Consider the following 144,179-nt stretch of genomic DNA (forward strand, 5'->3'; position numbering starts at 1 on the left):
GAGACCGCGCTTCCCGAGTCAAGCGAGTCAATTGCCGCCGAGTCAAGCGAGTCAAGTGCCGCCGAGTCAAGTGAGACCGCGCTTCCCGAGTCAAGTGAGTCAATTGCCGCCGAGTCAAGTGCCGCCGAGTCAAGTGAGTCAAGTGCCGCCGAGTCAAGTGAGTCAAGTGCTTCCGAGTCAAGTGAATCAAGTTCCGAGTCAAGTGAGTCAAGTGAGTCAAGTGAGTCTACCGAGTCAAGTGAGTCTACCGAGTCAAGTGAGTCTACCGAGTCAAGTGAGTCTACCGAGTCAAGTGAGTCTATCGAGTCAAGTGAGTCTACCGAGCCAACTGAGTCAAGTGAGTCTACCGAGTCTACCGAGTCAAGTGAGTCTACCGAGTCTACCAAGTCAAGTGAGTCAGGCCCAGTGACGCGTCGTCGCAGGAGGAGAAGGAGATCTCGTTTGCCTCGCCAGGCTCCGAAGGGCGTTCCCAGACTCCTCGCCCTGCCGGCCCCGCCTCTGCGCCTCGCCCTGCCGGCCCCGCCTCTGCGCCTCGCCCTGCCGGCCCCGCCTCTGCGCCTCGCCCTGCCGGTCCCGCCTCTGCGCCTCGCCCTGCCGGCCCCGCCTCTGCGCCTCGTCCTGCCTGCGCCCTTCAAGCTCCGGGAGGCCTGCCCGGAACCCATTTACCACCTGGAGGTTCCTCCCGAGGATTTCCCCAAGTATTTTTTGGGGGGGGGCAGAAGGTACTCCTCATCCTCGTCTGAGTCTGCTCCGACCTGGCCACCATCTCATCGTGCTCCGCCCTGGCCTTTGCCACGCCATGCTCCACCCTGGCCTTTGCCACGCCATGCTCCACCCTGGCCTTTGCCACGCCATGCTCCACCCTGGCCTTTGCCACGCCATGCTCCACCCTGGCCTTTGCCACGCCATGCTCCGCCCTGGCCTTCGCCTCGTCCTGCTCCGCCCTGGCCTTCGCCTCGTCCTGCTCCGCCCTGGCCTTCGCCTCGTCCTGCTCCGCCCTGGCCTTCACCTCGTCCGGCTCCGCCCTGGTCACCGGCCCAGTCTGGTCCATCCACGCTCTGCGGCCCAGGCCCGCCTTGGCTACCTCCTGGTCCCGTTCCCCTGCACGGGCCTGGCCCTCCGTCCCTCCCCCAAGACCGCCTCCGCTTCACCGCCCTCCTGAACTTTTTTTGCTGTTTTTATGGGCGTCAGGAGCCGCCCATAGGGGGGGGGCTATGTTACAATGTGGTTCTGTGTCCTGTCATGTTTAGTGGTTCCCTGTCTTGTCATTAGTTGTTCCAGGTGTTTCCCATTTACCACGCCCCCTTGTTATCCTATCTAGCTCGTGTGTCCCTGATTATTTAAGCCCTGTGTTTCAGCCTTGTCCTTGTGAGTTCTTGTCTAATGTGTCTAATGTTTAACGTCATGTTGGTTGTTCCTGTTCCCGAGTCCTGTATCTAGTCTTGCCTGTTGTACAGTTTGTTAATTAAAGCGTGTGCTGCAGTTGGATCCTGCCTCATCTTTAATTCAACCGCATCACGTTACATCTAACTTCTTTCTTTCTGTCTTTCTAACTTTTCTTTCTATCTTTTTAACTAATCTTTCTTTCTACCTAATCTTTCCTTCTTTAATCTTTCTCTTTTTTCTTTCTATCTTTCTAACTAATCTTTCGTTCTTTCTTTCTACCTAATCTTTCCTTCTTTTTTCTTTCTCCATTTTTTCTTTCTTTCTTTCTTTAACTAATCTTTATTTCTTTCTAACTAATCTTTCTTTCTTTCTTTCTTTCTACCTAATCTTTCCTTCTTTTTTCTTTCTTTCTTTTTTCTTTCTTTCTAACTTCTTTCTGTCTTTGTAACTTTTCTTTCTTTCTATCTTTCTAAAACAGCCACTAAAAAGACTGATGAAAAAAGGGTAAAACATCATTGTATTTATTGTGGTAAATTTTGACTAGTTGTAGAATTTATAATTAATAATCTGTTAAAGGAATAGATTTATCACTAAAGATTTATATTAGTCTACAACTGTGGCAGTGGCATGTTGTAGCTATAGTTCCTAAATGCTATTTTTCATATAACAAATGCTAAAAAGAAAGAAAAAATATAACATTGGCCTTAGCATGGTCATAGCATGGTCATAGCATAGTCTTACCGGTAATTAAATCCTTATTGTAACAAATGCTATAGTAAACAATTACAAGAAATGAAAGCGTAAGTGTAAGTTCTACCAGAAAGACTCCACTGCCACGTCATTAATTTATAATCTTGCGCAGCCAATCACAGCTTGACATCAACTATAAAAAGACTGATCTTACCCTCCTATTTTGCTGCCCGTAGGTGTCGTAGCGAAGTTCCCCTCCATCCTCCTCACCACCACCAGGATGGCTCCCGTCCACTCTTCCAGGGGGTAGGCTCCGCCCTTTTCTCTATAATCAGGGAGGACCTACCAGTTAACTTCAAGACCTGGACGAAGGACGGGCCTACAGCAAAGAACTTTGAGACGGAGGTTGTCGAGGGTTTATTTATTTATTTTGTCTGTAAAATCATTTTAAATAAAATCCATTCATACGAGAATCCTCCCGAGTCTTTTTGGTAAAACTATGTTACTTTTAAGGCCAAGTACATGTTAGAAAGAGCTTTAAAGTCTGGACCTTCTTGAATTATTGACTAAACAATCAATTTCCTCATGTAAAATGCTACACTGCTAATAACGACAGACATTAGGAAAAACCTGGCTTTCAGATATTCAAAGAGATGAAATTAACATGTTCAGTACAAGTAAACTTTAACAACCAATCCCCCCATTACCCCTGCGCAATATAATATATACCATATAATGCATAAAAAGTAAAAGTAAATTAACACTTAAAAACCAAATAAAATTTGGGTAAGGTAAAATTTCAACTGATTTCTTATTGGTTCTACTGTAGGTGCATGAACCTGACAAGAACAGACACAAGTTATAAGAAAGATTTATGTGCTTTTATTTGTGTTACTTTTAAGTTACAGGTGGTTTTGAGGACAAAGAGATGTAAAGAAAATAAAGAAAGAAGAAAGCAAAAAAGAAGACTTTGGAATGAAGGAGGGAACAAGGGGGAAAAAGTAAAAATAAAGATGTTTTCTTTTATTTCTTTTCCTCGTCTCTCTGACAGAGACAGACTCACTCTGTCTTCCTCTTTTTTCTATTAGTGTTCAATGTCTTTCCTCCCTACTTTTTCTGTCTCTCCAAAAAAACAAACGGGAAACATTGAGAGAGATTATGGTGCTCTATTACAGAGATGCACCATCTCTTTAAATATCTCCTCTTCCTATACATTTATGAAGGGAAACACTATGGCAGACAGAACAGAGAGATTGTGATTTCATGATGTTAGATTATTTTATTGAAAATAATCACATTAGCTACATGTAACTCACATTCAGAGAGCCCAAATGCCAAAAGACCTCCAGTTTATACAAGTGTTTCTGTGAGAGGACAGATGGACCATGGGGATACTGAATATGTAACAATATGGTGTGGTAATGAGGAGGTAGAGAGATGGTTGATGGATTGAGTTATTCTTCCTCTTTCTCCTCTCCGTGTGTTATGACGTAGCAGATGTTCTTGTAGTCTACGTTTCCAGCCACATCTGGAGGGAAGGCAGCCCAAAGGTTTGTCATCTAGAAGAAGATAACAACCAGAAGATCTTAAATAATTTGTCAAGTAAAACAAAGGCAACATGTTAACATTTAAAAAAATATTTAAATGCATTGCTAGGCAATGACTACATTGTTTTGGGTGCTTGCTTGCTGGCCCAACTGAAAAAGCAAACCCCTATGTCTCTAAATATGGCTCGGGTTCTACCTTCAATGTATAGTGCTTTTCACAAAACACATTGTTTCAAAACAGCTTTACAGAGATTCTTGATGTTAGTGTTTATAGTACCTTAATGCCTAATTGTTCACATTTAGCAAATAAGACCTGGCGATAGTATAAATGTTTGACTAAGGGATATTTTTTTACTTGTTTAATCCCACATTTCTCCTCAGCAAGCCATACAGTTTGAATTCCTGCCATAGCACAAACAGTAATTATGGTTCTTGCTTTAGCAAACACCATTGATTAAAATCCAACTACAACTAACCTCCTCTGCGGTAAATCTGTCGCACTGGGTAGTCAGGAGTTCCTCAAGGCTATAGAAATAAAACAAAATGTTATATTCTTGAAAATGAATCTTCACCATAGTTGTAAGGGCTTCATGAAAGTTCAGCATTCTCTAGTGTGAACAACAATGAGTCAGGACACTTACAATTCCTTCTTGATGGTGCCTGTAGCCTCAGGGTCCAGAACTTTGAAAGCACTCACGATAACATCCTCAGGGTCAGCACCTTAATGAAGAGTTGAATAAATGTTGCGAATACTTGATGTGAATACTTGTTGAGATGTCAATACTATGCATTCTAAAAAATACAAAACTTATTTTGTACATTTTCATAACCATTATTTGTAAGTCAGTAGAGCATGGTGCTAGCAACAGCAAGGTCATGGGTTTGATTACTAGGAAATACATGTACTGATAATATGTTTACCTTTAAAGCACTGTAAGTAACTTTGAATTAAAGTGTCTGCCAAATGCATGTAAATGTATCTGGCAGGTAAAAGTTATGTGCTGAACTGAAAGTTACAAATATTAATTCTTAATCCCTAACCAAGAGAATGAACAATAAATATTATTTGTGATTACAAGAATGAACTAAGTCAGAGAAGATTTAAACAACTCACCCTTTAGCTTCTCACCAAACATGGTGAGGAAGACAGTGAAGTTGATGGGGCCGCTGGCTTCTTTGACCATGGCTTCCAGCTCCTCATTTTTCACATTTAGCTGACCCATGGAGGCCAGCACATCTCTCAGATCGTCCTTGCTGATAATACCATCCCTGTTCTGGTCGATGATTGTGAAGGCCTGTTTGTTTTAGAGAGGGTAAGACAGTTTATGCAAGTTCATTTAGCATTTTATCCAAGCAGAAAACATCAGTCATGTTTGTGGGGTGGGGACTGGGTCTATGTAACATACCATTGAGGATTATTAGTAACTACAAACAACAATCTTAGTGTTACTTGGCTTTAAATTACACTTTTCAAAGGGTATGAATTTTAATTGAAGTTGCTACTAATTGCATCATATGTCCCCAAAGATACACAAGATGTTTTCACAGAAGAAAGGATTGATTTTGTAGTTGTGAAATACATTTCCCTTTCTGGCATCAGGTCTTGATGTCATTCTACTGAACATAGTTGAAACTAGAGATGACATCTGAGATCAAGAAGTATCTTGGCAGCTGCTGCCCACTTGTCTAAGTTGTTAAAAGGTCACAGAATGTACAACAAGACTTTGTGGATATATAAGGAGGCCATTGGTTACGCTGGCCAGCTCAAACTAATCTCCCTACTACTTACCTTACCTTACTACTTACTACTGCTCCAACTAATCTCCCTACTACTTACCTTACTACTAGCTCCTTACTACTTACAACAGCTATTGTTTTTTGCTAATTGGTTATTGAACATAAAACTAATTCTACAGTTGGTGACTTCTTTCTTCTAATGTTTCCAAAATCTACTTATTGCTGAGTTACTAGTTAACAAAGAAATCTGCAATATAAGATTTTCAAACACATGAGCATGGGTTGAATGTCTAACATGCCCTCAACCTTAATCACTGACATGATCTGATTTATTAATTTGAATGATGTTAAAACTACTCCTTGACTTTGTTTCTGTGTTGTGCTGACAAAATGTATAACTTTGAATGGACAATATTTGAGAAAAAAACGTTTATGATAAAGGAATTTATGTATTGAACTAATTTTAGGTTTAGCAGAGATTTAAGAAAAATAAGTCAAATTACTGAAGAATGAGCACTGTACCTCCTTGTATTCCTGGATCTGGCTCTGCTCAAACATGGAGAATACATTAGAGCTGCCGCCCTCTGCCTGCTGCCTCCTCTTGGCCTTCTTGGGTGCCTAAAGAGAAACACATATGTATGGAGTGAAAAACACACTTGAATGTTTTGCTGCTCCATTTCCACAGTTACGACTTCTGTCATCATATACATATTCTGCTAATCACCCAATGAAAAGTTATTTTTCATGTTGCAAATTCAAATGTATATTTCCAGTGATAATAGGGCTCTATATTTTAGAAGGTGTCAAGGAAGGATGTTTTGTAAAGTTGTTAAGTGCACTCAATGGCAACTCAATTATTTTATATATATTTTAAAAATATAAAAATATATATATATATATATATATATATATATATATATATATATATATATATATATATATATATATATATATATATATATTGTCTAAAGTCTTTCTAAAAACACTCACCATCTCTCAATTTTTTTTCCGTTGGTCAAAAGAGGAGAAGTATACACCACACTGATGTGACTGACATAGTCGTAGTTCCTTTTGGGGTCTTATATACTGGCCTGGGTGTGCTAACTTTAGCCTGAACATCAGGTTTAGGAAAGTGAGTGCTGGTGAAAGTACAAGACAGGAGGTGTATGAAGTGCTTTGGTGTCACTTTTCATTCCTGTTCCAAAATAGGATTTGCACGCCTTGGAATGAGGTGAATTCAGTCCAGTAATTTTGGCAATAGTTTGGTTTACCTTGTAGGCAAATATGGCAAGGGCAAGGAGATTGTTGCTGCCTTGACTGAAGGGCTCAGTTTTTTCTCATCTGTCTCTGTTGAGAATTAATTTGTAGATTAATGTAAGCCTTGGTATATCTTTTCTGAAAGTAAGAATTTGAATACAACCCATGGTATCATTTTTCTATATGACATACCATTGCCAGTCAATGGTCTTTTTTTTCACAATAAGAAATCGGTCAATATTGGTTTTATGAATCAATACTGGCTGTAAATTAGACCACTTAACATCAACTGAAAAAAAATGGGATCTTTTAAATGACAGTCATGTACACTGAACAGTTCCAACATTATATTTAGATAATCTGTCTCTATTATCATGTAAAAAGACACAAACAAGGGTTAGTGCTCTTCACTTACTCAAAAGATGTAATATAATCTATATAATTAGAGACATCTATTACTATACTATCATAGTTAATAAGCATTTTGGGGGATTTTAATATTTATAAGACCTTGTTTGGTTGCATGTCCATGTATAACTTTACTATTTAACAATATTCTCCAATGAACTAATATCCACTTATGCATTATGTTCACTTTCTTGTGTCCAGTAAAAAGGCATCCTTCTTACCATATAAAAATAATGACATAACTGCATATAACGCATTCATTCTTTAAAGTAAACATTTTAGCAACATATGATAGTTTAACGTTTGTATGTTTTTCTTTTTTCAATCTTCTATTCGTTTGTATGTCACTAAATGTAAATATGATTTTAAGATTATAAAACAGTAAATGATCTAAAGATTTACTTCTTACAGTAGCTAACTAAAAACATATTGGTTCTGGAAAATGATAAAGGTGCTGTACCATATATGTACATTGGATGTGTGGTGTGTATTTTATGAATAAATGTCTGAATAGAAGGGGAGTTTGATGACTAAACATAATTTTCAAGCTCTGGGGCTCTATATCGAGGAGCTTATAGACCTCCGGGATAGTCCAAAACAGCATTCTGCAGCCCTCCTTCTTCACACCATATATGCAATCCATAGCAGACATTTATCATGGGCCCAACACTGAATGCATGTATTGAAATACAGGGTTGTGGAAACTGATACTCTGTCTCTGCAGGGAACTTGGTCTTTTCTTTGGCTCCTCTGTTAACTGTCAGTCCCATTTTTTGAACATAGAGCTGAAAATAACATTTCTAACATAAACCTTGAATACATTGGAGCACAGACTTAAGTTCGGTCTCTTTTAAAGGAGACACTTGGTAGATTATTGTAAAAAATTATGAAAGTGACATTATATAAAAATTGAAGTTTATGAAAATGTGAAAATATAAATTTAAAAAAATATATATAAAATGTATGTTTTATAAAAAAATGATCGACTATAAAACTTCAAGAAAATCAAAGCCAAAAATCTGAACAAGTTGTGTTCCAAATTTTAGGTTGATATCTCAAAGAATTAGCTTTCAGTAAGATTTTGTTTGGGCGTAGTACAAATCTTTTCCACTAGATGACATTCAGGCTCCATTGGTGGCCATATAGGGACGCACCCATTTCTATATATGGTTTGAGTGATCTGAACCAAATATTTCCATACTTTTTATACAATTTATGAAGTAGACATACTATTCAGAAGTGGTACGTGCAATATGGCAGTATTTGATTTTAATTCAACCTTTAACAAACACATAAAAGACATGCAGAAAGAACACGCATGAGAGTTATAAATAATTTTTTCTTTATATTTAAAAAAAGTTCTTCTCAAAAATAGAATTGTTATCTTTTAAACTCTTGGCATGAAAACAAACTGATGTTTCTACCAATCTTTCATGATTTTTCATGTGCATCACTATTTCAAAATAAAGGTCTGAACACGCCTTATGACTTGTTGCAAATTAAGAAGTTACTGTTCCTCTGTCATTTGTACCTAAATCAGTTCATCAAATAAATGTAGCCTTAGTGAGCATGAGAGATTATATTTAAGTTATAGTAATGAATGTGTTTTTTTTCTTTGGGACTCTAAATCATTGAATTCAGGTGTTCCAATCACTTCCATGGCCACAGTTTCACAACATTTGTGAAAGAATAGGTCGCTCTCAGGAGCTCAGTGAATTCAAGTGTGGTACCGTGATAGGTTCCCACATGTGTATTAAGTCCATTCGTGAAATTTCCTCACTACACTTAGCTCAAGAACAGTGTGCAGAGAGCTTAATGGAATGGGTTTCCATGGCCGAGCAGCTGCATCCAAGCCTTACATCACCAAGTGCAATGCAAAACATTGGATGCAGTGGTGTAAAGCACGCCGCCACTGGACTCTAGAGCAGTGGAGACATGATCTCTGTAGTGACGAATCACACTTCTCTGTCTGGCAATCCGATGGATGAGTCTGGGTTTGGCGGTTGCCAGGAGAACGGTAATATCCTGACTGCATTGTGCCAAGTGTAAAGTTTGGTGAAGGGGGGATTATGGTGTGGGGTTGTTTTTCAGGGGTTGGGCTTGGCCCCTTAGTTCCAGTGAAAGGAACTCTTAATGCTTCAGCATACCAATACATTTTGGACAATTTCATGCTCCCAACTTTGTGGGAACAGTTTGGAGATGGCCCCTTCCTATTCCAACATGACTGCACACCAGTGAACAAAGCAAGGTCCCTAAAGACATGGATGAGCGAGTTTGCTGTGGAGGAACTTGACTGGCCTTCACACAGTCCTGACCTCAACCCGATAGAACACCTTTGGGATGAATAGAGCAGAGACTGCGAGCCAGGCCTTCTCGTCAAACATCAGTGCCTGACCTCACAAATGCACTTCTAGAAGAATGGTCAAAAGTTCCCATAAACACACTCCTAAACCTTGTGGAAAGCCTTCCCAGAAGAGTTGAAGCTGTTATAGCTGCAAAGGGTGGGCCAACTCCATATTAACCCTACGGATTAAGAATGGGATGTCATTAAAGTTAATTTAAAGGCAGGCGTCCCAAAACTTTTGGCAATATAGTATATTTTAAAACATCCATTTAACTGGATGTCTGTCCACTGCACTTTGCAGTGCATTAAAGCTATACATTTAATTTGAAAGTGAATTTCCTGTGGATCAAACTCATATTCTTAGTGTCTGTAATTATCTTGGAGTAATGTTTTTGTAATGTATTTTACAATTTGAAGATTTTCCCATATGGGAAGAGCAATTAAAAATATTGCCTTGGCACTGAGTGCACTGTAGTAATATTATAAGTAGAAGTGGTATAAATAGTCATTTAAAATAATTCAACAATTCAGACAGAGTTTAAGTGACACTACAAGAAAAGGTGTAGTGGAAAAAGTGACAGCTGCAGACAGAATTAGCTCGCCATCCCCCGATTTTCACACACACTGTTCAGAAGAAATGTAAAGCGTATAAAATATTTTACGCTAGCCCAAATGCTTTCTCTCCAACAAATTCTCTTCTGGCCTTACATACAGATTTTTTTTACTGTGTAAACTGTATACTCTATCCCCTAACTCTATCCCTACCCCTTAAACACAACCCTTACAGAAAACGTTATGCAATTTAAAATTTTCGATAAAACATGTAATGTGATTTATATGCAGTCCCCATTTTGTCCCCACAATCTGTGGTTTACCAGGACCACCCCACACACACACACACACACACACACACACACACACACACACACACACACACACACACACACACACACACACACACACACACACACACACTCACTCTCTTTCACTCATGGCTGCTGTCCCCTGCTCTTTAAGCACACACTCTCTTCACTCCCACTCCCCTGAGCTAAATATAGGGCAAATATATAAACTTTTTTTGTCAGCCAAGTTTCTTAGATGTAAAATATTTACTTCAAGAATCCTCTGTAATTTTAAATTACTATTTCAATGATTTAACAACATTCATGTAAGTTCATGGTCACACTGGTGTTTTAGGAGCCTAATCACATTTAATATAGTTGTCATGTCTTGTTCTGGTTTTGTTTCATGTTCTTGTTTCATGGGTGCTTCTCAATTCTTACTTGTGCATCCTCGTTTCCTTTCCTCGCATCTCAGTTCCACCCCCTGTAGGATGCGAGGGAAGGCTGCAAGAAAAGAAAATGAGGACGGAGGAATTGAATGAAAGTTTTTTTTATACATTGGAATACTTGATCACTCGAGCGTCACTTCATAGCGGCATCAGCTGCGCTCAAAGGATCTGCCCTTATGTTGTTGAAGTTTGGTTATTTAAGAAATTAGTAATAAATAATAATAAATCAAGATACTCTGTTGAAATATGTGAGAGTGTGGTTTATATAAACTGCAAAGGTAAAGTATAAATTAAAATGATTGTGACCGATGTGAAGGGGGAGGAGAATGTATGTTCGTCACGTTTAGTCGATAAAACACTTCCACAAAGGATAGGCCTACTCCTGTGTATCCTCGCTCATAACTCCTCTGGAAGCCTCCTCACTCCTCGATCCTCGCCTCCTCGCAGTGCAATTAGAGAATTGAGATGTCCTTCAAGATGGCTGAGCTCGATCGGTTTCCAGGTCATAGGATGGAGGACGGAGGAGAGAGGAGACGAAGAGGGATATTGATACTATACATACTTCCCTACTATATAGTATGGGAAAAAGAGTAGGCGAGCGAAAAGTATGTACGAATTATAAAAGAGTAGGCGAGAATTACCTGGGTAACGTACTAATTCTCGCGAGATTCGGACGTACGTATACTAATAGTGTGTTCGAAAATGCCTACTTTCCTACTATATAGTAGGAGAAAACAGTACGTGAAAGAAGCAGTACGTTCGAAACATCAGTATTGATAAAAGAGTAGGCGAGAAGTTCCCGGATGGCTTACTGCTTCTGCCCAGATTTTTGAGTGCTCATCCGATGGATACTTTTCTATCCCTGGAGGCCACGGGAGAGCATACGTCATAATCGAACATCGCGGAGATCAGCAAAGCGGGGGTTTTCAAATGTGAGTAAACACGGTTCCTTGTGTTTAAATCGTATGTGTTAAACTACTATAGAGTAAACGTTTTAACTGTTGAAGGTGTAAAGGAGTTTTAAACATGTTTTATAATGTATACAGTAGCTAACAGGGGAGCTCCAGTAAGCACACGTACCGTTACGTCTCTAAAGTGGATTTACATAACCATATACATCTTAAACACGCTTATTTAAAAATTCTATTTACATCTGAAAGGAAAATATTGTATAAGTATTGCAGATGAGCAGATCACAACATGAATAAGACATCTGAGCGATGAATGTGTGCTATTGTGTAGGATAATTCACTGTTGTCAACACTGTTTACATTAGACAAATGTGCTGTAAATAAGGTAAATAAACAAATCTATAAAGTAACTAAATATGTTATATATTTTATTTGTCCCTTATTACTGTTGATAAATTGAGGAACATTTAAGTTGGATAAAAAGTGAGTTAACACATCAGCTACAACCTCAGCATGTAAATGTAGTGTTGAGCTCATAAATCACAGAGGTAATGTGAATCTTGTCAGGATGTTACAGGGACAGAAGAACACGCGTGTGTTTATCCAGTGGAGAGAGGCTTGTGATGCTGAATGCTGTCATCAAAGGCTTTGAGTGAGTATACTACAGAAATGGATAACAAAATCTATTAAATCTTAAGTTGTGGTTTATTTGAATTATTGTAATTTCAAACGGAGAAATTACAGCACTTTTCTGAATCTTGATGTCTGTGCATTTGCTGCAGAGCTTTTGTGGTGGAGCAGGACCTGCAAGGAAAGATGATGGCAGCATTTGTTGGGAAAAAAAGGTTTTAGGGATTTTACTCAAATATAAAAGGTCATTTTTGTTATTTTTAATACATAAATCAAATGACATTGTGCTGTTAAAATGACTGCTTTTGTATAATGTTTGTGCATTTTTGTAGGATCTGAAGTCTGCAGACTGGTGTGAGCACTGAGGATGAAGAGCACAGAGCTGAATCCTGGAAGTGGTGCCATGGATGAGTCCTTCCATCTCTCCATCTGCCCTTATTGCCTCAGATTGTGAAGCGCAGCGCAACGCAGCAACAAGCTCTGGCACGAAGGCACGGTCACCTCTGGTGAATTCATCAGAATAAAGCCGCAGAATGGGAACCGCTGTGTTGAGATGGCAGTAGGATTTGGGGTTCAGCGCCTGTAAATACATGCTTGTAGTTTGAATAAAGCTTTGTTCCATGTGTTGTTGACTTGTATATGCATTTGTTTATTGTGATGGTTACTTTTATTTGTTCTTTTACTCATTTATTCATGATTCTTATTGTTGTCAGTATATAAAATATAATTATTTAATTAATGTATGCATTAATTGATTGCTTGACTGACAATTGAGATGTTTCACTGCATTTATCAATATAAATGTATTCATGCATAACTATGTCATATGACAAAACAAATTACATTTAGCTTGTTTTATTAAATTATATATTTTTTTAGTATATATAAAAAAGTAATATAATTAAGTATTGGTCAGCATTTAATATTATTATTTTGTTTAAGTTTTGGGGTGGGCTAACAATGCAATTCATTCTGAGGTAATATTAATTTTTAAGGAGTGATACATTTTTCGAGTATAAAATCAACAGTTTTCTCCAAAGGTGAGATCTTCGAGCAGCTGAACGTCTCCTTTGTGCAGACATTACAAACGCAGAGGAAAACGTACTCGGTTACTAACGTAACCTCGGTTCTCTCTAGAGAGGGAACGAGTACTGCGTAATATCTTACGCTATGGGTGAAACCTCTTTTCCATGAGATATTGAAGCCAAAAATTATCCTTAATTTTGAATTAATGTAAAACGCTGTGCAGCAGCATGCAGACATAGGCAGGACGGCTCGCGCGTCTATTGGCTGCCCTGCTGCAACAGCAGCAGCCTATCGAGAGAGGCGCTGCGTGACACCATATCCAATGGGGGCATTTCGCGCCCATTTCGTCACGTCCCGCCAGAAAGGGCGTGGTCTCGCCCTATAAATATAGCTCGATAAGGCTGGTACACTGGTTTTCATCGCCGAAGCGAACCAGAGCTGTGTATGCACGGCAAGATACGCAGTACTCGTTCCCTCTCTAGAGAGAACCGAGGTTACATTAGTAACCGAGTACGTTCTCTTACGAGAGTATCTCTCGTACTGCGTAATATCTTACGCTATGGGGAACACAATGCAAGACGCCGTGCGTACTGGGATCCGACACCAAAGTCCCAAGGGCAGTAGCCCGGGTCTCATGTAGTGCATAATCACCATAGACTCACAGAGAGTCGGAGAAGAGAGGCTGCAAGCATCATTCCCCATGAAATAGCATCCTACAGGAGCTAGTTATGTTAACAGTGTTTCACACAGACAGGGTGAACGTGTTCAGCCTGAACTGGGTAACAGTACGGGTTATTCAACACCCATGGAGCTGTTTTATCGCTCAGTGAGCGATGCACAAGCAAAACTCAGCATCTAGGCGGGTACAGCGGGGCAGATAGCACTGAATTCTATACCGACAGAAGCTTGGCTTGTAAGGTGGGAACCTCTAGGTTATAAAACCTTATAAATGTAGACAGCGAGGCCCAGCCCGCGGCCGCAAAGATATCTTGCAAGGTAACCCCACTATACCACGCCCACGACGAGGCCACGCCTCTCGTGGAGTGCGCTCTGACACCCAAAGGACACTGCAGGCCCTTAGAAAGTGTAAGCCAGTGCTATGGCGTCGACTATCCATCTGGATAGGCTCTGTTTTGATGCGGCCAGTCCCTTGGAGCGTCCGCCAAACAAAACGAAGACCTGCTCGGTCTGTCTGAAGACAGACGAGCGGGACACATAAGCTCTCAGTGCCCTGACAGGGCAAAGGAGACTCGCATCCTCCTCTAACTGAAAGCGCTTGTAAGTCCCCTATGCACTTCACTGAAGCGAGAGCCAAAAGAAACACCGTTTTGAAAGACAGATGCTTCATGTCTGACAAATGGATTGGCTCGAACGGGGCACCTTTCATGGCTTCCAAAACCGTAGAAAGGTCCCACACCGAGGTCTGGGAGGGTTCAGCCTCCGAGCTCTCTTAAGGAATTGCACGACTAGGTCGTTTTTCCCCAGTGACTGGCCAGACAAAGGTTTTGTAAACGTTGCTAGGGCCGCCACATACACTTTGAGCGTGGATGGGGTCCTGCCCTTATCCAGCAGCTCTTGAAGGAAGGAGAGTACTTCCGTGACCCCGCAGTCTACGGGTGAAAAGCCCTGAGCTTGACACCAGGCAGAGAACACAGACCACTTCGAGGAGTAGAGCCATCTAATAGACGGGGCTCTCGCCTGCGTGATCTTGTTTAACACTCCCTCTAGGAGGTTAGCGGGTACCCGTTGATGGCCCATGCATGTAGGGACCATAGTTGCGGGCGAGGATGCCAAATCGAGCCCCTGGCCTGAGAGAGGAGGTCTTTCCTCAACGGTATTGGCCACGGGGCAGTGCTGGTCAGCCGCATCAGGACTGGGAACCAAGTCTGGTTTGTCCAGAGCGGAGCTACAAGCAGCACTGGGCATCCGTTTTCCCTGATTCGTTCCAGCACTTGAGGAGCGAGACGGGGGGAAAAGCATAGAGGGGACAGCGAGGCCAGACGTGGGCCAGCGCGTCCTTGCTCTTGGAGAAATATTTCGGACAGTGAGCGTTTTCGTGGGACGCGAACAGGTCCACCTGCGCTCTGCCGAACGTTTTCCACAGCAGTTGGATCGTCTTGCGGGTGCAGCGACCATTCCCCTGCTGGGACATTGTTTCTGGACAGTCTGTCTGGTCCCACATTCAGGTGACCAGGCACATGCGCTGCTCTCAGCGAGAGCAGGTTGTGCTGAGCCCAGACCAGAAGGCGTTCCGTCAACCTGTAAAGGTTTCGGGACCTGACGCCGCCCTGGCGATTTATGTGTGCCACCACTGACATGTTGTCCGACCGGACCAGGACGTGGTGACCTTTTATCTGGGGACAGAAGCACCGTAGCGCTTTGTCGACTGCTATCATTTCCAAGCAGTTTATGTGAAGGAGCCTTTCCCGTTCTGACCACAGGCCAGCGAACGGTCTGCCCTTGAGCAGCGCTCCCCATCCCGAGGTGGAGGCGTCCGTAGACACCACCTGCACACTCGAGGCGGTCCCCAGACTCACACCTGACTGACACCAGTCGGTTACTTTCCAAGGTTTCAGAGCTGAAAACGCACTTTAGATCGACCCTGAGGCGAAACAGACCAGCGGTCCGTGCCCAGGGCGGAACTCGCGCTTTCAGCCACATCTGCAGTGGGCGCATGTGAAGCAGGCCCAGCTGGAGCACAGAGGCTGTTGAGGCCATCAGGCCCAGCATTTTCTGAAACCTTTTGAGCAGGACTATAGAGCCGTGGCGGAAGGATTTCGCGACGCGCTGAATGTCTAGTCCGCGCTCCGATGACAGGCGTGCTGTCATGGATCGCGAGTCCAGCACTGTACCCAGAGAGAAATTTTCTGACTGGGGGACAGTGAGCTCTTCGCCCGATTGACTGTGAGGCCCAGATTCTCGAGGTGCTCGAGTAATGTGGCCCTGTGTTCTATGAGCTCTGAGTGAGATCGAGCTAGAATCAGCCAATCGTCCAAGTAGTTCAAAACTCGCATGCCCCGGAGTCTCAGGGGTGCGAGAACCGCGTCCATGCACTTCGTGAATGTACGGGGTGCTAGGGACAGGCCGAACGGCAGGACTGTGTATTGATATGCCTGGCCCTCAAAGGCGAATCTCAAGAATCACCTGTGATGGGACGCTATTTGTATCTGGAAATAGGCGTCTTTCAGATCTATTGACATAAACCAGTCCTCTTGGCAAACTTGCGCGAGGATTTTCCTGGTTGTAAGCATTCTGAACTGGTGCTTCACAAGCGCTCTGTTCAGCTGTCGCAGATCTAAAATGGGTCTGAGACCTCCATCTTTTTTCGGTACCAGAAAATATCTGCTGTGTAGGCCCCCTTTGCTCTGAGCTTGAGATAAAGGTTCTATAGCACCTTTGCTCAGTAGTTTCGCTATCTCGGCTCGAAGTAGATGAGATACTTCGTTTTTCACCGTCGTCTCGACGCGCGCCGTATAACGGCGGGGACGTCGAGCGAACTGTAGCGAATAGCCTCTTTTTATAGTGTTCAGCACCCATTCTGATACCCCAGGAAGCTGTGCCCACACTTTCGCGTGAATAGCTAGGGGTAGAATGAGATCTGGGCTCTGGCCGTGACATAGTGACGGCAAGGGAGCTCCGGCGTGCTGTAACGCAGACACTGTGTTTACAGTGTGTGAGGCGGGGGGCGCGCCGATCACGGCGGGCAGCCTGGCCGCGCTCAAAACCCTTATAGCAGTTTGCTGAGGGAGAGAGAGCGGGGCGAGCCCCGTGGGGCTTAACATGTCTGTGAGTGAATGTGGGCGCAGGACAGCGGGCACATTTACTGCACTGAAAACACCGTCGGCCTGAGCTGACTGAATGCGTGTTGGTTTCGTTTTTACAGAACCCGTGGGACATGTGGCGTGTAGTGTTTGTGGGCACTGAGACGTAGGCACATTCAGTACATTTAGTGCACAATCGACATGAGGCGATTTTGTTTGTGCGAGCCCTGCATTTTTGCGGGCTGTGTTTGTGTGTAGAAATGAGCCCTGGGTTGTGGGCATTTTTATTACAGTCATAACACCATCGGCTGTGGCCGGAATACCAGAAAATACACCGTTTATGTGATTTATCTGGGTCGCCGTGGGAACAGCATTTGTGTGCAGGCAAGCGGGCATGGTACTGGCTTGCTTACTGCAAAATACACTGGAACAGTCACATTTTCTGGAACTGAACGAGCGAAAATTTCAGTGGAAGTCTGGCCGCGGCGAGACTGAAACACCGTTGATTTCCAAGGAGGCTAGGAAGACTTGTGTTGGTTTCGTTTTACAGAAACCGTGGTAGTGTTTGTGGGCACTGGGTTGTGGGCACATTCACTACATTTAATGCACAATTGACATGCGTCGATTTCATTTGTGCGAGCCCTGTACCGTGGCGGGCTGTGTTTGTGTGTAGAAATGAACACTGGGCTGTGAGCATTTTATTACACTTATAACACCATCGGCTGTGGCCGGAAAACCAGAAATACAATGATTACATGATTTTTCTGGGTCGCCGTGGAAACGGCCTTTATGTGAAGGCAAGCGGGCCGTGGTACCAGCTTGCTTACTGCAAAATACACTGGAACAGTCGCATTTTCTGGAACTGAACGAGCGAAAAGTTTCGGTAGAAGTCTGGCCGCGGCGAGACTAAATTTTTATCTGCTGCGAGAGCCGGGTTTGAACACGGGTCTCTCTCGCGAAGGCTTCGGGTTCCGCCACTGAGCCACAGGTAGAACTACATTAGCGCAAGCAGATAAGAGAGTGTCATCACAGTTTTGTGTGTGTCGGCGTTTGTATGCAGGTGTGCGTTTTATACAACAGGCTCATTGCTGCAATAATGACATTTTCAGCCGCTCAAACTAGGAGCTGAGAAATGTTTGAGAAATGGAGATTAGTCCGGCCTCGGAGGGGACTAAAACACACTCTTTTCTCATTTTGCCTGTGACGCACGCCCATGGGGGGCGGGGTAGATTTCTTATAACGTAAAGAAAGCTAGCCGCGGTTTTAGGGCTCGCGGTCTTGATGCTGGCCCGTTTCCCTGACGACTCGCGGACAGAAGGGGGATGTCCACAGAGCTCGCCCAGTCCTCACTGTCCGACGCCAGGATAGAGCAGCAGGTCTCCTCTACAGATGCAGCTATCTCGTCGTCATTAATGGCGGAAGCGGCGGCGCGCGGCGGCCGTTATCCGTCAGTGAGCGACTCGAGTGAAGCTGGTGAAGCTGGCAGGCGAACCGGCGAGCTTTCACGGGCTGGAGAAGGCTCGGGGACCCGCTGAGTACGGCGCTTTTTTACGGCGCGGCACTGCAGCGGGTGGAAGTGCAGTCTCGCTGAAGGATGCCAGGCGAGTCCTCAGAGTCACCGTAGGCAATAGCTCGCAGTGAGGGCAGCCGCCGTCGGCGAGCGCGAGAGCTGCATGATCCTCTCACAGGCAGGAAACACATCACATGGCGGTCCCCGTGGCTGAATGTGGCTCGGCACGAGCCACAGGAGGATGGCATCTTTACAAAGACGCGGCTCTTTTAGATGATAGAAGTGTGAGTCGCGGGGCGAGCACACACACACACACACATACACACAGAGCAGAGTAAAGGATATATAGTACGCCGGAAAGCGCAGCAGGTACGGCAGTTGAAGGCGGCGAGGCCAGCGACTCCAGAAGCTCGTCCCGCTGAAAGGCTTGTGTCGACGGCGCGGCTTCTCACTCCGGATCCAGCGATGCGAGAGGCTTCGCTGAAGAGATGAAAATCAGTGTACCAGCCTTATCGAGCTATATTTATAGGGCGAGACCACGCCCTTTCTGGCGGGACGTGACGAAATGGGCGCGAAATGCCCCCATTGGATATGGTGTCACGCAGCGCCTCTCTCGATAGGCTGCTGCTGTTGCAGCAGGGCAGCCAATAGGCGCGCAAGCCGTCCTGCCTATGTCTGCATGCTGTTGCACAGCGTTTTACAATAATTCAAAATTAAGGATAATTTTTGGCTTCAATATCTCGTGGAAAAGAGGTTTTCCCCATAGCGTAAGATATTACGCAGTACGAGCGATACTCTCGTAAGAGAACTGTTCTAATTGTGCTGTCGAGTTACTGATGTTATGAAGTGTACTAGTGCACCTGTCGCTCATATAATATAAACTTATTACATACAAAGATCATGGAAAGATATAGTTGTATCTTTAGATTGTCTCTAACAATGAACGATCATAATGTCAAAACAGAAAACATAAAGATCATTGGTTTGTGTACATCATAATATGATATTTATACACAGGAAAAAAGAACAATAACAAGGCTAAATATCTTTAAATAGTTCTTCATAATACATAAAACATTTTTTTTTTTTTTTTATAAGTCTGAGGGATGAAACGAGAGGTAAATTCATCAAGAAAAAGAGGAAAACTTAAAGGAGAAACGTTTTGGGTATAAAATAAAGAAATTAACAACATATTCAAGAGATGACGATTTGGGGGTTTCTTAATAAAAAATTATATCGTTATAGGCCTACCTAAGGATAAAACTGTGGGTCACATTAGTAGGGTTTAAAATATAACAACTTAAATCAACCCTAAATGTATTCACAAAATAAATGGGCAGCTGTTTCTTCAACAATACTACCACAAAATGAGCAAGTTTCATCAATATCAAGATATTTACAGATAGATGAATTAAATGTGTCGTTCATATATTTTAAGTTGTTGCGCTTGTGATAACGCGCCGTAGGTCACATGATAACGTCAACATGGTAGATGTCCGGATCGCATTCATACTCAACGAGATTTGGCTATACTCTTTTAGCGCTCGTTAAGTAAGTACTTATTGAAATTAAGTACTACTCATTGAGTATGCGGTTTCGAACGCAGCCCAGGTCCCAGTCATGTTTCCTGTTGTCATGTGATTTCCTGTAGTCATATGATCCTGCCATGTGTTCCCCATGTGAATGTGGCATGTTGTCATTGGTTTATTGTCTAATCATGTGCACAGGTGTCCATGTTTAGTCATTAGTCCTTGTATATTTAAGCCCTCATGTTTGCCTTGTTACTTTGTCAAGTAGCCTACAGTTTGTGTAACCACTGTTTGGTAAGCTTTCTGTTCATGTTTATGGTTTGCCATATGCTTTGATCCACTTGAATAAACTGCACTTGGGTTCTACAACTTGCCTTCAGTGGACTCCCTTTAAAATAGTAATGTGCATAATAATAATAATTATTGTGTTTCCCCAACCTGGGGGCTGTTCCATAAACCAAGATTAGAGTATAAGCCAGGCTTATTTCGGTTAGTCAGGCTTATTTTTGGTAGATTCGGTTTCATAAATCAAACTTAAAAAAGTTCAAACTCAGTTACCCCGGCAACTTATACTGGCAAATTAACCTGGTCCGGGGCAGGCTAACTGTCAGGCTAAGTCTGAGTTCAGGCTTAACGAGCATACCATTTATACTCACCTGCTGGTATTTCGATGTCCTTTTATTTTACTTAACCACTATTAATATTATTTTTTTAAAATAAATAAATAAATAAAGGAAATGTACTTTACTAATAAATGTAAGAAATTATAAGGTATAAAATACACTAAGAAATGTTCAAAACTTGTGTGTTTAATTGGTGAGTTTGGTTAATGAGTTTGGTAATTAATTAATTAAAAGTATATAAATAGGGAGCTGAACTCATTTCCAAACTTAACCATGGCGTGTCCTTTCATAGATGAGGTGGTGGATGAGGGAGCTATAGTCTTGCGGAGGGCATTTCAAAGAGAGAGAACTTTCAGAGACAGGTCAGACCCATTGGCTTTTAATGACAGCTACCTGTATGAGCGATATAGGTTCTCAAGAGATGGGATTGCATATATTTGTAGATTACTAAGCCCACACATTGCAAATAATACACGCCGCAACAGAGCGCTCACAGTCCCACAGACGGTGTGCATTGCACTTCGCTTTTTTGCCAGTGGAACATTTTTGTACACAGTTGGAGATGCAGAGAATATCAGCAAAGCATCAGTTTGCCGCTCTGTACGAACTGTGTACCTTTCTTTAAAAAGACTACTCAATGTGTTCATCACATTCCCTGGCCACAAAGCTATTCGTACCATTAAACATGCCTTTTATGGAATAGCTGGTAAGTTCAAATAACTATAAAACATGGAAATATTTCTTGACTGTTGATTTTACATGGGACATATTTAAAACAAACAAATAATTTTCCTAGGTTTCCCAAATGTTATCGGTGCATTGGACTGCACCCATGTGCGTATTAAGTGTCCGTCTGGTCCACATGAAGCGGACTTTGTGAATAGGAAATCAGTACACAGCATCAATGTACAGGTACGGTCCCACTGAGATGATATTGAAGGCTATGCTCTAGCACGGAGTGTTCTGTACTAAACTGGGCACCAGTGTTTAGTTCATTGCAATTAAAATGTAGTGACCTACAGGTTTAATTTATTTTAGATGATTAGTGATGCAGATTGCATCATCACAAATGTAGAGGCCAAATGGCCAGGCTCTGTGCATGACTCCAGAATCTTTAGAGCCTCATCTCTCTACCAGCAACTAGCAAGAGGTATGCTAGTAATCACTTAAATCGCAAAAAGTCTTTAAAAAAGAAGAAGAAAAAAACTACATTATATATCTATATATATACATTCTGTCTATGCAGGAGAATTCTCAGGAGTTTTGCTGGGAGACAAGGGATACCCATGCCTGCCTTACCTCTTGACTCCCTATCAGGAGCCCCAGACAGAGGCACAGCACCGCTACAACATTGCCCATGCACGCACAAGAGGTCGTATAGCGATGGCATTTGGGCTGATAAAGTCAAGGTTTCAGTGCCTGAAGCACCTCAGAGTGACTCCACCTAGGGCATGTGACATTGTAGTTGCTTGTGTAGTGCTCCATAACATTGCTTGTCTGAGGAGAGAGAGGCAACCAAGGATTGTTGAAGAGGAAGACTGGGGCAATGAAGCAGTATTGGAAGAAAACGAAACAGGCAGACTTATACGAGACACATATGCAAATAATTATTTTGCTTAATATGGTCTAAACCATGTGTAGCCTTTAAAATTTTCCACTGGCCCCTCAACTTTCTCCTTAGTTGAACAAACACACAGAAGTCAAAGTATGTAATGTGATTTGTCTTTATTCAGAGTGAATCTGTCTGTTAGGGGTGAAAACACACAAATAAATGTTGTGGAAAGTGATCAAAAAGGTAATTTTACATTTTTCTGTAGCTGTTGAATTTCCAGCTCCAACTTCCTCATCTTCAGTTTTTTATTCTGGATGTCGATATCAATCGCTTCCATTTGTTTAAGGAGGTAGCGTTTATACACTCCTTTTATGTTTTCTGGGTTCTGTAGCAACATAGATTTAAGTTATTTCATTGAATACTCTTGTCACATTGTTTTCATTTCTTAATACTCACTTTGTCACATGTGGTCCCAGACTGAGAGGGCTCTAGAACAGTGTCAGCATCCTGAAAACACATTATGATCATTTTATCACACAAGTACACTTTTTAATATTCAATACAGTATAGCATGGAACCTGTGAGTACCTCAGGCCTCCTTGAACATACAGACACAGTCTCCTCATCCTCCTCAAGTGATGGGCCTTCTCCCTGTGACCACTGATTAAACTCAGTTAAACTCATAGGCTTACATGACTGATTTAAAAGGTCTCATACTCACAGGCAACATGATGTCTGGTGGATCCATAATGCATACAGAATCTTGATAGAAAAAATATACACTTTTTTTACCAAAATGCAGCATTACAATAGCACAAGTACCTCTACGTGACATTACTGCTATGATGTACTTAGGCTTACAATGCCTAAGGAAGGAGGAAATCAGTTAGTCAGGAAGGAATGATGATAATAAAACACACACACACACACACACACACACACCTTTTGTATACTCACTCCTTATACTACGTGATATCATTTTAGATGATGTCCCCCCCTCTATTCCTTCAAGGACGGGCCTCCCTTTATTAATTTCCAAAGCCAGCTCCTCTGCAGGAGTGAAGCTGGCTGGTGGTGGCCCTCCCCCAGTGCCAGCAACCTCAGTCTTCTTTTTGGTCGCTGCAATAAAAAAAAAAAAAAAAAAAAAAAACCTGATTAGTTGTAACTTCTAGCTGGCATTAATTATTATGTACATACCATTAGATTTACTTACCATTCTGACCTATATTTTTATATTTTATTTTCACCTGCTGCCAGGTTCTTCTTCCTTCACTTAAGTTGCTGCTGCGTGAAAGCAATTAATGTTACTGTTATTCACACACAAACTTTGCAATGTATTGTGACACCCATTCAATGTTGATAAAGTATTTTAAATAGTTTACACAGCTACTTACGCATTGAGACGATCAGCAATTTCCTGCCAACCTTTCTCTCTTGCTTTATTTATTGCCGCTGTATTGCCTTTTTTAGTGATGACATCTTTAAATTCTTCATATGTTTCCAAAAGCAAACGCTGTTCCGTTGCCGTGAACATCGCTGCTCTATCTTTTCCTTTTGTTGCCATGGTAGCCCACAGTAAATCGATTGACCCATGCTCGACTTTTAAACAATGGCGTGCACGCGCAATTATCTAGACTACTTAAACCTGACTCAAATTAGTAAGATCACATGATCCTCAATTTACTGTTATGGAACCAATTTAAGCGTGGATGTTTAGCTCGGCTCATTCAAGTCAGGTTTTGGACTTTAATCCCCGCTTTTCTAAGCGGCTTTTATGGAACAGCCCCCTGCAGCCTTAGAAGCAGGGATAAGCTCCACAATCCCTGTAATCCTACCGAGGACAAATGATTTGGACAATGCTTTTAAAAAAATGAATATTTGATAATTATAACTGCTAACACTTTAGATTACAGCAGTCGAAGCAGGTTAAAACGAGAATGGGATCCAATTGCAGTACCTTTATTTTTAAACTAAAACAAAGATGATAATCCACAACAAAGAAGATCACAGGGAATAACACCTGGGGCCCGTTCTTCGTACGTTGCTTAAAACATCCGAGATCAAACGATAGACATCCAAGATAATATCATCGTGCTCATCATGATCTGGCTAATTAGGTTCTTCGAACACTCCTGCCGGTTATAATTAGTATTGCTGGATTGAGTTATCTGAGATAATTGCGCGTTCATGCGCTGGGTTAAAAGGGGATATGTATCGATAGTAGAAACATTGATCAGCAACGCTGCTATTGGCTGCTCACCGTGGCCAAACAGCGCGCTCAGTTTTTCACAAGGGGGTAATCCATCGACCGGAAGTTGAAGCCGGCCGGGTACCGCCATCTTGTAGCAGAACTTCACTTGCGTTAGCATTTCCATTGACTACCATTCATTTTGGCGTCACTTTGACAGCGAATAACTTTACATCTGAGGCGTTTAAAGACTCCATTTGTCCATTATTTATTTCTAAAGAAACACGACAATGTATAAATGGCTCCATTACCTTCTATGTTACATTATGGCCCCGTAGAAACAGTTTTAGTAAAAATAGGCTAACGATTGCGTCATAACCACTCGACTCTCTGTCGCGCTGTACAGAAATTACCGTACAGACAGGAGGAGAAGCTCGCAGGCAATCGGGGGGACGTCCCGTCAAGGGAGAAGCCCATAGATAATGAGTCCATAAAAGCAACGGAATACTTACTCCTGCTCACTCACGATAAAGGACTCTTTGCTCAAGTTCCTCGTCTCTGCAAGATTAACGTTGGCAATTTTCACGCACAGCTACTAGAAGATTAGCGTCTGTCAGACAGGTTGCTCACGTCATCAAGCTTAGTTTGAGTCGGTCTGAGTCTGCGCGTCAGGAACGGAAGTTCTCAAAAATCGCTAAAAGTGGGCTTCAACTGTCTCAACTGAGTTCCAATGAGATCGCTCTGTCCATTTCTTTTACTGTCTATGGTTTTTCACCGCAGCAGAAAAGAGAGAGGGCTTGCAAAAAGTAGCAGACAAGTTTGACCATGTCAGATGTTTTTATCACTTATTACAGTACAGTATTTGTATTTTAATAATTTTTAAATAATTAATAACTTTGTTCATTGTAATGTCAGAGTCACCACCCACTACTAGAACATGGGAACAAGTAAAAGTCAAGTACTAGAATATTCTACATAATGGTAATTTGTACTACTTATACTATAGTCTCTTTTAAAAAGGCACTGTTAATAAATGTTTGCCTGTTTATAAAAGCAACCAAGAAAAAGGCTGAGAAAAAAAAGAAAAGAAAAACAAACAGGTGGTGGTCCTGCACCCCCACGTTATACCCAGGCAGAAGAGCTGGCCCTTGGGTTGAATGTGTACCGACCCATTGTGAAGGGCATCCCTGGGTTCAGCTCTTCCTCAGACCCACAGCCAGAGGCCAGGAGCAGCAACTCCTTCACGGCTGGTAAATGAGCTTTAAATTATCTTAGTACACTGTAAAATAATTTGTTGCTGCATTAAATTAAGTAGGCCTATAATCCAAATCATTGGTCCAGTCATATCAACTGTTAAACCTTGAGTAGTAATGAATTACTTTGACTTGTGAAAGTGTACATGTGTGAAATACATGTAGTTAATGTAAAAAAATATGTTGCCATGAGTTATTGATCACATTTCCCCCCAGTGTACTTCATTGTAATGAAATTGTGTTTTCCTCTTTTGTGCAACAACACTTTTATCTGTTCCCAAGAAAGTGTTGGCTGAAGCATGTGCAGTAAGTGGACTTTTCATAACTTTACATCAAAAGGGAAGAAAGTACAACACTTTGTAATGCCCATTTGTGATATGGAACATAGCTAGTAGGCTATATTGCATGTGAGGATGCTGGAGGTGGAGATTTAGCCTTTTCTCACAGCACTTGATATAATCAATATATTATCAATTTGATGGCAGATCCAGAAAGGTTCAAATGACAATCACCAGTGACAACAGATTCACGCGCTGTAAAATGCAAAGACTTCGTTCGGACTTCGGAGTGGCTACAGAAAAAGAGAGACTGGACCCATGCGAAAACAAGGATACATATCGGAAGGACTTTACATGTAGTCACACAATGCTGACGTTGTTAACATTAACAATTTGAGAACAAAGTATAATTTGCACGGTTTTGCATGATATGATAACTTATAAGCGATTGTTAGATTTAATCAGCGTGATTTACTGCAATGTCAGAACCAGAACAAAAGTGGATGTTTCTTACTAGTTCAGATGACATTTTCCGGTGAAAATTCTAATGTTGGTCATACTTCCAAAAAGAATAATCTGTGATTCTGAATGCCAGTCTCCACATCGGCGCGGTGACTGACAGCTGCACAGCACACTCTCCTCAAACACTGTGTTCATCCGCGCTGTGCCGTGCCGAGGGTGTTGAAGAACAACTCACGTAAAGTTGATAATTCCGCGAATGACTGCAATTGCAGATTTCAAACAGAGATGGCGACAAAGAGGAAAAACGCCGGAGCTTTAATGTGCGTTTCCAACAAAATAATAATGTATAAACGACACCCACGATCGTTTCACGCGAAAAAAATATATATCTCAGAAAGTATCCTACACTATCGCGCTGCGCTAAAAGACTTCCCGTATCAGCTCCGCTTATGAAGCCGCGATCTAATCCTGTTAACATGAAATAAGCCTGCTCGCGAGCAGGTTCAAGCTTGTGCACCTGTTGCTATGACAGCAAGTCCAGGATGAGCGTCGAAGAACCAAACAATCCAAGATCATGCCAAATCGCCAAAATCAAATCCAGCTAAGTGAGTTAGCGACGTACGAAGAACGAGCCCCTTTTTGCATAAACAACACAAGACACAGAACGTCTCCAGTTACTTTTGTAACCTCGGTTCCCTGAGAAGAGGGAAAGAGACATTGCGAGCTATGCTATGGGGTGTTGCCTATCCCCTCCTTCCCTTAAAACTGAAGCCTAATTGCACCATGCCAGTAAATTTTACTGGTCAATGGCAAAAGCTAGGGGTGGAGCCATCTGATATAGCTTGGCACTCATAGCCATTGCCTCTGAATCTTTCAACTGAAAATAGCCATTGCCTCTTAATCTTTCGACTGAAAAGCAATATTTATAAGACTGAGGTTTAGACCCAACAGCGTGTGCAATGTCTCATTCCCTCTTCTCAGGAAACCGAGGTTACTAAAGTAATTGGAGACGTTCCCTTTCGAGTCAGTCTCTTGACATTGCGAGCTATGCTATGGGGACAGCATTAAACCCCACCCCGCTGTGGAAAGAACTCGAGCATAGCGAACAGAGGCACAATTAATAAGAAAGCTTGAGCCCTTTGACTGCTTACATACTGTAACAGGGACAACAAAATGAGTATTTAGTGTATTTTACCCAATAGGGGTTAAATAAAGCCTAGGTTCGACTCTAGGAGGATTAAAAGTAAAAATTTGGGCCAAATTCAATTCAATTAACAGCCGGCAATTTTTATTACAAAGACTCAAAAAAAAAAAAAACGTAGTAGATAGTAAACAATTTTTTACATTAAACACAATTGTCTGGTTTCCACTCAACACCAATAACCAACAAAAAAAAATGGTTCGTATTGAGCTCAAAGTTGAATGTGAAGTCCAAGAATAAAAAAATAAATAAAAAAAGTCTCAATCCTTCTGGATCTCTTGTGTGTGTGTATAATTTTCAAATGTCCATGTGTGTAAAGGCCTTTTTGTGTTTTCTAGTGTGTATGTGCTTAGCTCTCAGTTCAGATCCGTGTTGAATCACGATGATTCTTTTGAATCGTAGATCAGGGTCTGGCTCGCCGTTCAAAGGTGAATCACTCAAACAGAATCTGCATAAAAAAATTAAAAAAATCTGCACAAAACAATGCAGTCACATTAATCATTTCTTAATGTCAACAATTTCTACACCGACATTTACTATCAGCTGCACAAAATGTCTGTGAGTACAAATGTTAATCCAAACATATGACAACACAAGTGCACATAAGCACGCTTAAACACATAAAAGTGTTTAAATCTGCAACATATCTCGTTGTGAAATATATTTTCTTCTTCTTGTTTGCATTTACATACTCATAGATGATGCAATCATTCAATCAAACAGTTAAACTCAGGTCGTACACCAATTAATTAACTCTATACCAATTTGACCTTCTAAACGTACAAAAATACATACTTCAACATAATATATAACTCTGATTGGTTTTTAGGACATATAGAGAGAAAGATAAATGTCAATTTGAATCTCAAAGTAATGCATAAACAAAGCAAAACTCACCAGAGTTCTCGTAAAAGAAAGACCAGTAATCAAAAGCATTGGCCGGTTCTTTCCCTCAGTAACAGGATGAATTTGTAACCTGAATGATTAATAAACATTCTGTATAAAAGAATATACACATAGAAACAAAGAAACACCTCAAAATTGAATAGTTTGTGCAATCTCACGCTAACCTCGTGCGTGGATGTTCAGCTGACTTCTTCGTCTGGCTTTGATATAAAACCGACTCTCAACATACTCTAGTGGTTAATAATAGTACTGCACCAACAATACAAGAGTTTCTTTGTGCTATACAAATCAAAAGTAGACCATAGTTACAAATAAATTTACTTTAGGACTAAAATAAAGAAAATAAATATGAACGTACAATTCAAAGGGGTTACAATACCAACTAGCGGACCTAGGAGAAACCATGACACCCAACAGAATTACACGACCCACCGTACCGGAATGGGGAGCGAACTCAAGTGACAGACACAAGCAAGGGTCATAGAAAATCCAGTAGCAGCACCGCTGGTACTAAAATAAACAAATAAACAAGCATTAATATGTGCACGTATCGCTGCTAAGATAATACCTGCAACTCGAACGCTTATCTAAGGCAACAAATCGGAGCGGCCGAGTCAGTGCAGAGCTCAGTTGAAACCACACAGTTCAGAGTGAAAGGCGTGGTCAGGTGCACAAACAACCAATAGAAAGTCAGCTGGCATCTTTGCACACACAAAGTAAAATCTAGCAAAAGGTGCTCTGAGAAGACCAACCTGCAGCCAGACAGTTGTCCGGAGTCGACATTCCTTTTGCCCAAGCCCACGAAGAAGCCATATTAGTAGAATGAGCGTGGACTCCAAAGGACAAATTTCATTCTTAAAAACATACTGTATGCTAAATCTATAGCTTCTACAATCCAATGAAACAGTTAAAAAGGTGGCTCGGAAAGTGCACTAAGCACCAGTGTAAAAGTCTGCACTCTTCCAGTGAGGCAAAAACCTTTATTAAATCAGTGAGAGCTGTGTGGTGACTGCTTGCGCACTTTATCTCACTAACTTCCCCTTTGAAACGGGGAAACACACACCGGGCAACACAGGGAACAGTGAAGCCTGTGCGCATTTGAGGTGGGCACCCACTGGCGAGGGGCTGCTGACCTCGCCGACCGATAGCCTCCATCTTTTGAACAATGGAATATGAAGCTAAGCCGGTGGCTTGCCGTGGGACTTAATAGCACTACCTGCATTATGGAAATGGCGTTTGGTAGCAGAGTGGTTAGGTGGCCGCACAGAGGGTGTCTGGCGTGGCGCAGGCTTTCTAAGAAGGCAACGTTTAATAGACCCGTCCTCCTTATTTTTGACATCGCAGCGCTGTTGCATTAAAGCGACGGCAGGACCAAAGAAAGTCTGACCACGCTCAACTGGCGCCCCAGCGATGCACCACTTTTCACTATTTGGGAGACCAGATAGATTAAGCCACAGTTACGTTCTCCAAACCACTGGGAGAACCATAAAATGCCTGCAAGCTTGGACAGCTTGATGGGCATTACGGAAAGTGAGGCCATTAATAGTGAGGATCTCCTTCCAGAGAGTGCGCGCCCTTTTCTCCAGTTGTTCTCCCGTGTCGACCAGGAGTGGAAAGCAGGGAGGAGACGTTATGGGATCTTACAGTCAAGGCCAAGGCTTTATAAGAGGCCTGGTGGATGGACACGGAAAAGCGATCCATTTTGCCGGGGAGAACAGGCTTGGGAGGGGCGAGCAGCCAACCTTGAGAGGGGTTAAGGTGCCTGGCGATAGAGGACTCGATGGCAGGGGGGTCACCTGTGCCGAGAGAGGCCATATCCTTAACGTTTAGACCCGTGAAACCGTGTTTGAGGTTGAACGGGTCTCCCCAGCAATGTTTAATGTGTTTAGCACACATAGGGAGGAGAGGGAAAAACTACTTTCTAGGGCCGGGAGGGGGTCCCTGGAGTTTCCAGTTATAGACGTCTCGCTCTTGGTCAGAGGTACTTTGAAGGGCCTGCCATTCAATGTTGAGGCGAGCGGCAGCTCTCTTACAAACCTCAAAGAGGCCCGATCGGGGTAAAGATGCGGGAGCGTTCATCTGAGGTGTCACAGATGAAGGGATGGCATCCTCGCCTTCTGAGCCGTCAAGAAGGCCAGCATCGTCCTCATCCCCAGAGCCGGGTGGCTCATCCATAAAAGGGGTTCGATAGACAAGGCATCCTCGAAAAGAGCCTCAAAGTGGTCGCATCGCGTCCCCTGTGTGCGCACCTGCATCTCCTTTTCCCCCATCAGAATCGGACAGACCTAAATCAGAGCTCTGTGTAGCGGAGTACAGTACAATGGAGTACTCGAGGAAGTCAGTAACCTCTTCTGCATGTGGGTTCTTCGGGTCAAAAATGACCCGAAGGGTTTAAATAAAAAAATGTTAAAAATCGTAGCTTCATCGGAATGGTCCAAAACTTGGTGACTTTATTGGTACTTGGTATATGAACACCCAAAAAAATTGTGGACAGGATTTGAAAAGTCTAAGTGGTCGTAAGAAAAATAGTCACACTCAGGGTCTTCGGTTCAAAAATGACCCCCATAGGAAATTAATGGGAAATTGGCAAAAATGTGAAAATACAGAGTTTTTTTGTGCATACAATCTACAAAACAGCCAGGATGCAGAAAAAAAGCACACAACAGTGAAGGGGTGAATCTCTTAAAACAATGGGTGACAAATGTTTTTTCCATTTGTTCTCTTTATAATGCAATGTTCAGGTTTGACTGTATTATAAAGTAAAACTGCCACTTAAAATTACCATTTAAACCAACCAAAAAAAAAAAAAAAAAAATTAAATAAAAAAAAATGACAAATATAGTCTTTGAGAATCTGTTATTATATATTCAAATCAAAAACCTGAAAAAATTAAACAATATGTGAAAAAATCACTAGAGTGTTTCTACCATAGGTTTCTACAGAGAGCTGTAAATCCACTAGTGGTAAAAATGTGCTATTGCGTGATAAAAATGCTCAGTGTGTCCACCAGATGGCTCCGATCTCATTTCAAAAATTGCTTTCATGAGGTCTAGACTTGACTCTAAAATGAAATACAGCTTTAATAAAAAATTTTTTTTAATTATATATATAAATTTTCTATTATATTCAATGGGAAAAATGGGTCTTAATTATTGCATAAATATTAATTATAAATTATAAAATTATCTCAAAACACCAAAAAAGAAAAGAAAAAATATTATTGAACAAAAATATATTTCATTGATTTTACTCAAATAAAATGTATCTTAATGCCGCCCTCCGGGTCATTTTTGACCCGAAGGTCCTGAGTGTGAGTCTAAAATGAGGAACCCCAGAGGGTTAAGGCCATACCTGTCAACACTCCCGTTTTTCCCGGGTTTCTCCCGTTTTTTAGCCCTATCTCCCGGACCCCTCCCGGTTTGTTATTTCTCCCGGGAAACTCCCGTAATTTGCATGGCCCAAACTCCTTTATGAATAATCGGACCAATATGTTTGTCTAATGTTGACCAGTTGCCAGATTGTATTAAATGCATTATATTCACACAATCCACAGACCATTTACAATTTCAACCCGTTTGTCACCTCAACCTGGCAACCTATAACCCAGTTGCGCAGTCGCGGAAAGTTTAACCCGAAAGCGAGCCGATAGACATGATGGCAGGTGAAGGTGGTGTCCCCGCAATGAAACTGAAGTACAGTTTGTAACGCGTTGCTTCAGGAAGATTAGGGATAGCTCACAACTGAAGTTATTGCATGCAGAGGCCAGACAGACACACGGAGGCGATTGGCATCTCACAACTCGCACTTTATTCCCAAATCTAACTCGTGTAGCCATAAGTGTCTGTCACACGTTCTACTGTCCACATCGTTACTTAGTAAACAAAATAAGATAAAAATTAGCATCAAACAGAAATTACCCGCATACATGGGGTGTTCGCATCAGGGGCGTAGCCAGTATTGGGCCAGGGCGGCACTGGCCCGCCCACATTACTCACTGGCCCGCCCAGGCAAGTTTGATAAAAATACATTTTTAGTTTATTTTTATTCAAATACATTTAAGAAAGTATATTAATATATACCTGATTTATTGTTGACTGCTGTGTGTGTTTAATTTGTTTTCCGAATAAAATGGAACTGTCGAAACAAGTTGTAGAAAGCCTCTCTCCGGAACGTGATTGGTTGCTATGGTTGCTGGGGGTTCCGACAGGAAAACTCTCAGCGGCGTCGGCGCCACAATAATGGCTAAACAACTTTCTTTATTGTGCTATTAGAAAAAAGCAAGAGTTGAGGAAGAAGACACGCCACTGCCTTCATCTACCGAGTCCACACAGCCCGCAGTTCTTCAGACTCATTAACCCACAAGAAGGCTAGTCAGGTGCTGGTGGCGGCTGCTTCTTGCTCCCTCTCTCCCCGTCAGCCTGACGCGGGTTTACCCGCCGATCTAACTGCGATATTATTATTTTAGCTTACTTTATTTTCGGGTGAACTGTCTTTGCACTGCTGACTAGCCTGAATAAAATAGACAGGTTATTGTCTATACTGGTTTGTCCAGCCTTTATTAAACTCTGTTGGTTGAACATGATGATTTGCCGAATATAAAGGTGTAACTGTTTTTGCAGTTTGTCTATTAATTTTTCTACTCTCTAAGGTTAATTATTACTGAAGTCATTTTTTTCTATGAAAAACTATTAGGCCCACTCACATTTTCACTGGCCCACCCAAAATACAATTTCTGCCTACGCCACTGGTTCGCATTGACAGTAAAAGGGGTGTTCGAGGCCCAAGGCACATACAATACAATACTGCCGACAGTTCAACAGGGAGCGCATAGCTCTTAAAGGGGCCACACCTTATTTCCAGTCGTTACAAGTTGTACATATAGCCCAACCCTCAACCCCCACGAGGACGTGCCATTCTGATGGGATACCTTAATTCACATAAATACTTTTGTGAGATAAAATAAGGATTTTAAGCATGTTGGGTGCTTTTGCAGATAGTCCATCGAGAAATGCACCAAAATAAGAAAAATTGAAAGACGCAAAGTCCCTATAGAAAGGAACATTGCTTTGACTAATGCAGCAGGTGGCGACAATGTTCATAAAGAGTGAATAGTCATTAAAGAAGAAGAACCGGATGTGCTCAGAATTTACACTTCCTTAACAACGACGGTCTGAAGGACGCTAATTCTAATGTATAGTGATTGGAGTAAAGTAACGTTGTTCATTAATACATTATTCAATTTAATGCTTATAAAATGACAGAGTGCAAACTACTTTTAAGACATCTTTTTAATACTAAGTGGATTACTATCTAAAGCCATTCCGAATTAACAGATAATTTCAACAAATGTCGAAGGGTGTTTTCTTTCGTGGTTTCCAATTAGTTTTGATTGCGATTGTTTTTCCTCAAGCGACTTTTCAGAACACTGCACAACACCACTCAGTCTCAACCGATTCAACAAACTCTTCGGTTTCATCTAACGTTACAGCCGCAGCACTGAATGCCACATTCGCAGATGGAAGTGCTGTTTTTCCCACTGATGCCACCATAGAGCCCATCATAAGTCCATCGGGTAAGAGGATGAATTTATATCAATAACATGTCATATCATACATCATATTTCACTCACCCCAAATCAAAATAAATTCGGCCGCTTCTGCATATACAAGTTTTAGCCGTTAAGGACCATTTAAATGCCATGATCAGACGGACATTCATGTCGCGTTCTAATTCTCTTTGCATTTTCTTTTCCTACAGTGACTGATTCTACACAGAGCATCACTGATCAGACTCCATTGAGCACCGATCTAAGCCCATACCCTTTCACTTTTACTGATAACGCACCTATAATTACTAACCAGTCACGATCAACAACAGCATCGATTAATGATTTGAGGGCAGAAATGAACTCTTCGTATCCAACAAACTCAACCGACTCATCTGCAACTGCTACACCGAAGGGTACATTCATTGATGGTCGTGCAGTTCTGCCTACTGATGCCAGAGAGCCCATGACAAGCCCGTTGGGTGAGTCGAAAGAAACTGAATCTCAAAGCTATTGTGCATAAATTAACCCTATTTAGAACCATTTTTGCAATGTAACATTATTCTCATCAAAGTTAAGCATTGGAATAACTATGAAATTTGTATTTGTGAAAGAAATTCAATAAATTAAAGATTACATTGCAGTACAGACATTCATTCTAGCAGTCAGTTTATAGGTAGATTTTCATTCAATGCTTTGGCAGCATTTCCCATAGATGTGTTTGGCTCGAAGGGTGCTCTTCACAAATCTTGCGGTCAAACATTTATGACATTTTGACCAATTATTTATATATATACATATATACATTTTACACTTCCATACATTTAAGAATATATAGTCCTATGATAATTTCAGGTTTTACTCACTTCCTCCCCTCCTATATGAATGGTTGTCAAAATATGCACATATTTTTGGTTCCACCAAGCCTGCACTCCAGGGTTAACAACATAACAAAATAAATAAACTTCTGAAGGGAAGTAGTAATCATGCTAAGCTTTTATTTTTAGATGTTTCTTCTGCATTTAATACGATTCAACCGAGTTTGTTGGTCCACAAGCTTAGATTGGGTTTTGGCATAAATGCAAGTAATCAGGCAGCAGTGTCATTCACTACTATTGATAATCATCTGATAAACACATTATACCTGACACATCTCACCCCTTTCATGATTCATTTCAGACTCTTGCTTCAGGATCTTTGTACAGTGTCCCCTCCCCTTAGTTAAGTCAAACAGATTTAAATTTTCATTTATAACACGTGCTATACATTTGCTAAATTTAAATAGGAAAAGGTAGGTTTTTTTTTAAAGTTTGTATTTTAATGTATTATTTATGCTGTATATTTGTCTGTCTTGTATGTGGTGGTAAACTTCCATGCTGCAGAATAAATTGCCCCTAAGGAGGACAATAAAAAGGTTACTAAACTAAACATTCCAACAGTGTACATCATACAACTTACCCCAGTATTTGACATCAACTTATAAGGGCTGTGATATTATTGCAGCGGTTTGAATGGGTGCCTTTTGTAGTAAACAAATGTGGGTAATTTGTGTAAAAGTTTGTGCACTCTAGCTCAAAAATTCAATGAGTTAAAGATGCTGAAGCAAAAATGTTTACAACCATACCCGGTCTCCCCCTACTTTTAAATATACTTTCAAAATGTTACAAGTTTAAAAGTACATAAGTATCTTTAAACTTATGTATACATGTTTAACTATTGAGCTATTCCACCCTAATCACACTGGTAAGTTCAATGTGTGTTGTCTCGCTCTTGCAGGCTGCCTGTGTGATGTCACACCTGACTTCTGTGACATTGGATGCTGTTGTGATGTCATGGACTGTGGTCTCCTGAACCTCAGCTCTGTGTTTAACAACTGTGGCCAGGATGCTGGGTAACGGCTACTGTCTGTCATTTATATGTGTCCACTAACCTTTGAATGTGCTTTAAATCGCAGATGTCTTTGTCACATAAAGGTCTGGCGTCTGTCTTGAGAGCTGGCTGATGTTGAGAACACAAATTGATCCAGCACTGGTTACTCTCACTGGAAACCTCCTTTGTGTTCAGAGAGAAGAGGGTAAATCACCATGCATTACTGTATTTTCACCTCACTGAACTATTTACTCTAACAAGATTTTCTCTTGTAAAATTCCCTGATATAGACCTTATGCACCAGAGAAACGAGGGCGCCGCCATCTTTAGAATATTGTCTTTGAACTTCCGTTTTTGCGGTTGCTCTGTATATTTCTATGGCATCGCTGTCCAGGAGTAATTAGCTGGTGAAGTTGATTTACTTATTCTAGAGTTAACGAAAGTTATCATGAGCATTGTAATGTTTATGATAAGCATTGTAAAGCATATGTCTGAACAAATGGACCTTGGGAATTTTTTTAACGAGCCGTTCATTCATAACTACGCAAGATCGCTGTGAAAATACAGACCGGAAGTCAAAAGACAATGAGCTCAGTGTGGAAAAGGGGCGTGGCTATATAAGGTCTATACTTGAAGCAAAATTGAAGAATAAACTAACATAATTTCAAACAAAATCAGGCCAAAGAGAAGTTCGTTTTGAGAGGTCGAAACAGCTTGCCAAAGCAAACTTTCCAGAAAACACTGGTAAACATCTTCGAACCATTGGTTACACAGATTGTAATTCTAATTAAAAGCGACACGTAAACACTATTTTCATTTTCCAAATGGTAAAGTTGTTTGCTTTACAGCAATCTATTGTATAAAGTGCTATATAAATAAACCTGACATGATTTTATTGGAGTGCCGAAATGAACTTCTTGTACTAACATGTCCACATCAGGTATCACTCGCATGACTGGAGCGAAGACCTGAAAGGCAAAACTGCAGCACTGGCCTGTCAATTTCCCATCTGTTTTAAGAGACAAATACTTAGATCACTCTCAAAAGAAGAAAAATATATGTGAACAAACTGCAAGATTTGGCCACTTGTGATCCAGCAACTGCAGCAGTATTTGAATCACTAAAAACAGTAGGACATTCTAAAACGTTTCATGTGAACAAAGCTTGGTGTGCCCTAATGTACTAAGACAGTGAAAAAATCAAATTCATTATAAAACTTTTGAACAGGATGAGGATGTCCAAATTTTTCTTATTTTATTTAAATATAAAAAATAAATAATTTTGTACTGTCCTTTGGAAGCAACAGAAAATGCTTGCATATTTCCCGGAAGACTAATTAAGTACAATTTACCTTCAAATTCAAAAAGTTTTCAGGCCCCGGCTCTTAATGCATTGTTTCCTTCTGGAGCATCAGTGAATGTTTGAACATTTTTAATAGTTGTGTTTGAGTCCCTCAATTGTCCTCAGTGTGAAAAGATAGATCTCAAAATCATAGTCACTGCTGGAAAACTAAAGAATGTGCAGGACTTGAAGGATTTTTCTGAAGAACATTGGGCAGTTTAACTGCTCAGGACAAACAAGGGACTCAAGAACAACCATAAAAAACAGCAACAGAAAAAAACAGTCATGGATCATCCAGGTAACGAGACACAGTATTAAGAATCAAGGGTATGTAAACTTTTGAAGGAGGTCATTTTTCATAAAAAAAATATGTGTCTTGTGGATTATATGTGAACATCTTTTATTTAAAATATCTGATCAGGACAGTACTAAATAAAAAATAAATAGCATTTTGTATGATCCCTCTTATTTTCTTAAAATAATTAAAAGTGGTATGTAAACTTTTGAGCACGATTTTATATCCCTGCTCAGGTATTTTGAAACCTTTTGTACCCCTAAGTAAAGAACGAAAACTTTGAGTATATCGGGGTCTTTAGTATGTATACTGTGCAAAATCTGTGAATTTTCCTGCCTACTACATTTACTAAAATATGCAGTATACCACAGTGTATACAGAGCATTTTTTTCCCCTCATTGATTGTTCTGTTTTATTTGGAAAAACAAAATCACATTGAAATGTTTGAAATGTTAATCGTTGCATACAGCAAACTATTACACAATATTTATAAAAAAAATAAAAAAAAGAGCAGTAAGCAGTATTCCATTCCTAACACATTCCCCCAATTTTTAAACATGCCTGCATGACTTTTTCACACAAACATGTTGTTTCAAAAAGCTTTGCTTTTTCTTTATTTTCTTCTCTCTGTGCTTAGAAAAACAGTCAGCTGCTCAGACTTCCTCTGCTCGTTTTCAGCCCAAGTCCATCTATCCATTCTTACTGAGAGAACTTACGGCCTTCAACAGTCAAACAAACAAGTTTTACAAGGTAAACTGTGATCACATGTTGCATATAGCTTTTAATTAGCATTTTGTAGCTTGTATTTAAACACCATGTCATAATTATGGGCCGTATTCACAAAAGATCTTAGGCTAAAAGTTGCTCCTAATGCTAAAAGTTGCTCCTAATGCAGAAATTTAATAGCAACTCTTAAAAATTAGGGGTGTGTCTCATATTTTTCACCTCAGAGTAATTCACAAAGCATTTTTACTCTAAAAGTAGCTTCTTTTTTTGTTTTGTTTATGTTTTTTGAGAACATTATCAAAGACCAGATAACTTTGAACAAACATTTATTTAATGTTACTTGAAGAACGTTTTTTTTTTTTTGATGGATCTACAAGTGTATGATACTATGGAAGACCAATTTTAACAAGAGTAGAGTTCTAACTCAGTCAGAATATTAAAATTGTACCCTATAAAATTAGGTTGTTACAATTTTTTACAGATGTTAATGGGTTTCTACAGTTATATCTGCATCCCAGATTCCCAGCTCAAGCAAGTGGTACTGTCAACTCAAGTTACTATTAAATTCCCAAGAGATAACATGTGTAATATTATTAATACCCCTGTCACCCCAGTGCTACCAAATCAGGTGCTGGTACAACCATCTGTAGAGTTTGGCGACAATCTGTGCCACTGTTTCTAAATGTTAGTCTGGAGCCCTCTCTGGCACATCACCAGAGAGTAATTAGGCTTGTCACTACACTGAATTGTATTAAATTGTACAAAACTTTACAGATTTACCCCTATCATCCCTTTACAGAATCCTCCTTATAAACCTAAATAGTAATATACACTACCGTTCAAAAGTTTGGGGTCAGTGAGAATTTTATTTTTATTTTTTGGAGGAAAGAAATCAATACTTTTATTTATCAAGGAATAATTAATTTGATCGAAAGTGACAGTAAAGACATTTATAATGTTACAAAAGTCTTTTGAACTTCCTATTCATCAAAGAATCCAAAAAAAAAAAAAAAAAACTGTACAACTGACAGACCAACAACTGTTTCAACATTGATAATAATAATAAATGTTTCTTGAGCATCAAATCCTCATATTATACTGATTTGTGAAGGATCATTTGACACTGAAGACACTGACACTGGTGATGCTGAAAATTCAGCTTTGATCACAGGAATAAATTACACTTTACTATATATTCACACAGAAAACAGCTGATTTACACTGGAATAATATTTAATACTATAACTGATTTTTGTTGTATTTTTTATCAAATAAGCGCAGCCATGGTTAGCAGAAGAGAATTCTTTTAAAAGTATTTAAAATCGTACCGACCCCAAACTTTTGAACGGTAGTGTATATATATATACACTGAACAAAATTATAAACGCAACACTTTTGTTTTTGTCCCCATTTTTCATGAGCTGAACTCAAAGATCTAAGACTTTTTCTATGTACACAAAAGGCCTATTTCTCTCAAATATTATTCACAAATCTGTCTAAATCTGTGTTAGTGAGCACTTTTCCTTTGCCGAGATAATCCATCCACCTCACAGGTGTGGCATATCAAGATGCTGATTAGACAGCATGATTATTGCACAGGTGTGCCTTAGTGCCTTATGCCGCGTTCCAGGCAACCTGTAACCCGTGTTTTTCCAACCTTATACCCGTGAAAGTGCACTGGAACGGCAGTCAAACCCGTGACTTCCCACCCGTGAACTCGTACTAGATCGATGTACTCCCAGTTACGAGTTCTGACGTCACATAGCCCGCGAAACCATACATAACAACAATGGCAGCCCCTACGGATGCAGTGTTTCTGCAGGCGGTACACAGTGAGAATACACTTTAGGACAATATAACGTTGCAGTCAAATTAATAATAATATAATAATAATGATAATAATACACACAAGATTATGTATTACAATGTTATGTGTCTGAAACAATAAGTATGTATATACACACACGATTATGTATTACAATGTTATGTGTCTGAAAAAATAAGTATGTATATTGCGCTCAGGTAGTTTGGCGTGACTGGCCTGGAATGCTACAAAGTCGTGAGTCGTGGTTTGAAGTCGTGATTTACGTGCTCAAAAACCTGCCTGGAACGCAGCATTAGACCAGTGGTTCTCAATCCTGGTCCTGGGGACCATAGATATCCATAATAAGGGCTAGATGTCTTACGGCGGAGTCTCTATCGTCATCACCGGCGGCCGTCTTGTCACAGGCAAGCTTTCTGGCGGGCTCTGTGGTACCTGATGTAAGATGAGTGATCAGCACGAACACAAATATCTCGTTTAAATATTGACGGATTTACAAACGGCTTGGTTTCTTACAAAAGTTATTAACGTGGCTATAATTTTGGATGAATATTTATTTATACACTTATTATTCATAAGTATGCAGTGTCATAACTGCATCTCTGACGTTTATAACAAACCAAACCGTTTGAAAATCGGTAGAAAATTGAGCAAGTTATGGTTATTGAAAAAGTACATGCACCATTAAAAAACGTTACGAGTGAGCGAGCTGCCTGTGACAAGATGGCCGCCAGGTGCGGACGTCGACCTCCATTGGCCAGCAGCGCGGACGAGACATCTAGCCTTTATTATGAATATCTATGCTGGGGACCTACAGCTCTGCACAGTTTGTATGTCTCCCTCATTTAACACACCTGAATCAGATCATCAGCTCGTTAGGAAAGAGCTCTATGAACTGAACTGGCTGTGTCAGATAAAGGAGACATATAAATTGTGCAGAGTACTGGGTCCCCAGGACCAGGATTGAGAACCACTGCCTTAGACCACCATTTGCCTCACGCAGTGCAACACATCTCCTTCGCATAGAGTTGATCAGGTTGTTGATTGTGGCCTGTGGAATGTTGCTCCACTCCTCTTCAATGGCTGTGCGAAGTTGCTGGATGTTGGCAGGAACTGGAACAAGTATTTAACAGTGGCACTGCTGGACTTTGTCACAGGCTGATGACATCATTCTGACCTATTATGACCGTACATCCATAGTGAGCACACTTGGACAGCCATCACCAGGGCCGGCGTCATCTGCCTGCATCAACCACAATCCTGCAAGTATGGGCAAAAATGTGTAAACATTTGACCTGGTTTTTGCTCTAAATAATATGAATAATTGTATACTGATTTATGGTTTCTTTTCCAGGGTTCTTGCGTTCAAATTCTCTATCTTGCTCTCGTGCTGTGACAGCACAATCTTGTGCGGATGACAGGAGTTTAAATGCTCTCACTTACTACACTGGCTTCGGACTACTGAGGGTGAGACTAAGGCCCTGTCCACACGGACACGGGTATTTTTATAACCGTGACTTTTTTTACGCAGTTCGGCCGTTCGTCCACACGAAAACGCACTGAAACCGAACATTTTTGAAAACCCCTGTCAGGGTGAGGATTTTCAGAAACGCCGGTTACAGTGTTGTCGTGTAGACAGTGAAACCGGGGTTTTTGCCTTGCGACGTCAGAGTGTGCGCCGTTATCAGCTGTGTTTGACATCAGATTTGCGCTTCTGATTGGCCAACGTGGCTTTAGGGTTAAGGTTTATATCGCCGCCTGCTGGCGTGGCATGCTCTTGACCGCGCTTGATAGCGTCTTTTTGCGTTTTCATGTAGACGGAGACCGAGCATGTGTGGACGGGATTTTTTTTAAAAACGCTGTAGGAAAAACTCCGGTTATAAAAATACCCGTGTCCGTGTGGACATGGCCTAAAGCTCTCTCCTAAAACCTAGATAGTTGTTTAGTTCAGCATCCCAATAGAAAGGCTCTTCCAACCAGGTACACTATGTAACTTTTGGCACTCTAGCGGTAAATAAACAAAATTACATGCATCTTGTATATCACGAATCACGCAGGTACTGGGCTACTGCGCAGCCGCTGGTGTCCCGCTCTGTCTAAAATAGCCAGAATATAAACACATAGGCGTACCGTAGTGATTCAGGATAAGACAAAAACGCAGATTGGAAGATAGATTCATGGTGTACTTGCTCATTATATATATTTTGTAAATTTTGAAGTAAAAAAAGTTACATAGTGCACCTTTTAATTATGCTGCCTTCTAAAATGCCTCATCATGGCAGTACCGGATGTATCTTTTGCAGATAAGGGCAATCCCATAATGCAACTCAGTAAAAAATGCATCCACGGTGGCAGACAAGTGGAGAAATTGATATTCCATTTAGTACCGAAAACTAATGTATAATTAAGAATGGACTATTTACCCAATATTTATATTTGCAATGCATTTTCATGCTTAGAACCTCATAATTGACTGAATTAGAACATTATACAAACGCAGAAACTCTATGTCAGGATGCTGCTTTAGAAGGTAGACTCGTATGTAAACATGCATGCACACTAGACACACTGTATATTATTTACCCAGATATAATTGATTCAGTTATTAATCACTTTTCTTAATAACTGAATAAATTAATCTTTTCTACTGTCGATTAATCAATCTCTGTATTAATGCAAGCAAATGGCTAAAACACTGCCTATACAGTCATCAGATGGAGTGTGCAATACAGCTTGAGCACTGAATGTTATTTCATTGCCATGCCACAAGCATGGACCCTTCATTTGCTTAAAATAATGTAAGCTCAATGTCATCAGTGTTGGAGCTTTTCTCTGTGAGTGAAGTGAAGTGTTCACTACAAACTCCATGATCGTATGTTAAAGTACAACAAGGACTCAGTTCATCCATCAGTTTCTGTCATTCCAATCTGAAATCACACTGCGCTATATATCATGCTCTGGATTCAAAGTGAGTTTATGAAGAAAGGGCTGTATCTGTATTTTATATACACATTATTATTATTATTATTATTAACAATAATAAATTAATAGTAAATAGAATTCAAATAAACAACTGAAATGTATTACAATACAGTGGACTGGAAATATACCAAAATTTGCATTTCTTGACTGTATTTATTTTAAATATAGTTTAAAGTAGACTGTTTACATGATATTTGGTCTTCTCTACATGCATTTTGCAGTATTAACTAACAATTAATTGATTCATTTTAGTATTTTGATTTATAATTGATTAATAATAGTTTTAATGGTGGATTATGAATATTCCTTGAAAATAGACATCCCTGGATGCCTATTGTATGCATATTAATTATTTAGCTTTTGTCTTTTAGGTTCCCAGTGCCCAGGTGGAGAACAGTCCAGAGTTTGTTGTGAGTTGCATCAAATTATTTTAATTATCTGTAGTAATATACTTACAATTTTTTGACCCCAGAATGATTCCAGACATTTTGTTTGCATTGTCTTAGATCCCAATTTCTACCGTGAGTAACTGGCCTGAACCGCTTGAGCAAAACGGCTCATGTCTGAATGTGGTATCAAAGGTCAGTGCAGACAGAGGTTTGTGGGGATGCACATATTTTTGTCAGAATGTACGAGTTAAGTCTTTTGTTGTTCTCATAGGTGGAGTATGTGATCGAGTACACAAGCAAAGGAGAGATTGCAAAAGCTACACTGAACACAGAACTGTTGAACACAACTATAGATACACAACTACAGCAAAAGCATGTGATTATATTCCAGGTAACTTTATCTCTATACAGTTGTGGTCATAAGTTTACATACATCTTGCAGAATCTGAAAATGTTAATAATTAAAATAATAATAATAGGGCTCATAAAAATTGCATGTTGTTTTTATTTTGTAAATTTACCCCATTCAAAAATTTACATATGCTTGATTCTTAATACAGTTTGTCATTTCCTGGATGATCCATGACTGTTTTTATTTTTTTTTATAATAGTTGTTCATGAGTCCCTTTTGTTTGTCCTGAGCAAACTGTTCTTCAGAGAAAACTCATCCAGGTCCTACACATTCTTTGTTTTTGCTGCATCTTCTGCATATTTGAACCATTTCCAACAGGGACTGTATGATTTTGAGGTCCATCTTTTCCCTGTAAGGGCAATCGAGAGACTCATACAACAACTATTACTAAAGGTGAAAACACTGATGCTCAAGGAGGAAACAAACTGAGTTTTTGAAAAGAATGATCATTGTAAATGTGTATTATCTTGTCTTCAGGGAAACATACATATATTCTTTAGATTCTGAAGGGTTACTAAATGGAAAGAAAAGACCTTTTAACAAAATAAGAAAAATGCTTTTATATTGTGATGTGTATCCGAACTGTTTATAAAAAAAAAAAAAAACATTTGTACGGGTACTTGGTACTGTCCATTAGCTGTTGATTGGATTGTGGGAGGAAGGTCAGAATGCAAGCTTCTAGTTGATTGTAAGAAAGCGTTTCCTGGAGAAGTTCGGCATATGTCACCAGAGAGAAGTCTGTCGTTTCACCCAGAGGATAGAGATGACATTGATAAATTATGAGTTAAAAAAGAAAAATCCTTTAATAATCAGCAACACCTTTTTTAACACCTGTTGTTTGAATATCAGTTGGCCACACTCACTCACCCCATGGCCACACCCATACCTCCATCACCTCCAGAGGGGCTGAAACCTGAATCACTACTAGTTGGGTGGTTTGGTGAAAAATCACAAGCTGTATCCTTTCCACTTTACTGTGAAATTGTTACTGTATCAAATTACACTACTAATTCATCTGAGGTTAAATCAATTAGACTGAGTGTGATTATTTTTGTATAGCACACATTCATTGGCATCGTGTGCCTAGACTTTGTTGGAGAATGAATGATAGAGAAATTATGTCGGAGCATCTGCTGATATAACGTATCCAACTCATCATGCATCATGTTTCTGCATTAGTAAGCTAGTCAATAGAAGGCATAACTAACTTTACGGTGTCCATCTTGATGCTCTCCACCATTAGATGCTGGTGCATAGTTTTTTTGCTAATTTTGCTGTCCTATCTGTGATGTCTTATTTTGCTGTCCTACTATAATGATTGAACTGCAAATGAAATTCATATTCATAAAATTCTTACGCTTGTGAATGTAAAACTAGTTGTATTGTTTTTGTCAGTATTTCACTATGGGGTAAGTTGTAATCCTCCAGTTACATTTGTGACTTAAAGCTGGAATACACTACACAACTTTAAAAATTTGGAACAGATTTTAAGACACTAGGAGGAGTCATAGACTTGCTGTCTTTGCAAGTTAAATGGTTACACAAGGAAAAACTGCCCATCATACACTAAACAACTGAGGATCACACACTACCAGACTTTAAGTTGTTCCCAACACAACAAACTCATGCAGAAACATGAGGCTTGTTGCTAGGAAATGCATGACAGATGAAAACAGTGTGTTCTAAAATATGTTTAATTTCATGGGGAGGTGAACGTTAATCTACTCTAACTAATGCAAACCAAATGGTGTCCAAATTTCAAATTCCATGTTTTTTTGCGTAATTTTGTTAAGATATATTGTCAGAGCAAATATGTACACCTCCTGCATAGTACTTGGCTTTAGGGAAGGATTTAATGTATCTCTGTGATGAATATGTAAATTCTTTGACATTTGTTGAAGTTGACAGTTTTGGGGTTGTCCGAGGATGGAGGGTGTTCTGCTGATCTCGGTAATCGGATCCCTGTTCTTTTCAAACAAAACACTGTGACTGGCTGCACCTTCAGGTATTACACCAATTTACTACGTCATAACTTTTTACCACTTAAAGCTTGAAGACATGATGTCAACATATATAACCAACAACATAATGATGGTTCTATTTTTATTCCTGTCATATTTTTGATTTGTCTAGATCTTTGTCTAGTGACTGTGGCGTGTTGCGGGCAGAGCTTTTGGGTATTTTAGCAGGGGTTACAGTGCCTGATATGATCAGTATGACTGCAGGCTCTCAGACAGACCAGAGTCGAGTCATTTCACAAGACTGCTCCACACCAGCTTCAGTGAGTTACAATACTCTCTTGCATATTGCTTGATGACACTTTTGTCACACCTACTTGTTTTACAAAGAACATTGTGCATTGTTGAATAATATTTGAAAACAAGTATTTTATATCTGATTGCATAAAACTGTTGTACAGTAGTTAATTCCTGAGATGACCCTGTTACAAACTGTTTATGAATCCGGAGGAGTTTTCGGGAAGGTCTGTTTTACGCGCAAATTACTCAGAATTTACTCATATTTCCAAAAGTTTCATGATTGAGGCCCAATATGGTCTCTTTTTGCTAAATTTTGTCAACAAAAATATTACCTGTAAAGCCAGATCAGAACTGTTGTGCGTCTCCGAGCAACACACAGCGGAATGAACACATTTCTGAATGAATCTGCGTTTGGAGCGAATCAATCGGGTAAACCAATCATTCAATGGCCCATTCATAAAGAGAGCCATTTACTTAATTCCTGAATGAATCAGTCGTTTGAACAAATCAAATGAATGACTCAATTACTTGCTCATTAGACATCTACCACCACTACTGGCAGTTTTAGTTTCTTATTTAGAGTATCACTTCATTAAAATATTTTCTCATATTTTGGGAATAGTTTGCCCAAAAAGAATATTCTATTTATTTACATTAACTCACTGTAATGTTGTTTCAAACCTGTACGATTTTCTTTTGCGGAACATAAAAGAAGTAGTGCTGTCAACATTAACGCATGCGGTAAATTTTTTCCTGTTTAAAATTGAGGGGACAAATTTATTTTCATTGAGTAGCTGTATTAGTATCTATTATACTGGCCTTTATTCATAAAAATATGCCATTAAACAAGTATTTAAAATACACTGTTTTAATGCTGACCATTGCTTTTGACTTTAAATATGCTACCCTTGGGATATATTATTAAGAAACATCATTGTGTTAGTGTTAGTTCTCATTTTCCAGTTGACAATACTTACAATATCAAAATCAAATGCGGGTGGTAAATCTTAAACTTTGGAAGTCTTCCTAGCATTGTTCAAGAGGCAGACATACTCTTATGTTTTCTGTCAGTTTAAATCTATTTTAAAGACCCATCTCTTTAGATGGGGGAATTGCACCCAGAAACAACCACAAAACACTCCTGTACGGTCAGTTAAGAACCCAACGACTAGACAAGCCTTTGGCAGAGATCATAATGACCAGTTACAGCAAAGCATTATGCTAGGACCACAACACTAGGAAGATCATTGTGCAAACAGATAAGTCAGTAACCTAAGCTGCGACTCAACCATTTCTTTCTAAAGCTACTTTTTGTAATGTCTATTTGATGCTTTTCACATTTAACACAATAATATTTGGGGGTAGTTTATCGGCCAAATTTGATGTGCAATTCAATTAGATTGATTAATTAATTGGCACATTGTGTAATTAAGTTATAATTTGATAAAAAAAAAAATATCGCTCGACAGCCCTAAAATATCCCAAATATGTTAAGCTTATTTGTAAATGTTTCAGGAAGCATGTGAGACAGGTTGTCTCCTGCCCGTCTCTCTATCATTACAAGTGCTCTGGGCTCAGAGGGGCCTCAGGGCCCTGCCACAGAACCACATCTTGGGGGCCAAATTCATCTTTGGCTGTCAGAGACTAAAGGTAAGCATAATGTTACTGTTGAGGCCTGAGATACTGACATGATTTTCATATGTGTAATTTTTCAAAAGTACTACTTTGTGTAAAACTTTGTTTTTCCTGCATATAAACATTTAATTTGTACAAATATCTATGTAACGTGTTTTGATTAAGCAGCTGATATTTTGCACACACAGTTAAGAGGTTTTTGGGAAGTTCACATGAATTAGGGTCTTCTTCTTGCTTCTAGTGTCCCCTCCGGTCTTCTGTCCCATTGACCACTGAGGTGATGTTCTCTGATGCCACAGTTTACCCAGAAGCCCCTGGGGGGGAACGTCAACCTGAATGGAAGTTTCCATTTGATTTTTTTTCCAGAGGGGTTGGAGAGTTTGATCAAGAGTAAATAAAACTTTGGTACCAGCCAATGATGGAAGAGTTTCTCAGACATTATTTAAAGAACGTGTAATTTCTGCAGTACCAGTGTGCAACTGGGGGTAAATTTGGTTTGATGCTGCTTGTGTCAATCAAATATCACTCTTAAAGCTTGAAAGATACCACAGTTGCAAACAGTTCCTCATTTTAAATAAAGATGTTAGTTTTTTTTTTCCGCTCTTTTATTGACTTTCACTGTTGAATTATTTTGCATAATACACCATTTTGATCATTCTTATAAGACACCAACAATCTTCCTATGATTCCTGTGTTTGTTTCTGTGCACATAGTTAAACAGATGAACTATGGCTGCTGGGGTGATTCCTGACAGACGGGCAGCAGCTCCCAACTGAAAATCAAAACACAATGAGTTACTATTTGATATAATGGCTGATTTTAAGAGATTGTTTACACCTGATTTTAAGATCGGACAGTCTGATCACAAGCGGTCAGCTCTTAATGCAGGTATCCAAAACATTTTGTATTCTGATCACTGAAACCACATACAAAGGTAGCCACGCACAAAAAGGTATTGTGCAGCTTTAAACGAAAAGTGTATACATTCATGCACAAGCCTTCACAGAACCTCTCCAGTCTGAAAATCACCATGCACTGACCCAGATCATGTGAAGCACATCTGTTACCCAAGTTACCCAGGTATTCCACTACAACAACTGAACACTCATGTTTGTGCTTAGATTAAATTTCTGGATGTTTATCTGAAAGGATGGTGCACAACTGTGTCTGCATCAACATGCACTAACACAGTGATGCAGTTAAGCAGCAAATACACACTTTATAGTTCAGTTTTGAGAAGCATTTAATACTGAAATGGTGCTCAGTCTTACCTGCCCACTTGTGATCAGATCAACCCAGACAAATCTTAATAGCAGGTTGAAGCAGGCCTAAAATAAGGGCTTTCTGTGAATACCACACAGTCATTTCTTAAAATGACTACATACATAAACACTTAATACAATAAGTCATTTCTATTTGTTTGTTGTACAGTTGGACTATTCATTTGTTGGAAACATCAGTCTTTGATAACCTGTACCTGCTAAAAATGTCCTGAATACAACAAAGCTCACTAAAGGTGCTGTATCCCACAATGCAATGCATTTTTAACATCTGTTCTTGGCTCGATTTGTTATTGGACAGCAAATGTGAATAAATTTTATTTTACACAAAAACAAATCAAATATTGAATAAATGTGAACGGTTTAAACTAGATAAAGTTTTAAATAGTGAATAAACCAATGCCCCAAGGCTCTTGTGACAACGATGTAGCATACTTCTGTTTGAAATGGTTTATAGTGGCATACAGTTTCAAATATTACTTTATTTTTAAATAATAGGTTCAACATGTTATACTACACTATAAGCGGTACACTAGTATTCTGCTTAGACTCCTGTCGAAGCCAGTGAATCTTTACAAAGAATTTTGGTTTCCTTGTTCAGTAGTTGGTTCATAAAATACATGCTGAAAATGTCAGTATCAAACCGCATTCATCCCAAGAATCTCCAACTATGTAATAATACAGTGAAATACAGAATTAACCAGCATGACATAACTTGCATTAAAGATACAAAGAATGTAAGGTGAAGCGAGTCATTTCTGTGTCACTTCTTGTGGCACCAAATTGACAATAATGACTGGATTCTTACATTTTGTGCAGCTTGCCCATGTAAAACTAAACTAACCTAAACCACCAAAGAACTGGAGTCAGAAGTGTCCAGCCCGAGAGTGAATCTCAGTCAGTGAGCTGCTCTGCCATTTCTAGGGCTGTCAGATCACTTAAGTCCCTTTCACACAGATCGTTGATCCCAGAAAATTGCCATAGAATTGCTAGAGTGCCTTCTGTGTGAATGCAAACATGTCCCGGGATTGATCCAAAATCACATTATCATGAAAACACATGATTCGAAGCACGATTCGTGTCCGTTAAAAACTTGGGGTCTGTTCAAATCTTGTGCCACTAGTGTCACAGAAATTGCACGCTTCACCTTTATAGTGTGGGTCCTTACTGTGCTCGGTCGTACACTATCCAGAATCTCTCTGACCTCCTGAGAGAGGGACACGGGTAGAGTCAGATAGTCAATGTCCTCTGGCAAATATAGACTCTCCTCCGCTTGCATTCTCTCTATCTCTTTCCTCTGCTTCTCACAGTGTGGAAGGTAAATAGCTACAGAAACAGACCGAAGTAACCGTTGCACATTAATGAAGTTCTGCAGGTGCCATTTCAGTTCACACATACAGTTGTGATCAAAAGTTTACACACACCTTGCAGAATCTGTAAAATGTTGATTATTTTAACAAAATAAGAAGGATAATAATAATAATAATAATTTGTTACATTTATATAGCGCTTTTCTGGATACTCAAAGCGCTTTACATAGAAGGGGGGATCTCCTCAACCACCACCAATGTGCAGCATCCACCTGGATGATGCGACGGCAGCCATATTGCGCCAGAACGCCCACCACACACCAGCTTACTGGTGGAGAGGAGACAGAGTGACGAAGCCAATCAGTATGTATGGGGATGATTAGGAGGCCATGATGGACAGGGGCCAATGGGCAAATTTGGCCAGGATGCCAAAAAAAACCCTACTCTTTTTTCCGAAGGACATCCTGGGATGTCAGGACCTCGGTTTAACGTCTCATCCGAAGGACGGTGCTCTTTGACAGTATAGTGTCCCCGTCACTATACTGGGGCATTAGGACCCACACAGACCACAGGGTGAGCGCCCCCTGCTGGCCTCACTAACACCTCTTCCAGCAGCAACCTGGTTTTCCCACGAGGTCTCCCATCCAGGTACTAACCAGGCTCAACCCTGCTTAGCTTCAGTGGGCTACAGGGTGATATGGCTGCTGGCGATCATACAAAATGCATGTTATTTTTCATTTAGTACTATTCTGAATAAGATATTTTACATAAAAGATGTTTACAAATAGTCCACAAAACAAAATAAAAGTTGAATTTATAAAAATCATCCCATTCAAAAGTTTACATACACTTAATTCTTAATACCGTGTCATTACCTCCTAGATGATCCACGGCTGTTTTTTTTTGTGTGTTTTTTTTGTGATAGCTGTTCCTGAGTCCCTTGTTTGTCCTGAGCAGTTAAACTGCCCAATGTTCTTCAGAAAAATCCTCCAGATCCCGCAAAATCTTTTTCCAGCATCTTTTGCATATTTGAACCCTTTCCAGTCGAGACTATGATTTTGAGATCCATCTTTTCACACTGAGGACAACTGAGGGACCCATACGCAACTATTACAAAACGTTTAAACATTCACTGATGCTCCAGAAAGAAAGACGATACATTAAGATCCAGGGGGTGAACACTTTTGAACAGGATGAAGATGTGGAAGTTTTTACTTATTTTGTTCCTTCAGAAGCTACAGAAGATACTTGCATGTTCCCCAGACAACAAAATAAGTACAATTTACCCTGATCTTCAAATACAAAAAGTTTTCTTGTGTCGTGTTTTCTTCTGGAGCATCTGTAAATGTTTGAACCTTGTGTAATAGTTGCGTATGAGTGCCTCAGTTGTCCTCAGTGTCAAAAGATACAGTCACGGCTGGAAAGGGTTACAATATGCTAAAGCTTCTGTAAAACCACAGAATTTGCGGGACCTAGAGGAATTTTTGGTCCCACTTTATATTAAGTGGCCCTAATACCTGTGTACTTACATGGTTACTAGATATGTACTTAGTATTTAACTACAGTGTAAATACACATTGGTACATAGTATTTACAACTGTAATATTTGTGTAACTACACATATGTAACAACCCACGGAAAGGTATGTGTAAGTACAAAAGTGTAACAGGACATTGGTAACAACACTTTTTCCACTACAGTAAGTACACATGTGTAACAGGCATTATGTAACTACATTTTGTAACAACAATATGTATTCACACAAGTTGTTCCACTTCCACACGCAGTCTTCCATACTGTAGTTACCAGTTAAGAACACACTGAAACCATGATGATGTGTATACCATGTATTTACTATATGACCGGCAGGGCTTATGTTGAATTACAGCTAAAGTTTTCCCTTGTGGTACCAGTGTACATACATGGTAACTCCTCAGGAACTCTGCACTTGATACAATGTGTTAAACTGTCATAACTTACTGTGTATTATGCAAAACCCAAACCTCTGTGCAACTGTACTAACAGTGTACTAACATGGTAACTCCTCAGGAACTGTCCACTTAATATAAAGTGTAAAATGGTCATAACTTACTGTGTATTATGCAAAACCCAAACCTCTGTGCAACTGTACTAACAGTGTACTAACATGGTAACTCCTCAGGAACTCTGCACTTGATACAATGTGTTAAACTGTCATAACTTACATGTATTATGCAAAACCCAAACCTCTGTGCAACTGTACTAACAGTGTACTAACATGGTAACTCCTCAGGAACTGTCCACTTAATATAAAGTGTTAAATGGTCATAACTTACTGTGTATTATGCAAAACCCAAACCTCTGTGCAACACTGCATTAACAGTGTACTAACATGGTAACTCCTCAGGAACTGTCCACTTAATATAAAGTGTAAAATGGTCATAACTTACTGTGTATTATGCAAAACCCAACCCTGTGCAACTGTACTAACAGTGTACTAACATGGTAACTCCTCAGGAACTCTGCACTTGATATAATGTGTTAAACTGTCATAACTTACATGTATTATGCAAAACCCAAACCTCTGTGCAACTGTACTAACAGTGTACTAACATGGTAACTCCTCAGGAACTGTCCACTTAATATAAAGTGTAAAATGGTCATAACTTACTGTGTATTATGCAAAACCCAAACCTCTGTGCAACTGTACTAACAGTGTACTAACATGGTAACTCCTCAGGAACTGTCCACTTAATATAAAGTGTAAAATGGTCATAACTTACTGTGTATTATGCAAAACCCAAACCTCTGTGCAACACTGCATTAACAGTGTACTAACATGGTAACTCCTCAGGAACTGTCCACTTAATATAAAGTGTAATTGTTAGGGTCATTGTTGTGTACCACAGTAAATGCAAAACACAAGGTTACGTAGTTGATAGTAAACTCTGAAATATAAATGTGATAGTTATGCTTTGATAGATTCTGGGATATTACGGCATAAGTTAGCACTTTTAAAGATTTATTCTTTAATTTAGATTTTTTGATTTGACATTGTGGTGACCTATTTGCCTTTACAGTAAATTACAGTGTTCTGTAAACAATAAACAAGAATAGCCTACACTTTAAAACCTTAAAAATACCTTGTTTAATCGTTTAACCATTTTGTAGTATTTAGTTCATTTACCGTGAGACACAAAAAGCGTTTTCTCCAATAAAACACAACATAAATTCACAAAAAAAAACATCAATTGTATTAGCCTGATGTAATCCAAATCTTTAGAATCCATACGTTGTTTGCAAGAAACAGATCCAAATTCAGCCCTTTATGATCTTCATCTCCATTTCTCAGCAGCGACCGCCAACGTCAAATCCCGCGCTCAGGCGCGCTGGTGAGTGGTGATGAATTCAAATTCAAAAAATGCGCCTTCAAGAAGCTTTACGACATGTTTTACGGCCGTGATATCAAACGCTCATTGGCTCTCGCCTGCTTCGTCACAGATTGCGACATGCCGTGTTTCAGTCGGTGTTGTACATTTGAAATGGAGAAGCGCGCGCGCCTTCACAGAGCGAACCGAAACCGGATTAACATTTTCATGGATTAATAATTTATATTCTGATCTGTACCTCATACACAACTATTATAATACTGCCAGAGAGGACTGCGGCTGCAACGCATCATCATGTGAACGACTTTTGGTACCGGTTTTGACATTTTCGCAATAAACAAATTATTGTGAAATGTATAACGTTACTTGTCTGTCTGTTATGTTTTTATTTTCTTCATAAGTGTAGCCTACGTAGTTTTAAGGAATGGTTATGGGTAGGTTTAGGGGTATGAGTAGGATTAGTGGCTCAAAATATATTTTAATGCTATTGTTAATAAAACTATGAGAGGTTTAATTGGGTTTGCTGAGATGGTCTCTGTTATGACCGTTTTACACTTTATATTAAGTGGACAGTTCCTGAGGAGTTACCATGTTAGTACACTGTTAGTACAGTTGCACAGGGTTGGGTTTTGCATAATACACAGTAAGTTATGACCATTTTACACTTTATATTAAGTGGACAGTTCCTGAGGAGTTACCATGTTAGTACACTGTTAGTACAGTTGCACAGAGGTTTGGGTTTTGCATAATACACAGTAAGTTATGACCATTTTACACTTTATATTAAGTGGACAGTTCCTGAGGAGTTACCATGTAAGTACACTGTTAGTACAGTTGCACAGGGTTGGGTTTTGCATAATACACAGTAAGTTATGACCATTTTACACTTTATATTAAGTGGACAGTTCCTGAGGAGTTACCATGTTAGTACACTGTTAGTACAGTTGCACAGGGTTGGGTTTTGCATAATACACAGTAAGTTATGACCATTTTACACTTTATATTAAGTGGACAGTTCCTGAGGAGTTACCATGTTAGTACACTGTTAGTACAGTTGCACAGAGGTTTGGGTTTTGCATAATACATGTAAGTTATGACAGTTTAACTGTACACATTATATCAAGTGCAGAGTTCCTGAGGAGTTACCATGTTAGTACACTGTTAGTACAGTTGCACAGGGTTGGGTTTTGCATAATACACAGTAAGTTATGACCATTTTACACTTTATATTAAGTGGACAGTTCCTGAGGAGTTACCATGTTAGTACACTGTTAATGCAGTGTTGCACAGAGGTTTGGGTTTTGCATAATACACAGTAAGTTATGACCATTTTACACTTTATATTAAGTGGACAGTTCCTGAGGAGTTACCATGTTAGTACACTGTTAGTACAGTTGCACAGAGGTTTGGGTTTTGCATAATACACAGTAAGTTATGACCATTTTACACTTTATATTAAGTGGACAGTTCCTGAGGAGTTACCATGTTAGTACACTGTTAGTACAGTTGCACAGAGGTTTGGGTTTTGCATAATACACAGTAAGTTATGACCATTTTACACTTTATATTAAGTGGACAGTTCCTGAGGAGTTACCATGTTAGTACACTGTTAGTACAGTTGCACAGGGTTGGGTTTTGCATAATACACAGTAAGTTATGACCATTTTACACTTTATATTAAGTGGACAGTTCCTGAGGAGTTACCATGTTAGTACACTGTTAGTACAGTTGCACAGAGGTTTGGGTTTTGCATAATACACAGTAAGTTATGACCATTTTACACTTTATATTAAGTGGACAGTTCCTGAGGAGTTACCATGTTAGTACACTGTTAGTACAGTTGCACAGAGGTTTGGGTTTTGCATAATACATGTAAGTTATGACAGTTTAACACATTATATCAAGTGCAGAGTTCCTGAGGACTTACCTGTACACTGGTACCACAAGGGAAAACTTTAGCTGTAATTCAACATAAGTCCTGCCGGTCATATAGTAAATACATGGTATACACATAGGAATCATCATGGTTTCAGTGTGTTCTTAACTGGTAACTACAGTATGGAAGACTGCGTGTGGAAGTGGAACAACTTGTGTGAATACATATTGTTGTTACAAAATGTAGTTACATAATGCCTGTTACACATGTGTACTTACTGTAGTGGAAAAAGTGTTGTTACCAATGTCCTGTTACACTTTTGTACTTACACATACCTTTCCGTGGGTTGTTACATATGTGTAGTTACACAAATATTACAGTTGTAAATACTATGTACCAATGTGTATTTACACTGTAGTTACATACTAAGTACATATCTAGTAACCATGTAAGTACACAGGTATTAGGGCCACTTAATATAAAGTGGGACCGAATTTTTTATGTAAAATATCTCACTCAGTACAGTACAGTATGATCCCTCTTATTTTGATAAGATAATTAACATTTTGCAGATTCTGCAAGGGGCATGTAAACTTTTGAGCACGACTGTACCTGCCATTAGTTACAAAATTCTGGTTCTATGGAGTATGGTAACAAAACACAACAATAATGGTTTGGAATGTTATATTACCTTCGACTTTCAGTCTCTCTGAAAATTCTAGATACAGGCCAGAGAGTTCTGGGAAGGCAGAGGCTAACATCTGGAAAGAAACATCTTTGTACTGCAGCACCTCCAATCCACTGAAACAGAAACTGGCACTTTCAGGTCCATAGTTATTTATTCTCATATTAGACACGGAGGAAGGTATCAATGATGAGATTAAACTGACAAACAATCAATTATTTGCATGTGGACAGTTTAAAATATTACATACGGAAGTTTATTATAGTAAGTTAATAAAAGACTTAGGTCTTACTTGAGAATGGAACTCTTAGTCTCGCTGATGTTAACATCTCCCAGTTTGTCCTTCCAGCGAGGGGCAGAGAGATATATGGACTTCAGGGCAGATAAAGCATCATTCAAACTCACTTGAACCCGAAGAGCTTCATTATAGCGCTGCTCAGTCACGCAGCCCAATTCCTCAAAACCTGTAAATAATAAACGGTAACAAACTGAAATACCAACCATATATCATGACAGACCAGTGTATTGGTTATATATTTGAGTTTGGCCTTACAATAGTAACAAACCAGTTTATTGGACATATATCCATTAGCAGACGTTTTTGAGTCATTAACCCCTCTTGTGTGTGGAACTATATGCCACAGTTACAGGGTATGACATTGTGATGTATGAGGATGTGACCTAGTCTCACTACTAATTCAAAAATTTCAAACTAGTAACAGCGGCCTGGGCTTCTTATTAAAAGTTACTGAAGTAACAAGGAGTCAGCAAGATTGTGTGATTACTTTTAAACAGCAGTTCAACAAACAAGAAATCAACATCGGTTAACTTATATTTTATACAGTATTACTAGTTACTTTGCTCTGTCAATGAAAATAGTTCCAAAAAAAAAAGAAGACAGCTGAACCAAATGCAACCACTGTGGCATTTAATTCCTGAACAAATCGGTGGAGTGAATGATTCAAATGATTCCCTCATAACATATATTTATGATGATTTAACCTGAAGGAAGAGTCACTGTAAAATCCCCACCACTAATGCTCAGACAGTCTGACTGTCTGACAGAACAAACACAGACAAGCAGTGATACAAACAGTGAAAAGTTCCAGTGGTGATGGACCGTTATATCAGCACTCCTGGAATGCTGCTCAATCAGATCTGAGAACTAAATAATCACTAAGGATTCATAAAAATGTATCAAAAATTACAGTAAAGACATTTATAATGTTACAAAAGATTTCTATTTCAAATGCTGTCCTTTTGACATTTCTATTCATCAAAGAATCATGAAAAAAAAAAAAAAAAAAAAATTAGTTTTAAAAAAAGAAAATGAATACTTTTACTGCAAGGCCAAGGAGTCATATTATGGATCAAAAGTGACAGTGAAGTCATTTATAATGTTACAAAAGATTTTTATTTCAAATAAATGCTGTTATTTTGAACATTCTATTCATCAGTAACCTAAAATACGATATTTTTAAACAATAAAAAAAATTTTCATACCTTTTTCCTTTTTGTTCAGCTTTTTACTGTAAAATATGTAGTCACAGCTTTGTGTAAAAAATATTCCCTTTTACATTATGTACCTTTCAAATCTTACGGTACCTCTGAGAGTGAGTCGTAGGTCAGCATTGTCTGGTCTAAGGGTGGTTCTGAACTCAGCCCTGCTTGTGAACATACGGTATGGCTCGGTCACTCCACGGCCAATCAGATCATCAATTAGAACTCCGATGTAGCTCTGAGTGCGTGAGAGGGACACCGGGGGCTTAGAGAGAGATGTCCGACCTGCATTGACCCCAGCCCACAAACCCTTAACAGAAAACAGAATAAGCAAACATAAGACACAAGGCAAGGCAATTTATTTATAAAGCAAAATTAAAAACAACAGTTAGTTGACCAATGTGCTGTACACTTTTTAAACACATGCACACACACACAAAAAAACAACAACAAAAAAAACACTAGAAAATAACACTACCATTCAAATGTTTGGAAACATTATATGTTAGACTATGTTAAAAAAAGTATACTTAATTAATTTGCATTAATTTAGGATGCATTAAGTGATCAAAATGTTTGTGAAGACATTTGTAATGTTGCAAACGACCATTTCAATTTTAAATAAATGCTCAAACATGCATGCAGTCCTTTTTTTCTTTGTTTAAGATACTCAGCTTGATTTTCACATCATGCTTTCTTCCCATAGGTGTTATCGGTTTGTAGGACAACTGTTATAGACCTTGTGATCAAACTGTTCCCACATCAGCTCAATATTTAAAGCTAGCAACCATCTGCTTTAGTATCGCAATATACAGTACACTATCGAACACCCGAGAAACAGCTCCATTCATTCTCTGATATAGGAGAGGAAGTTTGTCTAAACTTGTAAAATTGTACTCTTTTAAAAAGACATCAGAAATAATAAGTGCAATTACAGTAAATTGTCAAAAATATAGATTTTTCGATGCATATCGATTCTGAAATATCTGAAACGCTTCCAATAATCATTTTCCACATAATAGATACACAATACCAGGTGCACTTTCTCGCTCTCCCATCTCTCCGACAGCAAGTTGACAAACAAACCTTCATTTCATTTGCTCCGGATGAATATTGTTGGTGTTACAGGGCTTGAATTTCTGCGTGGGATTGCACGTATTGCACATAATTGAACTAATTCCCACAGATTTTGTGCTCACACCCAAAGAACCTCTCAGCCTGGTAAATTTAGGTTTAATTGCAGCTTATTGCACTTAACCAGTCAAATACACTAAATAAATGTCAAAATGCCAGTATTGGCGAGTATTCACATAAACACAGTCAGTTGTGTTTTAAATTAATGTAAACAGTTGAGAAAGAAAATGCATAATGCAACAGTAAAATGGATTCGTGTGTCGGGTCTTAAAGTGACAGCAGCCTAATATACCGGTACCTGCTGCCAAATTATGAGATATTAAAAATATCTATAAGGTAGTATTCCCCTATGGTATCAATGTCAAAATTGTTAATGTCAATCCCTGGTGGTTATTATTAGGACATATCCCCAAAACATTCAAGCTGGCTTTTATTAAACCACACCACTACTTGATCCTGGAGAAATAGTTAACAATAGACCGGTCAAAAATTCTAGAAAAAGTTGCAAGTTCCCAACAACAGTATGTTCTTTTTGAAGAGAAATGGTATCTGTGAAGTATTTCAGTCAGGTATCATATTTCAGACCATATCATAGTATTAACTGTACTCATCAGTGTTACAAATGACTTTGACCACATTCTTTTGGATAGACTCGAAAATTATGTTGGCATTAGTGGAATGGCATTGGTATGGAGTGCTGCAAGGCTCAGTACTAGGACCATTGCTTTTGACTTTAAATATGCTACCGTTGGGATATATTAAGAAAAATCATTGTGTCAGTTCTCATTGGACAGTTGATAATACTTACAAAACGCGGGTGGTAAATCTTAAACTTTGGAACAGTCTTCCTATCATTGTTCAAGAGGCAGACAGACTTGTGTTTTCTCTCAGTTTAAATCTATTTTGAAGACCCATCTCTTTAGTTGGGGGAATTGCACCCAGAAACAAACCAAAACACAGTCCTGTACTGTCAGTTAAGAACCCAACGACTAGACATGCCTTTAACAGAGATCATAATGACCAGTTACAGCAAAGCATTATGCTAGGACCAGCTGGGACCACAACGTAGATTTTAACAACTAGGAAGATCATTGTGCAAACAGATAAGACAGTCGCCTAAGCTGCAACTCAACCTTGAAGTTTCAACTTACTAGACAGACTACAAGCCCACCAATGTTTTCACCCAATTCATGTCTCAACTTAAATCTGAGATGTATTAGTTCAGAAAAAGACTGAGTTGTAATGGAGCCTAGAAATCACGCAGTAGCTACGTTTACATGGGCACCTTTTGTTTCAATCAGAATAAATTAATTCCGATTGATGAATCCAAACGTAGTGTTTACATGAACGTTAAATAAAGTTGATCGGGGATGCGTGTTGTCACAAGCTTAAAATCGGAATTGATTTTTTGACATGCGCACACTGCACGAATATAGTTTCCCACTGTTTGAGCATACTAACTATTCTCCTATAGTGCTTCTATTCTTTGTCTTTAAGAGCATAGTTCATATTTATCTATTTCGGGTCTGACGAGCACATGAACCATTACATGCCGTGCTGCTTATATTTATTAAGCAGTAAAGACACCCCTTCCCGTGCCCAAAACAAGGCATCTATGGATAAGACAGTCCGAAACAAGAACTGGTGGGACATTGTTCTGCTCCACTTCAAAGACGAGTGGAAGGAGAATTTTAGAATAAGTGGAAGGAGAATTTTAGAATGACACGACAGTCATTTATGACACGTCATTCAACAACAATAACAGCTGACTCAACACAGCATACATCTTTGTCATTATACCATTTCTACATCATAGCACATGCGCAGTACTTTCCAGTTTTGGGTTTCAGTCCAGACAAACAGCAGCCACATTTTACAGTTGTTAATAGTTGTTTACATTCATTATTATTGTAATGTTATGTGCTTTATATTGTAATGTTGTCTCTCTGGTGAATGAGACGAGGTAATTTGAAAGCGTTGCATTACACCCTTCACCAATGCCATCTCGAGAGCAGTGGGTGATTTTCCCTTTGTCTTTTGTTGTTTGATTATCATTACAGACACAAAATTACAGCAGCCTAATGTACCCGTTGTACTGTAGTCTAAGACCTAATGGACGGATCCAATATATTAAGACACATCCTAACTGTTTATGTTCACTTAAGACATAACCGACTGTTATGAGGATACTCGCCAAGATGGACATTTTGCAATTATTTTTTGACATTAATTCATTATTAGCTCTAACCCCCAGCAGTTCTTTCACGAGCTGCAGTTTGGGAACCGTGATATAATATGTTTAATGCATTTTATGATGTTAATAAATAATTGAATATACTTTCTCTTTGTTTTTTATAGAAGCATATTAATCTTAAAATTAATCAGACATTTAGATTAGAAAAAGTAGAGTACAAAATGTGTAATCACATATAATATACCTAACTACAATTTTGTCATGTAACCGATGTAATCAGTAACAGACTACAATTTAAAAGTAATCTACCCATCACCGATTACAACACACTGTAAGTGTATAAGCACCATTTGGTGTTTGGACCATTTGGACCTTAAAATTGTAATGTGTGACATCAGACTTAACAAACGGACAGCGTCTTTTTCTCATGCCCGGTACACGCATGAGACATGGAATGTTGACGGTGTCAAGCGGAGGTAGTCACTCCATGAATAATGTTGTTTTTTTCTTATCTCTTATCTGTTAGTTCTTTTGTCATAAATTATAAAAAAGTTAGACTATACATTTAATTACAATCTTTCTACGAATCAGTTTATAAAGACAGCTAACTTTTTACAAGTTTGTTTCATTTATCTGCAAGAGCTGCTTATGTCAGAGAATAGAATTTCTGGAAATCAATCAAAGAGGAAATAGAATGTTAACATTGATGCTATTTAGTTACAATGGCAATTCCATCATGGCGGACAATTAATTGCAGATTAAGGTTTTAAACATAAAAGGTTTTAAAATGAAATTGCCTGTCCAACATGCCACTGTTGGACAAGGGCAAAGTGGGGATGATGAAGTAGGTGTTGATCTGTGTTTGTGCAGGCAGTCTTGTGCTGATGTATTTATCTCTATTACACACAACAACAAAAAACAGGAAATAGACAACAGGTCATTGTGGCAGCTTGGTTTCAATAAAAGCTGTTGCTGGACTAACAAGGATTTTTTGAGTTCTGAAACCTACAGCATGTTTTTATAGTACAATGACCTTTTATTTTTCACAAATAAAAGTTTGGTTTCTCAATTCATGACCGATTTAATTTAATCCTTATTGATGAAACCCACCATACACTGATGAACAGAATGCTACACTGGTGAACAGAATGCTGAATTTCTTTAAAAACATAAAAACGTCTTAGCATTTCCAAGCTTTTATGTGGTAGTGTAGAAGCACAAAAAGAAACACTTAAAGGTGAAGTCACTTAGTAACTAGCAACAGTAAAAAATAAAAAATAAATCACAAATGGGCTTCTCAAAACACTTCCCACATGTCATTGGTCAGTCAAACTGACTACCCCACTGTTTGAGCTAGAAGTTGTTCAACGTTAAAAGCTGTTGTTCTGAAAACATCAGTGTTTAAACTAAGTCAACTAATCAGTGGATTACTTGATTCTACACATAGACCTCGGTACTACGACAGAGAGATTCATGTCATCAATGAATGACCACACTGGAGAATAACACAAATCACACAATTCATCAAAAAGAACTGACAAAGAACAACAAATAAGTAACTATAGAAACAATCGAGGATTAAATCAGTAACCAATGAAATTAAACTAAACAGAGCAGGGAAACAGGAACTAAAGGAAACAGAACAGAATGTCAAAATAAGGGTTCACATAACAGAACATAAATCTGACAATAAGCTCGTTGGGGTATTGTTATATGTATTAACAGTAGGGTTGGGTACCGAAACTCGGTGCCAATAGGGAACCGGTTCCGACGTACAGGGTCGGCGCTCCGCACACGCACATCACGCGCTGCGCGTAGGGCACCAAGTGCGGGGCACCAAAAAATCTGGGTCGTGAAAAATCATCACAATAGGCTACTAGTATAAATAACAAATAAAATATGTCTAAAGCATGTTAATATACAAAAGCAATAAAAAAGTAATATAGGCCTAGACCAAATTAGTCGAGAAAAAGGTGAATCTCCTTTTTCGTCTCCTTAAATGATCCGGGGCTTTTTTAGCCCTGCATGTTGAATCTTTTATTTTAACGGGGGTCCGGGGAAAATTTTGAAACTTGGGCTGTTTAAGATGCAGTTAGTTTGTTTGAAAAGAAAAGGAAGACCGCTTAGATACGTTTTTTCGTTGTTGTTTTATGCGGATAATGCGGTCATTTTCAAGAGGTTCATAGGCCAAGGCCCAAGGGCGACATCTGTTGGTGAAACTGCAATTAGAAAAAAAAAAAAAAAAAACACAATCTCAGTGTTTGTATATTTTCATATTCACAGAGTTGTCAATTTATTAGGGCTGGGAAAAGATTAATCGCATCCAAAATAAAAGTTTGTGTCTACATGATATATGTGTGTGTACTGTGTATAATTATTTTGTAGGCTATATATAAATACACACACATATGCACGTATATATTTAAGAAATATTTGCATGTATATACTGTATATATTTATATATAATTTATATTATATATAAATGTAAATATGTTATATATAAATAACAAATATTTCTTAAATACATGCAAATGTGTATTTATTAGGGCTGTCAAATGATTAATCGTGATTAATCACATCCAAAATAAAAGTTTTTTTTACATAATATATGTGGGTGCACTGTGTATAATTATTTTATATATATAAATACACACACATGCTTGTATATATTTAAGAAATATTTTCATGTATATACGGTATATAGATTTATATATAATTTATATTATATATAAATATAAATATTTTATATATAAATAATATTTTTTTCTTAAATATACATGCATGTGATATACAGAACGGCTGGTCTGAGTATTTCAGAAACTGCTAATCTACTGGGATTTTCACGCACAACCATCTCTAGGGTTTACAGAGAATGGTCCGAAAAAGAAAAAACATCCAGTGAGCGGCAGTTCTGTGGGCGGAAATGCCTTGTTGATGCCAGAGGTCAGAGGAGAATGGCCAGACTGGTTCGAGCTGATAGAAGGGCAACAGTGACTGAAATAACCACTCGTTACAACCGAGGTATGCAGCAAAGCATTTGTGAAGCCACAACACGCACAACCTTGAGGCGGATGGGCTACAACAGCAGAAGACTCCACCGGGTACCACTCATCTCCACTACAAATAGGAAAAAGAGGCTACAATTTGCAAGAGCTCACCAAAATTGAACAGTTGAAGACTGGAAAAATGTTGCCTGGTCTGATGAGTCTCGATTTCTGTTGAGACATTCAGATGTTAGAGTCAGAATTTGGCGTAAACAGAATGAGAACATGGAACCATCATGCCTTGTTACCACTGTGCAGGCTGGTGGTGGTGGTGTAATGGTGTGGGGGATGTTTTCCTGGCACACTTTAGGCCCCTTAGTGCCAATTGGGCATCGTTTAAATGCCACGGCCTACCTGAGCATTGTTTCTGACCATGTCCATCCCTTTATGGCCACCATGTACCCATCCTCTGATGGCTACTTCCACCATGTCACAAAGCTCTAATCATTTCAAATTGGTTTCTTGAACATGACAATGAGTTCACTGTACTAAAATGGCCTCCACAGTCACCAGATCTCAACCCAATAGAGCATCTTTGGGATGTGGTGGAACGGGAGATTCGCATCATGGATGTGCAGCCAAAAAATCTGCGGCAACTGTGTGATGCCATCATGTCAATATGCCACGAAGAATTGAGGCAGTTCTGAAGGCAAAAGGGGGTCCAACCCGTTACTAGCATGGGGTACCTAATAAAGTGGCCGGTGAGTGTATATCATTCATGTAGACACAAACTTTTATTTTGGATGCGATTAATCGCGATTAATCTTTTCCCAGCCCTACAAATTATGTACAGAATTATTATATTGTGCTTCATCAGACTAAGAAATTCAGAATGGTTGTTATTCCTTGGGTGGGGGGGGGGGGGGGGGGGGGGGGGGTGGTGCACCACCAAGCATTTGTGCTTAGGGCACCCAAATGGCTAGCGCCGGCCCTGCCGACATAAACGGTAGTAACCAGACCGAATAAGAACGACAATTTCGGTGCCTGATTTCGGTGCCTGACTTAATTAGGCACACACGCACAGTCTCTTCTGTCTCGCATGCGCGCTCTTGCTCGCAAGGTTTGGCTACATTTCACGTGTAAAATTACGCGTCAAAACGCCCTCTGGGTGTGCCGATAGTCTGAATCCCACATAGAATCAAGCCAATCCATTGGCTAATGGCGCGGGCGCCGCCTCGACGCACTTACGTCGTCATATTATGTTGGCGCGCGCGCCATCTGCACCTCAGATTTCTCCAAGGGGGTAATCCATCGACCGGAAGTTGAAGCCGGCCGGGTGCCGCCATGTTGTAGCAGAACGTCTCTGGTTACTCACGTAACCGTAGTTCCCTAAGAGGAGGGAACGAGACATTACGTATGGGGAAATCCATTTTCCTCGAATCATGAAGTCTGATAGAATAACTCTTTTGCTTGCAAATAGCCAATGGCGGTCCCGCCATCACCTGATTGGCTGACACTGCTCAATATAGGTGACGGCGGGCGCCAAAAACCTCAGAATCTTAGCTGAACGATAGTAAGGAGACTGAGAGTCCCTCCCACACGGCAGGTTACGTAATGTCTCGTTCCCTCCTCTCAGGGAACTACGGTTACGTGAGTAACCAGAGACGTTCCCTTATCGAGTCGGTCTCTCGACATTACGTATGGGGACAATAAAACCCCCGCCGCGTGGGAGAAACCCCGCCCAGCTCTCAGGAACAGACACCGGACCTGGTTGAAACATCTATTGGCACAGAGCCAACTCGGCATCTGCACCAACGAAGGCCCCTCCCATCAAGCTAAGCACGCTGAACTGAATGGAGGGAGATTGCAGCAAGTGATTGGTGCTTAGGAAAATACTGCCGGCTATGAATGCGGACATAACAAAGGGCACAATATAGTGAACATGATAGCTATGCTAATAATAACTCGCACTGTCTGACGACTAGTCGAACCGTGGCTAGAGCGCGCGCCATCGGGGCAGTCTAGCCTAGTCCAACGACAGCTCAGCTTTCTCTCCCTGCACTGACAGACATGTGGTGCGAATGAAGGGATATTCAAGTTATAGAATCTCGCGAAGGTATTACGAGACGACCAACCTGCCGCGAAACAAATGTCTTGAATAGACATGCCTTTCGCCCACGCCCATGATGACGCCAAACTCCTAGTGGAGTGGGCGTGCACCCCTATAGGGAAACGGCTTCCCGTGAAGCATAAGCCAGCCAGTGCACAGCCTCCACTATCCAGTGAGATAGCCTCCGTTTCGACAGCGCGTCGCCTCTTAGCACCCGCGTAGCAGACGAAGAGCTGCTCTGAAGTTCGAAACTGGCTAGTTCTGTTCACATAAGCACGCAGGGCACGCATGGGGCACAAGCGTACTTCTGAGACTCTGAAACACTGACCTCATCCGGGCAAAATGCTGGAATTGCAACCACCTGGGCTCTGATGAATATACGCAGTAGATAATAGCCCCATAATAGCATAGCACCTCAGTAAACAACAAACACATAGCCGTAGCTACAACTGTGAGTAGACGAGTTAGCACAGAATAGCCAGTTGTACTGAAGGAAACGGGGCAACATAACAGCATAGCACATGTACGTAACAGCATCGGTCGCTGTAGCGCATCCATGCATGTACATAACGCAGCATAAGTCGCCGTAGCGACAGAACTGCGTAGAGACAGAAACTGAGATGTACAGTTCGATCAGGATGGCTAGCTGCATGGAAACGGGGCAGCATTACAGCATAACACATGGTAAATTGCACATCCGTGTACGTACATACATTCAGAAACTGTGAGTATGCACAGTAGATTAAGATAGCTAGTTTTGCACTGAAAGAAACAGAGCAACAAAATAGCAACACGCGTCCTTATACGTACATTAGTGCAGTGTAGTCGCTGTAGCGACAAACTGAATATGCAGTTAGATAGGATAGCTGGTTGTTGCACTGAATGATAGAGGGCAACATAACAGCATAACACATCAGTGTGCACATTTTAAACATCTGTGTGTATAATGCAGCTCAAGTTGCTGAAGCGACCGAAACTGCATGAATATGCGTACACAATGGTCCATTACATTGAAGGGCAGCATAACGCTTCAATATCTACACAGATGCAATGCAAGTCGCCGTAGCGACGACTGAGACTATGCACAAGCATAGTTACATTTTTGTGTACAAAAAACACAGCGTCAGAGGCATAGCGACATCGACTGTAAATACGTAGTTAATCGGAATAGCCGGCTGCACTGAGGATACAGGGCAACATATAACGGCATAAATCATAGACACATATCAATGTACATAACACAGCGTCTGTGGCATCGCGCAACAACTGTGACTACACAGTAAAAGAGTAGCCAGTTGCACTGAAGGGTACAGGGCAATATATAGCGGCGTAATAGTTACACATATCAGTGCGTTGTGTGTACACAGCGTCAGTTGCATCGTACAACAATTGTGAATACGTAGTGATCAGAATAGCCATTTGCACTGAAGGATAGGGCAAAATATGACGGCATAGATCATAACACATATCAGTGTGTAGTGTGCACAAACACAGCGTTAGTTGCATCGCACGACAACTATGAATACGCACTGCGTAGTAATCAGGATAGCCATTTGCACTGAATGACACAGGGCAATATATAATGGCATAAAACATTACACATAACAGAGTGCGGTGTGCACAAACACAGCGTCAGATGCATCGCGCACGAATTGTGAATACGTAGTAATCAGAATAGCCATTTGCACTGAATGACACAGGGCAATATATAAGGCATAAATCATTACACATATCAGTGTGCAGTGTGTACAGCGTCAGTTGCATCGCACGACAACTGTGAATACGTACTGCGTAGTAATCAGAATAGCCATTCCACTGAAGGATACAGGGCAATATACAACGGCAAATTCATATAGTGTGCAGTGTGTACATAAGCACAGTGTCAGTTGCATCGCGCAACAACTGTGAATACGTACTGCGTAGTAACCAGAATAGCCATTGCACTAAAGGATACAGGGCAATATACAACGGCAAATTCATATAGTGTGCAGTGTGTACATAAACACAGTGTCAGTTGCATCGCGCAACAACTGTGAATACGTACTGCGTAGTAACCAGAATAGCCATTGCACTGAAGGACACAGGGCAATATATGGCATAAATCATTACACACAACAGTGTGTAGTGAGTACGTAACACAGCGTCAGTTGCATCGCACAACAACTGTGAATACGTACTGCGTAGTAACCAGAATAGCCATTGCACTGAAGGACACAGGGCAGTATATGGCATAAATCATTACACACAACAGTGTGTAGTGAGTACGTAACGCAGCGTCAGTTACATCGCGCAACAACTGTGAACACGTACTTGCAGTAATCAGAATAGCCATTGCACTGAAGGACACAGGGCAATATATAATGGCATAAATCCTTACACATAACAGTGTGTAGTGAGTACGTAACACAGCGTCAGTTGCATCGCACAACAACTGTGAACACGTACTTGCAGTAATCAGAATAGCCATTGCACTGAAGGACACAGGGCAATATATAATGGCATAAATCCTTACACATAACAGTGTGTAGTGAGTACGTAACACAGCGTCAGTTGCATCGCACAACAACTGTGAACACGTACTTGCAGTAATCAGCATAGCCATTGCACTGAAGGACACAGGGCAATATATAATGGCATAAATCCTTACACATAACAGTGTGGTGTGTACGTAACACAGCGTTAGTTGCATCGCGCAACAACTGTGAACACGTACTTGTAGTAATCAGCATAGCCATTGCACTGAAGGACACAGGGCAATATATAATGGCATAAATCCTTACACATAACAGTGTGGTGTGTACGTAACACAGCGTCAGTTGCATCGCGCACCAACTGTGAACACATACTTGCAGTAATCAGAATAGCCATTGCACTGAAGGACACAGGGCAATATATAATGGCATAAATCCTTACACATAACAGTGTGGTGTGTACGTAACACAGCATCAGTTGCATCGCGCAACAACTGTGAATACACACTGTGTAGTAATCAGAATCGCCATACAGGGCAATGAATGCTGCGGCGGGGGCTGGGCGCCAGCCACCGGGAAAGCATTGACTGCTATATGAAATGGTATAGCTCGTCCGCGGCATCATGCACGGGGACATAGATAGCCATCTCCTCGGGTTTCCCCGAGCTTCCGCTCTGCGATGCGTCTCCTGTCTATGAGGCGGGTAATAATGTTGGGGAGAGAAGCTCTTTTGCTGAGACATGTAATGTACCTTGTTATTGAAACAGAACACAGCGGTTTCAGAAACAACACATTCTCGTCGAACTCTGGGCGGGAACACGCCCTCTTCGCACCGGTCCGACGAACACGTCCCGTGCTCTTTCCTCCCTGACACGCACATCAGGAGCGCTGTTTTTTTTTTTTTTTTTTTTTTTTAGCGACTTCCTGAACTGCCTCTCGCTTCAGCTTTACGGCCCGCGCCGAGGCCACCTTTCCGACGGCAGCTCCTTGGGCGCTGTCCACTCCAGCACCATATCTGCCACCGCCTCAGTGAGAATGGCCATAAGCTCCGCATCCAAAGAGGCGAGGGCGCCTTCAGACGGAGACTCGGACCATTGGCGTCATCATCGTCGTAACCGAACGAGATAATTCCCGTGCTTCCTCAAGAGGGCGGTAAATGGCCTCAAGAGTAACTCACGGGCTCTGCCACGTGAGGATGGCGTGGACCTTGGGCCGACGTCAGCGCCTCAACAGAACCCGCGAATGGAGATCTCTGCCGTCTCCCGGTCCGCGGCTCGAAGGTGGCAGACTGGGGAGAGGCAGGAGACACAAGGTCGTCGCTACGTGTAACGGCCAGCCTTGCACGAAGGATCTGATGGGAAGCTCCTCACAGGCGGGACATCCCGATCCCTCGAGTGCCGCCTCTGCGTGGTCCCGACCCAGGCACAGCACACAAGTTGTGTGCGTCCGGGGATTCAATGGGTCCACCACACGGGCGACAAAGAGACATAATATAATCCACCGGAACGCGAGAGGGGAATTAAAACTCCTTAAAGGAACACTCCGACTTTTTGGGACTTTAGCCTATTCACCTTATCCCCCAGAGTTAGAAAAGTCCATACATACCTTTTTCATCTCCGTGCGTGCTATAAGTCTGTTTGACGCACCCACCGCTAGCCTAGCTTAGCACAAAGACTGGATGTAAATGGTTGCAGCTAGCATACTAATCCAAATAAGTGACAAAATAACGCAAACATTTTTCTATTTACATGTTGTGATTTGTATAGTCACAGAGTGTACAAAAAACAAAGTCACATGAGACACAGACATATTTTAACCGTATAAATACTGGGAACTATATTCTCTGAAGGCGACTATATTCTCTGAAGGCGAAGCACTGCTACTTGGGCGGAGTGATAACCGCAGCACCTGAGACGCGCCGTGGTGAGGAGCAGAGAGCGCGTCTCAGGTGCTGCGGTTATCACTCCGCCCAAGTAGCAGTGCTTCGCCTTCAGAGAATATAGTTCCCAGTATTTATACGGTTAAAATATGTCTGTGTCTCATGTGACTTTGTTTTTTGTACACTCTGTGACTATACAAATCACAACATGTAAATAGGAAAATGTTTGCGCTATTTTGTCACTTATTTGGATTAGTATGCTAGCTGCAACCATTTACATCCAGTCTTTGTGCTAAGCTAGGCTAGCGCTGGGTGCGTCAGATAGAGTTACAGCACGCACGGAGATGAAAAAGGTATGTATGGACTTATCTAACTCTGGGGGATAAGGTGAATAGGCTAAAGTTTCAAAAAGTCGGAGTGTTCCTTTAATATACTCCGCTCTGAATGCGTACATCAACGGTGAAAACAGACTCGAGTGAAGAAAAAAGATTCTGAGGTTTTTGGCGCCCGCCGTCACCCATATTGAGCAGTGTCAGCCAATCCGGTGATGGCGGGACCGCCATTGGCTATTTGCAAGCAAAAGAGTTATTCTATCAGACTTCATGATTCGAGGAAAATGGATTTCCCCATACGTAATGTCGAGAGACCGACTCGATGAGGGAACTTCACTTGCGTTAGCATTTCCATTGACTCCCATTCATTTTGGCGTCACTTTGACAGCGAATAACTTTACATCTGAGGCGTTTAAAGACTCCATTTGTCCATTTATTTCTAAAGAAACACGACAATGTATAAAGGGCTCCATTACCTTGTATGTTACATTATCGCCCCGTAGAAACAGATTTAGTAAAAATAGGCTAACGATTGCGTCATTACCACTCGACTCTCTGTCGCGCTGTACAGAAATTACCGTACAGACAGGAGGAGAAGCTCGCAGGCAATCGGGGGGACGTCCCGTCAAGGGAGAAGCCCATAGATAATGAGTCCATAAAAGCAACGGAATACTTACTCCTGCTCACTCACGCCAAAGACCTCTTTGCTCAAGTTCCCCGTCTCTGCAAGATTAACGTTGGCAATTTTCACGCACAGCTACTAGAAGATTAACGTCTGTCAGACAGGTTGCTCACGTCATCAAGCTTAGTTTGAGTCGGTTTGAGTCTGCGCGTCAGGAACGGAAGTGCTCAAAAATCGCTAAAAATGGGCTTCAACTGTCTCAACTGAGTTCCAATGAGATGGCTCTGTCCACTTCTTATACTGTCTATGGATTTCTCTTCCGAAAAAGGAAGCTGGTCGGCAGCGCGAGGAGCTTGGCAGCGTCTCGTTCCCTATTGAGAGAACATATTACACCAGTAACCAGAGATGTTCTCTTTCATAGGTTCACTCAACGCTGCGTAGCTAAGAAGCAGTGGATTTGTAGGCTGCTGTATCACGTGCCGTTTGAACTGACGCGCTACAGCGATCTGTCACATTTCAAAGAGCCAAAACGTTATTTATTGTGTGAATCTCGTAAAAATATTGACAGAATCTGACAGCTGTGGATTTGTTCCATATCAAAAGTAACCTTCTCTGTCTTGTCTGTCGGTGTCCTCTTTGTCCGCGATTTTTCTCTGCGTGAGAAAATGGATGTGTGGCGTGAGAGCGTGTGAAAAGGATCAATTGCGTGAGTCTCACGGTCAATGCGTGAGAGTTGGCAGCTCTGCCTGCTAGTGATCTCTACTAATCTCCAGTATTATTACATTGTTTGATACAATATTGTTTTATTTGATATTATGTAAATGTGTAAAATGTAATGTAAAGTTTTTTATTTTATATTGGTTTTATTATTACCATATGTTACTTGTATTTATATTGTTTAAAGATTAAAGTTAATATTGTGTCCAGTTTGGCCCTGTAAATAAAAGGGTATTATTTTTTGATAAAGTGTATGCGGTTTCGTTTTCTTAAGTACCGTTTCAAGAACCGTTTAAGCACCGGAACCGTTTAAAAAATACCGAGTAGGTACTGGTATCGGATAAAACCCAACCGATACCCAACCCTAATTAACAGTTAGTTCTGATCTTCGAATCTGACTGAACAAGGCTTTCTAAGACTGCTGATATTTTACCAGTAATTGTCTCTGAGCGTTCTAGACAGGATGTCCCGTCAGTCAGTGCAGTTTACATTATTACGCCACTAGGTGGGGGCAAGGGACTGTATTTGAGTGAGTCATTAAACGGTTCATTCAACTAATACGATCATAAACACTGATTCAACAAGGTTTCATTTTGAGCGCCACTTTAGATGGCTCAATCGACCAGCAATGTGTCGCCTGGGTAACGCTGAAGCTGATGCTTTACTTCATCGAGATTCAATGCATTTACCAGCCCTGACTCCATTCATGGGGAATGGATATAAGACTTATATCCATAAGTCTTATCTAATAAAAAAAAAAATAAAAAAAAAATAAAAAAAGACTTGACCCTAAGTAGGACAGGCGCAGGTAATCGCACGCGCTCAGTCGATCTCTCTCTCACTCGGTATCCGTTTAGGCTTGATTAGTGCAAATTTGTATAAATCACAATGGAACACAGAGTCTTAAGTAAAAAAGGGCCAGTTGGCAGGAAAAAAATACATTCTTCACTCTTGTTATCATACTTATTTAACATTTAATACGAATGCATGAAATTTAAAACAAGAAGGGTATAGCCTTATGAAAAAAATTTAAATGTGAATCGAGGATTCGCGATTGCGGCGGTTGCTTGCATTCCTCTGCAGTTGGCTTGTCAGTATCACGGTATTACAATATTGCGGTTATCACGATATCCCTACCTGTGCAGCTGCCTCCTCATAGCCTGTGGTTCCATTTATCTGTCCAGCCAGGAAGAGACCCTGAGTGCTCTTTACCTGCAGCCACGGGAAGAGTTGTGTTGGACAGACAAAGTCATACTGCACTCCATAACCTGGAGCAAAACATTAAGACAACTTATGAGTTTTCTGTATAGTCCATTGCAGAACAACACTGAGCATTACCCATTTAATATTTACCCGCCCCTAAATGCCCCATTGTTTACGGTCTTAGTGGGCAGTTCTTTGACAGAATAATCTGCAAAGCGGCCCAGTGGAGATATTCAAGTCTGGCAACATGACAGTCCAACGTAACATGATCCAAGGTCTTCGTCTCTACAATGTTCCAAATTAATAACCTGAATAATTAACGAATTAACAGTCAATAACAAATTATACATCTACAATAAGTATATCCAACCTTACCCAGATACATCCAGAACACTCATGTTAAGCGGTATGTACAATGTAGCAAATCTCAACTGCTTGATTGTTATATCATCAAAAAATGTAAACTACACGGTATTATCTCCCAGCAATATTAAAAGTTGGATATATAGTAACTACTACTTTACCTGCATACATATAGTATTGCTTTTCGTGAGCATACTGTATATATATATATATATATATATATATATATATATACATACACTCACCTAAAGGATTATTAGGAACACCATACTAATACTGTGTTTGACCCCCTTTCGCCTTCAGAACTGCCTTAAAGGTGAACTAAGTAACTTTTTTTTACCTTAACCGAACAGCTTTGGAGTCATTGTAATGTTTATATTACTGATTTCGTGTTGAATGGTGGTCGTCTCGCACCCCCCTGGTGCCTGTGAGCCGCAAAACCACCCTTGCAACTTTGGGCCGGCGGGTCGCCGGCCTCAGTGTTAGGAAGTATCGTGTGATATCAGGTCTCGCGAGGTAACGAATTGCTTTACGGCAAAAAACAGATCTGATAAAATTCTGATAAAATGAGCATCAAACAGAAATAACCCGGCGCCATATACATGTAGTAGGGCACGCGCAGCTCTTAAAGGGGCCATACCTTATTTCCACTCGTTACAGCGTCCATCCTACTGAACAGGTACCGGTGTACAGGGGGAGGGGACCCGGACGTGAGTCCGAGCCATCTCTGCGTGAGTGCTATTCACGACAGTACAAGTACTCCACAGCGACTCTAGGGGTCGCTGTTTAACAAAAACGGAATTCCTACTTAGTGCTGCTTTATTCTACGTGGCATTGATTCAACAAGGTGCTGAAAGCATTCTTTAGAAATGTTGGCCCATATTGATAGGATAGCAGCTTGCAGTTGATGATGATTTGTGGGATGCACATCCAGGGCACGAAGCTCCCGTTCCACCACATCCCAAAGATGCTCTATTGGGTTGAGATCTGGTGACTGTGGGGGCCATTTTAGTACAGTGAACTCATTGTCATGTTCAAGTAACCAATATGAAATGATTCGAGCTTTGTGATATGGTGCATTATCCTGCTGGAAGTAGCCATCAGAGGATGGGTACATGGTGGCCATAAAGGGATGGACATGGTCAGAAACAATGCTCAGGTAGGCAGTGGCATTTCAATGATGCCCAATTGGCAATAAGGGGCCTAAAGTGTGCCAAGAAAACATCCCCCACACCATTACACCACCACCACCAGCCTGCACAGTGGTAACAAGGCATGATGGATCCATGTTCTCATTCTGTTTACGCCAAATTCTGACTCTACCATCTGAATGTCTCAACAGAAATCGAGACTCATCAGACCAGGCAACATTTTTCCAGTCTTCAACTGTCCAATTTTGGTGAGCTCTTGCAAATTGTAGCCTCTTTTTCCTATTTGTAGTGGAGATGAGGGGTACCCGGTGGGGTCTTCTGCTGTTGTAGCCCATCCGCCACAAGGTTGTGCGTGTTGTGGCTTCACAAATGCTTTGCTGCATACCTCGGTTGTAACGAGAGGTTATTTCAGTCAAAGTTGCTCTTCTATCAGCTTGAATCAGTCGGCCCATTCTCCTCTGACCTCTAGAATCAACAAGGCATTTTCGCCCACAGGACTGCCGCATACTGGATGTTTTTCCCTTTTCACACCATTCTTTGTAAACCCTAGAAATGGTTGTGCGTGAAAATCCCAGTAACTGAGCAGATTGTGAAAAGCAGATTGGCACCAACAACCATGCCACGCTCAAAATTGCTTAAATCACCTTTCTTTCCCATTCTGACATTCAGTTTGGAGTTCAGGAGATTGTCTTGACCAGGACCACACCCCTAAATGCATTGAAGCAACTGCCATGTGATTGCTTGATTAGATAATTACATTAATGAGAAATTGAACAGGTGTTCCTAATAATCCTTTAGGTGAGTGTATATATATATATATATATATATATATATATAGAGAGAGAGAGAGAGAGAGAGAGAGAGAGAGCAAATCCTGGCTGTTGGATTGTTTATATCGTCTCAAAATGTAAACCATATTATCGCACAGCTCTATAAATAATGTTGGATATATTATATCCGCATACAGACAATGCATCATGTAAAACTATATATACTGTAATGGCATGCAATCATTTGTCACTTCTTAGCACCATCTAAACACTTGCATTTTTTGCAAGACTATATAATAAGTGTCCCATCGAGTAATCAAAAGTTCTTCACACACTTGCAGTCTTTACGCCTACTTGAACACTTGGGCCAAATATAGGAAATACGTCATGAAAGTAGACAAGTGGTCAAGTGCAAAGACCGCAAGTGTGGGTATTTGGACAAGGCAATAATTCCTCCTCGTTTCCTCGCTCTTCATTCCTCCATCCTATGACCCGGAAACCGATCGAGCTCAGCCATCTTGAAGGACATCTCAATTCTCTAATTGCACCACGAGGAGGCGAGGAACGAGGAGTGAAGAAGCTTCCTGAAGAGCTATGAGCAAGGATGCACCGCATCTTCCTATGCAGAAGTTTTTCTTGTCGAGAAACCTGACGCATGTATTAATTCTCCTCCCCCTTCACATCTGTCACAATAATTTTAATTTATGCTTTACCTTTACAGTTGAAATAAATCATATATCACACAAATGGTAAATGGTAAAATGGTAAATGGACTGCATTTATATAGCGCTTTCACAGACCCAATGGCCACCAAAGCGCTTTACATTTTGCCTCACATTCACCCATTCACTCACTCATTCATACACCAAATAAACAGGGCATCTTCTTGCTTCATCTTTATTTATTACATTCTTAAATAACCAAACTTTAACAACATAAGCAGATCTAGAGTGCAGCTGATTACGCAGTGAAGTGTCGCTCGAGTGATCAAGAATATTCCAATATACAAATAAGCTTTCCTTCGATTCCTCCATCCTCATTTTCTTTCCTTGTAGCCTTCCCTCACATCCTACAGGGGGTGGAGCAAAGACACAAGGAAAGGAAACGAGGATGCACAAATAAGAATTGGGAATCAACCATAGATTCTTTCCAAGCGCTTAATTTTTTCCCCCAAACCATTCAGCGGAAATCCCGCCCTGCAGCTAATTCTAAAGATTTCATTGGTCATGTCAATAACTACTGATTGCTTACACCAAACACTGATCCCTAAACCAACCCATTCTCTGTTTCCTTTACGTTTTTTTGCCTCAGAAAGGCTTTGCCTGTAAGTTCGTTACCTTTTTTCAGTTTTTGCATGAATGTATGCCCATACATATATGTTCATAAGTTTAAAGGGGTCATATAATGGTACATGCACTTTTACAAGTTGATTGTACTGAAATGTGTGTTGGCAGTGTCTGTACACAACCATCATATAATGATAAAAATCCATCATTATATGATGGTGTCCAGTGGTTTTGTTTTAATCCAGTGGTTTTGTTTTAATCTCCTTATATGTTTTCCCCTGCCTCAAATCGAGCCGTTCGAGCCTGTGACGTCACAAGCTCGCACGCCCCTCCCACGATTGTTGATTGACAGGAGCGTTTCATCACAGACCCGCACTCGCTCATGAGGGAGCTGTCAATCATAGTCTACGCGGCGCGGACCGGCGCGGTCATTGTTGATATGCTGGAGCACTGTCTATGAGCAGAATGGCGTCTAAGCGATTGTGGTGTTCTGTTCTTGGGTGTAATAACGAACACAGCAGTCATTTTAATGTTCCTAAATCTGAACCGCTGAAGACGCAGTGGCTGTGTTTGTTTTCGAAGGGAATATTCCCCACGAGCAACGTCAATGCTCTCATGTTTGCGCGAATCATTTCACACACCAAACTGCTTTATAAACGAGGATCAGTATAAAGCTGGATTTGCTAAGAAGCTGCTCATGAAAAAAGGATCGGTACCAGATATTCGTGTTCCTGCTGAATCTCCAGAAGAACGGAAGTGAGTGTAACGTTTTATTAAACTTTATATTAATATATTAATCTTTGCAAATCGCTAGCTGCATGCTTCACAATGAATGCGTCTAAGGTTTACACTCAGGGTACATTACGGCATGTTTTCTATGTATGACGTTCTCAATATAATTCATAATCCCACGTTTATACTGAACAACGCGTTATGGTTATTGTGTTATTGAGTTACAAACGGTGTAGCACAGAACAGAGAGGCGGGGTGAGCAAAGCTCATTATCATTTAAAGTCATATGCACTGAAACGGCGTGCTGAAAACAGAGCTGTTTTTGACCAGGTAAAATAAGTGTTTTCTTACAATAGGCCTACTAATGAGAATTTTTAATTAAAGTATATTACAAACTTTTAATTTAGACTCTAAAGAATGATATTAGATTGTACAAAAATGGCATTATATGACCCCTTTAAGTTTAAAACCAAACTATTTTACAGCGATGGCAATTCGTTAACAACAATAACACTAAGTAGAGCCGAGTGTAGCCCTTTGGTTTATGTACTCAGAGAATATTTGTAAACAATGGAAATTCATTTGTATTTATTTTGAGGACATTTTGTAACAAGATATCTGTAATATTTGTATGTTTCAGTTTTACAAAAAAGAGAGCAGAACATAACAGTAAAACCCTCAACTTTACACCAGTGTCTATGGCAAGCCGTTTTAACATTAAATCATTTAAACCGACTAGTATCTATTTTCATGCTACTAGTACTTATTTTTTAGATGCTAGTATCTATTCCATTAATTACTAGTACTTATTCATTAGCTACTAGTGCTTATTCTTTAGATACTAGTACCTTTTTAAAGATACTAGTACTTATTCATTAGTTACTAGTACTTATTATTAGATACTAGTTCATATTCATTAGATACTAGTACCTATTAAATAGATACTAGTACTTATTCATTAGCTACTAGTGCTTATTCTTTAGATACTAGTACCTTTTTAAAGACACTAGTACTTATTCATTAGTTACTAGTACTTATTATTAGATACTAGTTCATATTCATTAGATACTAGTACCTATTAAATAGATACTAGTACTTATTCATTAGCTACTAGTGCTTATTCTTTAGATACTAGTACCTTTTTAAAGATACTAGTACTTATTCATTAGTTACTAGTACTTATTATTAGATACTAGTTCATATTCATTAGATACTAGTACCTATTAAATAGATACTAGTACTTATTCATTAGATACTAGTACTTATTTCACTGGTGTAAAGTTGAGGGTTTTACTGTTTTCTGTTAGATATCTGTCAGTGTTGCGTAGAACACGCATCTAGGACAGAATATATACTATATGTATATAGTAAATCTTTGACTTCTTTTTCATCACAGATTGTAACTGTTACTTATCGCCCAGCTCTTTATATAAAGTTGGATATAGAAGTGTATGTAAGTATGTGTATGTATTTATGTAAGGCGATATATAATATAGCCAGGGTTTACAAAAGTCAGCGTATTAAAGCCTCATCTCCATTGACTTCCATTCAAAAAAGCCAACTCGTTCTCACTCCAAGGAGTCAGATAATAATAATGAAAATCATGCCCCAAAATATCATGTCATGATGACAAAATTATATCCCAGCATATAACTTGCTAAAATTCCCATGCCCTTAGCGTCAGTATTCTTATGATGTCTCTGTAGCAGGGCCAATAGATAATTTCTAATTTATCTAATTTTAAACCCTGTACATAGCAATCTCAATGGCTTTATTGCTTTTATCGTCACAAATGGCTTTATTGCTTTTATCGTCACAAAATGTAAACTGTATTATTGCCCCACTCAAATTTGCTAAATCTGACTATACAGCATGAAGATAATAATCATCAACATCATAATTTTCTGGGAAAAAAACCCTGCTCTGAAACAATGTGTATTGTGAAAAGTATTGTACAAATAAATTTGATTTGGCTTGATTATAAATGTACCTGGAGTGCAAATTTTTGCACGTTGCAGCCCAGGAATCTCTCTGATGAGGCAGAGCTGCTTCTCAGGGGGCATCGTCATAGACAGACCCTGAGGGTACATGAGGTCAGAGGTCAGACCCTCCGGTTCCAGCCATACCTGGTGCTGTCGCCCTGGAAACCGAAGCACCTTCGACTCAATGGAGGGGCAGTACCTGTGAGAAATGCTGTCAGATTCAACATTTGATGCAAGCATTTACTCGGAATAATGCCCCATTCTCATCTTATTAAAATTTGTATAATACAAATACTTAATCAGTATATTAATTCACCATAAATGCTCTTCTAATGACAAAACAGAACTAAGAAAGTGCACCAGGCAACTAGGGATGTCCCGATCCGATCACGCGATGGGAAATCGGCCCCGATCACGTGGTTTCAGACTCGATCGGAATCGGACGTTACCTCCCGATCAGGACTCGGATATATGTAAATTAGGGGTGTAACGGTACATGTATTCGTAATTATTGAACCGTTCCGGTACGAGGCTTCCGGTTCGGTACGCATACAAACCGAACGATTCCTAGGACCATTTTTCCTGCAGACAAAATCCACGCTGGTGCGATCACCACAACGTAGCGCAACATCAAATGGCAAACGTAATGAAAGCGGAATGAAACTGCGCTACTCATTATCTTGTGCTTAACGGACCATTTATCAGTTCGGACCAGCAACATCTGTGCAGCGCGAGATCAAGCGACACTGTGCTAAAAGATCCAGTGAAGAAAACATTTGAATTCGCCACTGAAGTAATAACATTGCTGCGAGATCTAGTGAGAAGCATTCAAATTTCTCCGTTATTGACCGTAGATCTCTATTAGATCAAACAGCGCTGACGTGGGAACCAGGAGAAACATTGTGCCGTGAATGAACATGGATTTAATGTTGCACTTCAAAACTCAAATATTATATAAATATACATTTAAATGTTATTTTTAATGTGATTACCAAAACATTATTTGTTCATCCTTCAAAATAAACCTGAAAGTTTCAAGATGTAGGAAAACTCAAAATTATTTAAAAATAGTTTTTCTTTTAATAAATAGGAAATTTCTCTGGCATTTCTTTCTTTTTGCTGTATCGTATCGAACTGCAAATTTTGTGAACTGTTACACCCCTAATGTATATATATATATATTCTCATTTTTTTATACACTTTTAAAACATTTTTATTTTTTGTTTACATGCCTGCAGGGTATTTTAAGTTGAGGTGCTATTTGTTTTTATATTAGACTTTTTCTATATTTACTGTTGCACTAAAGTCCAAAAGTGAAGATTTTATGTTATTTATTACTTGATTGTTCAAGCTACCTCACAGAAGTGCTCTGTTTGTTAACAGAGTTGTTGAATGTTAAAATAAGGTGAATTAAATAAAAAATAAGGAACATCCTGGATCTGTTTTTTCTCTCTTCTTTATTCTTTTTTTATGTATTATATAAGTATCGGATCGGGACTCGGTATCGGCAGATACTCAAAATCAAATGACTCGGAGGCAAAAAAACCTGATCGGGACATCCCTACAGGCAACACTGGCTGAGCTAAAATGGTATATAAACTATTATGTGTGTGGTAATGTACCTAGCTACCTTTGAATGCCAAGGCAACTGCCATTTTGCTTTTTATATGTTACAATAATAGGAGAGTGGTAGAGGTATAAGCTTTCATACGATTTGAAGTTTCCTTGAATTCATGAGGATGTGAACAGCTTTACTAGTCAGAAATTCATTATTATGGTAATTCAAAAAAAGACGTGAACCCCTACCTTAAGCCAGTGGAAAGTGTTTGTGTGGGTGTTCAAACATTACCTGGGTCCTTTAGTGTCTTGCTGTATGTGTGAGTTATGGTGGCTGCTCTCTTTCACCACTCTTTCTACCCCAGGAGTGGTGTATGTCAGATAACATGGAAGCTGCTCTTCGGGCTACACAGAAAATTAGCAACATGGCAGTTTACTAATCCAAACTATGATGACAGAGATCAGTACCATATTTTTCAAGGCGCATCATATGACAGCTTTGTGTGAGGAACCAAGTGGTTGCACTTGCAAGGTTGAAAAGGTTTAATTGCCAGGCACCAAGTAGTAGCCATGACAAAGTAAACATTTTCTAACCACGTAAATGTTTAATTGTTTTTCCAGTTTTCCAGTCTCCCTTTGACAGTTCAGGATAGTCACAACAAGTAGAAGAGTTTTGTTCTTGTGGTGCCATTAGCCAATCAGTGTTTCCTACGCAATTTCCCTGCAGCTCAAGGGCCTAAAACTAACTTTTTGCCAAACCTGCCAATGGCCAGTGACTTGACAAAATATACCGGCCATGAATATTTTACAAAAACAGCCAGTTATGATACCAAAATTTTAGTGACCAGTGAAAAAGTCACAATTCTCTATTCCAATTTCAATACCACAGCTAAAATTATTTCCCTAACTAATATAAATTAAAAACATTAAAACATGAAAAGACAAGTAACAATAGTTTTCAGGTAGAGACATTGAATAAAGTAATCAAATGTAAAATAACACTGTTTAGTCTCTCACTGTATAAATTAAACAGATTAATCTGCATTCCGTAACTTTTTTGGGTTAAAAATTATCCAAAATAAATTGAGCAAGTACATAACCAGCCAGTGTTCAAAACTATCTGCTTGCCTTAGCTCGATTCAAAACGGTAAGCTTGTAAAAATGTTTTTAATTCCAGTGGTACTGGTGGATTTCCGCGGGAAATTCGAGCATGTCTTTGCATCACATGATCTGTACACATAAAGAAGGTGTCTCGGCTAGTAGGCTATATTGCGTGTGAGGATGTTGGAGGTGGAGATTTATAGCCTTTTCTCACAGTACTTGATATAATTAAACTAATTAATTTGATGGCGGATTCAGAAAGGTTCAAACGACAATCACCAGTGACAACTGGAGACAACATTGGATTCATCCGCGCTGTGCGGTGCCGAGGCACAACCCACGTAAAGTTGATAATTCCGCGAATAACTGCAATTGCAGATTTCGAACAGAGATGTTTGGAAAAACTACGGACTGCAGCTTTAACATAAAAAAAAAATTGAGACGGCAATTTCTAATTATTTATTTGGTAACACTTTACTTGAAGGGGTGTGCATAAGACTGACATGATGACACCTTCATAATCATGACACGACACATGTCATGAATATGAAGGAGGTTTTATGCATGTTTATGACAACTGTTGTTAAGTGTCATTCGCAGATTAGTAGCAGATTAATTATCATTAGCAGATTAATTATCAAACTTAAGAAACCACTTAGCTTTATGGGTTAACATTACATTAAACTGTCATGTGGTTGGTTTTGACATTGGCTGTCATAAGTTTGATAATTAATCTGCTATGTCATGTTTATGACATATTTATGACAGGTTGTGTTGTCATAGTAATGTCACGTTGTTATTACCAAGACACTGCAGGTTATGATGTATTGGTTTATGTCAAGGTGTCATTACCAAAACATCTCAAACAATGTCATATTTGCATTAAAAATGAATGAAACTTAATGACAGTTGTCATACACATGCATGGAGCCTCATTCATATTCATGACATGTCATGTCATGATTATGAAGGTGTCATGTCAGTCTTATGCACACACCTTCAAGTAAAGTGTTACCATTTATTTGTACATAATTTTGTGTGAATGTCTGTTCAAGCGCAAGAAGACTTGAAACAGAGCTAATTTCAGTATTTGCGCGCTGTCTGAGACTCGGCTTTCTGGGTAACGAATAGCGAGTAACGAATTGAGTTCATTTCCGTGTCTTCTTGCACTCAACTGTCCCGAGTGTAGTTTACGTTCATGTTCTCACAACGTTGCATTGTTAGAGTTCATAAAGATGTTACAACCCAAATGGTGATTGACACCACTTAATATACTCGTCAATGCCATTGGCACTTGGTGAGTGTTAATTTTAAGCCCTGAGTGAGTAAGCAAAGTAACCCAAGTGAACACAGACAGAAGCATGCAGGTCACGTACTTCTGAGGGGTCCTCAACTGCCATTGTGATAACTGAGAATGCTAACAGATAGCTTTCAGTAGGCATCACAGACCTCCTTGTGAGAAACAGACCAAATTTGTGTTATTTTGTTTTTTGTTAAATTGTGTGCATTACGTTTTAGTCATGATTTAAATGGGCAGAATGCAAGCTTACCAGCGATTAACAACTAATATTTGGATCTGCTGCTCACACAAAGCTGTTGGAATATAGCATACTACTTTTATGTAGTGTTGTTTTTCAGATGTGATCACTATGTTGTATGGAAAAAAAGCTGTGTGAAGATTCTTTCATAAAAAAGGAAAAAATTATGCATTTCACAGAAGTTAGTCAGTCATTCAGATTTGGAATGACAGATTTGGTGAGTAAATGGGGTAAAGTATTCCCTTAATTCTTTAAATGATTAGCTAAAGCCACTTTTCCACCGAAATTACCAGGAACTTTTTTCTCCCCCAGACCTGTTGCTGTCTGCGTTTCCACAGCGGTCTAAAGTACTGTGAAGATTAGGCAAATAGCCTGAACCACATCATCGGTCATATTTTTAAAACTCCATTGTTAATTAGAATAGCAAACAACTGTTACTGCACGCACTGCAACAGATCTTAAAAAGTAGTGGTTGAAATAAAATGCTGCAAGACAACCAATAAAAATGAGGCATGAACTCAACCAATCAGCATGTTCAGCGCCCAAGTCCCACCCCTGAAAGCTCCTGAACTTTGAAAGTACTACCTCGCAAGCAGGGACTTTCAGAGGGGGAAATATTTACCCGGAACTTCATTTAGACCCTGGTTCCTGCAGTAGAAACACACAGAGTACCACCCAAAAGTCCCTAGTCCCTGGGGAAAGTTCTTGCGGTGGAAACGCGGCTTAAAGGAGTAGTTCACTTTAAAATGAAAATTACCCCATGATTTACTCACCCTCAAGCCATCCTAGGTGTATATGACTTTCTTCTTTCGGACGAATACAATCGGAGTTATATTAATAAATGTCCTGACTCTTCCAAGCTTTATAATGGCAGTGGATTGCAACCAACAGATTGAAGCTCAAAAAAATGTATCCATCCATCATAAACGAACTCCACGCGGCTCCGGGAGGTTAACCCTCTGGGGTCGGCGGTATCGCCGGCGATACCAGCTCACTTTTTTTCTTATAAGTGCAAAAGAGACTCAAAATACTCTGCTGATTTTGATCTTACATATAAGTGTTATACATCATTCGATCCTGTTAAGTGTCTATTTTTTTTTTGTGTATACTCACAATAAAAACAAAGTGTTGTGCTTTTTTGTCAAATAAAGAAAAATAAACATGATGCGAATTTTGCCTTCTCTCTGTCAGTGAAGTCCATTCTGAAATGCGTCCGAAAATGAACTGTAACTCAGTCAATACTTGTCACAGAGAGACGAAAGATTTCTCTTTATGAAGCTGAAATTCTCTTCTTTTAAATGAATTGTAATTTATATAAAAAACAAATATTCTCAGTTTATGTAATCTGTATGAAAAGAGAGAAATGTCAGTCTTTTTCCTTTCAGCTCATTATAGTTTATTATAGGGATGTCCCGATCCGATCACGCGATCGGAAATCGGGCCCGATCACGTGGTTTCAGACTCGATCGGAATCGGACGTTACCTCCCGATCAGGACTCGGATATATGTAAATTAGGGGTGTAGGGGTGTAACATGTATTCGTAATTATTGAACCGTTTCGGTACGAGGCTTCCGGTTCGGTACGCATAACAAACCGAACGATTCCTAGGACCATTTTTCCTGCCGACAAAATCCGCGCTGGTGCGATCACCACAACGTTGCGCAACATCAAATGGCAAACGTAATGAAAGCGGAACGAAACTGTGCTACTCATTATATTGTGCTTAATGGGCCATTTATCAGTTCGGACCAGCAACATCTGTGCAGCGCGAGATCAAGCGACACTGTGCTGAGAGATCCATAGTTTTTCTTTTAATAAATAGGAAATTTCTCTGGCATTTCTTTCTTTTTGCTGTATCGTATCGAACCACAAATTTTGTGAACGGTTACACCCCTAATGTGTATATATATATATTCTCATTGTTTTTTTATACACTTTTAAAACATTTTTATTTTTTGTTTACATGCCTGCTGGGTATTTTAAGTTGAGGTGCTATTTGTTTTTATATTAGACTTTTTCTATATTGACTGTTGCACTAAAGTCCAAAAGTGAAGATTTTATGTTATTTATTACTTCATTGTTCAAGCTACCTCACAGAAGTGCTCTGTTTGTTAACAGAGTTGTTGAATGTTAAAATAAGGTGAATTAAATAAAAAATAAGGAACATCCTGGATCTGTTTTTTCTCTCTTCTTTATTCTTTTTTTATGTATTATATAAGTATCGGATCGGGACTCGGTATCGGTAGATACTCAAAATCAAATGACTCGGAGGCAAAAAAACCTGATCGGGACATCCCTAGTTTATTACGTGTTAATCTGACCACGCCCACGGAGAGCGCGCGCTATTCAAACGCAAATGTTGAGGCAAGCCATGCCAACGCCCACATCAGCTGGATAAAACATCCAGTTTAATAAGAATCCTGTACTTTACCTCGTCTTGCTGCGCTGTGAGGAATAATACTATCGTAATAATCCTGGAAAGTTACCTCAGAAGTGCTGGTAGTTTCATTTCGAGGAGCACGGATTCAGCTGATGTAGTAAGTAATTTATTCTCAAGTGCTTTGTTCTAATCGCGTTATTGAAGTGTGTCTGTAAACTGCACAAAGACTGTTTAAATATGAATTGCGTGTCTGTGTGTGAATGAATGAATGAATGGCACAGACGCGCTCGCGATGTTGTTTACTACAGATGTACATCGCATCTGTGCGTTCATTCACTCTAGCTCCTACATTAGTAAACGTTATTTTTACATGAACACATCCAAACTATATTGCTATAGCCTACTGAGATTTGTTCTAATCGCGATATAGAATAGTGTCTGTAATGACAACATTTCGTTGACTAGTTTTGGATAGATTATAAAGTTTTTACTATAAAATAGACATCAAATAAGCTTTTGTTAGACAGTTTCTGCTCATATGTTAAATATATAGTATGTTTTGTCAAAAATAAACTAATCAACTGTTATAGTGTTTGTTCCAATGCAAGCTATATCAAAATAATAAATCCTTAACTTTGAAATATGTATGATAAAATGTATTGGCCTACTTTAAAAAATAATACTTTATAAAGACATTTATGGAAAAAGTCAATTTTCTTTTCAAGATGTTTCCAACTCTAACTTTAAACCAATTCTATAGAATGGCCCATATAGCCTATTTGAACAGGATTTGTTTTCAGGTATGACTAAAAATGTGCTTTTGACTTTCATTTATATTTTGATTATATATATATATATATATATATATATATAAAATGTATATGTGTGTGTGTGTGCGCGCGCGCGTGTGTGTGTATATTATATATATATATATATATAGTCCTTGCATTCTTTCTTGTGACACACCTTAATGAAAGGCTCATTATTATGCGGGTCTTTGTCTTCTCAGGTGAGAACCACCTAATTATTCATGAGGGGGTTGGGCCGTTTACACCCCCACGCATATTGCCTTTCCAAACAACATTTTTTTTTCACAATTTAAAACAATCTATTGTTTTATGTGAATGATTAGGCAGGATGATTTTCAGATCATTTTGAAGCAAAAACTCTAGGCGACAACATCCATTAGTCAAAAGTCTTGTGGTCATCCATTAGTCAAAAAATTTAGTATGTGTTTTGTGGCCTTATTTCAGAAACTTTAATTTTTAGTTTTTTCAATAACCGTGCATAAACAATATTCTCTCAAAAACACAAACATGTACATGCATGTTGCTCACATTATATGGTAGTCCTGTTTGTGCTAAATAGAGTTCACCTGTGCCATTAATATGTTTATAAGCAACTGAAAAAAGCACAAAATGGCAGGGCATGTCAAAACATCTCAAGGACCCCAAAAACACCTTAGACCCCAGAGGGTTAATAAAGGCCTTCTGAAGCAAATCGATGAGTTTGTGTAAGAAAAATATTAATATTTAACACGTTACAAAGTAAAATTCTAGCTTCCGGCCAAACGGCCATATGCAGTCTACTTGCGCCTAATGCGCAATTTATGACGTCGGAAGTGGCGTAGTGCATCATGGCGTAGCATACATATCTGCAGTACGTCGCATTACTCAAATAAGTCGCGTTTTACACTCAAGTCAAATCCGTATGTTCTTTTGGCTGGAAGCTAGCTATTTTACTTTATAAAGTTTTAAATATGAATATTTTTCTTACAAAAACTCATCGTTTTGCTTCAGAAGGCCTTTATTAACCCACAGGAGCCATTTGGAGTTCGTTTATGACGGATGGAAGGCTTCAATCTGTTGGTTGCAGTCCACTACCATTATAAAGCTTGGAAGAGCCAGGACATTTATTAATACAACTCTGAATGTATTCGTCTGAAAGAAGAAAGTCATATACACCTATGATGGCTTGAGGGTGAGTAAATCGTGGGGTAATTTTCATATTAAAGTGAACTACTCCTTTAAGTATAGAATATGACTGGTAATTCATACCTTGCAGTGTGTGTGTGTATTCATGAAGCTGAATGGAGTGGGACTTGGGTCAGGCAAACGAATAAGGGTGAGGGAGAAGTCGATCGTATCCTTGATGATACGGGGAGGAGTACCAGTCCTCAGCCGGCCAACCTTCAACCCCAAAAGTTCTTTCAAGGTATGAGAGAGACCCGCACAGGAAGGCGGATCAGCCATTCGCCCCCCTGGAGAAGTGTTTTGGCCGATGAAGAGAACACCAGACAGGAAGGTGCCAGTGGTCAGAACCACAGAGCGGGAATGGATTTCATCACCTCCATGAGCTGCCACAGACAAAATTTGGTCAAAACATGAATCCGTCACTCTGTTATTAGGAAGAGTTGAGTGTGTTGAGTATATGATGTTTCTCACCCAAGCGTATTCCGTAAACTTTATGTCTTCCTGGTTTCTCTGGATCAGCCGTAGTCAATAGAAGGTCCTGGACAGAGCCCTCTAGGATGGTCACTCTCGGTGTAGATAAAAGCTCTGACTGAAAAACAGAAGGTCAAGATGGTGTTACTATGAAACCCATAGAAATCTATACGTAGATTTTCTTTGGTGGCTGTTTCTATAAGCCACTATCATGGCTGTACCCACCATTGAGGTCTTCAGGTCCTTAGTATTTTTAACCAAGATAACCAAGTTTCTCATGAGCTGCCTCAGCAGTCTACTAGTGCTTTTCAATGTCGAAATGTTTAAGATAACCAATCAAAGTAGGAAGGCTTTACTGTTCACAAAGGCTGCTGATTGCAAGATAAGATGCAAGTAACTAAACAAAACATTTAATATTTTATTGTTTTTTAAGAAAATAAATGTTAAATGACTGACAGAAACAATCAGGAATAGAAACTAATAAACTTTTGTCTAATTTCTCAATTTTGAATTGAAATATACTATAATTTACATGATTCATGTAATGTAATTCGTAATTGTTAATGTGACAAGACCAGAAAGATTAACAGAGATCTTTTCTACGGAGCCCACAAATTAAGAATTTGTTTACTCGTTTTAGTTCAATCGTGGCCACGTTGAACTAATTAATTCCCTTGTTAGAACTAATTATCTTTGCAACGGAAGTGAATCAATCAAAACTAACTTTAGCTGGACAATAACATTATTCTAGAGCTGCTGTAAAGCCAAAACAATCTCTGTTACTTTAATTTCCTATTATACCCTGCTTTGAAACAATCCATATTGTTAAAAGCGCTATATAAATGAAGGGGACTTGACTTGACTTGTTTTGATTTAACTAAAACAAGGGAACGAATTATTACAACGTGGCCACAATTTAGTCAAACGAGGGAATTCATTATTATATTATATGCATGCACAATTTAATTGAAACGAGGGAACGGTTTAGTAAAACGTACTGGCGTTTTACTAAACGCCAGTACGCGTTTAGTAAAGTCAAGGGAACTAATTGTTAATTCGTGGCCACGATGTACTTTTTTTCCCCAAGTCATGTGCAGGGCTCCATAGTTTTCAACATATTAGGCATAATAATATTAATGAATGTGCTTATATTGAGAATTAATTTAATAAACTTAGTGACCTAGCTTCCCTGGTAGCCTTCAGTAAATTCACTTGTCTAAGAAAATAATTCTTAAAAACGTATACAAATAAATATCAGTTGACTCGATGTTTGCTTTCTTCAGTCAAGCCAAGTCAAGTCACTTTCATTTATATAGCACTTTTTACAATAGATTGTTTCAAAACAGCTTTACAGTGATAATAGGAAATTGATGGAACAGAGATTGTTTTGGCTTTACAGCAGCTCTAGAAGAAAGTCATTGTCCAGTTTAAGTAAGTTTTTGATTGATTTATTTCCGTTGTAGAAAACATTAGTTATTAACTTAGGGACCGCTTACACAACACCGTTTTCAACTGAAAACAAAACTTTTAATGCGTTCTGGCCATTCATTTACACGACAACGGCGTTTTGGATGGCCTGAGAATGCAAACTTTGAAATAGGGATCAAAGTGAAAGTTTTTGACAACAATACCGTTATCATCTCCGTGTAAACTTCAAAAACGTGAATCTGTGAAAACGGTGATGCACATGCATATTACATCCGTTTACCATATTTGCTGTGCTCTATGAAATTTATACTTTTATGAGAATAAAGACTTAAATTAAATCTGTTTATCATATAAAGCAATCATTTCTCTTTAGAAGACATGGATTAAACTGCTCGATTACTTTTACAATGTCTTTATAAACATTTTGAAGTTGGAAAGTTTGGTTTCAATAGATTGACAAAACTCAACTAATTATTATTTTCTTTAGAAATGCTGACAGAATGGAACCTGTATAAAGTCTTTATAGCGTTGGCGGTCCAGCTGGGTTCTGGGGCCCCACACTGCAGGCCCCTTACTGCGGTTAAGAATAGAGAAATGAACCCCGGCCCAGTCTCCAGCCCGTCCCATCACACCATCCAAAGCGTCAATCTCCTTCACCAGATGACCTTTCCCGACACCCCCCAGCGATGGGTTACACGAGAGCGCCCCTACAAGACAAATAGAGAACTGTGTTTAGAGGTGGTTCTGAATAACATCTAAATAAGGTGCTATAGTAAACCTTTCAACTCACCGATAGTTTGTATTTTCTGTGTGATGAGAAGCGTCTTTGCTCCAACTCTGCTGGCGGCCGCCACTGCTTCGGTTCCAGCATGACCGCCACCCACCACGATGACATCATAATGTTGAGTGTGAATATCAGAGGCCTGAATGGAGCAGGTGGAGAGTCTCTTTGGAAAGCGCAATCTTCTAACCAACATGTGCGATGATTGTCAAGGTGGTACACTGCCTCGGATGGTAAGGATTTTCAATCTGTGATCAAAAAGGGAGGTTACATGCAGTTTAAAAAGCTGCTTTGGTAATCAATATGCTTTTACATGTGTCTACAAAAGCAGCATAGAACTCTCCAGCTGAAATACTAAATGATTGGTTATTTTAAACTGCAAATCTAATCTCTATCATAAATGTTGCATCTGCAAACCCAGCTGCATTATCCTGCAAAAAACTGTTTATGGAAATTGCACCATAGCATGTACAAATTAAACATGTTTTAAAATTAAACATGTTTTTAACAAACATTTTATTACCACAATCCGATTGATGCACGTGTGCAAACAGACAGTAAAATCCTGCTCTTTTTAGCTATTTGTCATCTTGATCTTATTTATCTATCTGTCCTTTATTTGGCAATTTTATTGGCTCTTTTGTCTGTAATGGAGCATGCATCACGTCACCCAAGCATCGCGACTGCCACAACATTTCTCACTGTTTTACAGCTGCCTGACACCCAGGACTGATGCACGAAAGCAACAAGACAGTGCAACCATGCTCTCATTTGATCTATTTCCCACCTTACCATGTATTTTATTTCGCTCTTTTTGACTGTAATGGAATACGCGTTCCATCACCTCCCACAACTCAGCGTCGCGCCTGCCACAAGATCTCGAACTGTTTTACAGCTGCCTGATAGTCCGATTAACAAGCTGAAGGGAAAAGCAGACGAAGATTCTTCACTACATCGATTTGTTTGTTTTATAGGCCTGTCTTTTTTTTTTGCAAACTATTGTTGTTATGGTAGATCATAATTACTACGTGTGAACGAAATTCTGATATAGGCCTACACTGCAAAAAAATGCTTTTTTTACTCAGTATTTTTGTCTTGTTTCCAGTCCAAATATCAAAAAATTCTTAAATCAAGATGCATTTACTAGATGAGTAAAATCAGGGGTTTTCCTGCATAGACAATTATGAGGCGGCCGCCTCCGTCAAATTTCGTGCCGCCTCCGCCTCTCGACCATAGACAGTAAAAGAAATGGACACAGCGACCCCATAGACTTCAACGGAGAAAAGTGAAGTCAATTAGAAGCACTCACTTCCTGATTGCCAAGCGCACTTCGCAGGCTCAAACTGAGCTGGACGACGTAGATGTGACGTGAGCAACCTGTCTCACAGTTGTACGTCTTCTAGTAGCGGTGCCAAGAGGAATCTGAATCATTCCCTTCTGAATCTTGCAGAGCCGGAGAGCGTGAGTATTAGCTGTTCATGAGCAGCAGCAGGATCAGCTTTATGACTCTCTATGGGCTTCTCCCTTCACTTTATGCCTCCACGTCCCCGGATTGCGCGTGAGCTTCTACATCTGTCTTTACGGTCATTTCTCTTCTATGCGACAGAGAGTCGCGTGTTATGACGCAATCGTTAGCCTATTTTTACAAAAACTGCTTCTACGGGGCCACAACGTAAGATACAAGGTAATGGAGCATTTTGTACATTGTCGTGTTTCTTTAGAAATAAATAATGGACAAATGGAGTCTTTAAACGTCTCAGATGTAAAGTTATTCGCTGTCAAAGTGACACAAAAATGAATGGGAGTCAATGGAATGCTAACAGCAGGTGAAGGCTTGTTAGCCAATGGCGGCGCCCGGGGAGACTTCAGTTTCCGGCTGGTGGATTACCCCCTTGACTTCAACGGAGAAAAGTGAAGTCAAATAGAAGCACTGACTTCCTGATTGCCAAGCGAACTGCGCAGGCTCAAACTGAGCTGGACGACGTAGATGTGACGAAACCAACCTGTCTCACAGTTGTACGTCTTCTAGTAGCTGTGCCAAGCAGAATCTGAATCATTCCCTTCCGAATCTTGCAGAGCCGGAGATCGTAAGTATTAGCTGTCCATGAGCTCGTAGCAGGATCAACTTTATGACTTTCTATGGGCTTCTCGCTTGACTTTATGCCTCCACGTCCCCCCGATTGCGCGCGAGCTTCTACTTCTGTCTATACAGTAATTTCTCTACTGCGCGACAGAGAGTCGCGTGTTATGACGCAATCGTTAGCCTATTTTTATAAAAACGGCTTTTACGGGGCCATAACGTAAGATACAAGGTAATGGAGCATTTTATACATTGTCGTGTTTCTTTAGAAATAAACAATGGACAAATGGAGTCTTTAAACGCCTCAGATGTAAAGTTATTCGCTGTCAAAGTGACGCCAAAATGAATGGGAGTCAATGGAATGCTAACAGCAGGTGAAGGCTTGTTAGCCAATGGCGGCCCCCGGGGAGACTTCAGTTTCCGGCTGATGGTTCCCTATCAAGGCTACGGAACTCGACATTACGGATGTCGTATATGGGAACTCCTCTCATCCTTCACTTCCGCTAAAATCTTATAGGCTAACGCCAGCAGAGCTGGCCAATTGACGCAAATATGCAAATACTGAACTTCGTAGCAGTAATAAGCAAGTGCAGCGTCAATTCCCTTCAGAATCTCTCTCTTCACACTCAAATCGTGTGCTAGAAAGCTGATACTACTACACTACAACTTGGATTATTTCGCCGTCGTTGAAGTTGCGCCGAGATACTTGCACTGTCTCCTGCATCCGATGGCAACTAACTGCAACTTGTGCTCGGGCCACATCTTGCCCCCCGACACGCACCTGTTCTGCGTCGCGTGTATGGGGCTGGCCCACGCCGAGTCAGCCCTCAGGGACGGAGGGTCCTGCGACCACTGCGCGGACATGTCTCTTCGAGCTCTCAAAGCCAGGAGGGAAGAGGCTCGCGCAGCAGCGGGGATCGGGCCTACCGCCGCCACTGAGCCGCTGGTAGCCCCCCCAACCGCGGAGTCGAGGTTCGTCCCCCGGTGAGCTTTCCCGACCCCACCTTTCAGCCCCCTCGCGAGGTCGCTGACTTCGTTTCCTTCGGGGCGAGTGAGGAAGACGACTCCATGTCTCTGTCTGCCTCCGAGAACGACTGGGGTGCGGAGCAGGCCGCACCGCGGACGGCCGCGGAGCAAGAGACCCCGGCGGACCTGCAGGACGAGCTCTTCCGTATCCTCTCGAAGGCCGTCGAGGAACTGGACCTGTCGTGGAAGGCTCCCGACGAACCTTCAAAGAGCAAACTGGATACGTGGTTCCTCCAATCGAGCCGCCGCCAGGCCGCTTCGAAAAGAGGAACACCGTTTTTTCCTGACGTGCATGAGCACGTGGTGAAGTCATGGGTGGCCCCGCAATCGGCGCGCACCCTCACTTCCACCCAAGCCATGTTTGCCCCCGTGGACAAGGCGGGGGACCACGGCTACCTCCGCATCCCCCCCGTCGAGGAGACCGTCGCCGCGCACCTCTGCCCGTCGGCTCCCGCCCTGGGCTCGAATCGCAGCCTGCCGTCCCGAGCCTGCAGATTTACGGCCCACCAAGCTAACAAGGCCTACGGTGCCGCGGGGGAGGCGGTTTCTGCGTTGCATGCCATGGCCGTTCTCCAAGTGCTGCAGGCTAAGCAACTCAAGTCTCTGGATGACGCTGACGCCATCCGAGATCTCCGTTCGGCCACGGACCTCGCGCTCCTGGCCACGAAGCGTTCGGCCCAAGCAATTGGCCGTTCGATGGGGTTCCTGGTGGTCCTCCACAGACACCTGTGGCTCACCCTGTCGGACGTACAGGAGGCCGATAGGAAGACGCTGCTGAACGCACCGATCTCCCCTGCAGGCCTGTTCGGAGACGCCGTGGAGAAAGTCCCTGAGCGTTACTCCGAGACGCAGAAGAAAGCGAAAGCCATGAGCCATGTGATTCCTCGGAGGGCGCCGCCGCCGCCGCAGCCTCGCTCTAGTTCGTCTTCCGCCTCTGGCCGCCAACCTCAGGCCGCGGCTAGAAGACAGGCAGCGCCCCGCCCGGGACCGGATGCCCGTAGAGGCCGTAGCGGCCAGTGGCATGGAGCGGGCAGCAAGAGGACGCAGAGGAGCCCGCGCAGAAAGCCCACCGCGTCCCCTGCGAGGCCTAAGCAGTCGTCCTGACCGCTCGGGCAAGAGGAGAAGAGAGCGCCAGGTCGGCCCCGCGTCCAAGCGGCGCGCTCTAATGCACTTGGTCCCTCGGCGTTCTGCGAGCGACGCGTGCAGTTGTTTTGTGAATGTTGTCAATGTTGTTTCTTGTTCAAAAATAAAGCAGATCACTACTTCACAAACAGAGCTTTTTTCTCCTCTCGCACCACACACTGTGTTACCCGCCCTGCCTTCGAGCAGCGCAGAGTCACGGTCAATAAATATTCCCAGGCCTCAAATAGCGGCGATGACCGCAGCGGCGATGACCGCAGGTTTAGATCAGCCCACACTCAGTCATTTTCAGGCAGCGTGGGAAGCTATTCCGGGAATTTCGCCGTGGGTGTTGAATATAATTCGGCGCGGATACACACTTCAGTTCAAACGCAGACCACCCCGCTTCCGCGGCGTAATTCAGTCATTAACTTTGCCCCAAAACGCTCACGTGCCCAAGGCAAGAAGTGTGCAGCTTGCTCGAAAAAAAGGCTATAGAACCGGTTCCCCCGAAAGAGTGGGAGGACGGATTCTACAGCCGCTACTTCGTTGTACCGAAGAAAGGAGGGGGTCTCCGCCCCATTCTGGATCTGAGACCGGTCAACAGAGCGCTTCACAAGTGCGCCTTCAGGATGAATACTCTGAAGCAAATCCTGGCGCAAATTCGCCCCGGGGATTGGTTCGCTACAGTGGATTTAAAGGACGCTTACTTTCATATCCAGATAGTAAAGCGTCACAGGCGATTCCTGAGGTTTGCGTTCGAAAATTCGGTGTACCAATATACGGTGCTCCCGTTTGGACTAGCCCTAGCCCCCCCAAACGTTTTCGAAATGCGTGGACGCGGCACTTTCACCCCTCAGATCGAGCGGGATGCGCGTCTTGAACTATCTGGACGACTGCCTGGTTCTCGCGCAGTCGAGAGAAACGCTGGTCAGCCATGTGGAAGCCCTCCTTCGACACCTGGAGATGCTCGGTTTGAGGGTGAACGTCCAGAAAAGTGTGCTCACACCGAGCCAGACTACAACATTCCTGGGAGTGTGCTTGGATTCAGTGAGAATGAGAGCGCGCCTTTCCCCCGAGCGAGCGGAGACTCTGAGCTCCTCTCTCGGTCTCTTCAAACCTGGCAGACTCTTCCCACTGAAAGAGTTTCAAAGGCTACTGGGACGGATGGCAGCGGCTTCTTCGGTGTGTCACCTGGGGCTGCTGCATATGAGACCGCTGCAACACTGGCTGAAAGCGCGCGTCCGCCCGAGCTAGTGGTTTTTTTGGCCACAAGCGCATTATGATCACCCGCGGATGCGCCCGCGCCCTGGCCCCGTGGAGGAATCCAGATCTCTTCAGCTCAGGCGTCCCTATGGGCATAGTGACGCGGCGCGTGGAGGTCCTGACGGACGCTTCGTCCACCGGATGGGGAGCCGTCTGCTTGGGAAAGCCCGCCTCGGGTCGGTGGTTAGGGAAGCAGATGGAGTGGCACATAAATCGTTTGGAACTAGAAGCGGTCTCTCTAGCCCTGAAAGCCTTCCGGTTTCGGCTGAAGCATCAGCATGTGTTGATTCGGACCGACAACACTTCCGTGGTCTCGTACATAAATCGCCAAGGCGGGGTACATTCCAGAGCCCTTTTCAGGCAGGCGGAATCCCTTCTGCTGTGGGCGGACCGATTTTTCCTCTCGCTGAGAGCGGCTCACATCCCCGGCGTTCTGAATCGCGGGGCGGATATGCTCTCGAGAAGCGGGATTCCCCAAGCGGAGTGGAGGCTTCACCCCGGGACGGTTCAGCTGATATGGAATCGTTTCGGCAGAGCGGAGGTCGACCTCTTTGCGACGAGCGAGAATGCGCATTGTCAGATGTTCTTCTCGCTGTCTCGTTCCCCCTGGGAGGTAAACGCGCTGACCACGCGACGGCCGAGAGTCCGCCTCTATGCTTTTCCTCCGGTGAAAATTTTGCCCATGGTGTTGTGCAAAATCAGGGAGGAGAAGGCGGCGGTCACTCTGGTAGCCCCGAACTGGCCGAATCAGCCCTGGTTCGCGGATCTGGTAGAGTTACTGGCAGGACAGCCATGGGAGATTCCGCTCAGGAAGGACCTTCTGTCTCAGGCGAGCGGAACGATCTGGCATCCCAACCCCGGGCTGTGGAACCTCCATGTGTGGCCGCTGCAGGGTCGCTCAGCGGGCAGGACACGCTGCATGATACCCCGTTCAGAGCGCAGATTTTTCTCTGCCTGCCCTGTCCACTGAGCTATCAACCTCTCAGGATCCGGTTGCTCAGAGTGCTATTTGCCCAGTCAGAGCGCTCAGGGAATACATTTCTCGCTCGGCAGCTTTTCGACAATCGGACCAGCTGTTTGTGTGCTTTGGTGGGTGCAACAAGGGACGGGGGGTCTCTAAACAGAGGCTTGCTCACTGGATTGTGAACGCTATTGTTTTGGCTTATGATTGCCTGGGGCAGGAATGCCCCCTTAACGTCAAGGCCCATTCTAGAGCGATTGCCTCCTCGTGGGCTTGGACTAAGGGTATGTCTATTCAGGATTTATGTCTTGCGGCTGGCTGGTCTTCTCAGAACACGTTTGCCAGGTTTTACAAGTTGGATTTGCCCTCTGTAGCGTCTCAAGTGCTTTCGGTGAGTTGATTGCGCACACAGCACTGGATAGAGCTGCTCTGCGCTTTGCTTATGAGTTGTTCAATGTGCTATTTGTGTGTTTGTACTGTTGTCACCGCTATGCGTTGACCTTCTCTTACTGTTGTTATTGCCCTGTTTTTCGACAGTGCAAACTTCCCCCGGTTATACTGCTCGGGATATGCAAATTCTGGCAGTGTTTGTGAGCTTGTGATTGGTCCCCTTGGGCCAATCAGAGGTTAGAGGTTCGCTATTGGTCAATCTCGGCCTATCAGACGCTTGCATACTGGGGAGGGGCGGTTTTGGTATTGGGTCTGTTGTCAGTGGTTGTTTGCTGCCACGGCGGGATTCTATACAGTTCCCATATACGACATCCGTAATGTCGAGTTCCGTAGCCTTGATAGGGAACGTCTCCGGTTACTTTCGTAACCTCGGTTCCCTGAAAGGCAAGGAACGAGACATTACGCTCGCCGCCGTGTTCGCTATTGATTTAGCGTTTTTTGTTCGATTCTGAAGGGAATTGACGCTGCACTTGCTTATTACTGCTACGAAGTTCAGTATTTGCATATTTGCGTCAATTGGCCAGCTCTGCTGGCGTTAGCCTATAAGATTTCAGCGGAAGTGAAGGATGAGAGGAGTTCCCATATACGACATCCGTAATGTCTCGTTCCTTGCCTTTCAGGGAACCGAGGTTACGAAAGTAACCGGAGACGATTACCCCCTTGCTCTCGACAAAACTCGGACAGACAGTCACGTGCTCATATACACTTTTTCCACCGTGACAGTTCTGTCGCGATTCCCGCTTGTGTCCATTCTCTAACCGTGTAGTTTGCCGATAGTGCTGCACAGATCATAATCCGCGGTTCGAGCGGGCCAAGTAATAAAAACATTCCATTCAATCGAGGGTGGATGACAGCTAAATGAGTGTAATAAAGACACGGAACTCCCATCATGGTACCTAATGTACGGACAGTAACAAAGTTGCGCTGTTGAGTCTCGCGCAGTTATTTATAACATTAATTATAGTTAAGAAACAATAACGTTATATAGGCTACACACGACCAGAGTGCTGTTTTCCTGAAAGCCATCACGATTGAAACCGAGATATTAATTTCATAACAGTTCAATAAACAAATAGTTAAAATTAAGTTACTTACATTTTTAGACTGTTTTTGTTCTGTTTTAGCAGCGAAAATAGTTCCAAACAACAGAACCTTATCGCGTCTCACAGCAACACTCATCCATGATTCATTACTGAATCATTCAGCGTTTTGAACTAATCGCTTGAGTCAAAGATTCAATTGCCCATTATTAAACCGCCTCATTCTGAATCAATCACCCGTTTGAACGAATCGTTTACATTAATGACTCAATGACTCGCTCATTAAGACGGCCGCCTGCCGCCTCCTACTGGCGGTTTAGTTTCAAAGTATCATTCTTTTATTCAAAATAATCTCATTTAATACAGTTATAATTTTTCAATGTAAATTATTTAATTTGATTGGTAACAGCCTAGTGTCTTATTATTTTAATTGAATGTATTGATAAAATGTAAGAATTTTAAATGAAATTTAGAGCATACATTAAATAAAATTAGGGGGAAAATGCCCTTTATAAAGCTACAAAAAATTATTACGATAAGAGTGTTTTCAAAAATGAAACATTGACAATAAGTTTAAAGGGAGTAAAGCCTCTGTTTAGGCTATAAAGAAAATGTAATTTTGCCAAAAGAAGAACTTTTAATTTAAATAAATGTTAATTGTGTGATATGTTACCATATTATCATGCTTAATTGAATAATTGTAATGTGATGATCAGATGCAGATATCTAAATCAAAGAATATGGGTGGTTGGCGGGTGGATTATTATTTATTTTTAACAACAGATTCGAGTGACTCAAAGTGCACCAGATTAATGAATTTATCTTTAAAATGTACTAAATTTTCTCCCGGGGGGGCATGCTTAAAACAAGCTAAATTATCTGCCAATGGGGTAAGAAAAATAATCTTAATTCAAACAGAAACAACATTATTTTTCTTACCCCATTGGCAGATAATTTAGCTTTTTTTAAGCATCAACTCACTTAATTTTGATTAATTTCCCCAGAAAACAAGACTTAAAATCTTATGTCATTTTATAATCTTGATTTGAGAAATGTTTGATATTTGGACTGGAAACGAGACAAAAATACTAAGTAAGAAAAGCATTTTTTTGCAGTGTATGTAGAAATTACAGTTGTGTCAACCAATTAATGAATGGAATGCTCTCATCTGTCGCATAAGATGTTTGTGTGGAAAAACTGGCAAAACAACAACTGGCAAGTGCAAAATATTGTTGTGTCCTCTTTTATTTTATTATTTTCGATTCATTATTAGTTATTTAATATAAGCTAGTTTAGCCAGTGTGCAAACTAGGGGTGTGCACGAATATTCGAATTTTCGATCTGTAATTATTATTCGAAAAATAAAATACTATTCGAATTTTACTACGTTGCTTTGCTGGCCGTAAATGCAGTGAATCCATGATAAATCCCAAGCACTAACTCGCAGTTATAATTAAATGCACTGGGTGGCGCTGTGGAGTGTGTTAACAAGTTGTGTGTATTTGATCACATAATGTTGTCATCTGCCTCGCGAAGTTTGGAATTACTTGAAAATGATCTTACTAAATGGAATTACTTTTGATCAAATTAATTAATTCATCTGAGTTATAATATCATCACCACAATGAGAAATCACATGAAATCCAAACAGTCGACTGAGGAAAGACAGCTGTCTAACACTGCATCATGACTGCAGGTAAGCGCAGCTGGACCCCGCGTGATCCGAGATGATAACTTATCTAATAGCAAAATGATTTTGAGACATATACTTCCTTTAAGTTTCGTTGAGGGAGACGCAAAGTGCTGTTAGAAACTTAGAACACCGTTATCTTTGTGTCTCTGAAACGTCTGTCAGCAAAGCGCCTTTTCTCACTCGAGCATAAATTGCTGGCGGCGCCCCTGCAACACGATAATCATATGCTGACTCGAGTGTGTGTGTACGTTCTGTACGATATCTGGCGCAATCTGCTTTATTAGGCATTTTTTTTCCGTTCGCGCTGCTTGAGCATGCTTTTATTAATGCTTTTGTTTTTTATAATTTTTGTTTACACATAGGCCTACTGTTTAATGTTTTCAACTAAAAGAAAACTTTAACATATAAGCTTGTTGTGTATGCCTAATTGTAAGCTTGTTCAGAAATGGTGACAAAAACGTAAAAGAAAATTCAATTTAAAAAATAACGTCTTTTTCGTTAAACGTCATTTAAATAAACGAATATTCGAATATTCGATTTTTATGAGCCCGAATATTCGAATGCAATATTTTTGAAATATGCCCATCCAGTGCAAACAAGCTAACATTACATGGTGTTAGAGTAGAGGCTTTAATACTCAAATATGGATAGTTTCGGCGTCCCAGCACCCAAGATGGATTGGGACTCACCAAAGTCTAACGCGATATATGCAAGATATCGTTTCCATGAGAAAACGCAAGGAGATGGGGAAACTTTCAAACACTTCGTTGCGGAACTAAAACTGCTAGTTAAGGGCTGTGGACACCCCAACAGCGACGAGATGGTGTGAGACCGCATCGTTTTCGCTACAAACTCACCGCGAGTGCGGGAGAAGTTGCTTAGCCAAGGCGCGGAGCTAACGTTAGACCAAGCCATTGACATTGCGTGCTCTCATGAGCTAGCACAAGTCCAGCTCAAAGAGATGGTTGGAGTCACAGACCGCAACAACGATGCTGTACACGCCATAGGCCGTAGACCGGAACACAGACGAACACACACAAGCTACAAACCCAAGCCGAGAGAGTCCACCACAGCACACAGAGAATGTGACCAATGCTGAGGCCCACACACCACCAAATATGGCGCCTGTCCAGCCAAAGGCAAGCAGTGCATGAAATGCAAAAAACTCAATCACTTTGCAAAGGTCTGCAAGTTAAAGCAACACACAAACACCCATACAAGAAAGGTGATACACACTGTGGAAGAAGACACCGAAGATGAGCAGGTAGAACTTTTTATTGATGGACTTACAACTGAAAACACAGGAAAATGTAACGAACAAGCTTATGCTGAAATTGACATTGGAACTCAGAAAGTTAAACTCAAAATTGACACTGGCGCACAGACCAATGCAATTCCCTTACACATATGTATAGGGATAAGAGCTAGTCTAGACCTTAAAGGTGACCTATAATTCAAAATTGAATTTACCTTGGTATAGTCAAATAACAAGAGTTCAGTGCATGGACATGACATAGAGTGAATCTCAAACTGGACTGTTTTCGCGTTCTCATTTAATTCACGTTTATGAAAAACACCCCTGAAAAACGGTCGGTTCTCCACACAATACCGACTGTGACGCAATAGTCGGGATCATTAATATGTACGCCTCCAAATATTTGCATAATGCCAGCCCTCAATGCCAGGCGGAACTGCGCAGCCTAAGCATGGCAGTTGCTCAGTGTGGATGTACACATAAACACAAAAGTATTTTTTAGTTCCTTTATCTGAGCCTCTGAAGAAACAATGGGTTAATTTTATTTTCTCTGGAAATTTCCAAACATTTCACCGAGTGTTTCCTCAACTTGGGCCAATACAGAGCTGGCCTCGGATCGAGCTACCAAGCAACACTTTCTGATGTGTAACAGTTAATTGTTCAAGTTCAGACAGTTCTTTCTCTCAAAATCGTTCAATACTGTTTATGCATCAGTAAGTCAAGCCAGTGACTAAAATATCAGCTTCACATCGTTTATTTTAGTAGGATGAAAATAATCGTATTTAAATTGTGAACAAATTATATACAGAAAGCGATCAAAGAACAATCTTTCCACACAGCGCGAGTTTATCTGGACACTTGCCAAACTCGTTATGAAATCAATGACGCACGTTACTGCACAACGAAGCTCTTACTGTATTTACATCATCGTGTTTGCATTGGTGAAAGCAGAGAGAGTGCAGAAACTGCTTTGCAATGATAAGATCTTCATTCTCGCGATCAACACTGTCATCTGCTCAATGCTCATCACGGCAACATTTTATGTGATGGGAATAGATCTAACGTTAAATACTTTAAAAACATCTCACGATTCGTTAATCTCGATAGCTGTTATAGTAAAAACGTATAATAGCAGTAGTAAAAGTATTCGGGAGAGAGTTTCACATGTAATGCGTTGCTATTTCATATGCAAGCATGTCAGCCAATCACAGCAGTGGCCGCGGTTACACTGAATCCCACAGCAGACACGCCCCTTCAAACAGAGTGTTCAAATCAGAGGCTAAAAGCAGGCTAGGAAAAATGCCATTTATTTCTAAATTATGAATATTTTTTATCTAAAAAACATACTAACATTATAAGGGTAACCCAGGAAACATTATAAAAAAAAAAAAAAAAAACATTCTAGGGCACCTTTAAGTTAATCAAGCTGATACTGGCTGTGGCCGAGGAAGAAGTGAAGCCATGCACAGGCACAGACAGCCTCAAAGAATACACAGACGTCTTCCAGGGCATAGGAGAGTTTCCAGGGGAGTGCAACCTCCATGTCGACCCGCACATCACACCAGTAGTATACCCCCCACGAAGAGTACCGATCGCCCTGCGAGATAGACTGAAACAGGAGCTCGACAAGATGGAAGAGAGCAACGTGATCTGCAAAGTGACAGAGCCGACAAAATGGGTCAACGCCCTCGTAGTTGTAGAAAAACCCCAGACTGGCAAGCTGAGAGTCTGCCTGGACCACAGAGACCTCAACAAGGCGATTAGGGCTGCAACGATTAGTCGACGTTGTCGACAATGTCGACAATAAAAATTTGTCTACAAATATCTTTGTTGTCGAGTAGTCGTTTGATCTCACGTGACCTAATGTAAGGGCCTGCAATATCGCGATTTGACCGCTACGGCGCTGTAGCGCTAGAGTGTAGTGCAGCCCTTACAAATGCTATTGCGGTAGAAGAAAACACAGCGCGAATTATGACAGTGCAAACGAATCCGAACTAGCAAGGTTTAGGTTTGGGAAAGTTTCACAAAACTTCAAATCAAGAATGCTGTCGTGTGCAATACATGCAAGGCGGAACTTGCTTTTCTCCCGTGAAAAAGCACAACATGCATGTTGGAGTGCAAGAGGAAACATCCCGGCAAAAGAGGAGCCGGTGAGAAGTGAGTGTTCTCCAGCTGGAGCTTACTAACCAGCGGTAAATCTCTCTTTATTAGAGAATGCAATACTACTAATAATAGTAATAATATTATCAATAGTAATATAATTACAGTAATGTGATGACTTATTTTGCATAGAATAAAGCTTGATCGAGCTTAGGAGTCAGGGCTGTTTTTATTATTGTAACACTATTAGTATATTAGGTATTATTATAGTCTTATCACTTGCCTGTATTTTGTTCAATAATCATGAAGACTTACAAAACGAGATGTTATACCCTTCCTATGATATAGGAAGAATATCATGGCAGTTACTTTATCATACTATAAATTAAAAGGTGAATGAGAAGGTCTCTGTCAGCTCAATTGTCATGTAAAAAAAGATTGTAATTTTATACTTAGAATAATTGTTTGCAGATTAATATTTTACCATTCTTTGTGTCCTGAAGTAAATGTCCCTTTTTCTGTTTCAGTTCTAAGAAAAGCAGTGGGCCTATTAAACAATGCTTAGAGAGCATTTGTGTGTGATTTGAGTTGGACCGAAATCTGAAAACTTAAAGAGAATGACCTGTTTAGTTGGCTCAAAGTTCATAAAACAACTATTTCAAAAGCTGAAGTGATTTTCTTTTTTTATATTATAGTTAGAATATGTATTACTCAATGTTTTAACTAATTGGAAAAGCTGAATAATCGTTCCAAACTTACTGATCAGTCTACGAAATAATCGACGATTAGTCGATTAATCGTTCTAATAATCGTTAGATTAATCGATTATCAAAATAATCGTTTGTTGCAGCCCTAAAGGCGATACAAAGGCCCCACTACCCCTTACCAACTTTAGGAGATGTCACCACAAAGCTCGCCGGAGCAAAGTACTTCAGCGTACTCGACGCCAGATCAGGCTATTGGGCAATGAAGCTGAGTGCAGAGTTGTCCCTGCTAACAACATTCAACACCCCCACAGGTTCCTGAGGCTGCCGTTCTGAATCAATTTAGCTCAAGAATTCCAAAGGCACGTCGATGAGACGTATGAAGGCCTCCCAGGGGTAGCCGCCATTGTCAACGACATACATGTTTTCGGCAAGATAAAGCTTGAACACAACAACAACCTCAGGGCCATGCCGAGACGCACAAGAGAAAGAGAGGTAAGGCTAAATCCCGACAAAAGCCAAATAGGTGTATCAGAGGTCAGCTACTTCAGCCACAAGCTCTCGCGTGAAGGCGTCAAGCCGGACCCAGCGAAGGTGAAAGCGATACAAGAAATGCAGCCATCCACAAGCAGAGGGGAGTTAGAAACCATCCTCGGTAGGGCTGCACGATTTGGGGAAAATGTCATATTGCGATTATTGAGGTCAATATTGCGATATGCGATATAATAAACAAATGGTTTCATGAGTCAACTTGCTTGGTTCTAAAGCAAAATGCACACACAGATTAGTGATAATTCTGAAATGTGTATTTCTCAACTCAAACTAGCAACAACAACTAAATGATTGATAACACCTATAATGATCAATAAGCCATTGATGTCTGGATACAAATTTATTTAATTTTAATTTAAAGGAGAACTCCGGCGCAAAATGAACCTTTGGTCTAATAAAACATTGGTACTTAGTCAACCGTTCTCTGAGATTTGTTTTCATGATAATCGAATGTAAAGAGTTTTATCTCCAAAAACTGTTTACATTCGGGGGCATATAATAAGTAATGGGGGCATATAATAAGTAAAAAGAAATCGCTAGTTTATACCACTAACAAGGCTCAAAATAGCCCCACACAAACACAGTAAAATAATGAGGGTCCCTACATGCAAAACGAAGCATTGAGAACTTTGTAAGTGTACAGACCGTTTAATAAGAAGATAAAGATAAAGACAGTCCACTTCGTGTATACAGACAGGAGCCATCTTTGGAAAACAGTCTCGACTAATCAAACCACGAAAAACCCCCAGAGCCTCAGAGGAGGCATGATTCACTGCATACACGCAGGGCACATGGGCATGGAAAAAAACAAGCATTGAGCACGAGACCTCCTGTTCTGGCCCGGAATTGGCAAAGGGATAGAAGCAACAGTAGAGCAGTGCAATATATGCCAGGAACGACGTGATGCCAACCCCAAAGAACCCCTGCGGTCACACGAGTCACGACATACCTGAGAGACCATGGCAATTGGTAGTTACAGACCTCTTCACATGGAACACTCAAAACTTCATCGTCATTGTAGACTACTACAGAGTAGATTCTTTGAAATGGAGCGGCTTACAAGTTGCACCTCACTTGCAGAAATCACCAAACTCAAGTCTGCGTTTGCTCATCACAGGATCTCAGAGACAGTCATCAGCGACAACAGACCATGCTACAGCTCTGAGGAGTTCCGCCACTTCGCAAACGCGTGGGCCATCACCCACACCACCACAAGTCTGCATTACCCACAGAGCAACGGCCTCGCCGAAAAAACTCTCCAGACAGTGAAGCACATCCTGGACAAGGCAAAAGCTGGAAACACACACCCCTACCTCGCTCTACTGGAGTACAGGAAGACTCCAGTGGAGAACCTCCAGTCACCTGCTCAGCTTCTGATGAGCCGACGACTACGCTTCATACTCCCAGCGACCAGCAGGCATCTGCAGCCACAGGTAGTACCCCAGAAAGCCGTCCAAGATAGGCGAAAGGCATGCCAACACCGCCAACAAGCATATTTCAACAGAGGCACCAAGCCACTGTCTCACCTACCTGCTGCCACACCTATTCATTTCCGTCAGGAGGATGAATCCTGGAGACCTCCAATGGTAACACAACATGCACACACACACAGGAGCTACCACATCCAGACAGGAGATGGACAGACTCTACGATGCAACCGCTGGCACCTCCGCAAAAGCAGAGATGCTCAAGGCGCCAAAGACACACAACATGCAGACACACACACCAACAACACACATTCACCGCACCCTGAACCTGCGGACCACCCGCGAACAACAAACCAACAACAGCCCAACTACACAACAAGGTCTGGGCGCATATCCAGGCCAAGACAAGTCCTCGACTTATAATGTAAAGGGTGTAGGCGGATCGCTGCCCTAAAAAAAGAAAATGAGTTTACAACCCGTTACCTCGAAAACACTGTGAAATCATTTTGACTGCCTGTTATGTTTCTGCCTGCCTGTTTCACTAAAAAAAAAAAAGTTCTTACAAGTTACTTGAAACCTACAAGAAATGAAAACCTTGTTTTCTAACTTGAACACTATTGACTTGTTTGCACCCACGTCTTATGTCATTTAACTGATGCCTGTATCTGTTTACATTACAGCAATGACACTAATGACCACAGAATTTATTTTTCAGACTCTTTATTGTGCATCAAGCACAAGTGCTCTGTTCATGGAATTTACATTTAGTCATTTACATTTAGTCATTTAGCAGACGCTTTTATCCAAAGCGACTTACAACTGAGGACTAAACCAAGCGAGTCATCGTGAAGAGGCAAAAGCAACGCAAGAAGTGCACAAACAGGGTTCCTGCACACTTTTGAAAGTCAAATTTAAGGCTTTTTAAGACCTTTTTAAGACCTTAAGAAATCAAAATTAATACCGTACATTAGGGCTGTGCAGTATTGACAAATATATCTTGATATTTTCAACGTTTTGTTGATAATAATTAGATGATATTTTACTGATTGTGTTTTTGTGCTGGTGCCTTGCTGACTCACGAAGATATTCATATTTTTCATATTCTATGCAGTGGTCGATTCACAGCAGTGACAGAAATTAATATTTTGATTAAGGGGCAATAATTGCCACCTTAAATTGATTTTTTCAGGGGCATTTTCACCTATATATGGACATTTTTTCTAAACTTATTTAGAGTTATGCATCACCTTTAATGTCAAATACTATCATTCAAATTAAATTATACAGTAATTATACAATAATACTTAATTATATAATAATCATGCAGTACCACTGTTACCAGTCAAATTAAATCAAAATCCATCTTTGCAGTGCAGAGGTGACAGAAGCGGCATCAGAAGTGGCATTAATATATTTACACTCCATTTACAACTGCATAAATAAAGCTATGAGATATATATATTTAAATCAATATTCAATATTTAAATATGAAATGATTTCTAATTTTAACATTTTATTTAAAGGGTACTTTAAATATGAAACCGCAGCGGCAAATCACTGTCTTAATAAGTGAGTTGAGGGAGTCATTCATTCAACCGATTCGTTCAAACGGCTGATTCATTCGGGAAAGAAGCAAGTGATTCGTTCAAAACGCGGATTTCAGTCAAGAAATCATCGCTGTCGGTTGCATTGAGACTCTGCTACGGTTTCATTTTGAAATTATAGTCGGCGAAATAAAGGGAAAACAAACAATATTAACAATATTGTGTCTAAAAAGTAGTTTCAATGTTAACTTATTGTTAATTTAACAGTTGTATAACATAAATATCACACTTGGAATCGTGCACGGGAAAACGGCACTCTTTCTGATGTGATATTCTAATATAAGAACATAATATGATATAAATATAAGACAAAAACTAATTTGGGGACATAACAGTTACACTGCACACATCACGCAGTGAAAGCACGAGAGAAATGCGATGTCAGCTCGCAGTGCCTCAATACATTGTTAAAACAATGATTACAATATCATAAAAGACAATACACATCGCACACCATACGCACATAAAGAATGAACTTACAACTGAACTGACATTTACGACCTTTCTTCTCCTTCTCTCCTCTCGCGTGCAGGAGACAGTTATGCTGCCGCGACTCGCGAGTGACGCGAAATGTCACGTGAACTAGCAAATCCACAAAGATAGAATAATAAATAAATAAAAATACGTACGCTAATTAGATAGTTTTAATTTGGAAAGCTTTTAGATATGTCTAAGTCAAAGTGTCATCTAAAATTTAAGACCTTTCATAAGTAAAAATAAGACTTTATAAGACTTTTTATGGTCTTAAATTTTAAAAATCTAATTTAAGACTTTTTAAGACTTTTTAAGGATCCGCGGGAACCCTGTCAAAATACAAAGTTCAGACATAGCTCGGAGTAGCATAAGCCAGGCAAGCGAGGATTTAGAGGAAAGGATTTTTTTTTTTTTTTTTTTTTTTTTTTTTTTTTTTTTTTAAGTTAAGTGCTCATTATCTCATTTTTTAATGAGATAATGCATCATTTGCATTATTAAACATACAAATTTCAAAAACTTGTAATACTTTTTTTTAATATACTTGTGTAAGTAATCAACTGAGGAAGTTTCATGATGATATATATTATTTTAAAATTTTACCCTATTCACCTGTAGTGTCTCGCCTTAAGAAGGGGGATGTAACATTCTGACTATCTGTCCCTAAAGGGACACCGTAGCCCTCGGGCAAGATCACGGTACTCTCGCGAGATTTAAAATAGCGAAATAAACAACCGGTTCTGTTCAGAATATCCGGTGTGCGTTCCAGTTATTTAATAAGCTAGTTTAGCCAGTGTGCAAACGAGCAAACATTACACCATCCATAGAACAAACCATAGAACAAACAGAACAAGCCCTGAAAATGTATCAAATAATACATCATACAGACACTATATTTATGGTATTAGATGATTAGTTGTATCTCTGATAGATTTTACTATCAATAAAACATTTGCAATGAGTTTGTAAAAGCTGTTTTATGCATGTTTGGCATGAGTTTGGTTTGGCATGGGGGTGACGGCATCGCCTATAATATATTTAACGTTATATAAAGGAAGCAGCACAAACTTTCCCGGCACAAACGATTGAGACTATTTTGGGTGGTGACCTCAGAATGACCTATAAATATTCTTTTAACATCTAAAAAACCGAACCAGCACAAACGATTGAGACTTTTTTTGCCGACGTTTTGCGTTGGGTGGGGGGCCACGCGCTGCAATGTCCATTCGCGACCACATTCTACTCTGAGCTTGCAGGAAAAAAGCTTTCCTGTTTATTACCGTAAAGTTGCTTTGAAACTCTATATCTATGTATAAAGAGCTAAATAAAGGTGACTTGACTTACCGTGAATGCGTGCCTTGATTTAAATGCATGTTCGTTGATTTATGACTTAGACTTGATCCTCACTTCTGGAACTCTAACATGACAATAAACTTCTGACAATTGCACTGCAAGAACTGTTACTCACCACTGCCCCTTCTTTTATCTTTCTTCTTCTTTTATTTTAATGGCTGGCTGGTGTCATGAGCATTCTCACCATTCCTCCTGATGTAAGTTCTGCTGTTTAAAAAAGTTATTCTTTGTCGCTACAGTGAACAGCATCCCCTCGGTGATCAAGCTTTTACTGTCTATGGATCAAGATCAGGTTCAGGAAGCAGGCAGCCATGTCTCAACATTTTTTACCTTAATAACTGTCATAGATACGCAGAATTACCGTAACAACAGACGTAGGCATTCGTTTTTACCTCATTAATATTTTTTTATATTTAATGCACTTATGTACATATGTTATTGAAATACACTAAATATGAAAATATATCTATTGTAGAGTTAATTATAATGTACCTAAAGAAAACCAAACCTGCAAAAATAAATTACCAAATATATAGGTCTAAATGTATTTTTTTTTAAAGCCATAGGCCTAGGCTACATTTATTTACATTTATTGTATATTATCTTTATTGTATATTCAACTCTTTTCAATGTTTTTTTTTTTCAATAAATAAGATGAAAAAAAATGTGTTTACCTACAACAATAGGGCCCAGTGGGTTATAATATTTGACAGAAATACTGTAGGCTATACTTGGATTGTATACTGAAATAGGCCTATATGCGATCAATCAATTTCACACATTCTGTATTTACGGTAAATGACTTACTGTTTAGAGGTCGGTGAACAGGACATTTGGAAAAATACCAATAAATCAGAGTGACATAAATTTTGTGTTTCGCTTCAGTTGTAGTGATGTTGATTCACATTACTAGATTATTGAGTGATCAGCTGCATTTTACATAATTGCAAAAAGCTTAATTGGCCCAACAAAACAAAAAAAAAGAATCAGATTCAGATTCATCCTTTATTGTCCTCGATTGAGGAAATTTGTTTTCACAGACTGTACCAGGAGCAACATTCAACACGCATAATATGCACATACCACACAGAATACACATATTTTGTAAATAGACATATTGCAATTAACGAGTTTGTTTGCCCAAAAAAATCTTTAAGATATTAGGTTAAACGTATTTGGCTTGCTGTCCACTGGAGAGGGGTTCGATGAAGCAGCTTCAACTCGAGCTCTGATATATGCCCTATAGTGAAATAGCTGGTGGCACAATACAGGAGGATGGGTTCAATGATGCTACGGTACAAGAGGAGAAGGTGTGGTTTGACTGAGAAAGTCCTGAGTTTACGGCAGCGCCTATGAATGTCTGGTCAAAACTCAATTTATTGTCCAAAACAATGCCACGGTACCTAAAAAATTCGACAATTTCTACTAACTGGCCATTGATGGAGATAGGGCAGTGAGCGGTGGAGAGTTCCTTTGTATAAGGAACGTTGAGGAGGAGATGACTGTCTGTACACCATTTGGTGAAAAAAACAAACAAATTGGTGATATGCTGTAGCTGATTCCGTGCCGGTGAGGAGGGAGAGTATGGCTGTGTCATCCGAGTATTTGAAGTACTTAGTGAAGTCGGAGGGGCTACGGCAGTCGTTATAGTGTCATGAATTCACGGATTCCTGGAAGTAGTCTTCAACGGTTTATTAACAGGATTTGTCAAGAGCAGAGAACAGTGGCGTCAAGTATTTATCAACAATATTACAACTGCCGGAGAGCCGGTGAAGCAGTCGATTCTGTTCCCTACCGGAATTCCTGTTCCCTTTACGCAATCATACTACAAGTCATGCGTAGTTGCCGAGTTACCATACGTACCATCAGAACTGAATACGAGCAAGCATATCAATGACGAGCAAGAAGCACAACTGGATGTACGGGAAGCCAAAAGGTTAAAAAAGTATTGTATTTTATTTCCGAAACTTGTAGCCCTAATTGAGTTTTCCCATCTGTCAATTCAATCCAGGTTATTTCTTTTCAAATTTAAAACGTATTACCAATTTCAATGTGATGTTTTATTAAGGCTTTGGTTAATACCATAGACTGTAAAATACAGATAAGCCTCTAGTGCAGGACTATTTGAATCACAATCACTTCACAGGTGCTTTTAATGTCTCATATTATAAAATAAATAATGCTTGTTTTGAAAGACTGATATTGTTATTTATTGCAAGAAACACATATATTCCATTTTTTGAGGAGAGGTAGTAAAGTTGGCCATCTATTGAAATAGCTTTATTAGCTTTAGTAAAATAAATCTAAACAACAATTTAGATGGCCCCTTTACAAAGGCCCAATGAAAGAAATAGGCTAATTTAAACTGAAATTGCAGGATAGGTTATTTTTGATGTTCTAGTTCCTGGCAAGTTAATTATAAGAAGGCTATAGTCCATGGACAAGTATGGGCTTTTTGTTTGTATCAAGTCTTGTTGTATCACTATACCTCACTCCTGAGTCCTGTCTGTAGAGTTATCTAGAGCTGTCTCCTCTGTGTAGAATAATTATCATTTGGAATTAATTGCCATCAATTTGGAAATTGGAGGAACGTCTGAGAATTACATATGTATGGTCTTTTTAATGCAAATGGGTATGTGCCTTGAGTTTTGTAGTTCATGATTTCCCCATACATTTTTGGATCCATTGTTGGAATGTGCCAGCAAGAATAAAAATTCAGGAGACAATGTTGTGTGGTCATCTCCCCAATTTAGAACACCATTTATTAATATGGGTAATTTATTAATTTAATTAGTGCCCTCTGAAATTGAATTAATTATGATTAGACTGTTATGTTGCACCCATAGCCTATATCTTGCATGTCAAAAATAATAATAAAGGTAGTAATAGCAATATATGGTTTTATTCATATTTATTTCATTATTTTTATTTCATACAGGGAACAAAAGGTGTCACCTGAAAATGTGTTTCCCTTGTGACAATAATGGAACTATAATGGAACTGAGGAACTATTTTTCTCATACACAAATACACGTGTGTATTTTGGTGACATTGAACTTGTTGTTAATATATTTTTATATTGTTTACAAAGTTGTATATCATAAACCTGTCATCTCTGACGTTTTGCAATCTTTATAAATAATAATAAGACAATAATATGAGGCATTGAGTTTGGATGTCAACATGGACACATAAGGCGATTTGTATGGGCACAATTCAACTGAATATATTCAGACATAATACAAAAACTATGAACAAGTGCTAAATTAATTAAATTAATTCACAGAAATATGATTGGAGTGCGAGAACCATTTTATTATGCTGCAGTGTATCAAGACATTTAAATGTTGCGCCAGGGGCGTCACTAGGCCCTTTTTAGGGGGGCTTCAGCCCCCCTAAACTTCTGCCAAGCCCCCCTAAAAATGTGAGATTAATGTAGGCTACACAAATTCGTGTTCGCTTCAGTCTTGTTATAATCAGATTCAGCACGTTCTCAATCCACAGCTGCGCCGTGCAGAGAGCACGTCAGAAACAGAGGACAGGGTGTGTGTGTTCATTTGTGTGTTCATCTGAGCCTCATTGGTCTGTCACTGCTCGTCAATGTCAGAGACGACCAATCAAATCAAAGTAGGCGGGCTTTATGTTCACAGACGCTGCTGAGCGCGAATTTTAACAGTGCGACACGACCATTTTTTACAGTCTATGGATTCGACGCGGACGGTCAAGTGCGAGATAAGATGTAAGTAGCTAAACTTAACATTTCATATTTTACTTTTTTAAGGTCATAAATGTTAAACGAATGACAAAAAATAATCAGGCAAACTAATATAGTTTTGTCTAATTTCGCCATTTTGAACTGAAAATAGGCCTATACACTCATGTAACTCATGTAATGTAATAATTAGTTTACAAGAAACATTAACAAAGCCGTTTTCATCATGTTAGGCACAAGATTAATAATGAATGTGTACATATTGAGAATATAATACAAATTGTAGCCTTTAGTAAATTAAAAAAGCTCAGCTTTAGGAGGGGAAGAGAAAGGGAGGAAGAGACTGAGAAAAAAAGGAAGAGTGATGGAGATGAGAAGAGAGGAGGTATTGACAAATAATCTGCCCACTGACATGGTTTTAAAGCTATTTCTTATCCTTTTTTTTTGGTCTTCAAACGTCTTGAAATGCACATATCAGAAATAAAAAATTTGAACCCCCTACCAATCTCAAATTTAGGACCTCTGTGATTATAAAGCCCTGTCTACGGCCCTGTATTAGGCATAAGATCAATAATAAATGTGTAGCCTACATATTTTGAATGCATTTAATAAACTTAATTACCTTTAGTAGCTTTCAGTAAATAAACGCGTCTGAGAAAATTATTCATAGGCAAAATCAACCTATCAGTTGACCCTATGTTTACTTTCTTCACTGACAGACAAAAATGAAAAGCCTATATCAGTCAAAGCTCAGCTTTAGGAGGGGAAGAGACAGGGCAAGAGAAAAACAAAGAGAAAAAAAGTGATGCTGCTGATGAGGAGAGAAAAATTGTCAGCTGCCCACTATCCAAGTTTTTTGGCCTTCAGAGCATCTTAAAATGCACATATGTAGATCAGAGAAATCAAAATTTTCTCGGGGAGACCCCGAACCCCCCTATTTGCCCTGCCTCACATTTGGGACCACAGGTATTATAAAACCGTGCCTTTGCATCGTAATGAAAATGGTTAATAGTGATCTTTAGATCCTAAACTAAAGTGTTACCTTTTTTTATAATTTGTTTAAAAATCATATTGGGGGCTTAGCCCCCCTAAAATGAAAATCCTAGTGACGCCCCTGTGTTGCGCCAATGCTTTTGGCCTTTTTCGCTTTCCGTACATCCAGCTGAGCTTCGTTGCAACTGCTACGCATGCGTTGTCAGGGGGAACAGGAATTCCGGTAGGGAACAGAATCGACTGCTACACCGGTCATCTGCCGTAAAACAAGCAGAGCTAAACAATACAAAAACCAGTAGCGCCTCCTAGTGGAGCTTACTTCAATAATCATTTAAATCACATCACATCTCCCCTCTTAAAGGGATACTCCACTTTTTTTGGAAATAGGCTTATTTTACAACTCCCCCAGAGGTAAACTGTTAACTATTATCAAGAAACTTTACTGCCGTACCATGAGTGCAGCAGGCGTAATGATATGACGCAGCGCCTGAAAATAGTCCCCAGCTCGGTAACTTCCAACGTGACCGGGACTAAGTGCCTGCGCCTGCTGCACTCATGGTACGGCAGTAAAGTTTCTTGATTACTACGCAGGAATGAGAGTATAGTTCCTAGCCATATCAGCCTAGAAAATCGCAACTTTACATTTTCCGTCGGTCTTAGTGCACGATGTAACTACAGAAGAGTCAAGTTTTAAATAGGAAAAATATCGAAACTCTTTGGTCATTTTTTTTTTAGAAATGCTAATGGTCTTGTCCACTTCAATGATGTATGCTAAGCTATGCTAAAAGTGGTACCGCCAGAACCGGAGATCGGCTGAATGGATTCAAAAACGGTAAAACTCAACAGTTTAACTCTGGGGGAGTTGTAAAATAAGCCTATTTCCAAAAAAAGTGGAGTATCCCTTTAAGTAAATTCCAATTAGCAGTATAACATTTCTATTAATTTTGTTTTAAAAACCAATTAAGCCTTTATACCAAATATTGTAAGTACCTTATATCATAGCTGTAAGTCAATATATTCAGATTAGCAAAGTCCTGAACAGAATACTTTTTTTTCTTTTAGCAATTTAACTGTCACTGTAACTTCCATAATAATATAAGAACAAGAAGTCAGTACTGTAACACAATACACGACCAGTAAAGGACATTTTCATCTTAAACATAGTCCTCAAACCTGGCGGGTGGTCTAATAGCTCTCCCGGCTAAGGTTCTCTTTGGAGAGGTGCCCAAACTCGGGGAAATAGTTGGAACACAGGACACAGGTGAACTAGTAGCAGTGAGAGGGATGTCTGTGTCACCTTGGGTGGCAAAGTCACAGTCATTATTAGTCTCTTGTCCAGTACTTTCAGATACTGACTCAGGCACTTCTTGCAAATGCCTCCTGTTCCTGCGGGCAACAGTCCCTTGGTCGGTTTGGATTAGATAGGACCTGGGCTCTTGAGCTTTCGCGATAACTTTTGCTGGGGTTTTCCAGCCCTTCTCCCCATCCAGTTAGACATTAACCCTCTGGCCAGGCTGCAGTGTAGGCAGAGGTCGGGTTGAGTTGTTGTAGAAGAAGCGGTAGGCTGCTTTGGATTGTTGGTCCATAATGCTTACCGCCTGATGGTCAACCGCAGTCGGGCTCAGCTGCTGTGGCAAAACAGGAACTGTGGTTCTGATTTCTCGTCCGATCATCAGTTGAACTGAGCTCTGGCCTGTTGCAGTGATAGTTGTGGCTCTGTAACTCAACAAGGCTAGTTGTGGATCCGGTTGTCGAAGGATTCTCTTTGCAATGGCTACACTCCTCTCAGCAGCTCCATTCGCTTGAGGGTAGTGAGGGCTTGATGTCGTGTGCTCAAAGTTGTAGTCCTCACTGAACTGGCGAAACTCTGCTGAAGCGAACCGAGGGCGATTATCTGTAACTAGCTCAAACGGGATCCCCCACCTGGCGAACATGCACTTCAGGCAAAATGGCTTGGCTGCTGCTTGTGGAAGTAAATGAGAAATCTCAATGTAGCGTGAGTAATAGTCTGTTGCTACCAAATACTGTTTACCTTCAAGCTCAAATAAATCAGTTGCTATCTTCTGCCAAGCTCCTATTGGGAGTGGTGAGGTGATCAGTGGCTCTTTTCTTTGAGTTGGTTTATTTTTGATGCAAAACTCACATGCTTTTATAAGCTCAGCAATGTCTCTCCCGACACCTGGCCACCACACTGAAATGTTAGCCCTTTTCCGGCACTTTGTGAGTCCCTGATGACCTGCATGTATTTGTGACAGCACAGTCTTTTGCATTGAAAGAGGAACAACAATGCGGTCATCATGCAGCAAGAGTCCATTGACTTCAGACAGGTGAGCTCTAGCGGCGTGATACTTGAGCAGGTTGTGTGGCAGGCAGGACAAATCTGAGGGCCAGCCATTACTTGTGTAACGAATCACCATTTGAAGAATGTTGTCGTTGCTTGTAGCTTCTATCATTGCATTAAGTCTGTCTTTGAGAATTGGTCTAGTTCCAATCACTGCCTGAACATAAGCTTTGACATCATGCTCTGTGTCTGACACAGTACTGCCCTGCAGGGGGTTGCGAGACAGGGTGTCATCGACAACGATCTGTTTTCCTGTACGTGAACAGCTTCTGCGTTAAACTTCATTAGACGCATCAATAACCTCTGACACCTAACAGGTGCTCTATCCAGATCGTAGCTGTTGATAAGTGGAACCAGAGGTTTGTGGTCGGTCTCAAGCACGAACCTGTCCATGCCTTGTAAGGCAAGGCAAGGCAAGGCAAGTTTATTTATATAGCACATTTCATACACAATGGTAATTCAAAGTGCTTTACATAGGAGAAAATAAAATAATCAAAACAAATAAGAATAATTAAAACAGTTTAGAATAAAAAATAAAATAAAGTACAGTAAAAACAGTCGGACGAACAGTGGCACAGTGCTCATTCAGTAAATGCATAGCTAAACAGATGTGTTTTGAGTCTGGATTTGAATGTGACTACTGTAGGAGCACATCTGATCTCTTCTGGAAGCTGGTTCCAGCTGCGGCTGGCATAATAGCTAAAAGCGGACTCACCATGCTTAGAGTGAACCCTTGGTATTTCTAGCTGATGTGATCCTAATGATCTGAGTGATCTGTTTGGTTTATATTCAGTGAGCATATCTGCAATATATTGAGTTCCTAGGCCATTGAATGATTTATATACCAGTAATAATACTTTAAAATCAATCCTAAATGTAACTGGGAGCCAGTGTAAAGACCTGAGGACTGGTGTGATATGTTCATATTTTCTGGTCCTGCTCAGAATCCTAGCAGCAGCGTTCTGTATGAGCTGCAACTGTCTTATGGTCTTTTTAGGAAGGCCAGTGAGGAGTCCATTACAATAATCCACCCTGCTGGTGATGAAAGCATGCACAAGTTTCTCTAAGTCTTGACTGGAAACAAAGCATCTAATTCTTGCAATATTTTTCAAATGATAGTATGCTGATTTAGTAATTGCTTTGACATGACTACTGAAACTAAGGTCTGACTCTAGAGACACACCAAGATTCCTGACTTGATTTTTAGTTGTTAGACCCCTAGAGTCAAGGTATGCATTCACATTGAGAACTTCATCTTTGTTTCCAAACGCAATGACTTCAGTTTTGCCTTTGTTTAACTGAAGAAAGTTTTGGCACATCTAACCGTTTACTTCATCAATGCATTGGCACAGGGAGTCAATGGGGCTGTAGTCGTTAGGCGATAGGGCTAAGTAGAGCTGTGTGTCGTCTGCATAGCTGTGGTAAGAGATTCGGTTCTTTCTCATTATATGGCTCATTGGGAGCATATACAGGTTGAATAGGAGTGGTGCAAGAATTGAGCCTTGGGGGACTCCGCATGTCATGGATGTCCACTCAGACTTATGGTCTCCTATACTCACATAATAACCTCTCCCTTCTAAGTATGGTGTTATCGGAGGCTGTAGTATGCTGTCCTGGATTTCCTGGCTGTTTTCCGGAAAGTCGTGCTTGGGTGCTGAATCTTCTAGCAGTTCTAGTATGTCACAGTCTGTCTGTGGTGAGCTCTGTGGGCAGGGCTCAGCTGAGATTGTGTCCGTGAGCAGAGGTTGTTGTGGCTGAGTGGTGTTATCATTGTCCTTGTGTGATGTGTCAACCGCATGTCCATTCAGGTGCAGAAGTGAAGTCCTGTGGTCATTCATACTGTGTCCAGGTGTGTGTGTGCCATTCAGGTTGAGTGGATTGGCACACACTGCAGAAGGATGATGGAGGGAGAAGTAGATATTGTCATTTAGCACTCTTGAACCAAGTTTGTTTGGGTGGAGCCCATCCTGTTGAAACAGTTGCCTCTGACTCCAGAAAAGATTGAAGTTGTCAATGAAGTTCACTCCTTTTATATTGCGGGTTTTTAGCAGCCATGTGTTAAGCCCAAGCAACCGTGAAAACCTGTTTGTTCCTCTTGCTGGGAGTGGTCCACTGATGAATGTCTGAACTTTCAGTCTTTTCAGTGTTTCAAAAAGTTCATTGAAATCCTTCTTAAGGAGTTCTGACTGCTCTTTATGAATATCATTCTTCCCCACATGAATGATGAGTCGATTTGCAGTCTTATGTTTCATCAGAATGTTCTGAAGTTCCCTATTTACATCAGAAGTTGTTGCTTGTGGAAGGCAGCATGTAGTTGTGTCCCTGCTAATAATGTTTCTGATTATGGAGTCACCCACTATCAGAGTCCTGGGCTCGGCTGCGCTCTGAGCTGAGTGCCGCTGTCAGCTCGACCTTGAGCGCCATTTAGCAGTGTTAGCTACTGGCTTATTCAGTCTGTGTTCGATCACATTCATCACATTCAGGGATTCCTCATTCATTAATACTTCAAATCTGTTCTTAAGATGTATAGGCGGTGGTAGGAGACCAGTGTTTGCAATCCTTGTCAGAGCCGTATCTGGGGTAGAGGATGCTACTGCGGCAATGTGTGATGCTCGTGACAATCTGATGTCTCGAGTGCCTTTGGGTCTCGCTCCCTGTTTGTGCCATCGATTTGTAAGTCGATCGGCTTGTTTCTCTACACTCAGTATGGCTTGTATTGTAGCACTAGATTCATGGGACTCACCGGCTGTATGCTGAGGGCGTCAATGATGAAGCTCTGTTGTGTGTTCCGTCTGGTTTGGTGTTCCCACAAGTAACTTTGTTTCAAGAACTGCAATCCTTTGTAAAAGTCTCTGGCAGTTAGTGCAGCAAGTAGATTCCAGAAGAGGCATTTTCTCTTATCCTTATGAATGTAGGCAGTTGTGTTTTCTCTTCCCCGGAATGTAAGCTTTCAGTGGGAGGCTGGTCGTAGAAAAGAATTCTGCTATTTTCTAGTAATCAAGCGTTTGAGCACTGTGCTGATTTGCTGAAGTTAAAATTAGGTGATAAAAGGAAATAAAATATAAAAATATAAACACGATAGAGCAATAAAAAAATATAAAAGCGATAGAGCAAAGCGCGGAGCAGTAAGCAAGAGCGTCAGGACAGTCTAGCGGGTTTGATGTCTGGCAAATACAATGACGCTGGTAGTGACGATTCTGTCTGACCAATCAGTGATCTGCAGTGTGTTCACGTCACATTTTAGTATCGGTACGGTACGCTTGGAACCTCGACAGAGGTGGTACCATTTAAAGCGAGCCGAAGCGAGTCGTACCGTGTAAGTTTGTAGCCATAGACAACAAAAGCGCACATTCAGATAGCGTGAAGACAACCGGATGGATGCGGGTCCGTCACTGATTATGGCCCCCCTGGAAACATTTCCGTTGTGTCTTTGCAGTTTGCAGTTCGTTTACTGTTCGTTTCCCTATTTGCTCGTGCTGTGAATATTTGCAGCGTACGTGATGTGAAATCGACGAAGTTGTTTTCTCAATATGTAGTTGTTGTGGCGTTTGTATGTGTTTTCTGAATTTGGAGATGTTTTCTGAATATGTAGTTGTTGTGGCGGCGTTTGCATGTGTTTTCTGAATTTGGAGGTGTTTTCTGAATATAGTTGTTGTGGCATTTGTATGTGTTGTGACCCTTCTCAGCCACCGTACAAAACAAACCAAACGTAAATTGCAGACTCAAAATAAGTTATGCAGGGTTGTATTGAAAGCACATCCACAGTTGCTTCTAAATGACAGACATTTTAGAGAACTTGGTTTTTTAAAAGTTGTAAAAAGGATAACTTTTCTTAAATTGGTGTTTAAAATTATAAAGAAAAATGTTCCAAGGTACCTGACAGACTATTAATGGCGCTTTTCCACTGCATGGTACGGTACGGCACAGTTCGGTACGGCACGCTTTGGCGCATTTCCACTGCATGGTATGGTATGGCTCGGCCCGGTACGGCTCACCTGTGGCGCTTTTCCACTGCATGGTACGGCACGGTACGGCTCTCTTCGGCTCGCTTTAAATGGTACCACCTCTGTCGAGGTTCCAAGCGTACCGTACCGATACTAAAATGTGACCTGAACACACTGCAGATCACTGATTGGTCAGACAGAATCGTCACTACCAGCGTCATTGTATTTGCGAGACATCAAACCCGCTAGATTTAAATAGCCAGTAACAGCCACCGCTGTTCTTCACAAAGAACCGGCAAAAGTAATGATTATGAATATGTAAAATATAGCAAGGAGATATTTTAATTGTTTATTAATAAACAAGTGTTTTCTTTGTCGGCTAAGATAAAGTTGACGATGCTGACTCGCGATCTTCAGTAGCCTATAGTGAACGCGCCAGAGAGAAATGCACATTTCATAAGGATTACATAAGCAGAGAGCAGTCTGTAGTCTGTTTTCTTTCGTTTTGAATTGTTCTGTTTAAAAGTAGACATGTGAGGCAAGTAGGATACCTTATATGCTGAGTTTCGGTTCATTTATGAGACGAGCTCCAGTTCACCCGCCGGCGCCTCCGTTTCCTATTTATCGTCTGCTATATTTACTTCTTATTTATCAAATCCAGGCAATTGGTTGATGAAACATTGATTAAAATTAAGATACAATTAATACAAAACGAAATTCAGGTTAAAGAAAGGTTTTGTGCTTTCTGTTTGATGTGAAAGTTTTAAAGCATCTTAGTGCCGCTTTCAGAGCGCTCACGTCCGTAACGGAGAACACGTCCGTAACATTGTTTTTTCCTCATAAATGCGAACACGAAAAATAAAATAAAATAAAATGAATATTTTATGTAGCCTACTGTGGAGACTGAGAGCCAACCCTTTTTCATCCGGTGGGTAGTATTACTTTGGTTTGCGCAGTGTAATTCACATAATCACTAAAAAATATATTTTTTTAAGCAATCAGAAATCTGAGGGCACTGCTATAATCCCACCCACTTTGAAGCGGTACAAACTGCAGTGGAAAAGCAAACCGAGCCAAAGCGAACCGAGCCGTGCCGTGCTGAGCCGAGTCGTACCACGCAGTGGAAAAGCGAAGCGAGCCGAACCGTGCCACGCCGAACCGTACTGAGCCGTACCAGCAGTGCTGCGCCATTATGTACTCGTGAGAAATGTGCACAGTCATTCCACAAGGGGGCGCAGCACTGATATTTATCCTTGTAGATTTAAGAGTTTAATGGGGATGAATTCTTTTTTATATACTAGTGGTATAGCCAGGAATGATTTACCTTATTGTTTTAAAGGTATTGTAGGTAGGAATTTTATAAAAAACTTTTTTTCCAAATTTGTTTAAACTTTCTGTATATATCAATGCATAATTAAAATGTAAGTACTCTGATAAAAAGAGTATAAAAATCGAGTGACTCTAGACCGTTTAATCTGCATTAAACACAGCTCATTATTTCCATCCGGGACGAAACAAAGGATTGGCTTAGGCGACTGTCACTCTCTCGCAACCATGGCAACCACCCTTTTGCCACACAGGACCTGCCCACTTGCGCGTACCCGTTTGATTTGAGGAATTCAAGAGGCACGGAACCTAGGAATAGCAAAACAATGGCAGAGAAAGACCAATCAAAATTCACATATGCAGTTCGCGAAAGCAAACCAGGCAAAAAAAAGGAAGACAGTAACGTTACTAGAAAAGGTAATGAACAAAAAGTCTTTGGATAAACAACGAAATAAAACGCGTGTCAATATCGGCGTGGCTTTCCAGCGATGGCGAGAACTGAGAGACCTCAAGGGGCTGAAAAGTGACGCCTTGTGACGACCTCCTCTGCTTCGCCCTCGACCCCGGATCTGTCCTCGAGCTGACGATGCGGTACTTGTCTCTGGAGTGTAGTCCTCATCAGAGTCAACAATGCTTTCATCATGGAAACTCTTACATGCAGAACACCATATATGTTATGAATGTTACACGAAATTCATCTTCATCACAGTGTAAATGATGACAATGGAAAAACGTGTATCATGCAACCTGTTTTTAGCTTTGCCTTATAGATAACTAGTAGCGAATCAATAAATATATATTTTAAACACTTACCAATATCAATATGCTAGCTTGATAGTGAGTACTAAAATACATCTTATTTGTTTATCTTCATAATGATAAAGTTAGATTTTTTTATTACATGTGATTCTGACATGATGTCACTACATGCACTGCGCTCCTTCCTCTCCGCTCGTCTCAGGTAAATAATGCGTCTTCAGCTCAGCGGTCGGAGTCGCGCGTTCATGTGTTTTTGGGGCGTGGCTTTGGAAGGAGCCCAGAAGGGAGGGGGTGGAGTGAATGGAAATAATGAGCTGTCTTTAAAACAGTCGTGAGAGGTCTACAGACACTCGATTTTTATACTTTCTTTTTCAGAGTACTTACCTTTTAATTATGCATTGATATATACAGAAAGTTTAAACAAATTTGGAAAAAAGTTGTTTTTATAAAATTCCTACCTACAATACCTTTAAGCAGATCAAATCTGATAGTGTTTTTAGAAAGGAAGTTAAAAAATGGCTTGTTTTTCATTAATTTAATGGTGATGTATTGTGAGTTGCTGAATTGATGGTGATTTCTCTCCATATATCTGTTCTTCTGTTTTGTAAACATAAGAGGACCACAATGGAAATAAACCTTTGGCTTTTTTGTGTATATTATCCCCGACAGTTTTTTAAAATGTTTTGTGAACTTTCCTTGTACAAATTTTTTTTAAAAATCTTGTTTAATAAATCAATAATCAAAACTTCGTGATCCAGCTTTCTCCGGAGCGATAGGCCTAACGTTACTGGTCATGGCAGTAATGAAAGGGAGCGTGTGCACTTTATTACAGTTCATCTGAGTTGTTTTACGGATATAAAATTTGTTTATTGAGCAGAACACAAAAGTTATGTATATATATGTTTACTGTTAGTGTTTTTGTGTAATTCTCTGTGTATGTTGATGATAATGCAAGGGAGAGAAAGAGTTTATGGATGAGACTTTAATGAGCACTTCTTGTGCTGTGTTTTATTAAGCTCTTACAGTGATTTTCTGAAGTAAAACGGACACTTCATCTTTTGTGTAAAGTACAATAAACTTCATAAAACTCATCAGTAAAGTTTTTTCCATCATTCGGACGGGGTCCGCTACAGCAGGCTTGTACTAATAGTGGAATAAAGCAAGATGACAAATAAGTTATAACCGTAATTAAACTAAACTATACCTGTTCTATCTCCATAAAGCATATATTTTCTGGCTCTGTCAGCATTATTGTCCGACTCATGGTCGAACTGAACACCGCTACTGAGAGTTTCTGTTCTGACATTATCATTCCGTGAGATGAGATTGTCCTGACGGAGCACGAGCTCTTGAGGCTCCGCGCTATTCTTGAAAGGGCTCCGGAGGAACCAGCTCATTTGCATTTAAAATGATAAACACAAAAACGACTCGCTTACTAATGTAACCTCGGTTCCCTGAGACAAGGGAACGAATATTGTGTCTGCTAGATGCGATGGGGAAAAACTCCTTTTTCTCAGAATACTGAAACCTTTTATAAAATAACGCAGTGCTACTGCACAGCCATAACAGTGCCGTGATGTACACGCACGCTATTGGCTGGTCAGTGGGAACTACACAAACCTATGGCTGAGCGGCATAACTGCACGAAACCAATTGGTGCACAGCCCGCCGATCCAAGCACAGAGCCCGCCAGAAAGGGCGGGGCATCTATCTATAAAAGCAGCTCATTTCGCCATATGACTCAGGTTAAATCAACTGAAGCGACGAACGCCGAGTCATGTGCGTCATAGCACGGCTGTCTACGCAATACTTGTTCCCTTATTTCAGGGAACCAAGGTTACGTTAGTAACCGAGTCGTTGCCTTTCGAATAGTCACTTTGTATTGCGTCTGCTAGACGCAATGGGAAACCAATCCAATCATGCCGTGCTATGTTCAAGCACAACGACGTCCATAAGCTCCCGTCGAGGGGCCACACATGGAGGGCCCATAGTTTGGGACAGGGGTGCCAAATCGTCCCGTTTGCCTGGGAAAGGAGGTCTTTCTTTCAGGGTATCAGCCATGGGGCTGATGTGAGCAGCTGAATCAACGCGGGGAACCAAGTTTGGGTCTGCCAGAGAGGGGCCATTAGAAGGACTACGTGTCTGTCCTTCCTGGTCCGTTTGATGACCTGAGGGAGAAGCGGGACTGGGGGAAAAGTGTAAAGGAGAAGGCTGGGCCATTCGTGGGCCAGCGCATCCCTGCCTTTTGAGAAGAATATTGGGCAGTAAGAGTTGTCTTCGGAGGCAAAGAGGTTGACCATAATTCGTGACCTAAACGTTACTACACAAATAACACCTCTTTTCAATCGTAGTAAGGTAGACAAGCAGCTACAACCTAATTTTCCTTAAAACGAGCTGCAAAGAGCAAAATCCGAAAAGCGTTACTACAAAAACAGTCAATACCTTAAATGTCACACACTATAGTGTCACCAAATTCAGTTCACACATCACTGCTGTCCTGATGGTTATACTACAACAATTATTTTGGAAAAATGTCTTTTTGCATAATTTGTATGATTTTTTATTTATTATTAAATATATTCAATAACTTCACTGTAATACACTGCATTGTAGCCAAATTTAGTTCACACATCACTGCTGTCCTGCTGGTTATACTACAACACTTATTTTGGAAAAATGGATTTTTGTCCTAATGGAATTTTATTTTTTAATTGTTCCTCAATGAGGAATATCTTGTGATCAACGCAATGGATTATGTTGGTTTTGGGCTCATTTTATTTGTAAGAATCTGCTGTAAATAATGATGTGCCATTTTCTACGATCATTTTCATGAGCTGTATGATGTTTTTGACACATTGCAGTATAGTACAAAAAATGATAAATTATGATTTTTTTTCTATTTTCATTTCATTTATTTTTCTATTCTCTTTTCATGGTAATGCAACACAAAATACCACAAGAACAACCTAACAAATCCAACAAACACAACAAAAGTACATTCCATGACAAAAAGAACAGGAGTAGGATGAAGAAAAAAATCTTATAAACTCCTACCCCATTCCTACAAAAACAAGATTCACAAATTAGATGACCTCACCGACATAAAATGACAAACACCAAGAAAATAAAAGGAAATATATATACACACATATACACATACATATACAGACTATAGCCCAGACCAGATATAATCTACTTTCAATTATAACACATTTTTTCTCTCTTTGTTTATTATTATTATTGTTATTATTATTATCTATTAATACTAATTCTGCTTACATAATACTAAACAAACAAAAACAACAAAGATGTAATAATGGCAGGTCCAACAACCAAAATAACAACGAAAACATAATTGTTGTAATAATTTTATTAGTTTTCACATTCATCTTTATATAAATTAAGTATCTTTTGTTTATAATTATTTTTAAATTGTAAGATATTTGAACAACATTTTAGATCATTTTCTAGAAGATTCCATCTTTTCACACCAGAAACTGAAACGCACATTTGTTTGAGGGTATTTCCAGCAAAAGGTTGTTTGAAATCATTATTTCTTCTGCTTGTCTCACTATTTAAAGTAAAAAGGGTTTGCAGTCCATGCGGTAACAAGCAGTGTTTAGCTTTATAAACAACTAACAAAGTTTGTAAAGAAACCAAATCCTTCAATTTGAGTAGTCCTGACTCCAGAAACAGTCCTGTAGTGTGTTCTCTTGGAGCAACTCCATGAATTATTCTTAAAGCCCTTTTTTGCCAAATAAATAAAGGCACTAAATTTGTAAAATAAGAATTCCCCCAAATCTCCAAACAATACATCAAATATGGCAAAATAAAAGAACAATATAGGATTCTCATTGCCTTATAATTTAACATAAACTTTACTTTACTCATAACGGCAATGTTTCTACAAATTTTATTTCTTACATAAGCTATATGTGACTTCCATTTAAATTTTTCATCAATGAGTACTCCTAAAAACCTAAATTCTGACACTCTCTCAATAGTTATTCCATTAAATCTCAAACTAACATATTCAGAACATTTTTGATTTGTAAACAACATAAATTTTGTTTTACTTAAATTTAATGATAGTCTATTTTTATTAAACCATTTCTGAAGTAGGACCAAATCTTGTTCAATAGTTTTCATTAATACGTTTAAGTTTTTCCCCGATGCAAAAAAATTTGTATCGTCTGCAAAAAGAACAAATAACAAATAACTTGCTAAATAACTAATAATCCAATTTAATACTACACCTCTAATTCCATATGTCTGTAATTTAGATATCAATATACCATGATCAAGAATGTCGTAGGCCTTTTTAAGATCAATAAAAACACCAATCGTATGATTTTTATTCTCCAATTCTGTAGTAATATCTTCTGTGATTTTCATCAAAGCCATAGTTGTTGAGCTGATTCTATTGATCAGCACTATAGGAGTTAATCAAATTGGCTACATTCATTGTAAAGTTCAGACTCTAAGCTTTCAAATGACACCTATTTTGAGTTGATCAAGGCAGTAGTTTTGAAAAATATGGTTACGAATTTTTTCATAGCTAGGTGGGAGTTTATTGAAAGCTTATTTTTAAGCTTTAACATGATACCTATTTTGTGTTATTCCACGTTGAAAAACATGCATGGATGGTTCCGGGAACATTGGATAACACATTGCATCCCGGAAAGATGAAAGACATGTTTTTAGCCAAGTATGTTACATCACTCCGTGAGGAATATCTCGTAATCATCACAATGGATTATGTTGATTATGTCGTGAGAATCTGCTGTAAATAATGATGTTCGATTTTCCACAATTTATGCATGCTTCATGGAGTTATGAGCAAAAAGGCGACATCAATGCAAGGCTCTATGTTCGCCTGTGTGGGTTCGTGTTACAACTTAATGAGGAATATCTTTAGATCTAATTGATGGATCATTTGAGTTTAAACTCATTTTACTCAAGAGTATATGCTGTAAATAATGATTTTTCACGATCGATGTATGTTTCATGAAGTTACGCGTGAAAACGTGACATAAATTCCGCATCCATATATTATTTAAATATGGGTCTTGCGGGGCTTCCCGTTCAAAAACTCGCTCAAGTTTAGTAAAAAGCCCAAAACAATTATAGGCTACTTGTTGTATTCTACTCCGTGAGTGACATGATATTGCAGTACATAGTACAAAAAAGTATTTCATAAATTATGACACTTAAGTTCCAAAAAACAGAATGCAAACAAAGTGCAGAAAATGTAACGATTAGTAAGACCAGCAAAAACGGAAAAATTTGAAAATGAGGTTTAAATTAAAAGAGTATATCTTGAATTTATTGAAACAGCGTTGAATCCTCAATTTGTGTGCTTCTGTGCTGTGTTGGGGAGGGGAAATTGTGGTCCAGTACGCATGCGTAACAGCACGTCTTGGACATTTTGCAACATGACATCATGACTTTGCGTAAACATACACGCCACTTTCAATTCAAGTGGCGTGTTATCTATACGCATTTTGAGCTATCCGTGTGTATGTCCACGCCGAAATCTTTTGCGTGTATGTCTACGCCGTTAAATGTCCGAGTGATTCCGCGTGTATGTGTACGCCGTTAAATGTCCGAGCGAAACGAAGCAAAATCTATATCTACATCTGTGGAGCGATATTTCTTTTCCTAGGATGGTAGGAGAAGACTCATAAATGGTATTAACCCCAGTGACGGGTAGGTTTAGGGACGGGGTTGGGGTAGGTCATATATTTATATATACATAATACAGTAATATAACGTTAAGTCAAAGGCGTTGATAAACACGCTGAAAAGCGATTATGCGTGTTGATAGCACGCCAAAAATGAAAATACGAATTGGCGTGTCATACATACGCCATTTCATGAGATCAGTCTGACATTTTGAGTAATTATACTTAAATGACGGTAGTTATGGGAGCTATATTTGTCACAACCTGGGCTCGAACTCAGGTCTCAGAAGTGGAGAGTTGAGTGTTCTACCACTTAGCCACATAGGAGGTAATGTTGGACCCAAACGAAACACTTAAGGCAATACTCCAGGCAAAGTAGATTTATTTAAAAAAAAAGGTTCTTTGCAAGTCCAAAAAAAATCCAACAAAAGTTTCTCAGAATGAGGTATTTCTATCAGTAGAGATAATGCAAACAATAACAGGAGAGAAATAAAATAACTCCACGAGGGGAGAAAAAACTAAATCAAATAACTAGGAACAGCTTACTTGGGATAGCTTGGAAGGACTCAGTGGGACACAGCAGGAGACACATAGCCAAGACTCAAAAACCGAGTGAGGAACAAGGGGAAAAACACAGCTAAAATACTCTAGGGGAAACAAGGCACAGGTGACCTGGATAACGCTAACAAGGACACACGAGGAAGAACTAAGGCATAGGGGAACACAGGTGACCTCTAGAGGCCCGGAGACAAACAACAGGACGCAAGATGCTGACAGGACATCGAAGGCATCGAAGATCCTCGAAGGCCCCCGCTGCTTTTGGGCCCCAGTGAATCTTGGTTCCTCCTCCCTTAGTAAGTGCTGTCAAGGGGGCAACCACAGAGCTGAAATTCTTAATGAACTTCCTATAAAAGTTTGCAAAACCAATGAAACGTTGAACCTCCTTGACTGTGGCAGGTGTGGGCCAGTTGTGGACCGCCTTGACCTTCTTGGGGTCCATCTCCAGGTGGCCAGGAGTGATGATAAACCCGAGAAACTGAGTCTGGGAAACATGAAATTCACACTTCTCAGGTTTAACATAGAGATGATTGTCAAGCAGTTTCTGGAGAACCCGGCTTACATGCTCCTCATGCTCCTTCAGTGACTTCGAGGAGATGAGGATATCGTCCAGGTACACGAAGACAAACAGATTAAGCATGTCCCGGAGAACATCATTAATCAGGGCTTGGAACACTGCGGGGGCATTGGTGAGCCCAAACGGCATCACTAGATATTCATAGTGACCCGTGGGGGTGTTGAAGGCCGTCTTCCATTCGTCTCCTTGCCGGATCCGCACAAGATGGTAAGCATTGCGGAGATCCAGTTTAGTAAAAATGGAAGCCCCTTGAAGCAGCTCAAAAGCAGTGGCCATGAGAGGAAGGGGGCATGGATTCCGAACCGTGATCTTGTTAAGGCCCCGGTAATCAACACAAGGCCTAAGACCCCCGTCTTTCTTCTCTACAAAAAAGAAGCCAGCCCCAGCCGGGGAAGTAGAGGCACGGATGATGCCAGCTGACAAGGACTCCTTAATGTAGGTATCCATAGCTGAGTGCTCGGGGGAGGACAAGGAGAAGATCCAACCCCTAGGAGGACAGGAACCAGGGAGTAGATCAATGGCACAGTCGTAAGGGTGGTGAGGCGGTAAGGAAGTAGCCCGGGACTTGCTGAACACTGCCATGTACCGATGGTAAACACTGGGGACTCGGGAGAGATCGACAGATTCTTGAAACTCTGAATTAGGGGCCGAGGGACTCTGAAGCATGCAGGTGAGTTGGCAAGAGGAACCCCAGCTTAGAATGGTGCCAGTAGGCCAGTCAATCTGGGGATAATGTCTGCACAGCCAAGGATGACCCAGGATAATAGGATACTCGGGGGAGTCTATGAGATAGAAGGTCTCCTCCTGCTGGTGTTGAAAGATGGTAAGTCGCAGGGACTGAGTCGCCTCTGTTACTTTGCCTGGTTCCAGAGGTCTGCCATCCAAAGCTGTAACTGGCTGGGGTTGAGGAAGTAGTTGGGTAGGGATCTTAAGTTCCTTAGCCAAGGTTAGATCAAGGAAGTCACCTGCGGCACCGGAATCGATCATAGCCTGGACCTGATGCTGGTGGCCCTCCCAGGACAGAGTGGCTGGAATAGCTAGGACAGCGTTAGTAGGAGGAGCTCTAATTTTCCCCATCACAGCCCTCCTGTAGCTGGGCGGGGACAGGCGTTTCCCGAAAGCTCAGGGCAAGTAGAGCGGAAGTGGCCAGCAACCCCGCAGTAGAGGCACCGACGCTCCCTCATGCTACGTTCCCTTTCGTTGGGCCTGGAACGGCCTAACTGCATGTCCTGCATGGCGCTGGGAAGATGCCTCATGTTGAGCAATCACCGCCAACAGGTCATTGGAACTGAGTGTCTCTGGGTCCATGACTGACTCGGTTTTTCTGTCACAACCTGGGCTCGAACTCGGGTCTCAGAAGTGGAGAGTTGAGTGTTCTACCACCTAGCCACATAGGAGGTAATGTTGGACCCAAACGAAACACTTAAGGCAATACTCCAGGCAAAGTAGATTTATTTAAAAAAAAGGTTCTTTGCAAGTCCAAAAAAAATCCAACAAAAGTTCTTCTAAGAATGAGGTATTTCTATCAGTAGAGATAATGCAAACAATAACAGGAGAGAAATAAAATAACTCCACGAGGGGAGAAAAAACAAAATCAAATAACTAGGAACAGCTTACTTGGGATAGCTTGGAAGGACTCAGTGGGACACAGCAGGAGACACATAGCCAAGACTCAAAAACCGAGTGAGGAACAAGGGGAAAAACACAGCTAAAATACTCTAGGGGAAACAAGGTACAGGTGACCTGGATAACGCTAACAAGGACACACGAGGAAGAACTAAGGCATAGGGGAACACAGGTGACCTCTAGAGGCCCGGAGACAAACAACAGGACGCAAGATGCTGACAATATTTTCTAATATTTCAGCAACAATATAAAATTTTGGTTAAAATCAAGTAAACATCATTTTTTATAGTAGGGAATACTATTTGATTTTACAGTGTAGTGGCAGGAAACTGAGAACAAAGGAGACAGGAAACTGATGATTGCAAACTAAAATTCCAGGAAAGTGAAACTAACTAAACATAATCGTGACAGAACCCCACCATCCTGGAAGGTGCGGTCTCACGCCGTAAAACGGCTGAGGAGGTGGTTGTCAGGCTGGTGAAGGAGGAAGTCCCGGTTGTCTGACCCAGGTGGAACCGAGGGAGGGAGAACCAAAGGCGGAGGAGTCAGAGCGACAGGCTGAGGTGGAGTGACGGGATCTGAGACGGGAGAGAGAGGCGGAGTAGGATAGGTGACGACAACACAGTATGAAACAGTTTTTTTTTGCCTGGCAGGACTAGCCGCAATGAAGGCTCAGACGATTCAGGGCTGGATAGGACCAGCCATGCCTAACATACACTCATCCTGGTATGGACTGGTGGTGAAAAGAGTTTGGGCAGGGTGGGATGTGCTACCTCTACTTCCCAGTCAAGAAGCCTCTCATCCGTGTCCAGCTCCACCAACACTCCCTCTGGCACAGATGTTGCCAGCTCACACACCTGGTCAGACTCACTGTGGGGCTTCGGCTCTGGGACAACGGTCAGCACTGTCCTCATCACAGGTACCTGCATTGTGGCAGGCGTTAACTTCCCATCTATGGTGGGCTCTGGCTTCTTTTCCGTGCATGGGGGTGATGGCTGGCTGGGCTCTGGGTCTAGGTCAACAGGGCTTATGGGCGAAGGCATCAGTGACGGGTAAAAGTGTTCTAGGCATCGCAGAATAGCTTCTTTCCATGTAAGGTTATCCAGTACTAGCAGCTCCAGTAATAATTTGCTCCCATCCAGTAATTTGAGTGTTAAATGCTCCAGATTTGAGTGTTAAATGGTCCAGAAAGGAGTGCTGTACCAACACACAAAACCAGGCTGAACAATTCAAAAACGGAAGTCCTTCTCAGGCAAGAGCAATGCACGGTGCTCCCTTTTCCACTGTTATGTTTACGGTCGGTTCTTCTGTCACTGTTGGTGGCAAGAAGACGCACAACGATGAAGAATCAGATGCAAACAGCCTTTAATAGTATCCGCATGGAATTAAACACAAGGCAGGTAACAAAGCACAGCCATAGTATATACGAGACCAGACACAACTCAAATGAAACACATGGACTTAAATACACAGATCAAATGAGGTAATTAATGATGGACAGCTGAACAGAATGACGAAATCAAATCAATAGCTACGGTAACAAACTAAGGTGGGAAAACAGCAAACAAAACTCCAAACATATTAGAACCGTGACAACAGTAGCTATGTTTCCATCACTCTGTTTTTATGCACATTTTGAAGTATCTCATCAGAAAAGATTGATGGAAACGGCAAATTTGGGAAAGAAAATCCCTTAATTAAAAAAAAAGGTTTTTACGTTTGTTACAGGTGGTTTTTGACTTCTGCGAAAAAGTGTTTTTGCGAATAATGGGAGATGGAAACGCATTTGCAAAATAAATTCTGCAAAATAAATTCTGCAAATAAATAAATAAATAAAAATTCAAAATAAATAAAACACCACCAACCCCCCAACCCTACCCCCGGGCCCCACCCCTATTGCACGATTATGGACAAATTAGCAAATCACTATAAAATCTCACTGATTGACATAAAATGTAAAAATTATATATATTTTTGGTGTTTTAATAGCTTTGTATTATTATATAATTTCTGTTATCAAGGATAGGTTTGGGGTCAATTTGACACTCCCATTGATAGTCTCAGGATGCCTCACTGTTGGCACGACACAGGACTCATGGTAGTGTTCACCTTCTCTTCTCTGGACAATCGACTTTCCAGATGTCCCAAACAGTCAGAAGGATACTTCATCAGATAAAATAACTTTGCACCAGTCTTCTGCTGTCCAATCCTTGTACTTCCTACAGAATTTCAGTCCATCTTTGATGTTTTTATTTTAGAAGTGGCTTCTTTGCTGCCCTTTTCGACACCAGGTCGTTGTCCAAAAGTCTAGGCCTTGCTGTGTGTGCAGATGCATCACACCACCTGCTGCCAATATTGAGCAGTTCTGCACTGGTGGTGACACAATTCTGTAGCTGATTCCTCAGGAGGAGAAGGTCCTGGCACTTGCTGGACAGTCTGGGACGTCCTAAAGCCTTCTTCACTGCATCCTAACCTCTATTCTTGAAGCTCTTGATGATCTGGTAAATGGTTCTTTTAGGTGCAAAATTTTGATGCAAAGATGAGGGCAGCACATCTTTCTTTGGAGGGAACCATTGCTAACACAAGAACACAATGATTGGAAGCACTTCTTCCTTAATTTTATAGCAATCATGTGCCGATGATATGATTAGTAAAATGATGTTAGCTGGTAATTTGGTGCCAGGGACAAAAACAGTGAAATTTGGGGTTTTGTGATAAAGCTTTTTGCAAATATGTAAAATGCCTCTGATCACTCTGCACAATAATCTAGAAAAATGTATATCATAACAATTGAAGCAGCAAATTTTTCAAAGTTGGCCACAGCTGTACCCTGTCATCCAAGTCGGAAGCGGGACCATACTAAGGTACCATTTTTGGAAGGTAATTTATCTGCTAGACAACATTAGGATCAACACTAGGAGTCTCATGCTCATCTGAGGAGGATGCCTCATAATCAGGGCCCTACTCGACATTATCGTCTATCTCAGACACATTCTTCTCTGTCACTGTCACTGTCAAAGAACTATGACAAAATCTAATTGACAGAAAACCTTTGCTTTGAGGTCATTTTCAATTGAGAGAGAGCACAAAGAGAGAGCTCACAGAGCACAAAGAGAAATGGTTTATAAGGCTTCCGTGGAAGCGTTCATATATTTGCCCCACCCCCACGGCACAAAATATCAAAGTTCTTGCAAGAATTATATTTTCTCTTCCCTGGAAATATATAATTGCCACTGGAAATATCTATTTTCTTGTGAGAATTATGATTCCCCCCTCCACTATATCGTGTGAACTATTAGAGGTTCTCGCAATACTTCAGGTAGGCCTATATGGTAATGTTAGGTTACGGCCCTAAAGCAGAGGGAAGTTAAAATGACCTCAATATCACCCAAAACAATCAAAACAAACGTGTGATTTGTGTCAAATCACCAATGTGTGAACAACAAAAATTGTTATATTTCTTATATGTTTTATACAGCAAAATGAGCCTGGGGTCAAATTGACCCCAAAGAACACAGATAGTACAAAATGTCTACTGGACATTGAAAAACATATCATCATGTTAATTTTATGTTTACCCAGTTGTTCCCATTAAATTAGGAAAAGTCATTTAATATGAAGCAACATTTTTTTTGTAAAATCATGTATTTAGAGACGATAAACACTGAATGGGGGAGTTTGGATGGAAATTGGAGATTCACTCTAAAAGTGATGATTGACCATTAGGGATAACAAATGCAGTTAACAAACAGAATCTGGTTTGTACAAAGCCTTAAGTGAGGGTTTCAAGCTATGGCACACGAGAAACTGACCCTCCAGCAAAAGCTTTCTTTCAAAAGTCAGAGGAATCCTGTCAGACATGGAACTTTACGATTGATGACTGTGCTTGCGAGAAGTTACAGGGGAGACTAGTGAGTCATGGCTATAGATAAGGAGCAAACTGGACCATTGACGTACAGGGTTGAGCTCCCGGGTGGCACATTATTGCGGCGGTATTTTGATCAGCTAAGTAAAAGTGGATTGAATGGGGCAGAAGAGCTCCCAACAGTCTGCTGATTCTTCTGTCACTCCGATAGAGCTACCATCATCTCCTCCAAGAATGTTCAGAGTCATTGTCCTCATCTCCCACAGAGGTCCGACACTTTTTCACAGCGCTCCATTGACTTTAACACAGGCGTCTCATATTTTTGGTCTCGGCAGGCTATTACCGTCGTAGTTTTATCAAAAATATGGTTAAACGTTGTGCCTGGGGCATTTGTAACACAGATACGCGTTTCCCAGAGAGGTTGTGCGTTTTTTTCCCTTCCCAAAACCGAAGTCAAATCCTGACTTCGGTTTGTACGATTATAGAAGTGAATAGTGACCTACCCAGCTTTGCATGAACAGTGTTGCTCCTTGATATTGTTATTCCCAGCCTCCGTCTCGATTAGTAGGATATGCGGTGGTTAATTTTTTTACTGTGACCGGTATGCTTTTGCCTCTATTTGGATGCCTTGTTGTTCCTTGCGTTTCACCCGTATGTCGTGAATATAGCCTTCGAACGTATGTTGCAGCCCCTTTTGCCTACTTCTATCGGACACTTTATTTGCTGCTTTATAAAAGTTTGATAAAATTTCAGCAGGAAGAGCTGTCACAGCATTAGCCATGTTGATACCAGAGCCCAGATGAAGTTTGTTTGTCGGACGTAGCAACAGTAACTAAGGGGAGCGAGGCTTAGCCAAAGCCGAATTAAGTCACAATCTCGAACTTTGAATTAAAGGCACACTATGCAAGAATTGTACCTTAATATAACAGCTTCAAAGTCATTTAGGTGGTAAACAAACTCATAGTAGGGTGAATCATCCTGGTAGTAAAGCTTGGGGGGGACGCCGCTGGAAAAACCAGCAATGCAAGTTTGAAAGGAGCGCCCCCGACAATTCTCGCGAGAATCACGACATGCTTTACAGCAACGACGTCACACACATCAACAACAACATATGAAGCACGAAGACACTTGCGCGCATTTCAGACGTGATACTCGACGATGGAAAAAGCAAAGAAAACTCGGTCGGAAGAGACTAGGAAAAGGAAAAGAGAATCTGACCGCGTGAGGAACCGGACAAGAGTCCCACTCGGTCGGGCTTTTCACTTGTTGGCGCAAGCTAAAAAGCACCACTGGATGCAACAGTGATGCTGACCTGGCGATCTTGTTGATGGACTAGTAAGTAAATCTTTCTAAGTTTGTGTGCATTTTATTTTGTGATTTCACCGGAATGAATAGAGAGTCTCCGCAACGGCGATAGATTGAAGAGCGCGCGTCCGAGTGAAGACTGCGCGCACGCCGCCACAAGAGACACTATGTATCCATGACCATGACACTGATAGCAGCGGACACGAGCGCTCAGGTTGAGTTCAAAAACACATCTCTTATTTAAAGACACACTATGCAAGATTGGTACCTTAACAGCTTCGAAGGGGTATCAGGCCGTGAGTGCAGAGACGCTCTGCGTGAGTGGTATTTACGACAGTAACGTTAAATACAAGTACTCCACAGCGACTCTAGGGGTCGCTGTTTGATAAAAAAAAAATTCCTGCATAGTGTGCCTTTAAAAAATGGAATCGTCAATGCTGCCACGCCCCAAAAACACGCGTGTTGAAGTGCTGCGAGTCAACCTACTCTAACTTAGCTACAGCCTGTCAAAAGATAGCATGGCAACTGCAGATGCAGGAGACCCATCGACAGAACTTAAACCCCTATACTCTTTCATTGAAGTCGCCGGTGTGGAAGTATTTTGGATTTCCAGAGTTATGTTGACAATGTTCGCGTTCGCGTTCAACGTTCGCGCTTCAAAAAAGCCACAGTTTGCAAGCTCTGCTATGTGAGTGTACCATATTCTTCCACTGGCAGCACAACTAACATGGCAGGGCATCTCCACAGGCACCACAAAAACATAGATTTATCTGTTAAACCAACAACTGTTTGTTTGTTTTGTGAACTTGAATGTCATCTTCTGTGAAGAAGACTGCAGTTACAGAGAGAAACTATGGCAGGTTATTTTGCTTAAGTTTCCAATTGACTAAAGATATAAGTTATTATATTATATTATATTATATTATATTATATTATATTATAAGCACTTTATGTTGTTAATAAATGTTTTAAATTTGACAATGTAGTGTGGTACATTGCGAACAATGGTCAGATATTATATTGCATAAAAACCTAGTCTAAAAATGGCATAGCAACCTGTGCTTTAAAAAAAATGAATGTAAAAATCGAGAATCGAATCGAACCGTGACCTTAGAATCGAAAATTAAATTGAATCGAAGATTTGGAGAATCGTGACACCCCTACACTGAAAGTTTAGAAGACTTAAAAGTTTTACGGGGTTTTATTAAATGATTTATTGATTTATTTTATACATAATGAGCAAGTTGAATGAAGGAGAACAAAGTTTGTACAGTATGTGTTTGTGGTTGGTCTTGTGGGTTTCCTGTGGGGCTAAACTGTGTGGGGAGTTTGACTTTGTTGACATTCCCTGCTGTGGCTAGTATCTGCCTAGCTCATAACTAAAACCTCTAGTACAAAGTTAACCGATGACAGATGAGGGAGTGTCTGCAAGTCGACACTCTTGATTTGTAGATGATATTTACATGCAAGTTAATATTAAACAGGAGGTTGAAACTCTATCATATGATATTCAGTCTTTCTTCGGTTTAGTTAACATTTCTTATAAGTAGCAACATTATTTTAATGTCAAAATGGAAATTATGTTGAAATATTGCAAAAACAATTTAAATCCATGATGTATAAAAACACCAGCATAGCCATACATATAAACAGGTGTAGAACATGGATGGATGGATGGATTTCAAACTAATATGTATTGCTTACTTAATGACTGACAGACAAATGTATTATCTAAACTTACCACGTTTTATTATAAATTGCTTAGGTTTGCTTTGGGTTCAGTACTGACATTTAGTTTTATAAATGGTCACATAAATAATTTGAGATATATCTTTCTGAGTTTAGTCTAATTCTCAGTGCAGAGGAAATCTGGTCAGTAAACTTTTTTCATTTAAAGTGTCACTTGTCAGACACTCCCTTGAACTCAGATTAACAGTTAAGATAACATTGCTAAAAGTTTGGAATTCAGCCCTGCTGTCCAAGAGTTATATAAGCACCCTGCACTTTAGGTATTTATTACAGTAACGCCCAAGGAGTAGAAAGAAATATAGGGACACAGTTAGAAAAGGGAAATAGGCAGAGAGAGCACACTAAAAATCAAAAGAATATTCATAATTGGAATACTAAAAGTCTAAGAAAGAAACTTTGGACAGCTAACAGAACATGATTGAAGGAGGTTAAGCGAACAACTAACTTTAGGAGTAGGCAAAGACAGTGAGCGTCTCAAAGTGTATATTTAAGGCTACTAATCCAAGGATCATTTAAGAAAAAACACAAGTGACATTTCAAAAGCATAAAGGAACAAGACAGGAAGACATAACTCAGTATATACTTTAAGGCAAAAAGAAAGATTTCAACAAGAGTAAATTAGGGAGGAAAACTTCAGAAAGCAGGACTAAAAGGGATAAGAGGATATTCCAGAGGACGTTTTTTGTGGTGATGGAAGAGGTACTGAGCTATGAAGAAGCCATTAAGAGGGCAGGTGATGCTATTCATCGGTTTCCTCTAATAGATGTTCAGGGTGTCCCTCTCATGAGCACCATTGCAGACAACTGGAAATCAATCTGGGAATTCTGTCCTGACCCATCAGACCTACTCATCTCTACTTATCCTAAAGCAGGTAAAAAAAAAACGGTTAAAAAATAACTTGCTAATCATCCTAAGGTCTTTTTAATGTCCACTTACTGTAAGACCATGCAGACTACACTGTATACTGTGTACTTTGCACTCTTTCTTGACACTATTTGAGCAATGGATTTAAAGGAACAGTCCACCCAAAATTAAAATTCTCTTAAAAATCATTTACTCACCCTTAATATGAATTATGAATGAATATCATAATTCATATTAAGTTTCTGTTGTGGGAATACAAATTAAAGAATCTGTCTAGATCCACTGATTCTATGTCCTGACATAACATCACATGAAAAAAAACTAATGTGAACTACATTATTTATGGCATTCAAGATGAACATAATGGCATTAATTTAATGATTAGATTGAATAGTTTCCATTCAGGGGGTTCTGCCATTCTCTTCATAGGGTCAAACTATGTGTGAATATTGACATGTCTCTATTTCTCATGACCAGGGACTAGGTCTGCTGGATCTCACAGTCAGGGGTAATGTCCTGTGTTGCCTTTAGATGCTTTGGTTAAAGCGGTCATCTCTGAGGCTGAAATAATAATAAAATAGCAGAAAAGGTACTGGCAGCTCATTACCTGGACATTGATTGTTGATTTAATTAAAACAGAAATTAAATAAAGTAAACCTGGCTAGAGTTGTTTAATCCTCCTCTGCAGAGATCTTGAGAGATTTAGTGTCTTATTTTATCTTCTGTTGATTTCATCTAAGGCTGTGGCTGAAGTCAGTTGTAGTTCTTGCATTTCCCTTTCCTTCAGGGATTCTGCTTGTTAACAGCAGGTGTTCATAATTAATGCTCAATCACCACTTAATTATCTCATTACCTTCAACGCTGCTTCAATGGTACTTTAACTCTGTAGTGTGCACACATATGAACACTGAGCAGTGTTAATTTAACATGGGCGTTTTTCTGTGTACTATTACATAAATCTTACCTGTTTCATTTACGTTTGACTGACAAATATGAATCACATTCAGTTTATTAATACAATTATATAAATCTTATCTGTTTCATTTATATATGACTGAAAAATATGAATTACATTCAGATTATTATTTGGTTTATGTTAAAACTATGTAATCCAAATGGATGGAAATTTGATATGCAATTCAAATACATAAATCTTATGTTTAGACATACATTTTTTTTGGAGTGTGTAAAGCTGCTTTGAAACAACCTGTATTGTAAAAATCGCTATATAAATAAAGGTGACTTGACTTGACAATAACTGGCAATAACTAGGCGCTAGTCCTGAACCTATACTCCTAAACCTAATCTTAACCCATAGTTACCTTATATTATTCAGTACTTTCTTCGTAAGTACACTGTAAGTACAGTGAAAGTGCACATACTGTAAAATAAAGTGCAACCAGATGGTTTATGTAAAACATAGCGTGTATGTGTGTGTGTGTGTGTGTGGTCAATTATTGGCTAAAGAGCATAAAACCCATCAAAAATAAATGTCAATTTATTTCTTGAATTTGCTAGGTTGTCTAGAAAATTAATAACAACGAATGTGCATCAGGTGTGTTTTGCTTTTTAATGTTTTGTAAACTTTATCATTATTTATTATATTATTATATTACAATGCTATCATATTTTGTGCAGGCAATTAACTTATTTTGTTGTAAATACCTATAAGTATTGTGGTTTTCCGCCATGTTTCTCACTGACACGTCCCTAACTTGCAAACTCAGGGCTTAAAGAAAATCGATTGAAATTTGTAAACCTCTCTGTCTTTATTATGCATAATGCCGCAGTCGGCCGCTGCCTCTCCTTTCATTTTGTTGTTTACTGTCATGGATACGTCACTCCCTCACAATGATCACTGTCACCCGAGTACTAATCACCTGCACCTGTCACTCATCAGCTATGGACTACTTAAACACACACCTCAGTCACACTGATTGTCTGTTCTCCCAAGCGGATACAAGACTAATGCCGAGTTCAGACTGCACGATTTTCAAAATAATCGGGTCACTGTTGTTTTCACACTGCATGACTATCTGGGGTAACATTCAGTTGCTGCTGTGTTCACACTGCACGATGGATCGGCGACAGGAGGTTTCACACTGCATGACTTTACAAAAGAAAGAATCGCCGACAACTTCTGCCTGGTCCGCAAACTACGTTTCACAACCAAACAAACGCGAGAAGTGATAAGGAAATAACGGAAGATCACGCGTGCGTGAGACCAGAGTTCTCGCGCGACACTGAATTTGTTATTAAAAATGATAGCCTACAAATTGTCTGTGCACTGATTTGTAGCGAAAATGAAAAAAAAAAAAAAAAACAGTTTATGCAGGAAATGGTTGGGGAGACGAGGGGAGCAAGGACTCTGTTTTGCAAAGAGAGTTGGGGGCAAATAAATAATTTTGCAAATGTCCTGCTGTTGCTGCTGGTCATGCAAATGTTTGTGCTTTGTTTCTGTTTGATATAATTGTAAATATAGGCCTATCTATTAAAGGTGCTCTAAGCGATGTCACGCGTTTTTTAGGCCAAAACTTTTTTTTTGTCACATACAGTGACATCTCCTCACTATCCGCTAGCTGCCTGTCCCCTGAACACACTGTAAAAAATCGCGGTCTCTGCAGACACCCCAGGCTCCACAAACGGCAACAAAAACAAACTGGGCTTACCCGCACCACGAAACATAACAAACTGTTCCAGCCAAAGACCGACAAGAAGGGTTTGGGTTGTTAGTGTGCAGATGAGGAGGAGGGAGGGTCTAGCTAGCCTCCGTTTTGTTTGACAATAGTTCGAACGTCAACAAGAAGTGACGTCACCCAGGATCGCTTAGAGAACCTTTAAAATACTGATATTCTGGTCTATAACTCCTCCTCCTCCTCCCTGTATCTTGCTCTCTCATTGGCTGTCGGTCATCGCCGATGTAGTTTTCAGTCAGAACACATTCACACAGCAGGATTGTGAATCGCCGACAGGTGATATTTAGCATGCCAAATATCTCACGGGCGTCGGCGACTCGTCGGCGATTCTCTCAGATCGCGTCTTTGCTCATTCACACTGCGTGATTGTCACTCGCGTGAACGAGCACCGATTTGCCTGTGATTTCGGGCATTTGTCGGCGATTTCTCAAAACCTGTCGGCGAGCCAAAATCGGGGCTAAAATCGTGCAGTCTGAACTCGGCATAACGCTCTATGCTCTACTTACCTGTGGACGACTTATCTAAGAAGATTCCAGTTCCTACTCCAGCGTTCCACGATCCCCCACTCCATCGTCTCCCTCCTTTGTCTCTGTGCACTTTCCCTGTCTCCTGGATTCTCTCCTGCCAGCGGCAACTGAGGTGTGTGAATACCATCCATTCCCTTCGTTCATTCCCCACTCAGCTATATTCAAGAAAAGACTGTTACTTTCAGCCTCCATATCATCATCGCTCATTGCTCTGTTTCATTCAGATACCTGCCTGCTTTGACTCACTCTCTGCTGCATCAATAAACTTGTGTATAACTGTTCTCCCGTTGTGCTCTCTGAGTCTGCATATTATTACAGTCATCTTGTGGCCCACAGAAATTTGCTGAGGCCCCCTTGTGGGCTCCAGCTCCCTGGTTGAGAACAACTTGTCTAATGTTTGTCTCTGTGTTGAGGCACAACCTGGACTCAAGAGATAGTGGATCTTCTACTGCACAATGGAGATGCTGAGGTGTGCAAGAGAGCGCCGACAGCTGTCCGTATTCCATTTCTGGAAATTTGCGCTCCTCCACCTATACCATCAGGTACACATTTCTGTGCATGCTTCATCTATACTTATCACAAGGTTTTTGTTATATGAAGAATGTGTCAGTGCACCTGTGTCTACACCACTCATGTCTTGAACATATTTATCTTTTATGCTTCATTCAGGGCTTGACTTACTTAGACAGATGAAACCACCGAGAGTAATCAAAACTCACTTACCCATTCAACTAGTGCCTAAAGGATTCTGGGAAAATAAATGCAAGGTAATAATTTAATTAGAACAAAGTATACTTTTGATAATTTCAAATACAAGGTCAAATTTGGGTTTATTTTCATTCTTCCTATCTGTAAGGTCCACCCATTGGCCCAACACCGGAATCCAATGGTATGGTCGAAGGAATAATGCGTGTATGTCTTTTCAGCGCTCCAGTGAAGTTCACTTAATTTATTGGAATTTAGTTTAAATAATACTTTAGCTCTACGCTTAATCTGACTCCAATTTCAAATGTTAATCAAATTTAGATTGTGTTTCTTATTAGAAAACAGTCATAAATACTGATTATGAGTTAATTTAGATCTTTGATTATTCTGGCCATTTCATAATTTCAAATATTCGTTCATTAAGGACCTGGTGTCGCTTTGAGACGTCACGTCGCGAGTGTGCGCTCACGATCACAAACTAGCCAGTCCTAAAATAGTCAGAGGGTGCAGTGCAAACTATCTTACCCTACGCGGCCGCTCACTGCTGACTCATAGGTGTAATTTTTCTCAATAGTTGCAGCGTACAACATGCTAAGTTAGGAGATAGTCAGGAATCAGAAGGTCTAATGATGTGCCCCATGCTCCATTCATTAGTGCCTTAGGTGTGATCTATCCTGGACAGAGATTTGCGGGAACAACAGACTACACATAATCTACTAGAAATAATGATTCCAGAAAACTTCAGAATAATCAAGGTTAACATTTATTTTTGTCAGGAAAAATGTACCGTGCCAATTTCACAAGTAAATGATTAAAAGCCAATTCAGAAATAATAAATGCATGACATCAATTACTCAAAGATGATTCTAAAAGTAAGCAATGCATTCCTGACAGAGACACACAG

General features: G+C 40.5%; 5 protein-coding genes, 2 long non-coding RNA genes and 1 pseudogene across 14 annotated transcripts in view; 4 read left to right on the plus strand and 4 right to left on the minus strand.

Annotated features, from left to right (window-relative positions):
• Positions 1 to 3,345: 3,345 nt before the first annotated feature.
• On the minus strand, positions 3,346 to 6,460 carry mylpfb (myosin light chain, phosphorylatable, fast skeletal muscle b). Its single transcript, XM_056253644.1, has 6 exons — positions 6,351 to 6,460; positions 5,883 to 5,978; positions 4,738 to 4,918; positions 4,265 to 4,343; positions 4,100 to 4,148; positions 3,346 to 3,635 (listed from the first exon to the last, which is right to left on the minus strand). Exons 1-6 carry the CDS (start codon positions 6,351 to 6,353, stop codon positions 3,531 to 3,533), a joined length of 513 nt encoding a protein of 170 aa, XP_056109619.1. The 5' UTR covers positions 6,354 to 6,460; the 3' UTR covers positions 3,346 to 3,530.
• Positions 6,461 to 11,336: 4,876 nt separating this feature from the next.
• On the plus strand, positions 11,337 to 12,828 carry LOC130087356 (uncharacterized). Of its 3 annotated transcripts, XR_008807353.1 has the most exons (4): positions 11,337 to 11,592; positions 12,149 to 12,223; positions 12,356 to 12,445; positions 12,534 to 12,828. It is a non-coding gene; the product is annotated as an uncharacterized LOC130087356 (long non-coding RNA). The 3 variants fall into 3 exon arrangements; XR_008807352.1 differs by lacking the exon at positions 11,337 to 11,592 and having other exon boundaries at positions 11,785 to 12,223; positions 12,354 to 12,445; XR_008807354.1 differs by lacking the exon at positions 11,337 to 11,592 and having other exon boundaries at positions 11,785 to 12,223; positions 12,354 to 12,445; positions 12,550 to 12,828.
• Positions 12,829 to 20,923: 8,095 nt separating this feature from the next.
• Positions 20,924 to 22,423, plus strand: LOC130087355 (putative nuclease HARBI1). The gene is made up of 4 exons (XM_056253634.1): positions 20,924 to 21,012; positions 21,433 to 21,562; positions 21,689 to 21,800; positions 21,897 to 22,423. The coding sequence occupies exons 1-4, from the start codon at positions 20,924 to 20,926 to the stop codon at positions 22,268 to 22,270; spliced, it is 705 nt and encodes a 234-aa protein (XP_056109609.1). The 3' UTR covers positions 22,271 to 22,423.
• Positions 22,424 to 22,626: 203 nt separating this feature from the next.
• Positions 22,627 to 23,333, minus strand: LOC130087357 (uncharacterized). Its single transcript, XR_008807355.1, has 2 exons — positions 22,924 to 23,333; positions 22,627 to 22,709 (listed from the first exon to the last, which is right to left on the minus strand). It is a non-coding gene; the product is annotated as an uncharacterized LOC130087357 (long non-coding RNA).
• A 10,366-nt stretch (positions 23,334 to 33,699) lies between these two features.
• LOC130087370 (tectonic-3-like) lies at positions 33,700 to 48,348 on the plus strand. 5 transcript variants are annotated; one of them, XM_056253650.1, is made up of 15 exons: positions 33,701 to 34,062; positions 34,248 to 34,517; positions 35,812 to 35,926; positions 36,009 to 36,109; positions 38,178 to 38,290; positions 41,246 to 41,354; positions 41,443 to 41,555; positions 43,442 to 43,480; positions 43,577 to 43,651; positions 43,731 to 43,850; positions 44,718 to 44,828; positions 45,773 to 45,876; positions 46,005 to 46,152; positions 47,645 to 47,779; positions 48,006 to 48,348. In XM_056253650.1, exons 1-15 carry the CDS (start codon positions 33,837 to 33,839, stop codon positions 48,156 to 48,158), a joined length of 1,932 nt encoding a protein of 643 aa, XP_056109625.1. In that variant the 5' UTR covers positions 33,701 to 33,836; the 3' UTR covers positions 48,159 to 48,348. The 5 variants fall into 5 exon arrangements, with proteins under 5 accessions (XP_056109627.1, XP_056109625.1, XP_056109629.1 ...); XM_056253651.1 differs by having other exon boundaries at positions 33,703 to 34,062; positions 44,721 to 44,828; XM_056253653.1 differs by having other exon boundaries at positions 33,703 to 34,049; positions 34,505 to 34,517.
• An 18-nt stretch (positions 48,349 to 48,366) lies between these two features.
• On the minus strand, positions 48,367 to 110,344 carry mto1 (mitochondrial tRNA translation optimization 1). Of its 2 annotated transcripts, none has more exons than XM_056253649.1 (13): positions 110,160 to 110,344; positions 90,953 to 91,191; positions 90,670 to 90,869; positions 88,735 to 88,852; positions 88,348 to 88,646; positions 81,563 to 81,675; positions 79,722 to 79,912; positions 73,364 to 73,494; positions 57,889 to 58,093; positions 56,576 to 56,747; positions 56,290 to 56,399; positions 50,213 to 50,370; positions 48,367 to 48,536 (listed from the first exon to the last, which is right to left on the minus strand). In XM_056253649.1, exons 2-13 carry the CDS (start codon positions 91,137 to 91,139, stop codon positions 48,423 to 48,425), a joined length of 1,998 nt encoding a protein of 665 aa, XP_056109624.1. In that variant the 5' UTR covers positions 91,140 to 91,191; positions 110,160 to 110,344; the 3' UTR covers positions 48,367 to 48,422. The 2 variants fall into 2 exon arrangements, with proteins under 2 accessions (XP_056109624.1, XP_056109623.1); XM_056253648.1 differs by having other exon boundaries at positions 79,722 to 79,924.
• LOC130087393 (5S ribosomal RNA) lies at positions 50,961 to 51,063 on the minus strand (annotated as a pseudogene).
• A 28,725-nt stretch (positions 110,345 to 139,069) lies between the features above and the next one.
• The window catches only part of sult1st6 (sulfotransferase family 1, cytosolic sulfotransferase 6), a 13,953-nt gene continuing 8,843 nt past the window's right edge, over positions 139,070 to 144,179 (plus strand). The window contains exons 1-3 of the mRNA XM_056253658.1: positions 139,070 to 139,354; positions 142,984 to 143,112; positions 143,240 to 143,337. Coding sequence (XP_056109633.1) covers positions 139,174 to 139,354; positions 142,984 to 143,112; positions 143,240 to 143,337 — 408 coding nt within the window. The 5' untranslated portion in view covers positions 139,070 to 139,173. The remainder of the gene's footprint in view (positions 139,355 to 142,983; positions 143,113 to 143,239; positions 143,338 to 144,179) is intronic.

Source organism: Rhinichthys klamathensis, unplaced genomic scaffold (genome assembly GCF_029890125.1).
Source record: "Rhinichthys klamathensis goyatoka isolate OS25496 unplaced genomic scaffold, OSU_Roscu_1.1 h1tg000108l_1, whole genome shotgun sequence".
NCBI classification, from domain to species: domain Eukaryota; kingdom Metazoa; phylum Chordata; class Actinopteri; order Cypriniformes; family Leuciscidae; genus Rhinichthys; species Rhinichthys klamathensis.

What these genes read in the sequence shown, in the direction of transcription:
- mylpfb (XM_056253644.1), bottom strand. An exon ending in GTTTGGTGAGAAGCTAAAGG is followed by an intron (nt 4,344 to 4,737) that starts GTGAGTTGTTTA and finishes CTCTTCATTAAG; the next exon opens with GTGCTGACCCTGAGGATGTT. An exon ending in GGCACCATCAAGAAGGAATT is followed by an intron (nt 4,149 to 4,264) that starts GTAAGTGTCCTG and finishes TTATTTCTATAG; the next exon opens with CCTTGAGGAACTCCTGACTA.
- LOC130087355 (XM_056253634.1), top strand. Translation starts at nt 20,924, where the DNA reads ATGGCGTGTCCTTTCATAGATGAGGTGGTGGATGAGGGAGCTATAGTC. An exon ending in GAGAGAACTTTCAGAGACAG is followed by an intron (nt 21,013 to 21,432) that starts GTCAGACCCATT and finishes TTAAAACAAACA; the next exon opens with AATAATTTTCCTAGGTTTCC. An exon ending in CTACCAGCAACTAGCAAGAG is followed by an intron (nt 21,801 to 21,896) that starts GTATGCTAGTAA and finishes CTGTCTATGCAG; the next exon opens with GAGAATTCTCAGGAGTTTTG.
- LOC130087370 (XM_056253650.1), top strand. Translation starts at nt 33,837, where the DNA reads ATGTCGAAGGGTGTTTTCTTTCGTGGTTTCCAATTAGTTTTGATTGCG. An exon ending in GCCCATCATAAGTCCATCGG is followed by an intron (nt 34,063 to 34,247) that starts GTAAGAGGATGA and finishes CTTTTCCTACAG; the next exon opens with TGACTGATTCTACACAGAGC. An exon ending in TTGTGTTCAGAGAGAAGAGG is followed by an intron (nt 36,110 to 38,177) that starts GTAAATCACCAT and finishes CTCTGTGCTTAG; the next exon opens with AAAAACAGTCAGCTGCTCAG.
- mto1 (XM_056253648.1), bottom strand. Translation starts at nt 91,139, where the DNA reads ATGTTGGTTAGAAGATTGCGCTTTCCAAAGAGACTCTCCACCTGCTCC. An exon ending in AGTTTACGGAATACGCTTGG is followed by an intron (nt 88,647 to 88,734) that starts GTGAGAAACATC and finishes TGTCTGTGGCAG; the next exon opens with CTCATGGAGGTGATGAAATC. An exon ending in ATGAGGAGGCAGCTGCACAG is followed by an intron (nt 58,094 to 73,363) that starts GTAGGGATATCG and finishes TTTTCTGTTAAG; the next exon opens with GGTTTGTGGGCTGGGGTCAA.